The following is a 144,179-nucleotide window of genomic DNA, read 5'->3' on the forward strand; positions in this document are numbered from 1 at the left end:
ATTACGTTTGGTCGTTGAGTCTGTTTGGCGAAGGCCAAGGTGGAGTGTAACTTAACCTCCCTGCTCCATCTTTCACAGCTGGGAGCCAGGGTCAAAGGTCATGGTGTGTGAGACTGCTTTCTTTGTGTTTCATCATGGATATAATGAGTGAAAAGACCCAGCACTTAAATTCCCTTATAGAAGAAAGCTTTACCAGGACACAAATCCCCCTGAAGGCCCTTTAGAACTCAACTCTTTCATTCTCTGCAGTTTCTCTTTGTCTCTCTAGTCTTCATTAATTTGATCCTTCACATCTGCACAAAACCATCATGGGAAATATGAACTGTGTGAGAGGACAGTTCAGCACACGACACAACATTTTTTTCTTGTTACAATAATTATTTATTAAATTTAAAATATCTTTAGCACAGGTTAAAAATTAGACACTTCCATCTACCATGAGCGCCTTGGGATTGAACATGGTTCTATGGTTGAAAATAAACACTCTTAGAAACCAAAAAGATTTCTCACTACTTCCTCCGTCACTATGTTCATAAAATGCCACATTAGAGTTGCTAGGGCAGAGGCAAATTTGGCATATAGATAATAATTTTCACTTGACTTAATATTAGAAATGAAAAAAAAATTAAAATTTCCAAATGTCTTTCCCTAGCAAATCGTGATTTGGAGAATTTGGAATGAGTCAAAATTGCTTGTACCAGCTTCGTAGTTTGTTTAATGGTTTTTGCATTATTTATCAGAAACAAATGTGTGCCATTTTAAAATAACAGCACACTTAAAGCTGGTGATTCGTCTTTTTGGTGAGATAACTCAAATGGCAGCCCATTTTCTACTTGCTTTTAAGCAACGGTTTTGCCATGGCATTTTATTGTCCGTGTTAGACACTAAGGATATGTAATTAATTATTAAGTGTATGCATGTGAACGTGCAGTGGCGATGAAAAACTACAAAGAGTATGGTCAGACCGCCATCCTTCCCCTCTTATTCCCCAACCCGACGATTCCACAAACCAGTGATTTATGGTCCTTTTTGCCTCGGCCCTACCTTAGGAAACATAAAAAAGATAACAAGTAACATGAGCAGAGCACTGTAGTAAATGGCAGGCCAATCCATTAGTTATCAGTAAGAAAACATTAACAGCAAAGACATATATTTTCCAGTTTTGAAGTTGTTTACAAACCATATCCGTGTTCACAATTTAATATGTTTTTTTTCCATGTTTGATTTTTTTCGTCATTACATGCCATATGAGAAGTCTGGATTACAAAAGTACCTGAACAAATTGCTTGTATATTAGCATGCATAGCTGTTTGGTATTTACATCCTATTTACAGACTCGAACTAAGAAGAGAAGGATCTACAATACATTTTTTTTTCTTTCATGTATTTCATTTACATTTCTAGGATGGAGAACAAAAAGCAGCCTCATACCGATTTCCAGAGTACACAGGACATGCACGTGAAATAGAATGTCTGCTTGACTGAACAAAGTGTGTTGTTTTATTCCCTATCACTGAAAAAAAGGAATAGCTCAATTCGGTAACGGGCTACGTCTCTGACCAGCACTGCATTGCATAACACAGATCTATTTTTTCTTCCCTTTGTCTGTATTGCGCACCAGTCTCTGAGCACAGGGGGCTTGGAAAGGTTAATTTACGATGTTAACCGTGCCGTGAAGGGAAAAGCAAATAGGAAAGAGCATGCACAGCACCAGAGAAGGACATTAAGCTGCGGCTACATCTTTCTCTTTCTCGCTCCCTCTATCTGTCCGGTGACAACAGTAGGGCCCCCTGATGTGTACAAAGACACACGGCTATGACCATCCATCATTGCAGACATACTGAAAGGATCTTTCACCAGTGATCAGGCTGTAAGCGGGCGCACACTACTGACACCTCTGTATTTTTTAATTTTTTAACCTCGTGTCATTGCTACAGGAAAATGCCAGTGTAACACAAGAAAATAAAAACCTTCTGACAACTTGGTTTACAGGCTCAGTGTTAAAAAAAGGAAGACAGTGAGGAAAAAATCTACAGGATACAGTTGAGCTAACAGAATAAATAACTCCAAAACACAATGCTACATCATACCTATATGCACATTTACATCTCTTATGTCAGTTTTTGTAGAAAGAATGGAAGACGTGGATATATTTAGACTGCAGACTGTATTTGTAATCCAGCTCCTGGGGAGTTGCAGTCATTAAAGATATTGCTCATTTAGCGAGAATAACATCACATCCTTAATTCTCCCCACTACCAGGTCCTTTGTCCACCTCTAGCTCACTTACACTCAACCTCTAATACAGGCAATCAGCAGCACTATACCCTCACTGGGGGTCCATAAACACTTGATTTCACAGAACTACCTTTGATAAAGGAGGGAGGTGACTGCAGGAGCATGTTAATGTGCTTTCCCATAAAGCTTATCTCTGACTGGGGTCACGGAGGCCAAGTGGCAAGAGGCTGATCGCCATAGCAATAAGACCCTAGAAGCCGTTACTGCAGCTTACGACCCCTCTGACAATAACGGAGCCAACCCAAGGCCTACCTTTGGATAATCAAACCCCTCATCCAGGCCCATGTGGGAAATAATGTGGACATTTACTACAGTACAATTGAAATGAGGGGCTAGCACAAATTAACCTCTGGTAACAGAGAAGGAGGTTCATTGTGATAGGAATCATAAATTTTTAATTGTCCACCAGCAGCAGTATTTTAAAAGCATGTAAATATGAAATCATGAGCTGACCCACACTGTTGGGACACTGTTTTAAACAAAGTTTAAACAAAGTCATTGTAGAAAAGAAATTAAAAATGCTCCTCTACCACCGTTTTTTTTTTTTTTTTTTTTTTTTTTTTTGTGCAGTGTGTTGAGCTGCATGATTATTTCTCTTCTGTTTTTGTCAGGTATATGTGATGATACTGTATAATTTAGTGGACAAAAGACAGGAGCTTTGAAGAACACTTTGATAGCATATGGTTATCCCCTGCTGGCTCACACTCTCTGCTCCGTAGGGGGCCCAGAAGGGATGTATGCCTAACTTTCTGGACTCTGCAAACTTTTCACTTCTCTGAAACTGAAGGATTACACCCTGTTCACAGCAGGGGGAACAGCATGCATCCTAGCATCTCCCCTTGAGCCACTTTAATCTCCATTTTACACCCTAAAGACAAACCCTAATGTCCCCCCAAAGCATAACCAGGCTCAGATGGCAGAGTGAGGGTAAATCAAATCGATGCTATTGCCTCTCTCACTTCCCTGTGTGCCTGACCCTCAACGAGTGCACGCAGCCTTTGCATGATCACAGTGAACGTGGTACGGCTACCAGAGAGTCCATTCTTTGTTTTTCCATATACATTAGCTTCATCAATTGTGTTTCAAAGCAGGCAAATTGGAATCTAGTTAAGCTGTTTTTCCTGCCGTTAATTTTCTCTCTTTTCTGGCTCAGGTGCAGGAGACTAAATCAAGCTGTCAGAAACCAGACTGCACAGCTAAACGGTGCAGGCTGAAATGCCACCTGTCCACAGCTTCTGGCGATTTATTATTTCCCTATTTATTTATTTCTATAGTGGCAACTTGGATATTTGTAAAAGTCCCTACTGCTTATGACAAAGTCATTCTGTTTGACACATTCACGTACAACCTTTACGCGAAGGTTTGGGCAATTTCAGCACAGCTAATGGTTGTTAAAAGGATTTGTTTTCCTCCATTACCTAATCAGAAGCTAAAGATTTGGTTTACAGCATTTATCAATGGTATTACACTGAGGCCAGCCCAGAGCATACTCTTCAGCTGAGGCATTTTGGTTAATCCGATTCTCTCCGACCCCCTACAAATCTTCTTGGGAGCCCATCTCATCTCAGTGAGGGGCTTGATGGCTAACTGCCTGCCCAGAGAACGAGCTTATGCACGGGCCAGAATGAGGTGGGAGTAAGGGCTTTAAAGGCTGTATTATTCATCCCTGTCATTAGCTATGTGACATAAGGAGGTCTGCTCTGTCTTTGCTGCTGTCTGGCTATTAGAACAACCCTCATCCACTCTATCTGCATCCAGATCCATGCTGCTTTACGCGCTAATTTTCAAGCATTTCACAAGTTCTTCTCAAGTCAAAAATACCCAAACAAGTCAGTAAATCTGTGAGTAATGTCAGGGTTTTTACACAATAGTTGAGCTCATACATGTGAGTCATTTTTGAAGAGTCTTGGGTCGACTGCGAGGGCAGGATTAAAGCAGGGCAGTTGACACGGGCTGCCTCAATGTAATCCTTTGACCCCACTCCCACTACCCCGACCATGTCTGGGTTGAGGTCACTGTTAATCATGTGTGGGTATACATGCGTGTGCATGTGTGTGTGTGTGTGTGGGAGGGAGAGAGAGAGGAAAAGAGCATGGATTTGTGCGCTTCTGCATGTTTCTACACTACAGAGTTGGTAAGTGGGAGGAGCCGCTAGTGTTTCCCTCATCATGTATTCCTATTTCAAAATTTTCTTTGAACAATATCCTAGGACTGGGCAATAAAACAATAACAATAATTAATTAGCCTATGTCAATATACTTTGCCTCAATAGAAATATAACTTTATATATATATATATAATATATATATATATATATATATATATATATATATATATATATATATATATAATATATATATATTTCATTGGCAACAGTGGTTTTGAGTAATCCCATGTTACTTCGCGATGTCATCAAAGTCTGTCCTTATTTTTTTGATCGAAAAATAGCAGAAATTACAGACAAAAAAAAAAGTCAGAAATTACAGAAAGCACAGACCACAGTTAATGGCACCACATTTGCTGAATTCATCTAGAATTGAACCACAATCCAAAGGTGAATTAATTGAATTTGCTGATTCTAATTTCTGTATTAGCACCACTGTAAACTTAAGCCCTCTTAGTAGTGCATGTAACAGATTTTTAAGCTCGGCGATTGGCTGTCTCTTGCTGAAAGGCACATTTGGCATTGTCGTTAATAACGTCTCCCTTAAACTTTGTATGTACACATGCTTCTACCTTTTTCATAAAAGGAGCAGATATGTTTTAGAGCAGTTGTTTGTCTTTTGTAGGTCATGTAACATTTTCAGCGGGGAACAGCTCCTTCCACTTCACAACTCCATTATGTAATGTGGTGTGAAACTACTAGTAACCATCCTAAAATGTCACATATGTCACTTTAGTAGCATTTGAACTTTTAAAAGTTACATTCTCACTAGTCAAAATGAAATTGAAGTCGTATTTAGGCAATGCATCTCTGCAGTCGTCTTGACTCATCTTGTGTGTTGGCATACAAAAGGCTTAAACCACATCCTCAGCCAAATGTCAGTGTCACCATGAGATGGGCCACCTAAATCGTCTGTCTTCTAGGTTGTTTTTCGCCCTGATGTTCTGTCTCTGTGTTTACGCTGTCGCTTGTCTCCCATGTGTATCTGCCTCAGTGGCCCACAGACGTATGCAGTACACACACAAGCTAGCCGGTGATGACACTAATGGAGTGTTTAGTCAGGAGGACATAGACTTATTAACCATTTGAGAGAATGGGCTAGATGGTAATCAAATAAAGTGGAGATAAGTTAATAAGCTGTATGTGCAGTGGAGTAAGCTACGCAGGATTTGTCTTGACGGACATGGCACTTGTACGCTGCTACTCATTGAGACACATGAGTACTTTCAACATGGCTAAGTGGAGATAATAGGGCATGGGCGTGTAGATTCATCTCTATCAACTACGTAGCTCTTTTATTTATAATGTTATCATAGAAATATAAACATGTTTATGAGTATCTCGGACTTGATGCAAAAAATGCTGTCTTTTGTCTCATCTTTGCTCTTTCGCTCACTCAGACCCTCTTTTGCTTAATCCAAAAGCAAGATTGTGGCAGCGCCACGATCACTGACTGCTTCACTGAAACAGATGATGTCTATCCAGAACAAGAGGGAAATGGGAGAAGGATGGAGGGAATGACGATAGAAAAGGACAGGGATGAGGTAGTAGAGAAGAGAAATGGTAAAGAAAGGTAGGAACCTAGAAGGAGGAGGGTGAATGGGGGAAGGAGCAAAAAGAGAATGAGGAGGGCTGATTAAGTGAGGCCCATACGAGGGAGGTAGAGAGAGAAAGGCAGCGGACAGGGCCCAATAGGGGGTAAATCTGAGTCAGTAGCGCTCTATATCTTTCGTATCCCTGCCCCCCTCCTCTCCCACATATCCATCATGTTAATATACCTACAGCGTGGCCCTCTGGGTAATATATCTTTGACCTGTGATTACGCTAACAGCTTATTGTTTGCACACTGAACAATCCCATTATGTTGGCGATCTGTTTACATACAGCCTTGCTGTTTAGATTAGCATGCTGTGTGTGCGTGGGGGTGAGAGAAAAAAAGAGCAAGGATGTGCCTCTATGCCTTTGTGTGCACTTTCACACATTCTGTCTATGAACATCTCTGCATGTTTACGCACATGCGCCGACCCCGGTCAGGGTCATTGCCAGATAAATGCGCACATGCTGTCTGACTATCTGGGCAGAACAACACAGTACTTGCATTGAAAAGCAGAGAAAAACAAATCAACCTGTCACACATTGCCTGCAGCTGCGCAGAAATGGAGCTTTGTTTGACTTCTAAGAAAGTGAAAAGCCTTGAGGCTCAGAGAAGATCAGCACTTCCTCAATGTCTTGTTTCCTACCACATACAACATCTCACATTTGAGTGACACCTTCATCCTGTATTTTAAATCTTCTTTAACTAATCACTGCTAAGTCATAAGTCCTAATTTCAAGTTTGTTTATATGTTGACTATAAATACCCTCATGTGATTTAGTTTGCTCTGACAGTATTTGAATTGAGAAGATCTCTTCATATAAATTGTCTGTTCAAGGAGACATATAAATTAAGTAACCCACAGCACCTGTATTCTGCTATAATTATTATTTTCCTTGATATGGGATGTATTCACTAGATTTGCCAGACTAGAAACACCTGTTAAACATAGTTTTAATCTAATTTGTCTTTACTTAACATGATGTTTCACGCATGAAGTTGTTAGTGTCTGTGAAAGAGTGCAGCTGTTGTGGGCCGGCATTTAGGAACCATTGGGATAGAAGGGTAACAAGTATGTAACCACAAGGCTTGAACATCTGGTTGAGCCGAGCGCCGTGCTCATTAACACAAAGTTAACCTCAGACAGGACGTGAGGTCACGGCAGCCCAGAGAGCCGCATGATGGCGTAACAGTTTAAGGTCAAGGGATCAGTGTACTCTCCAAGGTGGCTGTCGGTCAGAAAAGAATATTCTTTATTTGGACAGATCAGGAGGATACTTGAACATAAGCTCAGTACAACCTGAAATTTTGGTCAAAATAGTCTCTCTCCTCCCCTGTCCTTTCTCCTGAGCCTCACATCCTTTCTCTGCTCTGCTCTCAGACTTCTCTGGCAGTACGTAGACTCATTGAGATGTGCAAATCCCTTTGACATAGGATGAATAGACAGTTGCTGGCAGGATGCCTCATGCCACTTTGTGTGCTGCCACTTAATTGGAGCGCCCCAGTTTGCCTTCCCTCCTCTCTTCTCCTACCCACGCTCGCTGTGGCCAGGTTCTGTCTGACATCAAAGGCGAGGTTATGCGTCCCCTCAAAGAGTTTTAAAACCTATCAGCGCTGCTGTTTGGCTCAAGAGGTCCTTTCACAATAGCAACGGGGGGCGGTAAAACAATTTCGATCATGATACAATACATTTTTATCAAATCAAAGGAAGGAAACGGAAAGCTGACAAAGAGCTTGCGTTGGCCAAGGAGATTCAACCCAGTGACTACCTGCACAACCTCTTCTATGAATAATGGTCACGTTCCATCTACAAGTCAACATGCAAAGTACAGCATCTGAGACTATACATAGTTGATATACTGTACATATATACAGCAACATATTTGAGTGAGGTTGTGTATGATTGTGCATCTGTATGCATGCGAATGTGTGGGTGTGTTTGTGTCAAAGTGAACCAGTGTTTGTTTTGTTTTCCCATTGCCATGTGCGTCCATCTGTGGAGTGGACACTTCCCTCTGGGAACATGCAGTGGAGAAGTGGACTGTGGGGGACAATAGAGGGGTCGCTGATAAGTTTCCTAGATGCACAGCACACACTGAGAGGTAGAGGATGCACAATGGTGGAGATGAGGTGTTCAGCAACCTTGTGTTTTCCTTGCTGTCCATGCAAAGGTTTTCTGTTTTCACCAGTGACGGGGTAACCTTTGAGGTTGTCTCTTCATCGGCTCGGCTTATTATCTGTCAGTCCATTTGGTTTTCTTCATAGTCCGTAGAAGACGGAGGTCAGAGTCCTCACGTCTACATGGCAATGAATGAGGTGTTCTTTTCCCTCATGTGTCGGCTCAGGAAGGGAGCACCATTTCAAACAATGCAAAGAAAAGTGGCCCTCTCAGGCTGACAGCAGCTTTGCTGCAGCAGTTACAACCCACACACAGAGAGAGGGCAGTTATTGCAATGGGAAAAAATAAGTAGGTAGGTTTACAAAATAAAATATGAAATGCTAAAAATTAGATTTAGTAGTGCCAGGACGACTCCTGGCTTTGGTGAATTGCCTGCTTTCTGCTTCAGTTTGACCGTTTGTTTCCTGCTGGAACTGATTCATGATACCAAAGAAATTGCTGCCTTATTATCCTTGTAAGGTTGTCAAATAATAACATTACTATACCTAATGCCTTTATGCATCTATTTAAATACATAGGAAAAGTGTCCAGATACCCGAGACTATGTCTTTAACTATCATAAAACAAGTATTTTAAACTTTTAAAAAGGTTGTCCACGTATTGAGATTTGAGATCTACTAGGGGGAGTGGTAAATATACACTATAGTCTGTTCCATGCTGTTGTCTTCATTCATCTCTATGTACATGTACTAGTGTGGATATTGGAGAGGAAGACTAGGCCGTTATGAGTTAAGAGATTAAGAAGAATAGCAAGTACAATTTTTTACAGTCCAAATATCTCCATAGAGTAGTGAAATGATATCGGAAATGATAATTACATGGTCTCTGAGGAGGTAAGAAGAATACTGACTTTATATGGAAAATATTGACCCATGAGTACTCTATCCACAGTCATGGAGGTTTATGAATTTGGTGAGAGCAACTTTGTATGTTTCCTATATTAGGAATAAGAATAGGATTTTAATATGATCTATTTACAGAGGCATGCATCAATGATCTTCCCACCAAAGAGAAAATAGTCCTTCCAGTGTTGGACATAGTCAACCATCTCATGAGTATGAGTCTGTCTGTTGTTTTTTTTTCTTTTTCATGTTTCATAGAAAAAAGCTGGAGGTAAAATATTAGGAAGGGAATCAGGAGGAGTAAGAGGCTTTCAAGAATTTCACTGTAGGGATTTTGAGGGATTTCAGCAGGTCTCGTCTTTTGTTCTTCAGTGAAGTCATTTTTGAATGTTGTGCTTCGTAGGTGTCTTCGTGCGATTGGTCAGCCGCTCTGATGTCATTGCTGCTCGGATGTTGGGTTATCTGTTAACAGAAAGAGAAGACGGGGGAAGAGAGGACAGGAGGGGTAGGACAAGACAAGAAAATGAGAAAAAAAAAGTCATTAAAGTGTGACTCAGTCCACAGTTCTCTCACGCACATAGTGTAGTCCTTCCACGCATACACATAAAGTTCACCAGGAGACAGTGAGAGAAGTCCACATTGTGAGCTATACAGGCTCTAACATTGGGCCCCCCAGACCAGGGTTTATGGTGACACACAGTGAGTCACAGTCACTGTATTTGGGGGGTGGGGTTGGCTCGTCTGTCACTGGTGCCAGTATAAAAACAAAGGCCGAGTGACCACCCTGTGAGTGTACATGGCAAGCCCACTTGGCTGAGATTCAGAGTGACAGTGGCGTCAGCATGGAGGGGGGGTGACTCTTTAATCAGCTTCAATTAAGGCCAAGGAGAGATGAGAAAATTCATCATGGATTAGTCTGCACCGTGTCTACTTCTTTCTACATTATTCTATCTGTTTGTGCCTTAAGAAAAAAAAAATACTGGGCTTTATTTTTGTGTCTTGAAATGCATCAAGTTTGGTGAGACCCCTCAGCAGCTTGCGCGCTGTGTGAGTATGATTCATGTAGCCAGAAGGAACGCTTTGTGGGTGGGCCATTAGACACTGAGACTCTAGTGGAATTCAACTACTATCTACTGGAGATCCAGTTACATGACCCTACTGTAAAGGTGCCTAGCCTGCACCCATTATGGATCAGCGTAAACAAAGCAAATATTGACAGACCATTGCATACCGTTACAGCTCTACTAAGGCCTGTAAAATCTGAAGTTATTATCTTAGTCGTGTATGCTCAATTTGCTCAAAGATAGTGTTATTTATTATCTTTAAGGCATCTGATTTTTATATTCCCTCACATAATATTAGTATTCCCAGAAGAGCTAGAGACAACTCGTGCGGCTTATGTTGATAAAACATTATAATTACAATCAAGACTATAATTTCATTCCTACCAGCATTACTATTATTTGTGGTATCATCACATACACACAAATGCATACACACTCTCAGTGGCGCCTGTCCATGTGACATTGTCTCTGTTTCCACTAACAGAACAAATCACTGCAAGCTATATATGTCTGTGTTTTGTCCACCTTTTGCACAGCAGTGAGCCATGTTCTATGAGCTAATATCCTCACAACTGAGATCACAGCCGTTGCCCCGGGGCATGCTACATCCACTCTCAGAGAACAGCAGCAGTCAAGACTCCAGCCCTTCAAGACTGAATGTGGTCCCAGGGTGTGTGATAACTGACTATGTGATGGGAATGCAGGGGCCATTTGGACCTCCAAAGCCAGGTGTTAGCACTTCAGCTCACTGCCTCATCAATAATTGACAGAGGCAAACCAATCAGAACAATTTGCTCCCCACAGCGAAGTGCTAGAGCCGCCTAACACCGGTGAATCATTAATGAGGCAATTAGCTGAAATGGTTAGACGGTTAGCGCTCACTGGCAGCGCTCCTGTGACGCTACTGCGATGTGTGTCCTTATACAGGAGCTGCACATGATGGCATGATGTACCGGCCAACACAAGCTGAGAGGGAGAAAGAGTGGAATCACACAACAGCTCTTGGAGACGAGCCTCTTTAAGGTTGGAGTGTAACTTGTGTCGGTGATGCCAGCTCTCCATCTGTTGACCACGGATCAGAGGGCCAATAATGGGAACAAACCCAATTGGCCATTACCATGGGAGATTGACCTTTATTGGTTGTTGTTACCATTGCACAGACCAACAGAAGCCGTCTCCCGGGTGATTCAAGTGTGGGAGAGCCTTTATGGACATGGATAAAATCGACCTCAGTGACATCACTCAAACATGGGGGAAGGAACAACAACAATAACAGCAAAGATGGAGTTTGCCTTTGAAGAGCAGAGATCCTGGATTGTTGTTTGAGAGGAAAATCAAAGCCCCCAGGGAGCTGCTCACAAAGCCTCATCGATTGGCCATATTGGAACCATTTCATAGTTTATCGATGCTCCTCTGCCTGCTCTCTCAGCCCTGGGTCCAGTACATGCTCAATTAAACCGGCAACCTTGATGTCAGGAACAAACTATACAAACACTGCACGCTGCATGGATTATTCCCAAACACACACTCCTATCTAAAGTAAATATTTCACACACTGCCCATTTTGTTTTAGGCCAGATGAGATTAAAATGATTTTGTTTACTGTTCTTCATTTACAGCTTTTCCCCGCAAAAAACGAGTGTTTCCATTTACTTTTTCAGCCTCCCAATCATCCTAATGCATTCTCAGTTTCAATATATCTTTGTGATGGAAGAATCTGGAATGAGCCCGAGAAGGCAGGAGCAATAGAAAGAGAGGAAGCGAGGCTGAAAGAGAGGAGGGGGGGGAATGCATACTAAACTCTTGGGGTTCATTGCCGAGGTATAACCTTATTGCTGACAACTCTGTGCAATGGCGGTCCAAGAGTCTGTAGGTTTTCATTCTAAACAATGACTGCAGAATTAGAGTTTACAAATGTTGTATAGTTGATATTATAAAAAAATCTGAATACTTGTGCAGATAGGTTAAATTTAAGAAATGTTTGCTTAGTTATTTTTTATTTTCCAAGCTATCAGAAGCTGTTTCACCTCAGTGCAAACTGAAAATCTGAGCAATTTTAGAGTGCAAGCTGGCTTTTTTTTTAACATGATTTGAATTCATGTGAATATAGTGCCCCAGTAATGATTTCTAAAAACCCAGAAATGGGCTAGCATTTTAGCACTCCTGGTTCCCTCTACTTGAAGTCAATGGTTTTCTTGAATATGTTTTTGGTTAGATACCTGAAATAAGGTCTGGGGTTAATACCAGCTTAAAAGACTTTCATTTTTTCATCTACACCATAAAATATGTCAGCTAATTCCCCACCCACTAACTTTGAAGCTTTTTTGAGTCTTTTTTGAGAAGGTTGCTAACAAGTGGCTAAATGAGACTACCGAGCGTCATCATGTCAAACACAGCTTGATAGTCTCGTTATTATAGGGATGTTCGGTCATGTGACTGTGGTGTAGTTTGTTTATACCCTAATGTTAGTTTTTGGAGATTGCATTTAGGCTTAAAAAAATCATAAAAGTGGTGTTTATTTGTGAAGATTTCCTTGCTGAACAAAATATCCACGTATGTTAAACATTTATTGGCCATGGATCTTATTTTCTGCAGTAATCCAAATCTCAATGGAGAAACCCCATTGGCTTTTTGACGAAAAAAAAACGGGGAACGCTAATATCTACACTGGCCTTCAGAAAAATGTCATCCCTGTGGCACTTTATTGAAGTATGTGATTGAGGCAAAGGGTGATGGTGATAACTTCATGCAAAGTGAAGGACACAACCAGTGCCCCTCATGTAGTCTATTAGTGGATCTAAAACCTGAAAACTTTCTGGCCTCCATGGCATGACGGCCTGCAACCAAGATATGCACAAGATCTCTTGAGTCCCTAGAGTGCATGGTTACCTATCCGGGCTCTAGAGGGTTCACTTTGTAACACTCGTACAGATTATATGGAAATCCCCAATGTGTGCAGAGCAGAAAATGAACATTCTCCAGTCACCTATTGTAGCTAATAACCGGATTCAACAGTAAGTGTATGATCCTTCATTAATACACTGCTGTCAAATTACTTATGATGACATATTTTAATGCCAGTGGGAGATAAAGCAATTTTCAGAAAGAAGAAAATAGCTCTAGTGATCTGCTCCATTATTTGCCCCCATTTTAACACTCTTGGGCTTGATATCCTGCAAAGTCTGACAAAGTCCCTCCGGTGTATTGGTGAGTTCCGCTTCACAAAGCAATCAGTTTGGATAATAATGAAGTATGGCGATAGCGAGCACTTCACAAGAGCTTCAGAACATAGATAATGGTTGTTATCTTAATGTGTTTGATAATCATAAATGTAGACGTGTTCCATCCCAAAAAGCATTGTGCCAGGGTTTCACCTCGACCGGAGATCACAGCTTATCAAAGGCAGTCAAAACATTTTCATGTAACTTGTTGGCCCCACCCTTCTGGAGGACACTTGCTACAGGGAACTACCGAGTGAGAGAGTTATAGATCCATAATAACTGTAGCAGATCATTGCCTGGTCAAAAATAATTGAAAGTATTAAACATAATTTGAATAAAAACCAACCTGCAGTCACTCCAACCTTCTGTCAGGATTTGTCCATTCTGTTTTATTTAATGACCTAATCATCACAAGTCGTACTTGAACAATATTAATTGCAGTTTTTTTCAACTGGACAAATAACTGTGATGTTGTACCAACATCAGCAATCACTTCCAGGCAGACAACCGGCAATTTATTTGAACTGAGAAGATGAAATTGGTAAACTTGTTTATTTCTGTTGTCACATGAAGCTGCAACTGTAACTGTACCTGTCTGGTGTTTCTAATGGGCTTATATTACATACTGCATTGTTTTGCTAGCATCTTTAATAATCCAGTCAATCAGCATTGAAGTTTAACAATGCACTGCTGTAAAGCGGGGCACAGAAAAACATACTTAGACCACCCAAAAGACCCATCTTAAAAAGTCAATATCATCCTAAGTGTACACTATATTTTGCAATACTTTCACCGCTTTACCTCACACACTAACTGATGGAAGCAGCAGTAGACCAGTAACTCCTGTGTTCTGCAAAGCAAAACTGCTGTTTTTATCACTGGAGTCTGGTGGCTTTGAAATAATCACTTCACTTTCCTGTCAGAAAGGGCTGTCTGACAGCAAGTTAAAGTGGTGGAAAAAATCTTAAAAATAGCGTAGACTTTGGAGCACCCAGGAGCTCAGCTGGTAGAGCCTCAGCCCTTTGCTGCATGTCATTCCCTCTCTCCACCTTTCAGGCTTGAGCTGTCGTATCCATTAAAGGCTAAAAGCACCAAAAATAATCTTTAGATTAAATAGATAGATAAATAAAAAATAGCATGCATTTTAACTGATATAGATTTTTGTGTGGGTCATTTTTTTAGGTAAAGCACCATTTCATTTCATGATTAGACCTATGTGACACGGGGCTTTTCTAACCAAACATTATCGTAAACAACGACTGTGATTAAGTCTATACCTCTAATTTAACACCCAAACCAAGTGTAGCAATAATTTTTCAGTTTCTAATTGGCTAAATGGATGGAGATAAACCAGTCATTCTGAAAAACTTATAACACTTGTCAAAAAATTGAAAATTTGATTTTGCCTCTTTTAGGCAACAATGAAGTGGATATAAAAGATTATAAAAGATTGATGGAATGGATCCCCCTTTTTTTTAAGAAAGCCTGTTACTGTTGATGCAAAGGAAAGATTTCAAGTAATTGATTAGAAGCCGGGTCGACCTGTGTTGCTGATATTGACACTTGTGCAGATATTGTAGACAGCTAGTCTCTGTTTAATGATCCCTATTCACTTTTATGGCCCTCTCAGGAAGCCATCCTCAATAAATATTTGCAAACAGGAAATTTGCAGTATGACTTGAGAGAGTCATAACCCTGGCACCTATGTGTTTTGAGATTAACGTGTAATTAAAATAGTAAATCAATATTTATTAAGCAGTACTACAAAGCAAATGAGAAATCTAATCAGGTCATATAATGAGTGACTGGATGGAGGAGGGCCCTTTAAAGTAGCATCCTGCAAGTCAAGGATATATATGTACAGTTAGATATCTATAAAAGGACTTTGTAAAAACTCAATCAGACATACTGTATATCACTTGGCACACACACAACACACATTTCACACTCGTAGGTATACAAACCTCACCTCACCCTGAAGACCCCCTTCCTTTCCAAACCACACTTTTTAAATGTGGAGTTTACACTTTTGCATTTACTCACCACAGCTTTCCCACACTTATGGTTTTAAGACGTTCATGCATACAGTAGCTAAGACTGCGAAGAGAAAACACCTGCAAACACCCCCCTACCTCTCTCACATTACCGAGCACAAAGAGAGTGGGACAGGCCCCACTGTCCAGACTTTCCAGCCATCTACTGGAGTACGGAAAAGAGATGTTAAAAGCTTAATGGACCCCTCCTGTTATTGTTTAAAAATTGCTCGACATATAAATGGCTGAAGAAAACATTGGTTGGCCTCAATTATGCATTGAAAATAAAGTTATGAGCTAGTGGCTGAATTATTGATGCTGGCACCGGGAACAAGAGCATGTTGGCAATGTGTCACTGCTTTTTTGCTGATGCTTCATCTTGTATTGATAATTTTTCATCTAAAAAGCCCATGAAGTCTTGATCTGTGAAAGATGGAAAAACACACCATGAGTATTGGAAATCTAATGCAATATTACTGGAAGAGGAAAACAGATAACACAACATCGAGTTCCAAAATGGAAAAATAAAAATGTGTAGCTTTGAGACGGGACTGAGACAACATGCTGATCCTGAAATGTTATGTATTCTTCATTTACAGAATTGAGACAATACATCTTCTAACCACCTTATTCTTTGTTTTATAGAGGTGTTGCATTAACGCCAATATTTCTCAACAGTATGTCCATATACTGTGTGTGTTAGCATGAAATAGAGCATAAAAGCACTAAGGCTCGGGACTGTCCCAAGTAGCTGACGCACTTCCTGACATGCAAATGCTTGTGGTTCATCTGCCGATAGCCTCTCTCCATCCTACTTGTCTTGGACGCGCATACACATAATGCACACGTGCACGCATGCATCCAGCATGTGCAGAGCAAGAAAAAAAATGCAAATACTTACTGGAATATTGACAGTTCAGCAGAATTTAAAGCACAATTTAGAAATACTTGTGAGTTACTGATCCCTGGTTGTTTAATCGTGTTTAGTGCATTTTTGCATACAGAAATGACCTCTTTAAAACAGAAAGAAAGAAAGAGGTCATAAAGAAAGAGGTGATAAGGTAAAGATATGTGCCCTGATGGCAAAAACACATGCCATTTTTGTCCACAGGGATGTAGTTTTTTTCCATTTTGTCCATTTTTAAAAAACCTTCAGTCTTTTAGCAAACATCTCATGCAGTAGTTGTCCTCGTTTCTCCACAGTTTTTGTTTTTGCGTTCAAGTGTGACTCTGGAGAGAGTTGTTGTGTACGTCTGACAGACGCTCTGTTGGTCGTCATTCTTTAACGTCTCCGTCCCTCTTTTCACCTCAAAGTGAAGCACATCATTGCAGAAACTTAAATCAGACACACGCATACTCTATGACGGCATGACCCAAAATGATCACCAGTAAGTGGAGATAATTATTACTTATCATGATGGACTTAAGCGCTCCACCTTATAAGTCTGCTGTGGAAATTCCCTATTAATATTAGCAGTGAGTCAAGGAGTACTTATCTCTGTGGATATTTTGAGAGGTATACTGGAGAGCAGTTCACCGGGGTAAATTTACTGTTAAAGAGACCATAGTGGAGACGCCGATTACCCAATCAGATCCTGTTTTTATAGACTAAGCCACAATGAGAGCGGCACCGCACTCATTTAGTGTTTCACAATCTGCAGCCGTTTAGCAGTCTCTGCACAGCCAAACACACTGTGAAGTGAATGTCTTTCAGCGATTGTTTAAGAGTTAGAATGAGACGAATGTTTGTCTATCTTTGTCCTTTTTGGATGTGTTTTAATTTTTTATATGAGTGCAAACTGAGCTCATTCTCTTCTGATATATTTTTTTAATGTAGTACCATAAAAGCTTGTTTAATTAAATTTCACACACATACATACTTCAAACAAGTTATAAAAAGAAAAAAAAAATCTTTTCCCCCTTCATTTTAGTTCTTTTAAACAAGTATTCAGCGTGATTATGGAGATGAATATGATGTTAAAACACTTCAGCTGAATCTAAAGGACACAAAATTAAATTTCTTTTGTAAATTATATTGCATCTTTTGTTCAGAGATCATTCTGAATGCTGCCAAAATGAAGATTAAGTTTTCATTGTTTTCTTGTTACATTTCTGTATCAGATACAAAAATACAGCTCTTTGCTATCTTTCATTAAAAATAAAAATAGTTTTGAATTAGTTTATTAATCATTTATATACAGTAAAAATTTTACATGTAATAGGCTTTTTTTAAAAACACATTTGGATTTGTATGTATACATTGTAATGGCACAGAAGTTTCCCTCCTAAAAATGCTGAATATTTTGTATTGTAAAGTAGTCTATGAGTTTCAAAGAAAAGAGACGGATACTGCTGTCTATAGACCTCGGCAGCTGACATTTCAGCAGGCATTAAAAAAAGCTCAATGAATCATCTGCCACCGTTTGAAGACAGAGAGGTTGAGTGAGGTTGACAAAGATGGGGATATCAAACAAAAAATACAGAAGTGAAACTGAGCAGGAAAACGAGTGCCTGTGATATTTCTCACGAAGCATTATGACTGGCCTCAGCCTGCGGCCGAGTTTAGGCCACTCACAATCATGAATCTAGAATATCTCCTGCATGATTCACTGAGCAGCACTCACTGTCAACGCGCTGCTACGGGGAAGAAGACGTTGTAGTGGATGTTTGAGTCAAACAACCACAGGTCACATCTACACCTCAGTTTTTACATGCCCATACCTCTCCAACCCACTCATGTGTGCCTCTGGATGTGCGGTGAAAAAAAATCAGCATGTGGATATATTTTCTGCTCTGTGTCAGTTTCGTGCCACCCATGACTCAACTCCTGTCATACTTTGGTCTTTCATCTCCATAACGGTGACTGCTGAGATGCTCTTACTTTTATTTCCGATAAATGACTGATTTTATGTTTAACTGGCAGTCAGAGGCCACTGTTAACCTTTCCACACCTCCGCAGCAGCGTGCTTTTCACCTCATTTGTGAGGTGTCAGATGTGTGCAAGTACAGCGCCGCCCACTCTCTTCCCTTCCAGGGTCCCATAATGTTAGCCTATGGTGGAGCCGCTGAGCAGATCAATATCCATCAGACTGCTAAAATAAATACATTTATCACACCCTGATACTTGCATGTTACATCATGTTACATCTGATCGGAGGCAGAGATACTCAGGCTCACCCACCAGCTAAAGAAGCTTCCATCAGATTCTTTGTAAATAAGGTCACACGACACGGTGATTGTCATTTTCAATGCTGTTGAGCAAGAAGATGACAGACTTAAGGCTCTCTCTCTAGCTCGAGAAGAACAATACTTCTGACTGTGCGCTTCATCTCTTGTAAGCTCCCCGGGTTTTAAAATCTCATCTGAGGAAAATGTTCCTTCTGTCCTCCCTCTGCTGCAGATAAAGAACAGGCGTTTGAGTAATTATGGTGCATTATCACCAAGGAACGTTTCATTGCTACATTTTAAGCTGTGTAGTGAGCGGTGACAAACGAACGACCATTTTAATTTCTATCAGGAGGAAAAACACATGGCTGGAGCCAATGAAGTCAGCTCTCTCATTCTGCCACTGACTGAGACCATCTGGACCAAATAAAGTTTTTCCCTTTGAATCAACAGCTGTTGGAAATTACACGGCAACACTCCTTCTTTATATATCTTTTTTTTTTTGTTGTTGTTGTTGCTCTCCTTTTAAAACCAACCATGTTTGTTTTATGGTTTTAGTTTAGTGCCAGATTTGATCAGTGCTCACAGAACAAAACAAAAATAAAATGTTACTTTCTACACCTGTGTTTCCCTTCTTTTTTTTTCTCTCGTTGCATGTCTTTCACTCTGCATCTTCCTCCTCCTAACCCTGCCCTCTCTGCGGTGGTGATCGAAGGGTTGACCATGTCAGTCAATCTGTCAGCGGCTGACAGTTTTACAACACATGCACTACACTGATGGCTACCATCACTCACGTAACGATTGCCCTCCACACGCTGAAATCAAAAGACAAGACAGAGTGAGAGGGTTGAAGAAACGGAAGTGAAGGCAGTTGAGTAAAAGTAATGGCTGTGTGTCTGACAGAGACTTACAGCGAGAGGAAAACAGAGCCAAATTTATCTCAGTTTCATTTGTGAAACTGTATATTTCTTTTTTAAAGATTTTCATATGGTTTTGAACTCAGACGTAGATTTTTCCCTCTGTGCTGCAGAGGAATCACCGTGGTTTTCTTTTTCCGCTGGCCAGAGAAGAATTTGTTCCACTCTGCTGGCAGATATGATTTTAACACTTCATTTTGTGCAAGGCTAAGGCTTTGTCAATGATTTTTTTTAAAAACTCTAAACCAGCTCATATGTGTCCGAAGCTGTATTATCTATGTTTTCAAAAATCACTCAAACTTAAATGGTGTCAATAATAAAGCTCAGAAATTTTATACGACAGCAAAGGCATGCAAAAACATGACCTGAGAAGCTGGACACTTGCAGCTCTTTCAGCTGCTCGTGCCACTGAGATGGCACATGTTATCATCCACATATACACATCGTAATAGTTCATTTCAATGGCATTTTTTCCACCTGCTAGTTGACAGCAGACTGACGGGAAACCGTCGGACCTGACGGCACATGTCCTAGACGGCTGGGTCAGCAGGAAGCCACAAGTATGCACATTCAAGCCTGGAGTTTTACTTACATTGTAGCCAATTTAAGGATATAAATGACCTGATGGTTTTAGGAAAATGCAGAATTGCCAAAACTTTTTTTATAGATAGTTATTTCATAGATACACCTTTTTCTCTTGCCAAAATCCGACAACTTGCCAGCTTCTGTATGTAGTAAAACGGGAAGATGTCTGATATGTAGTTCATGGTAGTTTTTTTTTTTTTTTTTTTTTTTGCACGAGCATATCTGATAGTCTGTGAGAGGAAAAAGAGGAAAATGAGACTATTTAAGAGCCAACAAACATACAGTGGAGGAATGTAACTAAGTACATTTATTCAAGTATTGCACTAAAGTTAGAATTCTAGATATGTGTATTTTATACTTGCAATACAGGAAAATTTCAAAACAAACAGAAAAAACTTGTGACAGAGTATTTTTACAGTGCGGTATCAGTACTTTTACTTGAGTAAAGGAACTACTTACTTCGTCCACCACTGCAGACATACAGCTCTTTGACTAAAACATATTTAGGTTACATAGACCATTTTGATCCGTGAGTGTTTTAATTGAATCAGTTACATTTTGAATCACGGCTACTTATCGAGTAAATGGGTTTAGATCTGCTTTCAACATTAGTTTGACTCTTGACAGTGCTGTAGATTAATTAAAAGAAGCCATGCTACAAATTGAAATTACAGCACAGGCGGCAGTCTCTCCACAGACCCAGGGGAGGAAAGTCCTAAGCGTTCCTCAGAAAGCAGGAGGCAAAAGCTGCCCAGAGGAGAGAGGCAAACGAGCCAATCTGTTAGTCTGTTTACGGGGGAACGGCGGCAGAAGCATCCTGCCACCCCGCACCATCATATGGGAGCCAGGCTCCCACAAACACATGCTTAATGACTCGATTTATTCACCCCGTCACTATATCTTCATCTCTGCCTCTCTCTCTCTAATGGTCTTGCCCATATGCACTTCCAGTTTTCCGTCTCCGTTGGCAAGTTATGGGCGCAACGTTAATAACTTGCATAGTTTCTGTAGGGTGTGGAGGAGGGCGCTTGTGGGTGGTGACATATAAGACAGAACTGTGGCCTTTGGAAATGGTGTCCCGCTGTAAACTTAGGGCAGGGGGTAGTTCCTGGTCACGCGGTCACGGTGGGGTTGTGTTTTGAGCGGCGGCTGTGTGATGCGTATCAGTGACATCTGGGCCAATGTTGCCAGAGCATCGATCAGACTGTAGCTCTGGAAGGTCTCTCAAAAGCTTTATTCTTAAATCTATGCTGACAGGTGATGACATGATGGAGACGGGGCTGCTGAATTGATTGTGTCCTCTCTCTCCTTTCACTCTCCCGCTCGTGCTCCCACTTCCCTCGGCCTCTCTCCTCTCCCTCGCCTCTTTGTCCCATCACTCTCTTCCCTTCCATCTCTCTCTCCCCCTCCTTCTCCTTCTCTACTCATCGCCTGGATGTGTCGAGCACAAGATGTCAGATTATTTCCCAGCAGACACTGCGCTGTGTGACAGAGGACTGGAGCTGTATATCACTGGATGACACTTCCTCTGCCTCCCCCCTCTCTCCGTAGACAACATCAAATATTGCCGGGCCTTTTTGATCACTTAAAAGGCTTGTATTAGGAGAGGAGCCGGTGCTTAAACAAAAGCAAACAAAGTGTTTCATCTGTCATGTTTGTCAGTGGGCCATATGTGCGGCGTAACAGCTTTTCTATCGGCGAGGTGGCAAACCAAACGATATCACACGTTATGGGACTCCAAAAACAATCCAGACTGTGAGTTGCCAAAAGAGGCAACGTGGCAGATCTTCGGTGAATTATATTTTATGTATAACTGCCTTTTCTGAGTGTTCAAACATACACATTTTCTAAAAAAATAAATTAACTTGTAATGGTTAAACATAAAATCCCTTCGTCTTTTAGATTTTTTATGCTCACTGGGCCTCAGTCCATTCCCTGTAATTGTAATTGAATGCACTGAGGACTTTGGCACGGCTGGGGTCGGCCTAGTATCCAGGCCAACCGCTCAGCATATTGTTTCTATGGCACCTGTCCCCCCAGATTAATAACTCCAAGGTCTGCGCTGGCAAAGCATGCAGGGATACCAGAAATTACAATACTAATTCAAGACTAGGGATTTATACAGCAGCCTCTCCCGGGATTTATGACGAAGTGAGCAAGAGAGCAAAGAGAGAGAGAGAGGGAGACTAATAATCCTAGCAAAAGTGATTAGCTCAATGGGAGAAATTGTGTGTTTGTAGTCCTGCGATTATTATTGTGTTTCTCATCACATAATGAGTTTGAACAATGCAGTTAATGGTATTATTGGCGGGCCACCAGAAACGGGGTGTATATAAGCTTGATAGCACTTTTTCATCAATAAATCACTCCAGTGCACATGGCAATATTTAAATCTATGTTATTAAAATTGTTGGAACAACACTATCAGATTTATGTTGTGTTATTTTATTATGGATTGATTATCATCATCACAGGCATATCTGATTTGCGTGGAGGCAGCTGGAGCGTGGTTGGTTTAATCCATTTTGATTGCTCTGCAGAGGAATGCCACTGCTTTGCTTGAATGGACAGCCGTGTACCTCTGATGACTGGCTTAGAGAGAAAATAAACCACTGTGGTTTTTCCCTCTTTCTTTTGTTCCTTGATATTTGTTAGTATTTGTTTCTGCAAGTATCTTGTAAATATCTCTAGCCTCTTTCCTGCTATCGTCTCAAAGGAAAATGAATTACGATGAAAAAACACGATGCATCTTCTATTATTATCTCCTCTTTTACTATACTGCAGGTCATTTATCTTGGTAAGACTTGAGACATGGGGAGTCTTTATAATCATTATCAGTTTGATGAAAGCATTATGAATCATTTAAAAAAAATCCAAAAGCCAATTGTATTCAGTGGAAGAAGACAAATGAAAAAGAGTTGCATAAAAGGCACACTGAAGTAATTTCAGTTGCATTAAAACAGAGACAGTGGGAAGAAAATGTGTTAGACACAACAACAAAATAGAGAGAGCAGGACTGTGACTGCCACAGAGACACACACTCGGCTCTCTGTTTACAATGTAGCCTGATGTGAAACTAATTATGATCAGTTTGTTTATTTTGTTTTGTGATGAATGTATAAATTAAGGCAGTCCGGACAAAGAGGGGAGAGATCAGTCTCAGCACGGAGAGGCATTCGAGTACGACCGCTCACCGACACAGCAGCAGACTTACCGGCTCTCAGAACTGTGACAGCCCTGAAATTACAATTGAGTTTCACTCTTTCCTGCTTTCACACCTACCTCCTTCTCCCTTTCCTTGTTCTCCCTCCCTCTCCAACACTCTCTTTCTCATTCCCCCTCTCTCTCTGACGGCTCAATAACAGGTGCCATGCTAAGAGAGCTGTTACAGCCGTCCCTGAGTGGTTGTGTCAGCAGCAATGTTAGGGTTGAGCTTTCCAACCTGCTCACCATGCAGGAAAAAGGAAAGAGAGAAGGAGGGGAAAAAAATCTCGCTGGTCCCCAAATGATGCCCGCTGGGAGCCATCGTGCGCTAAATTTCGCCGGGTGGTTCTCCCCTGTTTTCTGTCTTGTGGCCCCCGGACTGCGATTTACAGACAGAGCCATATTGGGCCTTTCTGCATGGTGGGGCCCAAGCAGCTGTGTTCAGCAGAAAAAAATGACAAAAACAAAATAAAGAAATAAATAAACAAATCAACAAACACATAGGAGAGGCTTTTTTCTTCACAAATGCTCGGATAAGGACTTTTTGTGTGCCATCTGCAGAAAATGAAGCGTATAGTCGGACCTTGATTGCAGTTACACAGGTTCGGCCTGACTATTTAAAAAAAAAAAAAAAAAAGTCCTTACTGTTGTGGAAGGTCCACGAAATTGTATGAAATCCTCCCATCCGCATCAAAACAAATTCATAAAAGTTTTTGTGTGTTCCGTCTTTGACTTGAAGAGCTAATTTACGGCGTGCCGCTCAGCTGATAACTGATATCGCCTGCCTTTAACACAAACACAGCGATCGGCCGTCATGATTGCTCATCTTTAACTCGTCTTTAAGCACACTCCTTAAGATTTGAGAGGTTCTTGGCTAAATCTATGCAAATGAAGCTGCTTTGTGAAAAGACGCATCACTGTGCATGAAGCCTGGAGCGGGCAATAATCACAGACGGATTGTGTGCAAACAAGAGATGCTAAGCACCTCAAACCTCTGAGAGCGACAGAAACACACAGAGAAAAACACACCACAGGGTGAGAGAGATAAGTCAAACAGTCAGGTGATTGCTCTTTTTTTTTCATTTTTTTTGCTGATGAGCAACAAAACAACATCGTCTTCTATCTTTGGAAACTTTTTTGATTCTTGCGTTTACTCTTGAAGAAATCTGCATCATTTTAAGAACAAAATTCTCAGCTATTAACACGCCTGACATCAAAAGAAGTCGAGGACCAAGATCAGGCTTTTGATATTACATGTCAGATGCACTCTGGCGTATTGAGTCGGCATCTCAGCATAATTCATAAACCTTTTTCTCCCCCCTCTCTTTTTGAGAGGAGGAGGGGTAGAGATATGTTAGCATATAGGTAATCTAAATTTAGCTTCCATACCATCATGGGGCGGTTCATTTTACGCACACAAAAAAATGATAAATTTCAAAGGTGACCTGATGGGTTTCATTACAGCTGATTGATCGGCTTATGTGAGGGTGTCACGAAATGGACAGAGCAGACATAGTACACCTTCAGGATCCTACATAGGACATATAGGCCATCTAAATACAGCACCTATATACAGTGAGCTGGTGATGTGTGGCACATCTGAAATGATATGTCTGCAGGTTTCTGAAATACTTGATACTGAACACAGACATTTTATAATTAGAATTAAATTAAAATGCAGGTTTTTTTTCTGCCTAAAGTGTTAAGATAGTTAGATAAGGTAAGGTCACTTAACACAGCTGCATCATACAACACAGACACACACAAAAAGTCATACATGCAAAAATTTGCCTTGACGTGCCTGAATTATTTCATTCAGTACATAATAAAACTAATAAAAAACAATAGTTCCAATTAATAAAACTAGATAAAAATCAGGGTATTTAAAATTAATAGAATTTTAACACAAGAAAACTTAACTGTCAGTCACAAGGCAGTAGAGGTTTTTCTCTGAGATGTCTCACGAGCAAAAACACACTGTACACGGAGAGTAAAAACATTCATACAAAACTATTAAAACAACATACACTGACCGGCTTAATTACTTTTCTTTTGTCTATTGCAAACAGATAACACTTCTGCATGATTTTAACAAAACCATAAAGTACCAGTTTTAGAATTAATTATTTCAGGATGTAATTAACATGTCTACTTTAAAAAAAAGTGACATACACTTAGAGAAATTGATATGTTGATAACAGGCTGCAAAACTGATTGAATATTAATTGCAATCAGGATTTTGTCCTTCTGCAGTTAAGTGAATATGACTGACAGTGATATAAACATTTAAATATATGCTCTGCTCTTGTACACTATGATCATTTGGTTACGGTCTGTGGTGGCATATTTGTTTGTAATTAGCATATGTTTTGGGGAGGATTTTTATTATATTTTCTTCTTAAAAAACGCACAGAATTCAGCTGAAGAAGAACCTTATTTGTAGTCTTATGTTGATACAAAGATTTGTGAATTAGCAGCATGGGAGTGAAAACAGTACTCTTTTTTTTAAATTGCCCTGAAAATATTTTGTCTTTATCATGATAAACAATCATGATCTCAACATTGATCAAAATAATTGTTTAATTACTAATAATTGTATTAATTATTTTAGCCATAACTGTGCAGCCCTGTATATATTGGGTAATTACACAATTATAAGAGCAGATGTAACATTTCAGGCAAATCCAGCTGATAAAATAGATGACCTCAGAGAAAGAAAAAAAAACATTTCTACTTTTACAGTAGGAGTGACAGTGAAAGTTTCAGAGTGGCTATTTTTATGGTCGTTTCTGCGTTCTTTGCGAGTGTTTGGGAACAAAGCAGGGATCTGCGAATCCCTCCTATGGACTAGTAAATAACCCCTGCAATTCATCATAAGAACGAGAAGGAAATGTCAAGGGCACAGGAGTCCCTTTTTTGTGGAGGGTCACACACAAAACATAAACAGCAACACGCATGCAAAAACATATTCATACACACACACACCATATTTTCATGCTGTACTGTGACCACACTGCGCTACACAGAAGTTGAGGCATTGACAAATCACTGAGACCTGAAAGTGGGGCCGAGGTGGGACTAATTGAAATGAACTTTAGAAACGGGGGGACACCTAATTAAACATGAACTTTCTATCCTGTGTTTGTGTTGACATCATGGGGCCTAAATTTAAGCGCATCTTTGTTTGGCCAAACCTGGCGATGCAGCTAAAAGAATACTGCGTGTGAACATGGAGAAGGAATAAGGTCATTGCTTTTCCTCAGTGAAAACATATTTTTCCTTGTCTCAAGTCACTCGCGACACTTTTCTGGAGAGTGTGAGGGGCCCATTCATTATCTGCCGCTTCTCCTCAGAGAGACCGTAAGCGCATATGGTATCTTGTGTGTTTTCGTGTTTATCTGCGCTGGTTAGAGACAGCTATCGTGAGCGGTGCGCTTATTGGCATACACACAGCATGTCCTTATGCACCTGTGTATGTGTGAGTGAGCGCGGGTGGGGAGGATAGGTGGGTGTGTGCATATGTGCATTTGTTTGTTGCTGTTTATTGCCTGTTCTATTTTCTGTATTACTTAGTCGGGGACACGGCCCAGTGCAGGAGCTGTGAAGTTTCCCAGTAACAGGCTAATTCCTCAGTGGCTGTTTAGAGTGTCTCCAGCAGTGCTAAGTGTTCTCCTCTCTGTGCCTGATCAGAAAACAGGACCACTTTAGTCAGTTTGTTTAAGGTCCCTCGAGAAGGCTCTCATATCCTCCCTCTACTCACCCCTTCCTTTTTCCCTGCTCTGTCTCTCTCGCGTTCACACACACACACACACACACACACACACACACACACACACACACACACACACACACACACACACACACACACACACACAAACACTCGCAGTGCCACCTTCACACTCCCTATCCCACATGGCATATTAAACAGATGAACTTGACATGTGTAGGTGACTCAATTGATCTTTTTTTTTTAGCTTGCGCATATTTAGTGTTATCTTTATTTTTCTAAATGCCTTTTATATAATGTTAAGCTTTTATTTAACATAAATACAGTGATGGTTACTTCCCTTTAATAGGAAGCATATAAGGAGTTATACAGATGATGCTGCAACAACAGACAGAGATTCAGATGTGTAATGTGCATCCTCAAAAAGCATATACATTAGTTGCAAAGATCTGAGTAAGCACTATATAAAAATGTAAGGAAGAGGTAAGATTTTGAACAGACTGCAGCTAAAATTTATGCTGCGAATAAATGTTTATTTGGGGTATATTAAATAATATAACATAAAACTATGCATATTTTTTTACTTAGTAAATTATACCCAACAGGTGTTCCTTTTCCATAAATTAACAATCAACCAGCAACTATGGGCAAATTCTGTTCTCGTTTTGTCTGTTTTCCTATATTTGCAGCAAATTGAAACCTGATCGCTGCTAAATTAAAGAACATTAAGCCGGAGAAAATCAGATGTAAGCTCCTGGCTGGTGCGATAGCAGCGTTTTATCCCACATGTGGATCTGACTTATAAAAACACAAGGATCATTAACGGAAAATAGTTCACATCAGGGCATAATGAACCCCATCAAAGTGGTAAAGGTGCTGTTAAGAAATGAATTTCATGTGTTTATACTTCATGTCTCCACCTTACAATTTAATTAGATTCCACCTCTGAGACATTGTGTGAGATGTGTGCGTGTATATGCGCATATGATAACTTCACCTCATTTCACCTGCCTCTATATAGTGAGGTAATATATACTGTATAGTGCCCTCATTACAGCTTCCCCAACACAGCTCCCTAGTGCACACTCACACTCTTGCATATATGCACACAAAGGTATTCACTCATACAATAATTGCGAGTGATTTCACTACTAGAATCATTTTTTAAAATCATTTATTTAAGATAAGTCCAGTTCATACTGAATCAAAAAACCTTTTAGGGATCGGAAACTAAAACTGCGTGTTGTTTTAATGTCGGCATTTGAGTGTAAATTCTGCTCTCTATCTTCGTAGAATTGAGAACAGGCTATATTTGCAAGGGAAATTCTTTGCATGCAGAATCTATCCCACAACACCAAGACATATTCTCTCTGTTTTCTATGGCCTGGCCTGTTCTGCTATCCTTGTGTAAAGGTGAAGTTTCCTCACAAGAGCTGACAAGTGTGAAATTACGATAGGAAGTGCTTCATACCCTGCCATTTACCTTCATTCATTACCACGCCGTACACACCCGCACTCACCTACACACTCCCCACAGTCCACAGCTGACTGGCTGATATGGCAGTCATTTCTTTAACTGGGAGTCGAGGAAAATAACACATACACAGTGCAAGACAGTTTTGCCTTCGGTATCTCTCAAACTTTGGTGGAGTCCTCAAAGGCATCAGCTTGCCTTTGGAGTGGTATTGAATATGGAGGTACAAAGGTATTAGAAAGGAGGTTGGAAGTAGAGATAGACCTACATGGATTATAGCTCATCTATACCACTAGTCTCCAGCCCAGGAACTAGATCCATATGACGTTCAAAGGAGCGCTGGACCACAGAGATTTTCTGCCAAGAAGTGAAGCAGGTCATAGGGCACAATGTCATCCTCTGAGGGAACTCTCCCGCACTCTTTCTCTTTTGAATCAAATTATTGCATTGCAATAGGCACAAAATAAGTTACACAAAGACACCTAATGTGTGTTATAATTACAAAATACGCAGAGCTGGGCAATATATTTATATTATATTGATATTGTGACGTGAAACTAAATATATTCTTAGATTTTGTATGTTGTAACAGTAAAGTGTTGTTTCATGGTTTAAAGGTTGCATTACAGTAAAGTGATGTATTTTTCCAAACTGATTACTGTTTTAGCTTTTTCATTATCTGACTGCACCTTTTCATTCATTGTATCCACTTTACTGGTGATAATTTATCAAAAATGTCATTGTGTAAAATGTTATGTGAAAGCAGCAGTGGTCCACTCTGCAATATTGCTGCAATATCGATATTAAGGTAATTGCTTAAAAAAATATTGCAATATTTGATTTTCTTCACTATGTGACTGAGCAGAATTAAAAATAATCCACACAGTTTACGCAGTGCAAATAGTGCTGATCCCAGTGTCATGAATTGTGTCATTTTGTGCTCCAAATAGGAAAGCAAGTTTCTCTGAATCAGAGAATAAATACAGAATTGTCGTGCTATGTCGTCCTCCTCTCTAGTTAGTGTGTAGCATCTGAAGGTTATCCAGCTGACTCTGTGGCCAAAGGAACTGAGGAGTCGCTGGGCGGTCATAAGTCTTTGTCTTTGAAGACTGCACGCTGTGTTCGTATCGCTGTTGCAGCGTAATTGATACAGGCTCACGCTGTTGAGCTTAACGGAGCCCCATCATGGCCTTACACTCAGATCTCTCACAGCTGTAGGGCTCAGAGTACTGAGCTCTCACAAAATCACACAAGCGTGTGCAGGCACACACACACACACACACAGACACACACACACACACACACATACATAACACCCAGCTGGCTTCTGGCGAGATCACAGCTAAAGAGATCCAGAGCGGAGCTGGTTAGACTAACACTAATGGAGATGAGCTGCCTGGTTAGCTCAATGGAAAATTGAGCAGTTGATGCTTATTTCATCACAGCAGTAGTCCGTTCCCTCGGGAATACACAGTCAACTTACACTGATTTTAAATCTTTCTGAAACAAAGAAAAAAAAATATTGTGGTGTTTTTGAGGGAGCTCGTTGGCTAACTACAGAGAAAGCTTTATAATCTGAAGTGTTATAGTGTATGAAACCACATGTGATGGATGGTTTTCTTCTAAGTAGCATGCGCAAAGGATACATTTGTAAGGGCGTGCTGTGCTCAATCGGAGCTCCTGCACTGACAAGGAGCTCTCCTCACTTGGCTCCTTAGAAGCAAGTGCATTAAATCATGTCACCAGTCGGTCCGGTGAAATCTGGGCCACACCTGAGCGCATATGTCCTGCCCAGCAGCACTGTAGCGTAGTAAAAACTACCGAGGATCACTAGCAAGCAGGAGGGGGTCCTCTGCTTTTATCCCTGCGCCTGACATTCTGTGACATTTAAGAAGTCGTTAAAGGTGTGAGCGTGTGGAGTGGGAGAGCGTAGCTCCTCAGGCAGAGAAAGACCCTCAGCGCTGTCACCAAATAAAACCTTGTTGGATGAAATTATTATGCTGTCAGAAAAATCTTAGCATTACATTACACTCTCCTGGAAAGATGTATTTACTGTGTTGACAAATCTTATACGGTGGCGTATGCTCGAGACGCCTGTGGCAGTGCAGAATTATAATTCAGCCCTGTGGTCCATGCAGATACTGTATATAAGTAGTAGTAGATAGGAGGATGATCTGCAATTATCAGATGCAGTGCAGTCCATCTCAGGCCTGGACTGTTCTGGTTTCATTGTGGTCACTCTTGGCTGTGACACAAACACAGGGTCCGCAGAAGATAAGAGTCTCCTCTTTTATGAGTCTCTTCCTCTCCACCAACAAACAGCTATTAAAGTGCGGCCAGATCTGGCTCCTGCTGGTGCTGCTGACAGCTAATGTCCTGCTATTTGTCCATCTCTGGCATCCGTCTCCATAAAGGCCTTGCTGTAAAAAGCCCTGCTGACCTACATCGTTAGGGGCCGACCCTGTCTTTACAGCAGTAAATGTTTGTTTAGGGGCAGTCCCCTGTTCTGAAGTAGCGATTAGCCTTTGGTAGAGAGAGGAGCCCTCAGGTTCAAAGCCCTTCCTCCACTGACAGCCTGTCAGCTCCAATACCAACAGAAAACACAGACTGAGAAATGCAGAAGCAGAGACAGGACAGTGATTACAAAGCCTCAGCTCTCTGCTCTGGGCCCTGTTCTGCTTCTCTAGAGGAAAAAAAACACACTACCCTTCTCAACCCAATGAACTGACAACTGGATGTGTACAGGCGCTGTAGTGGGGAAGTGGAAATAACTCCTTTACCAGAAAAGGTGGGTTTACACGCATTACCCAAGCAGTACACCAGAATACACAGACCCTTTAGCTGGCCTTGTGTGTGCGATGCGTGTGCTTTTAAATATTCATAATAATCTCTGCTAAAAAGTAATAACAGTCCACCAGTGTGGCATATTTTCTCCACCAACATTACCATTTTTGGTGTCTCTGTGGAAATCCATTACCAACTCAAAATCAAAACAAACTATCATGCTGATTAAGTGTTGTGGATGGTAATTATGTAAGCATTAAACCCACTACTGCCAATTTAGGGAAAATAAACTGGGTAGTAGGCAACTAAAAGCAAATTTAAGATATAAATTTGTACAATTCACCTAGTCATTCCCAAATCATCAAAGACCAGCACTTTGTTATTAGCACACAGAGTCAGATACTGATTCATAAAGACACCCTTAAGTGACGGCATGAGATGCATCAGGTGGTGCAATTATTTTGTACTCTGAGCAGCTGCTGTGATATAAAAAAAAAGGAAGAAAGTCCACACAGGGTAGCTGGGAGGGGAGGTAGATGCATCAAACAAACTCCAGACTTTCACCCCTGAGACTGCTTTATGTGTTACATATTATACCAAAAGTCAATCTAGTTATTTTAATGACGTGAATGCGTGCTAGTTATGTATGCCATGTGACTTTATGTTGTATTATTAACAGATGCACCTATTTTAAGCCAAACCATTATGTTTTTTTCTAACCTAACCAAGGGCCTTTTGTTGCCCTGACAAAAGGAGGTAACCAAAAAATAGGTTTTTAGCAAAGTGTATTATGAAATTAGACTGCATGCATTTAACAAGGTGAAACTCAACATATCCTGTGAAATCAGAATCAGAATCAGTTTTTTTAAAAAAAAAAAAAGAAAAAAGCAATGCATGCAATGAGTGTAAATTGACACGTCCCTGGACGTCCAAAACTGATGCTTGAAGGGTACCAAGAGCGTCATAGTTTAATGTGTAAGGCCACTGACTAAGTGTCGGTATTTGATGAGGTGGGAGTGAGAATGTGTTGATCCAGAAAATGTCGAATCAACAAAACAAAACAAATTTTGTTGAATTTTTTGTTTGTTTTGATCTAGCGATTTAAATTTTCACCGTACTGCACACTGTAACGCCACTGCAAAAGTGAATACTGTGTTAAAAGAATAAAACAATAAAAGATCAAGGCTTATTCATGTTGAGGCATGTCTATACCCAATAATAACCCACCACCCTAACTACAACCTTCTTACTTTCCATTGCATTATTTGATATCATACCAAACAGTTTTGCATTTTTTCTTCCTCACGGATCATCATCATCATCTCATGGTGAGAGATATTCTTTTTTTTTCTCACCTTTTGAGCACCCATGCAGATTTTAAAACATGGTGTGCTCATTTCAAGACATTTCTGGAGCCTAGGCTCGTAAATCAGTCATCAGTCTTCCCTTTTTTACAACTTGTGTCCAGAGACTTCACAGTCCTGTCCCATAATGCACAAAAGCTTCATGCCTGGGTCATGTAAATTTGTCCATAATAGTAAGAGTGAAAGTCAGCGGTGTCACAGTTAGACCCCTGACCATCAATCTGAGACACGCGCTCTCCACACCGTGAGGTCCTGACATTCCCACAATACACGCAGGGGTAATGGAGTCCCAAAGATGCCTGAGGGGACATAAGTCACGGAGAAAAGAGATGGTGACAGGGTGACAAAAGCTCGCTACAGCCGGGTGCCTCCAGCCTCAGGTACAGGCCTAAAGAGGTAGCTCCAGTCCCAAATCCTTTGTGCTAACCAGCTCAGGTCTGCCCTCAGCCACATCCCTCATCACATGGAGAGGACAGTAGGGCTTTATGATGGATGTTACAGAGGTGACAGCTGGAGGTTTGGGGTTTTAAATAGGGAGCACATCTGTAATATCCTGTGTGGCCTCTCAACTGCTACAGTATACATTAAAACGCTCTCTCTCTGTTTCTCCCCTGACTCCAGTATGACAGCCACAGGCGTACATGCTGCTCTGTGTGCAGGTACATATCAATCTTAGCTGCTCTTATAAGACAGAAAGCTGAGGATGTTCTTCATCTGCACATCCTCCACTACTCTTAAACTGAACGAGTGCAGATCTGATAACATTTCTTCTATCATAAGCAGCTGCACACTTTTGTATACTGTGAAACCACAACATGTGACACTGTGGCAACACCAGGAGCCCTTATGCTCATGCAGTAGACTGTATGCATTCACATTATGTACTATATTTAGGCGTGCGTCAACAAACTAATGCAGTATGTCTTTTAAAATAAATACATTTAGTCCCTACAATAAAGAACATTAAAAAAATAGAATATGGCTATATTCAGAGCTCCTTCTGCTTTATAGCCGCTTTTGATGAATAATTCAAAGTGCACTTTAAATTATTTACATAAAGGTTATAGTGTAATGTTATGCAAAAAAACTAGCTCCCCTGTTAGTGCAGCACCGTCTTGAAGTTATGGTGTGATTTTTTTTCTAACCTTCCATGATAACATATGTTGTACTACATGCTCTAGCTGTTGTTATGATATGGTTTTCATTACTGTAACTATCAGCACCTGGGAACACTGTGGGTTCTAAAAGAGCGAGATGCACAATTAATTTTCAGGAGCATAAATTCTGCTTGTTCATTTTTTTAATTTTCTGGGAACTCACCCCGGTCAGTCTGACCTGAACCTGTCTGGGCTAAAGCCAAAACTAAACACACAGACATCTGTTCCCCGTAATCCTCTTACAACTACCCACCCACACACACATAGTCCTCAATGGTGAGTCTGTGGTGTCTGTGACATTGTGACATGGCAATTAACTTTAACTTATGTCCATTGATTATCCAAAAGCAGCTTAGCCTAGCAAGGGTCAAGGAACAGTCTTAAACTCTAAGCATTGAACAAGCCAAGAGGAGACGGGTCAGGGTTCACACCCATCTGACCATGAGTGTGAGTCTGTGTTGTGTTTACAGTAGATAAATGACTCCACACTCAGCTGCATTGACACTATGTGTTTGTTTCTCACTCAAATGTTGACATTCATTTCGGAATTACTGTCCTGAATTAATGTTTCAGGTGATCAGTTTGCCAAAGTTAAATATTAGAATTAGGACTGAGCCACATACGCAGGAAATCAGTATTCATCACAGGTGGTAAAAGTACAAGTATCATGCGATTATGTGTCAACATCTCTACTCATGATGAAGGAAAATCCTTATATGAGTAGCTGTGTCATATCTTTTACTCTTGTGATTAAAAATGATACAAAGCTTAATCCTGAGATTGTTCTATAAAAAAACAAATGTAAATATAAATAATCAACCTATATCAATTTCAGGCTAAAAATACCAGCTTCTGGTTAGACCCCACCCATGTCTGGGTTAACTCCCACACACTTCTGATATAATCCACACCCGATCTGAGTACGGATATGGGGTGTGTTTCTGAATCATACACTTTTTTTTCTTTTTTACTTTTAGTTGTTATGGCAGCTGCCCTTACAAAGTATGCACTGTTGCATGCAGCATGCACGCAGCCGGGACATACTGATACAGATCATTTAGTTGGTTGAACACATACAAACACAGATATATATATAATTGTGTACTCGCTCATCCCGAAATAGAATATATGAGTATCATTTTCAGTATTTGTATGATTTCTAAACAATATTTTAAGATTTAAGATAAACACCATTTGTTTAAAACTGCACAAATATGATAATATGCAAACTTTTCAAAAATAAAAAAGCATTGATTATACACCTTAGATGGACAGATTAAAAAAAGAGTCATGGTTCCCTAAATGATCATACAACTTTGAGTAAAAATAACCAAAACCCACATAATCTCTCTCTCTCTCTCTTTTATTTTTATTTTTTACTCTCTGTCCACTACGCCCATGAAAGTGAACCAGAGACATGGACCTTTTTCTCTTATTGTCTTTCTGTATATTAAAGAAAATATTTAAAGTATTGTTTAAAACTTTAAGACAGCTAGTAATAGAAAACACAAACATTAAGTATATCTTTGGTCTGATGGGCAAAAATGTCTTATCATCCAATTTTAATTTTGTTGATGTAATTGATGCAAGTTTTGTTACTGCAACATATTTTAGGTTTCCAGGAGCTTGGTTGTAGTTGCCATACTGATCTATTGGTTTGCACTTTTTTGAGGATTTTCTTTTTTTGGTGCTTTTATGCCCTCTCAGCCTGTACATTTCCATGAAAGCTGCTAACAAACACAGAGCCTTCAGTATTCACAAATATCATGGCTTCTGCACTCTTGGGCTCATATGTTTGTCTGTTTCAACCTCTTGCTGGCTTTCTATTAAAGGCTCAAATTTGAAGACTGTTATAACTGTTTTTTTTATTTTTGTGTATAATAAATAGTCTTACTGGGCCGTTGGACACTATGCCAGAAAGTTTGATAGCGTTGTGCCGTTCCTGATGTTTTGTAGCAAGTCAAGACATTTATTCTACATTTTGCTCAGAGAGTAAGTTACTGTTTACAGGATTCTATAAAGCACATGCACAGTTTTTTCCATTGAAGGAGAAAAGAGAAGGGAGATGTTTGAGAGCAACAGGAAAGCTCGAGTGAGGGCCCTGAGATAACAAAAAGGAAACTGCAGTGTCCCTGCCACGGTACACGACCCTGCTGTCATCACTCACAGGAACATCCTCCATCATCCAAGTTTGCATCTCGTTGTTCTTAATTTATTACATGTTCCACATGTTAAGTGTGCGAACCCCCAGGGTGCAATTTTAGCAGCGGCGAACTATCAACAAATCTTTGTTTCTCTCTTGGCAGAGCGCTTAGTAGAAGCGATAAAAGCTTTTTGAGAGAAACAGACTGGAACAATGGTGGGGACTATACTCTAAACGGCTTCCTGTTGCGCTGCAGCGCAAGATTGAGCACTGCTTCAGAGGAGCAGAGAGAGAGAGAGAGAAAGGCGTTTCATATCATGGCTACAGAGAGCAAAGCGAGGGATACACAGAGTGAATGAAAGTAAGAGAGACACTTAAAACAAACAGTTTATTGACTCTGCCAGGGAGAGCTTGTGTGTGAAGTGAGAGCAGTGCAAAGATGCATGCATGTTTACAGAGGCATGTCTTTAGTCTTCTACACAAGCCTCTCCCAGCCCTCTCAGCCACTTAGCACCCTGCCCGAGGGAGCTCAAGTGGCTGTTGTTGCAACGTCTCAGGGGTAAAAATACTAAAGAGCCAGACGCTTTAAAAATAAAGAACAGAACTGTGTTTTAGATATATCGGTAGCTTTAAATTGTAAAGGACAATAGTTTTTTGTGGTTTTTTTTGCAGTAGTGATACATTTATGAAAGAGTGCAGAATCATTTCACATATTCATACCATAGGTTGCTGAGACTCTGTTCTCAGATGAAAAGATCAGAAGCAGAATCTCTTTGAAGATATGCAAACACAGCTTCCACGGACCAAGTAACTTTATGCTCTTCGTATCGTTTTTAGTCAGGCTTTAGAGTTTTGAAAAATAAGTTAGGATTTACGCTGAACCACAGAAATTACACACTATATGACCTATCTCATAAAAATTATGTTCATATTCAAATTTTTTTTTTTTACTTTGTATTGTATAGATTAAATGCTGGCTGCGTTTTGTATTTATCAAAATGTTCACTCTTTTGTTTGGGTCTGTCTTTCATCTCCCTTCAAATTGCACATATAAAGATCCTGTGGAGACGCAGAAAGTAAAGTCTAAACTTGCAAAAGTTGGTGTACCCCCCAGATTAAAAAAAAAATGCCAGTAACCCAAGCAGAACTTATGTTTTCTCCAAGTGCATTTCCTAACTGAAAGTTAATAAATCTGTTTTCTAGGAAACATGGTGAGATTTGTCATATATAGCATGAAAATATGCCACTAAGCTCTGACTGTTTTAGCAATCCATACCCATGTAGCTGCACCACCCCAACCTATTTTAGGTAGCAACAGTGAATGGCTGAAAGAGTGATTTATTCTAACCCCCATCTCTCATCCCAAACTGGCAGAGTGCCCCCGTGTAGGCACCTATAGCCTTGAACTAGAATCCTTGACAGGGCCTCACCCAGCTCAAACACGGGGTGCTCCTTATTAGCACAGTGCCCAAGATAGGACCGTGAAGGCTGGAAGATAGGTGAGAACTCCCTCAGGGGAAATAGGAAGGATAGATGACACTTTGGCTTTGACTCAGACCTATTTGGATTTAGTAGCACTTTGTCACTGTCTTGACTTGCAGACATAAAAATGGAGCTGCCATGAAGGCTCTGCCCCACACATCTGGTTAAGGAGAAACAGCATGCATACACCAAATCAAAAAAAAAAAAACGAAGAAGAAAAGAAAATATCAATGTAACTTTAATCACATCCAGACCTATAAATGTAACTCGGAGCTGTAGTAATGATAATCAGAAACAGAGTGGTCCCGTCAGGAGCCAGTCCACTCTCTGTTTTTCATTAAAATGCTGGCCACTACTTCTCACATCTCTGTGTGCATTTAAATAGTTAATGGACTGCCTGTCCGCTTGGCTACTGTAAGCTGGGGGGTGGGGGGTGGAGCTCTTTCAAAAGTTTCTCTTTCACATCAGAAAGAGTGACTTTACAATTTTGCAATATTCATGATGTGTTTAGGAACTCTGTACACTTTCCGGGCTTTGAAGTTAAAGCAGTACCAGATTTCATCCATCTCTCTTAGACCCTCGGCCTTTTTGACTGGGCAAAAACTGGGCACCAACAGAAAAACATACAGAGCAGCACATATATGTGTTGTCGTTATGTCTTGTTGGGCCTTTATGTGCATTATATCAGTTTCATGAACTGTGAGTCATGAGAAACCTGCTTGTTGACGAGACATTTTCAAAATGCTGATGAATCTCATTTTTCCTCATCTAACCCAGCTGAAAACACATCCAATCATACGTTCACTTCTGTTTAGAGGAAATACTGTTTGGTGAAGTGTGCAGTCGCTGTTCTGTGGAGTGTGTGAGGAAGGAGATCAGTAAATGAGAGAGGGGTAACTCTATACAAGCCCGGGATAGCAGGTAGGAAGTGTGATTTTTCACACTGAACCCATACAGAGACTTTAGTGCGGGCAGCGGGACCTCTCTGAAGGAAACTATAAAATATTAAGCGGAAGCGGATACCTCACTTGGCTTAATGCAGACACAAGTCAGGCCACACACAGGCTCATAAGATAAATCCTCATTTTCACTTACACTAAAAAAATGTTTCTTTATCCCCCTCACTCCTCCTCTCTTTCTCTCTCTCGCACAGTCTGTGCAGTAGGAAAAGGATCATGGAGCTTTGAGCTACATGGACTTCAAGTGTGTCTGTCTGCTGTTGGCTGTCTTCCCACAGGCAGGGGGTCAAGGTCCTCAGCCACACCACCTCACAAACACATGCTCCATCTCTAGTTATTTCTCTTCATCTTATTCTCCATCTTAGAGCGCCCAAATTAAGCTTAGTTCTGTATACTTAGTACAGTATAACTTATTTATATGTCTTTTTTTAACCTTTCAGTAGCCAGAAATCTAATGATAACCTTCTATGCTTCAATAAATGCTAGGAGAACAGATCAAATTTCTAAAAAGCTATAGCTTATTAGCTGAAAAATTAAAGGTCCAGTGTGTATGACTTCGGGAGATATATTAGCAGAAATTGAATATAATATATCTATTTTTTTCTTTCGTGTATAATCACCTAAAAATAAGAATTGTGTTTTTGTTACCTTAGAACAAGCTGTTAATATCTACACAGGGAGTGGGTCCTTTTCTACAGAGATTGCCATGTTGTACCTCCATGTTTCTACAGTGGCCCAGAACAGACAAACCAAACATTCACTCTAGATAGGGACATTTGAGTTTTTGTGTCACTTTAATCATTGTTTTTACCACTGTAAATAAATGGGTCTGTTTGTTTTTTAGAGAAGAAACTTCTGCAGATAATTTGGCATTCTGGTATAAACCTCCTGAACGTCAGAATCAGAAGTTATCAAACAAAAACAACTCATTTTCATTCCAAAGTCATCAAATACTGCCGCTTTGACAGTGCTTTCAGAGTACAATCCTGACACCAAATGCCACCTTTTGCACACGGCCCCAGGGTGGCATCAGTTTAGAAGGTGACCTGACAGAACTGTTCGCGGTGTTATTACACGTCACCAGACGGCCAGCATGTGTGTTTGTTGATGACACAGTGTTGGTTACCATGTTATTTTGTTGCCTAAACATAACCGTTTGCAGCTTCATCCCACCACATGCATGTGTTGATATCACGCCAGCTGCATCCCAGAACGTAGGATAACTAGTGTGTTACGTGGAACACACTGTTCGTGATAGTGCTTAAAGCCGAAACGATAAATAATCAAATAAATCAATCAACAGAGAATTCATCTGCAACAATTTATTAAATAAGCCAGTTGTCAAAATAAGACAGTCAAGAAATAAATTTGGGCCTTAGGAAACTGCGATTGGCATTTTTCATGGTTTTCTGACATTTTCAAGAAATATTAAATAAGATAATCAGAAGATTCATTGATAAGAAAAATAATCCATAATTGCAGCCCTGAGAACATACACAAAACCCATGGAGGTTTATTTATTTGCAAATAAAAAATGTAAATTGAGATGAGAGAAGACAGAGTTTATGTTTTAAATACACACACACGCACACACACAGAAACAGGGAAAGAGAGAGAGCTATGCAGAATACATCAATCAAATTGGTGCCGCTAAGCTCTGGCTGCTTTTAACCCTACAGCTATCTACCCCTCCGTCTCCATCCATCTCCCCTCCTTCTCTGTCTTGCAGGACTGCTCAAAGTTACTGATACACAGTATGCCAAGCCAGATGGTCAGCCACACGGTCGAAGCATGTACCACTCGGTTTCAACACCCCTCTAACAAACCCTCCTCCCTGCTCCAGATGGCATGCCGTGCCTGGTTCTAGTGCCACAGGGGGACTGCGAATGTATCAGTGTGACTCAAGTCCCTTGGGGCATGGTCTGCGTGTGTATGTGTGTTTGGGTATGCAGGTCTGTGCATGTGAACGCATGTGCTTGTCCCTTAAGTGCTCTTGTTTGGTTGTGTGTTTTAGAGAGTCCCAACAATCAAATGTCCGTGTCTTGTGGGCTGCTGATTTCTCCCCTTTAGGCCAAATTTGGCTGCTGTGGTTCAATATGGAGTTCCTTCACTAATAATCCTCCCCACTGAGCCTCACTGTTTAAGTAAGTGATCTCAAAGGAGAAAATACAGTCTGTGAAAACATCACTGTTGGGGGTATCGTACAGTACAGAATATACAGAAGATTTTCCTTTACTCTCTCACAGTATCCTTTCTTGCAAAGAAATAAGCAGGCTGGAGACTTTTGCAAATAGCATTGATGACTGAGGAGGTTTGTTTTTCACTGTTTTGGCTGTAGAGCCGCTGTTGGAACTTCAAAGAATCAGCTTCTGTAAACACGGCTACAGGAAACTGCATCTCAAGAAGCATAACTGAACTTGTTATCACATCTAATCACAATAGTATGCTTTAAAGAACCCCTCTGTCTCCAGCTTCAGCTGTAGTATATCTATACTCTACCTGCACGGGGCTGAATAATCAGACAATGGGCCCTCGGGCACCGGTATTAAAAGCCATATAAGCTGATTGACTATCAGGTAACTATCAACATCAAGTCGTATCTTATACAAGCGTACCGTACAGCTTCATGCTGACACCACTTTACTTTTGGTTGTGGTGTCTCTCTTGCTCCTTGTTATGTGTTGAAGCTTTTATGCAGCTGTTGCTTTGGCTAAAATCTAAGGTCAATATTTGTGGCTACATGATTTCGACTCTATTATAAAATGTGTAATACACGTACATTACTTAACTGAGTGGAAAATACTCATTTCCATTTAAATACTTTGAAATCTGAAATGTTTTTCTGTTTGAAGACTTTTGGCTAATGCTTTTGGGAAGATGTGCAATTTTACTAAAAAAAATAAAATATGTTGAGCCCTAAAGGGCCCTGAATTATTATCCAATATTTAAGGCCCTGTTACACAAATGGACCATGTGTCAAATCTAGTGATGAGGCCCCTACTTTTTTTTTTTTATAATTATGTGGAAAATATGTTGAAAAACAATCACAGGTGATAATATGGTTGGGTTTATGCTACAGGTTGAATCTGGGGCCCTGGTTAAAATAATAGATTTTTGTGTTTTGTCACCATAGTGTGTAATTCGGCTCTGTGTGCTACATATTATGCAGAAGCATTACATGAAAAGGAATCACACCAAAGCAGCTGCAAGCTAGTGTTTGTGTAAACTGTTAAAATATCAGGGACGGCTCTCTCCTGCTGTGTGTATCCTCTTGCTTCTTCCTGCGAATGTCAACTGGTCTTTGAAAAGCTGTGAAACCAGAGGAGGGACTTTGCTCCTGATCAGGGGAATATTTCTGCTGATCACCCTTCTAAATTAAAAAGCAGTTATGAATAATCCTCACTGGAGACTCCACTTAAATTAATGCCTCAATTAGATTGGGAACATTAAAGGTAGTAATGATTCCACTCCTCTGTATTGTAATTTAAGGCCTGCTTGCTCTTCCTCGGGAAAGCAGCTCTTTGCAGTGAATGTATTAGAGTAGATTAATGAGGGGAGGATATGGAGGTGGCTCGCAGTGAGAGCCAGGCCACTCTGCATCCTCTTTTCTCACACACCCTTAATGGCATGGAAAGACAAGGTTTATCAATCGTGCGCTCTTTGTCAATCAGAGATTGGAAGATACTTTTGCCAAAAGTTTGACTCTTAAATGTAACTTTAAATAAACGGCCTCAAAAATTCCACCCGAGCCAAAGAATGGTGTATGATAAAAAATCTTTCAGCCACCGTGTGGGCAAGGGCACAACTCAGTCAGGACCATCACCTCTCTGTGCTGCTGTGAGCCACTCCATGGCTCCACCTGAGCGCTGGGGTGGGGTTGTAACGATCGCTGCGTGTAAGTGATCCATCCCTAATCGATCCAGACTGTCAGCATGGACTAGACATTCACCTCTGCCTGTTATCTCTATCTGTAAGGAAGCCTGCCTCAGTCATGCCGGTGACCACAGCCTAACCTAGCTGGTCAGCTCCAATCACAACCTGCTGTAGTGGAGATGAGTCACTCGTGACTTCCAGCCAGGTTTCTTGTGGCTTTCGGATCTTGGTCTGAAGTCGGGTTTAACTCGGGTGAAATTAACAGCAGAGGGATGTCGGCTGGCTTATATTGTATTAATAGGTTAAATCTATGGTGACCTTATTTTTGGTGAAGCAGCGTGATAATTGGAAGTCCTGCACAACATTGGGGATTACCATGTTTATCCTTGCATAATCCCCATAAACATTAAGACACAACAAGCTACATGCTGATTAGCTTCAGGCAGGAGCAATCAATCAGCGAGAGATAAATAGCCCCCTGGCTTTCTATCCTCATGACAGAAGGGTAAGTAAACAGCTAATATCTTGCTGCTCAGGACTTTCTTCTGGCGTCACCAACTCAACATGCACCATGTGAAATAAACGAATACCTCATTATTAACGTCTCCCAACAGAGCCAAATCATAACAATAAATCTTTAAAATATTGCATTTTTCAGTAATATTTTGGATGAAGTCTGTAACTTTTAAGTGGATTTTTGCGAGTAATTCAAATAAATAGTCAATTCTTTCCATAACTCCTAGTTGACAATCAAAAGTGTAAACATTTATCACATGCCCCAGGCCTGTGGGTAGGATGGGCCATTTTGCCATGCTGCATATTTGCCTATTCAGACAGGGAATGGGCAGAACCCCTCAAGCAGAACATATTCAGGGGGTGCGTTTTGAGGACTTCATGTTTGCAAATGACTTGCAGGTACACACATAAAACCCCCCTACCTGCTCTCGATAAAGAGACTTGTTGAAACCCAGACAAGCGCGGCTGCTCAGCGACTCTGACCAGATGCAGGATGGAGGAGACAGGTTGTGTGGTGAGATGGAAGAAGGAAGGAGGGGGGTGGGGGGCGGGCATACGCTCTTTCCTTGTCCGTGCGACGCAATGATAAGGAGACACTAGAGCTTGTTTACATGCAGCAATGGGAAAACAAATTGAAAATTCCTGCCGGGACGCAGATGCATATCAAAACAGGATTATTTTAGAAATAATCGCCCATGCCACAAACTGTCACCAGCTAATCTCCACTTTGTTAGAATTCAAATTACTTTCCCATGTTTACATTGCCATTACTGCAAGGGCAGGGACTAGGGACTCTATGGGGGCCTATTTGCACAAGAGTAGCAATAAAAAACAGATAAAATAAACTTTCCATAAATATTCCAAACCAGAGAGAATGCTCAGGTCCTGTCGGTGCAATAGGAATATTGAATAGGAGAAGCTTTTGGAATAATGGAGACTGAAAGACCAAGCTATGAAGCAGAGGCAGCAGACAGATTGAAATTGTGATGGTCTGTCAGACTGCAGATGAGATAGACAGACAAAGGAAAGAGCCAATCAGAGGAGGTTAAAAAATTGCTGGAATAGCCTGCGGTGACCTCCACCTGGCCAGGCCTTGTCAGGCTCTGCAGGGTTGAGCCAAGCAAATCTGGACTTGGCTAAGAAGAATAGAAGTGCATTAAGTTTGAACTCTGTCGGAGGCAGAGGCGTCTCTTGTCTCTGGATCAGGTTGCTGGTGTTTATCACTTCTAGCTGTGCTGGCACTGAGGGCAGACACACTATCCCTTATCCAGGGCTGTCAGTCAGCGAGCCGAGCCGTCTCACACACAGCAGCCCGGAGCATCAGCCTGCTTCAGCACTGGAGGGAACCATGGAAAAACACACAAAGCTTATTGCCCCATATCCAACCGATCAATGGGGCTTGTCCTTAAGTGAGAACGGAAGTGCAAACCTGTGCGAAACAATTCCCATGTATCAGAAACCCTGCCAAGTCATTACGATGTTAATTCTGAATACGCAGGTTGAACAAAAAAAAAAAAATACAAATTTACACTTCTCAAACTTAATTGAATTTTAAAAAGCCTGCTAAGACTCAAACGGTGTGAGAGCATGAATGTTATAAATCTGATTTAAAGAGACAAGCTTCTGTGCATGCAGAGACAAGTCGTCCCTCCTTAAGCAGCATTAGAGATACAATCAGTCTGTATGCTTCTCTGAAACTCCTTTCTCGCGGTCAGACTCTCTGCGCTAGTCTATTTGTTGCTTTGCCGTGCTGTCATAGAGGTTGGCCTTATGGTTCCCAGAAGGATAGGGGATGTGTCTTGTGGTGAAAACCACACTGTGTGACAGACACAGAGGAGACATGAGGAAGGCAGTTCTCATCCATGTTCCCTGCAGCAGTGGTCACATCAAAGACTATTAACTTGTTTTTCTTTTGTTCTCGGAAGGCTCCGGCATTCTTATTCTAAAATTCTCAACAAATTTATTTGCAAATCACGCATTGCACTTGGAAAAGGAAAAAAGTGTCGTTTTTGAGGCCGAAATGTTGCGACGGGTGACCAAACACATATTGATGGAGTTAACCCCGAGCGTTCAGTTCACAATGTGGACACTTTCCTGTGAAGCAAAGCATGCAGTCTGCGAGGAGACACTGTGGTGGTGACTCGAATCCACGGCTCTGCTGTGACTTTGCTCTTATGTTCCCAGCCCTTGCCTGAGGCGGCAAACGGCTTTGCTCACTAAGGGAGAGAGGAGAGGGGGTGCGGTGTGGGATGGGAGGGGAGAGCAGACAGAGGTAGGTTACATTAGGTTTGACAGGGTAATGCTTTGAAAAGGGGCCTGTTAGATGATTTATTCTCAAACACCTCTCCATAATGGGCCGCTGCGTGTTTCTATTAAGGCTGATGGAGACGGTGCTACGCTCACTTTCTGAGACACTCAGTGGTCTGCTGTGCTGTCTGTCCCTCCTTCATATCTTCAGTGTCTTCATCTTGTTTTCATATCTCAGCTACTCTCCCTCATGCACTCCCACAGAGATGCACACATGCAAGTTCTCACCACTCCTCCTCCTCCTCCTCTTTACTTTCTTTTTCTCCAACACTGCTCACTCATCAAAGATTCCCAACAGATATTTTGTGAGTTCGTTCAACTTTGGATCTGCAATAACAGAGCAGACACGTAACATCATAACTCAGGAGACAGGGCTTTATCTGGCGCTCACGTCTTCTGTCCTCAGACTCAGCGTGAGACTTAGCGCCTACTAGCCATGTGTGACTGCTGCTGTAACTAAGCCAAAAGAGGCCTGTCTTTTTAAATTTTTAACTTGTCGTCTCACCCTTCAGCTGCCGGGCTGCAGCGTTCTGTGTGGGAGGGTAGCGGTTTAGAGTACTGGCGGAGGATGGAGGAGACAATCAAATAGAAAACATGTCTGAAAGGGTGAATGAAAGAAGATGGTTGTACCAAAGCGATCGAAACCTGAAGCTGTTTGTTTAATCTAAATGGGAAGAGTACGACAATACAATGCATAAAACCCATACTGCACAACATCAATTATATATAGCCCTGAGAAACCAACATCCATTTGTCTTCTGATACATTTTATTGTTCTGGTTTTACTTTTACTTTAACGTGCATATGCTTCCTCCACTGAAAGTATTTGTGTGACAGTATGTTCCTGCTCAGTGCTTTTCTCACTTTTCACTCTTTTTTACCTGTTTTCAAAACCAGCTCTGAGGCCGTGAGTTCAGAGCATGACTTCCTGTGACTGGGGCGATCTAGGCTGATAGTAGTGGTTTCAGTTAAGTAGGGTCAAAGTTGACATAAGAACATTAGAGCAGCCAGTAAGAGGCACTGGCTGGACAAACCAAACAGGAAGCAGCGTAGCGCTCTGTGAGGCTGACAGAGATATGAGTCTAGAGAGAACTACGATGGGGTTATGGTAAGATATGGATGCCTGCTCTAAGCTATTGCAGGAAGGAACAGAAATAGATACCATTCTTTCCGCAATGCTGGGAAGGTGCAGCTCATATCGGACAATTATGTTACCGAAGAAAACAGACACAACTGTAAGACAAGAAATAAGACATTTGAGGGTACACTCTACACTCACGGTGAGTTGGTAATCCTAATAGTCCCTTAAATAAAAACTGGATATAAATATATTTTTGTTAAAGGTAATCACAGATTCCCTTTGCTCTGCTACCTGTGATAGATCAAGTCCACCAGCAGAGACTGCAGTCAATATTGTCCGTCTGCTGTAACCTGAGGATTGAAATAAATAGAGTGGAGCAAATCCTGTTTTTGTAGTAAATCTGGTGTTTTTTTTTTTTATTTGGCATTTGGGTTTTATTTTGCAGCCTCTTGGTTAGTCTTCACTGTACCGATTGTTGGGCTCAAGGCAGTAATTATAATATATATTTGGTTGAACACATTTCCGCCAATATGCAAATATTCCAAAAAATGCCCCCCCACACCAATATACTGATAAAAATAAATAGCAATTGAAAAAAATCCACAGAAGACAACTACGCACTGCTGTGCAAAATCATTATAAACAAACATAGTCATCAAAAGTATGATGTACAAATTGCCATTATCATTTCGGCCGGCTGTAGCTTTACGGTGTACTGCAGTTCTGCATGTGGTTTGTCCAACCTGTGCTTTCATACCACAGCAGATCACGGCTCACGGGTATATTCAACTTACGTTAATATCTAAATTATGTTATATTTGTGTGATAGTCCACAGGAAGTCTGAATAAAGTGTCAGTCATTTATGTTTCACTGCTTCTGTAATTTATACAGACAATATTGGCTTTTCCATTTATTGCATATTTGTATAATATACCGTATAGCTGCATTTGGGGTTGTCGTGATATACAGGTTTCAACGTATACTGTGGTATGAAAATTGACGGTTATCATACCATGTACATTTGCTTATCTACAGTATAAAAAATGCAACTAGAGAGAGAATCTCTCTTTTAATTCAGTTATTGTTTCAAAAGAGAGACTTTTTACACATACTTACCTTTTAAAAAAAAGCTTCTATATTATAAAAAGTCTCTCTTTTGTAACAATAACTGAATTAAAAGAGAGATTCTCTCTCTAGTTGCATTTTTTATACTGTAGTTACCTTTTAAAAAAAAGCTTCTATAATAATAATAATAATAATAATAATTGTTTAATAATTGTGAAATATTTTCATACCATGGTTGAAGAAAATCCTGTACCATTGCAACCTTGGCTGTACTTGCTTATGATAATTAATATAATATAATAGGAAATGAGTTTTCACATTTTGACATTTTTTGGGGGGAGGATGGGGGACCCTCATTCATACATGCAGCAGGAGAAGTAGATTGTTCCAGAACAGCCTGCAGTGTTTAGCCCTCAAATACTCCATTCTATTCCTCATGTATCAACATTTGTTTATGGGCCTGAAAACAGCACCTCCAAGGCAATTCAATACGCCCATTTCACAAATAATATTTTTTGAGATGTCGAACAGTGTAACTATAAATAAAACACCTTCTGAGATGCACACGACAACAAAGGCAGCACACCTACATAACTGGATGCATTAGTGTTTTGTCTCTAACAGCGGAAAGCCTGGGTCACTATGTACTATTGCAATAAATCCAGTTAATTCATTGTCAAGACAGTTTGCTGAAAACCAACATTCATTATGTAAGCTCGCTCAGCGGAACATGTCAGCGGGCATTTTAGATGTTCGGAGTCTGTTAGTGTTTTCGTTTGCACAGCAGCAGCAGTAGCTGCAGTCTCGCATTCCGGTGTCTTTTCAGGTGGTGAGAAATGATACGATATCTGTGGCAACAGAAACTTCACTTCATGCCTCTCTCTCTCTCCCTTTTCTTGGCCCCACACGGATGTAGGTTTGTGCCTGCAGGTGTGCACATGCACACAGTCCAGCACTCACACACATCTGCGAACCTCAGTGTGACCACCTTTACCACAGGTTTTCTTTGGAGACCCTCGGCCTCAGGAGCTGTTGGAGGCAGGCAGTGGAGCTGTGGTTGCTCTTGTTAAGAGTAATCTAGAGATGAGCATTTCAAACCACACATCATTGCTCCATTGTAATATAATAAGTTAACATTATCACTACAAAAGCTGTTTAAGGGGACACTTCTACAATAAAATGCTATTGTGTTTTCAGAAGGATAGATTTTAATCTGCAGAAAATCCTGCTGTTAACTAAACTAAACCTGGAAAGATTTGCCATAAATACAGACTGAATACTACTGAACAATGGCAATAGCTTGATTTTCTTTTAAATTCACTTAAAGATTAAGCAGCATTACTTTTTTTTAGTTTTTCTTCAGCCATGTTTAGCATAGAGCGTGACAGAGTCAGAGAGGAGAAAGGAGGAGAATGCGTGTCTTGGTTGGCTCACACATTACTAGAAAACTAGGCTGGAGTGGTCACAACCCCCATACTGTGTTCCTGAGGGAGGCAGGGTGTGATGATGATGAAACAACTGATGATTCACACTTTACTGTCAGAGGTTGTAAAGGGAACGCTCGCTCACACGCCTTAAAAAACAGCGTGCGATTGCACCATCGTGGCTGGCATTGACTCACATCTCCTCCACTGTGTCACTCAGTCGGTTGCATTTAGTCATGACAACAGAGATACACAGCATTGGTGTTTTTATATCAGCTATGCTGTAGGATGGTCGTTAAACGAAATGTCTTTCAGCATCCGTTCTACGGAAGCCCTGGCAAGCCAGTGAAAAATAAGAGCTCGGTTGAAGCATTTTCTATGTCTGATCTAAATTGTTTCCTCTGCTGTGTTTATGACTTAACAGCAAGTTAAATGGTTTGCAAGGGAAATTCTGTTAAGTTACTTTTTTTGCAACAGATAAAACTGTTTTGGCAGGTTAAAAGAAAAAAATGCTTTTTAGTGTGCTGCTGTGTTTTTACTTTTATCTAGAATATGGAGTAGTGATGCACTTCAAATGAGTATTTCACAACAAATACTTTCCGATCAAAAATTAGAAAATAAATGAATAATAAAATTAACCCCAGCTGGAGCCAACAATTTCCAACATGGCACCTGGGTTACAAACATTCTCAATTTAAAGCTAAACAGCACACTAAAATGTTTCTGAAAACATTTGAGACAAGAAAGGTTAAGTGCGGTAAGGCTATTAGAAATGCTACAAGGCAATGAAGTAGGCAGGGTAATATTTTTAAAAAAATTTTTATCTCATTAATTGCTGTGTGTGAATATAGTGACAGTTTCTGCAGACATGTTTTATGTTTTTTGTTTTTTTTCTTTGTTTTTTTTTGGTGTTTTGTTTTGCTTTTTGAAAAATTACCAACTGCTGCTTGATGTCATAAATACAGGGGAGGAAGCCATTTCAAGCCAATATAAAAGGAAAAAAAATCTCATTTTTGCCTCTCTGGGATTCCAACCTTTCTTTTTAAAAATAGTTTTGTGCAATTAAATTGTTACTTTGTATATCTGCTGTATGTATAGGTGTCTGTTTGTGGCTGGGTCTCTGTGCACCTGTGAGTGTGGGTATGTGTGTACCTCAGTGCCGAGGAGTTGCAGATGGTGAAGTCTCTGTTCTCCATCAGTGGGATCTCAGTAGAAGCAGATGCCCATGCAGGCCTGCGTGTGTGTTCCCATTGTGTCGAAACCTGTCTGTGCTCCTCGCCTTGTCTCTGTCTCCTCCTCAACCTGGTCCCATTAACTCCTCACCATGAGGAGGTTGGGACAATGAGGATTACTCTATAAAACACTGTTAAACTTCCTGCCAAGTGGGCCACCTCCAGTCACAATGAAAGCTCGGAAAACAAGGGCAAACACACACAGTAAAAAAATCATTGGCCATGTTAAAACAGTCCTCGGCCTAATGGTATTTGTTAGCGATTAAATGGGCAGGGTTTACCACTGGCCCATGCAATGAGTCTTAATAAGCTGCATAGAAAATTACAGACTTATTTAAAAACACATTTGGTACTTACACTAACTGAAATGGTCCTGACAATAAAACTACCCATCTGGTACATCAGACAGGGTAAATATTTCCAAATTATCAGGCCTTACTAATTGACTATAGTAAGTTTAAGCAAAAGATCTGATATTTTTGTGGCCTCTGCTTCACTCTAAGAGCAGTGTCCTGAGGGCCTGAGGATAGCGTGTGTCTTTTAGGCTCAGTAGTATCTGTCTAAACACTGATACAGCTCTTCCAGAGCTTCCTCCTGTCATCCAAAGACCTGGCTGCTAAAACAAACACTGACCCGTCCATCTGTCAGCGAAATGCCATAGGTATGTGAAAAGAAGGAAATCATCTTTTCTCCCAGGGTGTCCATGCGTGCATTTGTGCCTGCATGTGAACTCTTGTCGCCTGTGTGACTTTGCACGGGTTCAATTGTCACTGTTTAAGAGAAAAGTTTGTGGCAGTGCGGCTGTAATTTCATGGATGCAATGACAGCAGCTTTAGTTGGTTATAGAGGTAAACCATGTTACTCTTGCTACTGTGAATGGGAGGCCACTTCTCAGATAAGAATGAACTCTGACCAAACAGGCATCCTGTCCCTGTCCCCCATGCTTTTCTAACCCTAACACGGGGAGCAGCTGAGGGCCTGGAAGCCCATGTCTTTATGGTTCCCCCTGGGCTCATAAAGCTGCCAGGCCCAGGATGCAGCAAGCTCTCACTCCACCAACCATGTCACTGCCAGCTCCCACCACATCAGCGGAGTCTGCTCATGTCAAGTGAGGAGCAGGATGTTTGATGGTTGTCTCTTGCATGCCGCTGGGTGTTAAGATAACAAAAGCAGGTAGTTCCTCACCCCCCTCACTCTGCAGCACCCCTCTAGAAAGCCATTTACTATTAGTCATCTCTGCGACAGAGAGGGAGGAGTGGAGTGGAGAGGATGTGGAAGCAGAGTAAACAGCATCATAAAAAAAGTATTAAAAGTAGGCAGACAACAAAAGGATAATGTCCTTCTTAAATGTCTTTCAGTTTCGTATACGTCAGTCCTCCAGTACAAACCTTCTACCTGCAATGACTCCTATTTCTTTTAAGTCAGACACAAATCTAAAAGCCTAGACACACCAAACCAACATCAAAGTACTAGTGGCTATGAAGGCTAAAAGTTGTGTCGCCTCATGTCACCTGTGTCTCGGCCAAAAAGTTGCCCTTCAACACTGCAAAGACTGCAGCTGATGGCCAACTAGCATGTGCAATCTGTGTACCTGAGTAAAAGGAAATAACTCTTCCTACCAGCAGGTGGTGGTGATCGTGACGGGAAAACCGGAAGACCTACTACAGATCTGCGAACGCAGCGCTGGCAGAACAGTTTGAGATCTTTTTTCTTTCCTCAGCAGCAGTTTGTAGAGTGTAGATGTAAATGCCATACATATTCTTATAACCCTCCTAATGATGGTCCAGGTCCAAAAATAGAAAATCAATACGCAGCAGCAGATGTTTTAATTGTGGCAGGCTGCCACAAATAAATGAATGTGTGGGAAACCCTGCACCGTTGATATGATACATACTTGAAACAAAGCAGCGTTTGCCTACCATTTTTACACCACTCTCGCTTACCACTGCGTCTTCAGTTGCTTTACTCCAGATGGCCATGTCATCGTTAAAATATTTGTATATTGGAATGATCAGATGAGATGATGATGAAAAATGAGAAGAGCCTTCTTGACTTTATACATTTGCTTGCTTTGTATCTCCTTTCCTGCACTGATTTACTTTAACTGAACAGCTAAGCAGAGTAATATCTCTCACCAATGGGCTCCGCCACCAATTCCACCTGCTCAGTCGCCAACAAGGACTGACTATCGCCAATGGTTCAGGGTACACCACAAAAAGTACGTCCACAGACACTTACCAACAGCCCAACACTGGCTGACGGCCGACCGTCATCCTGGCGTGTCAGGGCCTTCAGGCCTGTCTTGGTGACCTGACGCTTGATTATTTAAGTTTTAAATTTCTCAAGGGGGAAACAGAAGACGTTTCGGCTACCTTGGGGAACTATCTCGGCTAGAAAGGAGCGTGTTGGTCATGCGAAGCACTCAAAAGCCCTCACAAACTCCTACTTAGATGAACTGCTGAATGCTTGAAGGCCAAGAGAGTGGAGCCAAGAGCCCAGAACAGACTCCTGTAGACCAGGTTAAGTTACAGCACAACTTGGGTCGGACCTATAGGCTTTCATCACATACACGCACACAAATACATGCAGTGATGAATCGCATGCAAGCCTCGCGACCGCAAACCAAATACCTGGGTTTGTTTTTAATGAGTGTACCAGGCTCAAGCTTAAGCTGGAATGCTGTTGACTGACCAACTGAGTGGATGATCCTATTGATAGAGACCGGGGTTGGGTTGCTCTCTAATTAGCAAGCAGGCGGAAATGATCTTACACGGGTACTGTGTGTACCGACTCTTTTCAGGTTATCTAATATATGCGTTGAACATTTTGTGTCCACTGCACTTGTAGAAACATTTTAAGACTAATACCAGTTATGCCATTTTTTTTTAAGTTGAGTAAAATTAACCAACAAACCTCTGTGTGTTTATCTGCGTCGCTCACCGAGAGAAAGAAAGAGACCACATAACACACACAAGCTAGAGCGTCACGTGAGAGTCAGTGATTTGTATATATGTATTATCTATAGTGGGAATCATATTAGTGTGAGTATAATTAAACAAGGCACAGATTGACCACATGAGGAATGTGTGTACAGTAAAAACACAGCAGTGTAGGATACTTTAACAGCCTGTTTGATAAGCTTGCACAATCATAACTGCATGGTATGCACCATTTCATCTTCCTAAGTAACATGCAACCATGCACCACTGTCAAAGAAAGGTTTTAAGAGCGATTCTGTATCAATGTAAAAAAAAATATTTAAAAAAAAAGAAAACATGAAGGAAGTCAAGCTGTTGAAAGGAAAGCAGCTGAAGGGAGGGAAAGAGTTCAATTCAGGAAAAGCCCGCATTCTGAGCCTGTGCTTGGCAGCCTGTGTGATCAATATAAATAGCACCAAATGGGCTGTTATAAAATTGTCGAGAGTTGTAAATGATCCCCAAAGACAAAACTGGAACATAAAAGAGCCCAAACCTGTATGCACACAGCACAGACTTGCAGCCAAACATACATTTCAAGTGCGTGTATCCAGTATGTACCTCCTCCCACCACCCACTGCTTTCACACTCAAACACACAGGCATCTGATTTCTGATTGGCTGAGCAATCAAAAATACGATTACCATGTGGGCAAAAAAAGACAGTCAACTCAACAAAATATGCTTTTCTTAAGCAAATTACTTTTTTTTCCAAGCAAAAAAAAATACTTGGCAAGCACACATTCAAGTGAACATGTTATTTTTAAGAATGCATGCACGCACGCACACACTACTGCTTAAAGCTGACCCAAGGCAATACTTTTCCTTCAATAATGCAAACAAACATCTTTATTGCTTTGTTTGGTGGATGGCATGATTTATGAGAAAAACTTCCGATCAGCAGTATTTCAGTTGCCGTATACCAGGGGACAGTGAAAGGGCTGACTGTAGGGGAGAGGAGGAGGAGACGCTGCAGCCTGGTACCTGAGACAGATGTCCTGCACATACTGCCCCTTGTGGCCACAAGTAGCAATTGTAAAAACTCATTAAACAATAATATATCACCATTGTTTATTTTATAAACAATGGTAAAGTATTTTTTCCCTTTTTTTCACTACCTCTCTGTTTAAACCTATTCATTTATCCCAGGTAAGTCGAGAGAAGGAGATCCAATGATTATAGGGACTTATTGTATTATAACTCAGCCAAAGATTAAAGGGAGAAACGGGGGTGGAAGGATGAGGGAAGGCTAAAGTGCTGTGCTTGCATTTTATACACACAAAGACTTTTTAATGCATATGCATCCCCCAATTCTTCTTCACAAATGGGTGCACCTTGAGCGAATATATTCCAAGATATCTTTCCAACTAACTTTTGAGGTAAAACAAAAAAGGGAAGAAAAAAAAGCCAGAGTTGGATTCCAGCTGACAACAGAGGAGCGTGTGCGTAACCATTGGATGCACTCACTTCGCCAGAGTGCTCCCGGTGACGGTCGCTAACAGTAGCCGTGATTCAACGGATATCACACAGACTGGCTAATGAGCATTAGCATTATAGCTAAGAGACGCACAGGTAAAAACACAGAGGAAGGAACCTCCTGAGGATATGTCTAACTTTTTAAATCCCCCTTTTTTCCTCTCCTTTATTTTCCCCCTACGGACCATTAGCCAGTAGATCCCTCCCACCTCCCCACTCCGCCTCCCTCCCTTTTTTCTTTCTTTCAGCACAGTGCAATTAGCGCTCTCATTGAATATTGAAGGTATGAAGAAGAATGGGGCTTTTTAGCCGTTTCTCTTCCGCTAAGACCATAGCTCCGCTGAGGGATGGCTGAAGGCTTCGACTAAATCAGGATGCTGAGCTACAGCAACAGCACTTAGAGCCAAACAATCACTGATCATTTATTTAGTCAGCCTTATTTATTCATCCCCGTTTGCTGTTGCTCAGAGCTGTGATTATTTCACTTAGGATTATTCTCATTTGATTCTCTCTTCTTGAAGCAGACAACTGGTCTGAGCTCCTCAAATTAATGAGAAAGCATAAGCTTCATTTTGCCAGCTCAGATGATTTTATCACATCTGATGGTTCCAGGTGGAGGAATCACAAACATTGAAAGAAATTATATTGCAATCATAACCTTTTTAAAAAATTGTATTTGCACCGAATCACTGTGATCTAATTTTCTAAACTATGTTGCTCTTGTGTTACAGCGCACTTGCAGGATGTATCATATCTCTGCTCTGTGTGATTCAGAACAGAGAATAGCCCTACTGTACTGGGTTGTGTTGCATGGAAGTTTGCCTGAGGGCTGTACGGCAGGTTACTGGCAGAGAGGCCGGTGCAGATCTGCTAGTAGACTTTCTCAGGACCCAACACAACAGTCTGCCAACTCAAAACACAAGCATAGTCTATAAACCCTCCATGCCCTATGGCCACATAATCAGACATGATCCTGATTAACACAAGCCTGCTCCAGCCATGTATAAACATCCACACACATGCAAACACACTGCACGAACACACACACAAAGGAAAACACGTACGTGATTTCTCCTCGCACATTCACATGCCCAAACACCAGACATCGATTCTCACAAATGCTAGATTACAACGTCTCGCTCTCTCACAGTCTAATACCCATACCCAGCTCACATTGCACTCTATAAATACACTTACAGTCTTAGCAGGACTCAGTATTAGGTCTGGTATGCTGCTGAACTCCACCACTTGTTGGTTGTAAGGCAGATCTCTCAGGGAATGGCTCAGTGGGGTGAGGATGGAAACAACAAAATCTCTCTTGGATCTGGAAGTGTTTGGACTTGTCACTGTGAAATGATCTGCTGGGCCTTTGGATTTTATTTGATCTTATTTTATTTTTTGTGGCATCAATGAGTATTATCCCGATTTGGTTTGAAATATGTGTCATTTAAGCAAACAGGTCTTTAAGAAACTGAAGTGATAGCAAGGTGCTAAGATCATGCTCTGATGTTGTGCAGCAGTACTGGAACACATACAAACACACAAACATACACATACACATACACACACACACACACTGATAAAGGAAGGAAAGTATTGCTGTCTTGTGTCTCCTACCACTTCCTTTCATATAGCCGTGCTCTGTGGTAAGAGTCATAATGCATAACACAAATGCACCGCACATAGACACAGATGCAAATACAGGAATCAAATACACACAGTCATTTCCAGGAAGTCACGTCTCACTGCTGTGCAACTGGCCACAGGCAGCAGACACTTATCACTCTCATTTCTTGAGATTTGATGTGTCTCTTGTACTGAGCAGCACTTGCTGCAGACAGCTTCATTCCACCACATTCGAATAACCACAGCAGCAGTAGCAGCGAAGATATAAATCGCAAAGGGAGGGAAAAACGTTGAAAGGAGACAGGTTGCAGCCAGAGAAGAGACCTGCTATAGGCAAGGGCCAGACCAGAGTAGGAGACAGGCTCCAGCCTTCCCTTACAGCTCCATCAATGTTTAATGCAGTGGGGCAGAGAAGGGGCCGAGCCTGGGCTGCCACCCTCATAGAGGAGGTCAGCGCCGGAGTCATCAGGCTGGAGGGAGACGAAAGCAATGTTAGAGGAGTGTGACAGGAGACAAGGGTCTGCCACACAAGGAAACTATTGGTACATTCAGTCTCAGAGGTCACACTCTTTTGTGAAACTTTGTTACAGCAGGTCAACCCTGTCTTCTAAAAATCATGTTCATAACTGATCTGCATTCAGAAAAATCTGTTTGTAGGTGATTTAAAGCCACAGGGAATATTTTTTTTCTGGAGCATATCGACAAAATATTCACTTTCGGTGTATTTACTTCACATCTTCTCTACAATATTGACTCCTGGCAACTAACACAAATTGTGTTTTTATGGTTATGTTGAAACAAATCAAACCTCAAAAAGTTGGGTTCAATTTTTTCAAGTCAATCATACTCACATGCTTATATGTGCAGTACAGCATTACTGATCACTGTGGTTGTTCCTTCAGTCTAAAAAATGCAAATAAGTAAAATATTCTGAATTCAGCTGAAGATAATATGAAGATTCAGCAGTCTGAGTGAAACAAATCACTTATCTTATGTGGTTTTTTGTACAAAAGGACTTCTCTGTGCCACACCCAATCTGTTTGCTTGCTGTGCCACTGAAGAGGAGCAGTAACAGCAAAGTGGTGACCACTGTTGATGTACATGTAGGCATGTGGGTGTGTCTGAAAATACCCTATAAAGCTAGAAAGATATCATGGTCTTGGTTAGATATTGTAAAAGCCTTTACTGATTTGAAGCATGACACGAGACGTGCTGACTTTTTTTTTTTTTTAAAGCAACTAAAACAAACTTTCATTTTGTGTTGATATTGGCGGCAACTGTGGACAAAAATACTATGAGTCATCAAGCCCTTGAACTGGTTAGCGAGTGCATTTACTTTGGATGTGAGTTAGAGATGCAACTTATTTGTGACGCTATTTTTCTTTTTGGGAACGCAGATGTTTGCAGGAAGTGATAAAATTATGTATCTATATATAGCTACCTAAAATTGTCCCCTTTAATATGACGATTTTAAAACGAAGTCAACTTTGTATTCATATATTTTGATGTAAACACACACAATTTATTAATAAAATATACATATGACATACCTGTCTAGGATGAGGAGGGCCAGTTCAGAATGAGTTTTGAATCCTCTGAAGTTCTGCAACTCTTTTTATCTGTTGAATATACAACAAGTTGACTTTTTATCGTCCATGCTCTAGCATTGTCCCTTGTAGCTTTTTTTTTTATTTGTTCTTTGGTCAGTTGTTTTCTATTTCTCTTTCCTGATCCTGCTGCCCCAGTATCAGCTATAACCAATACATATAACTTGAAAAATAAATATATCTAAAGAAAAAATCTCCTCCTGCTTTCCATCAGCTGTCCAAACTGGTAATCAGTGCCAAACTTTGCCTGGTAAAATGTAAACATGCATGCTCTCCTGATCTGCATGCCATAAATCGTTTTATCTGATTTCAAGGGAAATTGGACTTGGGGAAGGCATTAGGATTTATTATATATAAATATCTTTTTGCTGATAGTCTCATTTCCTTATATAGGTCATATAAAGGCATCAGTATTAAATGGTTTTTATAATAAGTAACTGCTTTAATACCACGAAAAAAACACTCATTCTTTACACCTGAGACGCAGGACACAAGTCCTTGTCTTGTCACATCTGGCTCCAAAATACCAAGATGGCAAAAATACTGAAGTTGAGGCTTCAAAATGGGAGTCTACAAACCAGTGTTTGACATCGCTGTAGCCACGTTCGTTATTTCATACAATCAATGCACATGTGTCAAAGCTCGCCCAGCCTGACCTTCATGGCTTCACTTCCTTGATTGAAAAAATGGTTTCAGTGAATGTAATCCATAGCACAGACACTAAATAATGGGGCAAATCAAATGCTGATAACTCAAAACTCACTCAAAATCATATGTGACGGCAGGAGTGTGTATGAAATTGTTCCCCATCAGCCGAAACTGCCACGAAATACAGCACAGAGTTACAGTATTTACCCTTCGGCATGAACATGAGAACGTAGAGGATAACACTTTATGAGTGTGAGTTAACGCGAGGCTCACCCCAAGTTTGTGGCCGTTTGTGAGAGGACATCCTGCAATGATAAACACACAGCAGCAGGCTGGGGCCGACCAGACACATACTCTGTGATCAGAGCCAGACCAGGCCTGCTTTCTTCAGGTACACTCGGACTCAGTGGGATACGCTTCATAGTCATCTCCTCTCGCAGTATGAAAACACACACACACACACACACACACACACACAGAGGAAGCATCCTTGTACACATTTCAGAGCACAGACACCTACAAGCTGTGATTACCCAGACTAAAGTCTACCTTCCCTGTCATTGGGACCATCAGCCGAAAGGTGGGTCGGTGTGTGTTTCGGGGGGGAGGGGCGACGTAAACACAGTTACATAGTGACCTTCATCTGCTCTGCCTATGGAGTTGGCTGTGGCTGTGGGTTGAGACAGATACAAAGGACAGAAGAAGACAATGACAGACAAGATTGCAGGCATGAACAGCAAGGAATAGGTGAAACACACAGGGGCAGATTTCTTCAGAGGAGACGCATACTTGAGACAGTTCATTTTTGCTAATTCTCCCGCTTCTTAGATACACAAATTTTAATTTTTACAACACTTATAAATTATTTTTTTTTCTGAGCAGTTTGGATTTATTTGTCAAACTGGCAGTGGCAGCGGCACGCCCAAATCCTCTGTCAACACACAAACATCCTGCAATGTACATATTAGCTCAGGCATGTGTCCTGAAGGGATGTCAAACCTGCGGCATCTGTGGTTGGCAAGCAGGCAGGGAGGGATGGAGAGAGGGAAAAGGAGAAAGAACGTGGGAAGAGGGAGGGAAAGTGCTGACTCTGACACCGTCTCTGTGTGCCGCTAACACAGGAACCAATTAGCTAGGAGCCAGCTTCCGTTGCCTGCGCTGTTATAGGACCTCCTCTTTGAGTCCCCAGGGCTGACTGCAGCTTCAGGGGCTACGGTGGCACATATACTGTATACAATAGACAAGCTATAGGAGAGACACAGATACTCGGCAGACATGCTAAAGACAGGGATGTGGTGTGGCCTTCCAGACAGGAAGGGACACGCAGGAGAGCAGACAGATGCAGCAGGTCAAAGAGGTAACAGGCAGTGTGGAAAGAAGCAGAGCTGCAGTTATGACAAAACAAAGCAAGCTGTAGTTAAATTAAACGCGTTGCTTTGCTTTGATTGACTCATGTCGCCCCTGTTTTTGTGTCAAATCCTAACACACATCTCAAAACACCTCATAACGTCACATACCACACAGTCTGCATCTCATTTCCTTTCACGTAACAAACATATTTCACATTTTCCATGCACTCTAAAATTATCTTAAAAATAAACCATGAGCTGTTCTTGTCACCTCATCTTATCTTCATATAGAAACCAATGCAAATGCGTAATTACATACACACTCACACAAACGTCCTTTGGTATAACACACGTGCTGACAAATATCAACTCCACATGCTCACACGTCTAAATACAGACTCGCACATATACACACGCCTCCCTAACCTACACACACCACCTCACTGTCCTGCCAAAGAGGGCACCGGGTGACGCAGTCTTTTTATGACAATTATTGATTCTCTGGAGCGCAGTAAAAACTATCCCCAGACAGACAACAAAAATAACTGTAACCATATAACAGCTTCCTGCCAAGGGAACAGATCCCACAGAGTGGCCACGTGACTGGACTATTCCTGGAGCATACTGTAGACCCCTAGCAGGGCCCGGGGCACTGACCAGGCATACACTCACATACAGGACGCGGAGAGGGAGAGGAGAGGAGAAGGTTATAGAAAAGTGTATGTTTAGACTTTGTCAGTTCTTCTGGCTGAAAAATGAGCATTTCATGTATTTCTGTTCACTGAGAGGCTTTCAATTTGATTGTTTTTGTGCAGCTCCTCTCCCTCACCATATGGTGCTGCTCACTTTTAATTATGATAATATCAAAGTCTTTGTCTTGCATAGTCCATTTATGTAATAACATTTTCTCAATGCAGTACTCACAATGTACACCCCCCTTCATATCCACACACTCTGCACAGTTCCTCCAGCGGAGACGTAACTTATCAAATCAATCTTTTTTTCCAAATTTCTAAATAGTATTACACAAACAAAACAAGGAAGGAGAGAAATATAAGTCTTATTTCAAGTGTAAAAATGTGCTGTTGTATTCAAGGCTCTGTGGTTGAATTTGTACCGCAAGATAAGACAATATTTCTCCCCCAGAAAAATTTGGTTGTCGGTAGGGAGGAATGACTGTCGTAAAGCTGTCTTTGATTCTGCCACACTGTCATTAATAGAGCCATGGACAACACAGCTGCTGGACAGACGGCGATGACCTGAAATGAGTGAGGCGATGACAAACAGAGGTAGATGGTTAGAGAAAGTGGGATCCCAACAGTTGGACTAAATACTGAAAACTATAAACTATGCACAACTTTTTGTCTTTGACGTATTCACAGAACTCTCAAATGTGCTCGAGCATCCCTTCATCATAGCACTTTCATAGATGGGATGGCTTCATGTAGTCGTTCAAAACTGCTTTACAGCAGAGAAAATGCAGTTGATGGTAGAGCTGTGGCTGCACATGTGAATCCAAGACAAAGCGGTCCTGCCAGTGTTTATGCTTTTATATTTTCTTCTTTTCTTTTAGAGACAGGCAATATGGAGAAAACCAAATATTGTATATTTTTGACCAAATACCTCGATATCGACATTGTGACGATATTATAGCATTGACTATTGGTCCTTTTGCGAAATATTTACACAGTAAGATTTTTTAAATAATCATCAGTAATGTGGTCACAATGGCTGAGTGGGTAAAGGCAGATAACAGAACAGTCTGATAAGTTCAGAAAATTACATTACGCTTTACTGTACTGCAGCCTTGAAAAGCAAGGAAAGACAACAGGTACAATATTAAAAAATCAAAAAGATATCAAGTCTTGTATCCTGATATCTATATATTGTCCTGCCCTACTTGAATTGTTAAAGCTTGCTCAGGTTGATGGAGAACCAAGGCATTTCCTGCACACTCAGCCTGTTTTAGCTAGACAATTATTCTACTAAAAAATCAGCAGCACACCATTTTATAATGTGTTTATTTTCCTCAAAAGGAAAGACATTTGGATATATTATTTTAATGCATTCTTAATTTATATATATATATATAAATATATATATGTGTGTGTGTATATGTGTGTGTGTGTGTCTGTATGTGTGTGTATATGTATGTATGTATGTATATATATATATATATATATACACACACACACACTTAGTAGCTTAATTAATAGCTTATTAGTTGAGCTGCTTCACAATCTTTCCATATATCCCCTGTAAACTGCAGACATGCCCCGTGCGGTTGCACTATTGGATGTATAAGAAAAGTAGCGATCAAGAGAAAGACAGAAAAAAGTCGTGTCGGACAGATCTAAGAGAAAAATGTGCAAGTGTGCTGCCTTTTAAGACTTGAATGAACGTTAAAACATGGCTAAAAGAGAACAGGAGAAATAAGAAGAGGAAAAATGCAAACTGCTTTAAAAAAACAGAGAGAAAAAGGAGACGTTGAAGCAGAGGGGGTTGGTTATGATCTGGTCTCAGATACGGAGCAGTAATCTGGCTGTCAGACAAACAGCGTTCAGTCTTGTCAAACTCTAACACTCCACAGTCCACATTAGGTTCTGGCTGGCAGCCAGCTCAATGACAGAAAGCTCTCATCAATGCCGTTCCTCATCTATCCTCAGAGCACCATTGTCTGCTGTGGTTGGACCACTTCAGCTCTGATCTCATTTCAGACTAGCATATAATGTAGTCATTGAAGTACTGAAATCATTTTTTCTATTTTCACACGGAGAATTTATCATGAAAGATGCCATTAAAACAGCGGCACATACACTAACACACAGAGAAAGCAAAGAAAAGTGACATAAACTGATCTTTTTTTTCTCTCCTAATAACTTATCGTCTGTCCGTGTTATCACCTCGTTAGCGGTTGTGGCGCTGCCTCCACTAAATGAGACGTACACTGAGCCGTGCTTTGCAGCCCTCCAGCCCCTCTAGGGGAGCTTTCGACTGGGGAAGGTCTGTTTGATCTCGACACTTATCTGCTTCATTTCTGTTCTCTTATGTGGTACTCACCAGCCATCACCTTGATTTGTGTCAGGCTCAAGTCAAGTGCATTAACCACGTAGCACACAGATGTGCACATTTAGCTGTGCAAACACACAAACACAAATGTACACACCATCAAAAAGAAATGGTCCCCTGTGCAAACCTCAGGCGGAGTGAAATGAATGTGCTCGCTCGCAGGGTGTTTGATACCATTTCAGAAACTGTTTGTTTAGACTCTATTCATGTACTTCTGAAGAAAATAGCTACATGCTGCCAGCACTGTGCTACGTATTTCAACAGGTCCAAAGCCTAGCAGTTTTTTTCTGCTGCCAGTGTGACTCATTTGCTAAGTATTCACTTTGAGACAAATCTGTCAATTGCTCCCTTTTTTGGATCCAAATGTCAGTCCCATAGTTATTCAAAATTAGAGCAAAGTTCTATACTAAAACGTAAAAAAAAAAAAAAGAAGTGATTTACAAGTGTTATGACTACTTTTAAAGAGTTCATAATGATCAGTTTTATACAAACACAGGACAGATGCTGAACATGAAAAAGAAACGGTGAAAGAAGACAGACGTTTTTTTTGTGTCATATTGTAAAATGTTTATCCTTTCATGTTTGAGCCTTCAGAACCTGGATTGAGATCAGTTTTTTGTTATGCTGCATTGAGACACCTTTCACATGTATTCAGATTGGTTTGATTTCTTTTGAAAAAAAAAAAAAAAAAAGGGAGCAACTTGGCAAGAAATGTCCTGTAAATTGCAAGAAATAAATAATAAATATTCGTAAAAAGGTGATTATTATGTAATTATATATTTAAATTTGTTACAAAAAACAACATATTTTTTAAATTTTATTTGTCATACTTTCTTAGGCTCAATTTCTTGTCTTATTAATTAATTAATTAATTAATATATTATTGCTTATTTTATTTTATTATTTCTATTTATTATATTATTTATTTTATTTTGTCATTTTCTTACAGTTTTATACTAATTTCTTGCTAATTTTAAGCCATATTTTGTAAAGTTGCTCATTGCCTTCAAGAAATTAATCCACTTTGCCTACGTCTGAAAGGGTTAAGTTATCTTTGCGCCTCAAAAATTGCATTTACAGCATTATACATTTACAATACTTGCAGACCATGCTTATTTTTATTCAGCATAAGAAGGATGCTGCATTAACACACTGTCTGAAGAAAAGGACTGGGACCATAGACTATAAAATAATGGACAATATAGCTACCCTGATGTCACCCACTGGTTTGTGGACTTTTATATTGGAGTTTTGAGTCTGGCATTTTGACCGTTGCCATCTTGTTATTTTGGAGCTAGAAGAGATCAAATCTGAACGACAGGATTGAGGAGAGAGGGGTTAATCTGACAAATAGACTGTAGTAAAGCTTTACAGACAGCCAAAGTGACCTGCCCTTAAATAACTAATTTTGAGCCTTAATAAAATGTAAATGGATGAGTTATAAAAAAAAACATTCACCTCAGATGTCTTAAATTAGCGACAGAGACCAAAACTGTGTTTTTTATGTTGTTGTTGTTGTTTTTACCAGGCTGTAAACATGCTAATTTTGGCTGTAAAGTTGGACATTTTAATATGGGGCTCAATGGAAATTAACTCACTTCTGGAGTCAGCCTCAAGTGACCATTCACAGAACTGCAGCTTCACCGTTGAGCGCTGAAGGTTGCAGCTTGATTCGTCTTTGTTCGCTCGTGGTTGCACTGCCTGCCTTGTAAATAACCTCAATTTGTTTTTGTTGTTTCCATGCTGCTTTTTTGTTTGTGGTGGTTTGTTAACTAATCAGTTCAAATACACATAAGCAGTGACACTTTTTGAATTAGTTGGTTCACTGGTATTTTTAGGATTTGATTTAGATTTCCGGTAATTGCCAGTAATATGGGCTTTGCTGCCATTTTACCAGCTGTCTGTTGACAGTTTTGTCTATGAATTGGGATTATAAAGAGGTAACTGACATCATCAGTGTTTCAGATTTGGCTGCTCATAATGATGTTCTGAAGTATATTATATGACTGTGGCATTAGTACTAGAATTAGAAAAAGATTATCCTATTAATAAATCTAAATTTAGATAACGTCCCGTTTCATGAAAAAGAAAGAAAGACAGACGGAAACAAACAAATGTTGTACTGTAAAGTTCATCTCCTCTTGTGTTTAAACTTGCTGTATATTCTGCCTGCTGAGGCAATGCAGGCAAAGTAATCAAACAAGAAATAAAAGCATTAAAAACAATGTGTTTCAACACTGGTCCCTGAACCCATCAGACAGTGAAGAAACACTCAGATAAATAAAATTAAACAGCAGATACCCATGGCGCAATACAAAAGAGGGTCAGTGAAATTGAAAACACACTATTTCCCTGCTCTATATCCTATTCCTGTACGCTAGCCCTGTGCAACTATATGTGAAATAGATTCCTCTGCCATCCAGAGTCCTTCACGCTGCTTGGTAGCGACATCCCTAAATATAAGGAAGGTAAGTATGCATGTAGATTAGGTCGAGCACGGGAGACGCACCCCTAGAAGGAGTTGGCCTGTTTTAGCGGAGAAAAAGTATTTTCTGTTGGAGGAAGAGAAGTGCTGCAGGGTAAGGCTTTTCTGCAGTGTCTGCAATAAGAGTGTTCGTTTCTGGAGGTGTCTCCTTTCTGTGGGGTTTGTTGTGAAAAAAACTGGGAGGCAAGTAGAGGAGTTAGGAGGTTTTGGGGGATGCTGGGGGCTTCTAGTAGCAGGTTATCTGTTTAATAAAGCCCTGCAAAGCTGTGTGTGATAGGGGAGGAAAAACACACATGCGGGATTTTTTTCTCTCTAAAGGTATCTGTGCAGACACACTCTCATGCATGTGCATAAAAAGCAATGAATTTCAGAAGTTAAAATGCAAGCAAACACAACCACTGTGCCTCTTTTTTTTCTAAAGCATTATGACTTATTGTTTCCATCTTTAAGAGATGCTGTTTGTCTGTTTTGTGTAAAACATGTTTTATAGAGTTGAACAATAATAAAGGGCTGCGTTTTTGTGAGAGCAGATTTCTTTTTGTGGTTATGCTTCTGGATTTTTGAGGCTTTTTTTTTTACTCTAACAGCTAAATTAGGGCAATAAGCATGAGTTTACCATCAGAAATGAAGCGCAGTCATACACAACTAAATGCTCATTTCACAGGACGAGGCGAGAGGAAAAACAAATCACAAGAGCTTCTGCTGCTTTTTTTTATTTCTCTTTGTGAGGCCATGAAATATATGTGTTCATCTCTGTTCACATATTGTCCCCTCACTTATCTTTATGTCCGCAAGAAACCCAGAAAGTGGAAGACAGAAAGATAGCGAGAGGGAGAAAACACAGAGAAAGAGACGCTGACAGACACAGAGAACGAGTGTGAGAGTACTGTAGATAAAGAGTGGAGATTTCAGATATAGCCGTTAGCAGTTCAGCCATGATGGTGGCTGAACACAGCTGTCAGACCCAGATGGTGAGGTGCTAATAACATTCAGAGTTTTGCAGCGCACCGTTTATTTTCTAATAATAAAACTGTTAGCGCTTGCTAATAGCATAGACGCTGCCTGCCAAGCACACGTTCCGGCTGACACTCACACCACTCCGCTGCCATTTACGTGCCATACTGCTGAGCCTGATGGGTCTATAGTAGGACCTTACACAGACAGACAGACACACAGACACACAGACAGACAGACAGACACACACACACACACACACACAAACACACACACACACACACACACACACACACACACACACACACACACACACACACACACACACACACACAGTGACCAATGAGTTGCTATGTGTAACCAAGCAGAGCATAATGACTTCAGGTAATGATGTGAGTGTTATAAACATATATATATATATATATATATATATGTATATATGAAGATAAACACATGCACACTCGTTCTTATGAAAACATCTAAGAAAACTTGTTCAGAATGGGATGTGTTAAAGTGTTTTCAGTGACAAATGTAACTCTGCATTATGAAGGTGGCTCTGGGAATCGCATTGAAATTTAAAGAATATTTTTTTTGCATAGTACCACAAAAGCGATACACGCTACATTAATCAAAATTTTTTTAAAAATCCAGATTTGACAGAATGTCTTAACAACTCTGGTGGCTTTTTATTAGGGGAGCAAAGGCAGCCTCCAACAGTTTTTCATATTTGCTGAAATTGTCACAGTATTCACACAGCACTAAATGAGACAGATAATCTGTAGGAAAAAAATCACCTCCGCCTACTCTATTGTGTTTTTGTGCTTCTAATGGCCTAACTGCATGTGAACAAAAATAACCAATCAGAGCCGAGGAGTCTCTAACGCAGCTGTCAATCATGTCGATCACTGCTCATGAACTGCATTCAAACTATCAAACAAGGCAGCGCTGATCAAATATGAATCACAAACTGTGACTGCGCTGTCTATTTCCTTCCTTAAATGTTTTCAGAAACATATTTTAGTGTACTGTGTTGCTGTAAAATACAATGTTTGTGACCTGGCCGTCATATTGGATACAGTTAAATGGGAGTACGAAGCACTGTGCACCAGCCGGACCAACATTGTCATTTTACTGCTTAACACTACACTAAAATATGTTTCTGAAAACAGCTGAGGTAAGAAATAGAACATTCAGAGTCTTGATTCATACTTGATCAGTGCTGCCTGCTTTGAAAGTTTGACCTCAGTTTATGAGTAGTGATTGACACGATTGACAGACACTCCTCGGCTCTGATTGGTTGTTTTTTGTGTTCCACAGTTGATTCTAGCAAAGAGGCAATAGGAAGAGGAGGAGGGACTTTTTTTTAAACAAACTAATTGTCTCGTGCTTATCTTGGTATATAGTGACAGTTTCAGCAAATATGACACAAAACATGACCAACTGTACCTGGTATTGTAAGACAGTAAGTTTGTGAACAGGCGTAATTTACTATGGAAAGGGACCATTTCCAGTTCACTTACAAACCTATCACAGCTGCTGCTGAGGAACCCTTGAGCAAATCAGTCAAATCCACTGCAACAGATTCTATGTCAGTCACCAACTCTGACTATATGTAATATCATAACCATACGAGGACTGTGTCAAACATGCATTAGTATTTGCTTTTACATTTAGTCGTTGAATAATTCCCAAGAGACCAGTAATCTTAGTAAGTGTGACAATTATGGAACAAGTATTGAATCAAAGAAAAATCAAATTCATGAATGGGCTGTGTCTGGACAGTAGGTCTGGGCAGAACACCCACAATCCCAGGGACAAAAACAAAAGGTGCTATTCTGCGAAAGTGCTGATTCATCAGAGTGTGTCCTACAATAGAAAGCCACTGTGGCGTGACACAGTATGTCACTGACCCTAAAAGACTGCTGTTTCCTTTTATAGACTTTCCTTTTTTAGGTGAGATCACTAGTGTGCACCCGTACGTATTTCAAAATAATTTTATCTGCCCGCTTTTTTTTAATAATTTCTTTTTCTCAGTTTAAAAAAAAAATATGTGTGTTCTGTCATTTTCACTTCTATTCAATTGCTGACAGTGGTGACAGGAAGTATGGGGAGAGAAAGACCTGTGACATCATGCAATACATCTTACATAAACTATCGGCTAGTTTATTCTAACTCAGAGTATCTGAGATTAAGTGTGATTTTAAATGTATTGTTTTATTGTATTTATTGTATGCACTATTGTACTTCTGCTGGCTGCGCAAGAATTTGCCCCTTGGGGGACGATAAAAATTTCTTGAACCTGAACTTGAGAAGTTCATTGAAATTAAAGGGGCCGTGTGTGTGTGCACGCATGCGCACATTTGTGTATGTGCGCACACGTAAAAAAAAACCAAAACAAAAACGAACAAGTTACGTTTGTCAGTATTATACAAGGTTGTTTCACTTCACAACTTATTTATTAAATATTTCAACAGGAGCCAATTTCCTGTTAAGTGTCATTACAGTGTTTCTGCACACACGTACGCCTCCAAAGTGCCACAATTAATTGGACTTCATTTCCAGGAGATAATTTCCGACTGTTAGGCAGGCTGTAAAAGCACATCACCATGCACATAATTACATAGGAAGGCAGGAGCAGCCTGCAGAATTTATCTTCCACCCCAAATATGAGAGGCTGGTGAGTGGGACTCTGCTCCAGCCTTTGAAGAGGCGTTTATGTCTGTATGCAAACGGTCTCTAAATGAGCTTGCACTGTCACGTCACTGAGATGCAGCTTCATTTGGGTATAAACTCACTGAGCCACTCAAAATATTTAGCGAATGAATAAATGACAAAGATGCTGAATTAAATTACATTACTCAAATGAAATAAATGAAACACATCAAATGAAATAAATATAGAACAGTACATAAAACAATAAACCATAATAGCAACAAACAAAAAAAAAAAACACACATGAATTAACTCCAAATTAACTCTGTAGACTGCGCCAGGTCTCCAGCTGTCTCATGTAGCTGAAAGCAGAAACCTGTGTCTTGGGTAATTGAGCTCCCCTCTGCCAGAGTTATCATTTTGCTTATTATGCAGGGATATGTAACATAGCAAAGCAGCCTGATTCTCTTGAGTTGGCTCAGAAGTGAAATCACCCGTGCGCTGCAAGGTTTGAAATGTACAATACTAAAGACAAGATGAGGGACATGGGACATGGGGCTGCCAAGTGACACAGCAGGGGGGGCTTTTGTTAAAGGTCTTTCCAGTCAGAGTTTGTGGAAAACTGGAAGAGAACAAGGAGAGATGAGAGAAGGAGGGTTGACTTAAAAAGGAAATTAAATGATTCGTGGAAGTCTATGAGGTGGATGAAGCACTGGTAGGCTGTTAACATGGAAAAATCTGGTCTTTCTGTGTGTATGCCTGCATGTCTGAGTGTGTGTGTGTGTGTCTGTGTGTGTCTGTGTGTGCACGTGTATGTATATGTGTGTGTGACAGAAGGTTCCGGGGCTGCTGTGTGCAGTACCGGCTGGCAGGGTGGCTGTCAGAATGGCCCTGTTTCCTGTGTCAGCTCTAAAATAGGTCCAAACACAGCAGAGATGCACGACACACTCTGGCTATTTACAGCACTCACACAGTGTGTGTGCAGGATGCTGCCAAGTGTATGGAACCAGAGGCACTCTGCGTTGTGCTGTTTCTGCTCACAGACTGAAAAAAAGATGTATTCACTTTGAAAAACATACAATTTGACAGGCAAAGAAAGAAGAGTAGTCTTAAAATGAAAGGCACAAATATCCCCTTGTGGAATGTTTTTCACATCACAAAAAAAAAAAATGTGTGAGTGTGAGTCAGTGTGTGCATGCCCTTGACCCCTCCATATGTAGGTGTTGTGAGAGTCTCGTTTACGATAAGGGCACTGCGCCCTGCTTATGTCACTGCACCCACCTCCTGTTCTCTGGAACGTCGCCCTCTGTGTGTCCGTGACAACCAGCAAACCTCCCAAATGACGCAGACATACTGCCACCTTGCCGTCTCACCCTGGGCATGCCCAGTAAAGCCTTCTGTGTGCGTACAGAGGTAAACTGTAGTCTTAAACTACAGTATATAGGAGCAGGTTATTTCATAAATTTGTGGTCACATTTTCCATCATTTGGTCACACCTCTCCATGATAATTTTGTTCATTTGTGTCCTTGTTTGATTTCTTTCACAGTCACACAAGCTAAGGTGTCTGGAGACAGGTGGAAAAACAGAAACAGACCAGCATTGTTGCCAGATGTACGATAATAATCATATTTGTACGATAATTTTGCACAATGTATGATCAAAAATTCCAAAATTTGCATAATGTACGATTATTTGACCATTGTGACGCTTATATTAAGCACTTAATTTAGCTTACATGTGTCATTTTAACTAATTTCCTGGTTCCTAAATCTGTGTTTATGCATCACTTCTCACATGATTTTCTTACAGCCAATCGTGTTTGGTGTAGGCCATGATGACATGAATGGGTGAAGTGCGTCGAGCACGCGCCGCTGTCGTTTGTTTTCGTAAACACTCAGCCACTGGCCACATAGACTGAAAAATAGCTTCTCTCTAAGAAGTGTGTATGGATAGATTGTAAATGTGTCAAAAAGTTGTGTCAAGCAAAGGTGTCACATGGTGTTGGAAAAAAGCATGATCTGCATAGAGCATGATAACACCTGATGGGAGGGCATCGAAAACAATAGCAAATTGTTTAGGGCTCACTGGGATTTTGTAATGACGGATAAATTCTTGATAGTTAAACAGTTTCCCCTGCTTATTGAAAAGTTGACTTTCTAATGAGATACCATTACTGAGCCATTCATAAAAAAATAATGACTTCTTGTTGTAACACATATACCTGTTATTCCATATAAAATATCTATGTGGGGAAAAATTGTGCTTGTAGATGAGAAACCAGGACAAAAGTACTTGCTTGTAAAAACTGGAGAGAGAGACAGGAATTTGATCAATATAACAATTACAGAGTAAAATAAATTTCACCCAATTTAGAAAACACTTAATGAGGAATGCAATTCCAAACGGAAGTAGCGTTTTTATAAATAAATAGCGTCTAAAACAGTTAATCCTGAAGGTGTTGTTTAAGTACTAAATTCAGTAAAATTGAGGCCACTACGTAATTCCCAATTCCACTTCTGGCCACGATGTAAATTTTGCATCAAGGCATGGCGCACTGGGACAGCCCATCTGATTAGGGGGTTACGCAAAAAATGTAAATAGTCTACTTATGTAAGGCAGGCGCAGTGGTACCGGCCGTTCTCCCCCCACAGCTTAAAGTAGATCGGTCCATCGTGTAATGTCAGAGGTCAAGCAGGAAGTAAATAAAGTCTAGGCAGATAGAATGGCGTAACTGCAATAAAAACATAAATGAGATGGAAAACGGAGCCCAAACACGACTAGGGGGAGCAAAGAAGGTTCGAGATAAAAGAAGAAAACACTCGAGGCTGATTCTACAGTGTGTTTCAAAAGTTCAGAAAAATAACGTTAGCGTCGAAAATCTTCGTTAGCGGCGGTAATGACGGCAACCTGCACCGGAGGAGGACAGAGAGGACGGATAAGCAGAGGAGTCCAGCCATGGATGTATTAAGAAACTCTGAGAAACTATGACAAGGACTAAGTGTGGACAGAATGGACAGGACAAAGCTGATACCAGCGGAGTTACGTTAACGGACGGGGACAAAAGGAGGACAACGAGCAACATGACAACCTCTCAACAGGTGAGTGCTAAGCAAGCTCATGTTAGTTAGCATTATTGCTATTACCAGTGCTATGCACTGAGGTGACTTGAACGTATCCCCTTTTACGTGTATCTGCGCTTTAAATTCTGTTTTAAACATGTTGTATGTGGCCAATCACACCCAGACGCGTCGCCAGCATAACCATTGTTCCCCTATGGTACATCTGCTGAGTTGAACCTTTTATGGCGTTTTTTTTTTTTTTTTTTTTTTTTGGCATGCATAAAAGATAAAATATTTTCAACTTTTTCACTCAAGGCGCTCCCATCTGCTTTTCCAGATACCCTTCCAATGTGTTTTTTGGAGCGGTTGCGCTTGGCGCGATGCGTCTGGGTGTGATTGGCCCCCATGACCTGTTATTTCCGAATAGCAAACCGTTGCTATGAACTACAGGTCGTCGCTATGGATTCAGTTCTGATCTTAGAAGTTCACCGCGAGCTATAAATCATTCTTAAAAATCATTCTTAAATCAATGTTAACCTCGGGGAGATGCAGGGCCTCTCTGCCATTACTCTTTGGTTATTGTGCCATGAGCTTTGAGTGTTCCTGTACTGTAAATCCTGTTGAGATGCAGGTGAATATCGTCTGTGCTGTGTTGGTGTTAATTTAATGTACCTGGGTCCTGTGTTGTAAACCCTGTGTTGATGAGATACAGGTGACATACAGGTCATTTTTGTCCGCTTATTGTGCTGTTGGCTTGCAGTTGGTGTTAATTTTGTGTACTTGGGTCCTGTGTTGTACAAGACTGACTCAAGTCAGGTTTGTCATAGGCTCATGTGAAATAGTTAGGACACATACTTGACATAGTGTTGTTGCAGATCTGTTTTGAGGATATCCGCCCCCCCAGTTACCAAGCACCCGATCAAGTGCCGTTCATATTGGGCATTATTTTTTTGCAAGATTCCTCATGTATTATGACACTCTGACCAATGAAATTTTAGCAGTTAGTTTATTTTTGTGCATATCTACGTGGGTGTTTGTATGTGTGCTGCTATATTTACTTTAGCAATTAACCCCCCACAGAAAAAGACAACGTAACATCAAGTTTCAGTCCCTGTTAAGTTTTGCTTCGCTGCTTGCCCACACTTTCTCTAGTGTGTGTTCGCTCTCCTGGTCCTCGGTTTCTATAAGTGTTTTTTAATTTTATTTTTTTTTAAATCAAAATTTCCATCCCTGGTTTTAATGAAGTCAAATGCTTAGCAGCTATTTTAAGGGTAAGGTGTGAAATAGAGAACGAAAGAAGACACCTAAAAACCAAAACACGCTAGGTTATATGGTAAAAAACATACACACAGACGCACGCAAACTGCAAGTTAATTTCCGAAAATACACTGGGAATGCACACACAGTTGAGTCATCACAGGCGCTTCAGAATATCTGTATTGCCCATCAGCTGACCTGTGTGTGCATTTTTATGTCAGTGTGTGTGGGAGTGCATGCATCTGTAGATGTTTGTGCAGAAGCAAGTGAAAGGAACTCGGTGGCGGCCGTATGGTAGCAGCTGTCAGCGTACACTGTGTCGGTTTTCAATCATGACTGTGCATGTGTCACCTCTTGTGCATTCTGGTTTAGGAAGAGGAGGAGGAGGAGAAAACTTATCTGGAAACTGATAGGACAGCTCAGGCTTTCCTCAAATCATACCAAAATTATTTTAATTGCAAGTGAGAGCGACAGAGCTTTGAATTGCATCTCCCTGTTTCTCTTTGCCTGCATCAATCCCTCTGTCTCTCATGATCCCGCCCCATATGGCTCCCCTCCTCTTCCCTTCTGACTCGCTTCACCTCACTGTCTATCAAGTTTTCCCCAAAAATATCTTTTTATACACATGCAACTGTCAGCCTCCATCTGTGGCTGCTGGTAACTGCGTGTGAGTGCTTATTTCTGTCAGTCTTTCATGTGTGTGTAGTGGTGTGTGTGTGTTTGGAGCGTGTTAATATACAGAGGTCACAGGGTCGATGTTTAACACCCAGGCACTATATGACCAAGCTCTGAACCAGAAAAGTGAACCAAGAAATCCTGTCGTACTTGATTTGTGTGTGTATGTGTTAGTGCGTGTATGTGTCTTGTGTGCACTTGTGCTCCATGAACCGGAGAGCTCGGGTCAGATGCCTCCAGTGTTGGGCTTAAAGCTGCTTTGAATGGGCCAGGCTGTGCTCATCTTCTGTCTAATCTTCCTGCTCTGGTGAGTGTAGGGAGGAGGAGAAAAAAATCCATAGTCTTTTCATCCTCCTGTGACCACTGTGCCTGTGAGACAGCAGCCGTGGGAATGGAGATGGATACAGGCAGCCCTGCCTCTGACCTCCCTCTACTCCAACACAAGGGTGGAGATAAACAGGGCCACAAGGATCGCTAACATCTTTCTTTCTCAGGCACACTCACAGACGCGAGCACACACATAGGGACACATACACACAACAGCGCAGACATCTCATTAAAGCAATGGTAGGTGAATGTTGCAACAGCAGTGTGCCACTGGGAGAGAGGTCTATTAGGGATACTATCAAGAGACGGGGGAAGGAAATGAGAGTTTCCTGTGTGCATCTAATTCTGGTATGGCATATGTGTTTGATGAATGTCTAATTTTGACCCAGAGATCCGGCCGAGGAGCCGGCGTTATTGGCTGAATCATTATGATAATGTGGTGACTGGAGACTTAATAAAATAAATATCTATTTCCCAGAGTGTGAGTGTGTGTCAGAGAAAAAGAGACTTGTTCACATTCTGTGTGCATGTCCAGAAGTGAGAAAGACAGCAGACGGCCTGAGAGAGGCGACGGCAGGCAGTTTATCCTAAATTACTCTCCCCTCCTCTCTGTTTCCCGGGGATTTTGGAGTGATACTCCCCTCTTGCTCCCTCGCTCCCTCAGCTGTCACAACCCGTCACCACAACTATTCCACTTCAGCCGCAGGGATGGAGGGAAAGCTTTGTCCCTCTCCATCACCCTCCTTTCACATCCCTCTCTCTAATGGTAGTTGTGGCATACTGGGTTGTATATTGAGAATGCTTTTTTTCTAACATGACCTGGTGGTTTAAGGACACGACATGAAATGATGCTTTAGTTTTTTCCTAATTTGTCAAAGTGGAAAGTAAACACAGAGCCATTCCTTTGGTCGTGGCTAGTATCCATAGAGATGCATGCGTCTTATTATGGTTTGTCAGGGGTCATTAGTGTAATCCAAGCAGACAGACGTTTATATTGAGAGAAGTGCGCCATAGTATTCTCTTTCTGTTTGTCTTTTTTTTTTTTTTTAGTATCTATATGCAGCCGCTTCCGATAATGTCATCCTACACTGCTCTCTGCTCCTCGCAACCAGAGACTATCAGCTGTGAACTCATCGCTCTCCTTTAATGGCCAGGTCGCAGAGAAGGGGAAAAAAACCCTAAGAGCATTGTAAAGCAGTGAAGATGTTGTTTATGTTCAATAGAGACGCTATGAGAGAGACAAGACAGTTTTTTTTTAGTTCTGAGAGTAAGCAAACCAGTACTGTAGGTCTCTTGATTTCTGTTTTTGCCTTTGCCACAACATTCCTTCGCAGGGGTCACACACCCTTCCAAGGCAACAAAAAAACAACTTTGAGATGATCAGCTGAGTTCACAGTTTGGTCTGACCGGCCCACACTTCAGAGAACAACCTCACGACACGTGGCCATTAACCGAACATGTCTCCTAAGTACAGTAGTGACATGCAGAAAGTGTGCCGCTCCTAAGTCCCACTCACTACATTGTGTCTCCAGAAAGCCCTCCCTCTGCCAGGTCTCTGAGGCCATGTACTCTCCAAGGGTGACACTAACCAAACTCTGTAATTATAAGACGCAAAGAGCATTCCTCAGCCTGGTTAGCCAGAACTATGAGACAGAGGGACAAATATTTACCCCCTCTGCCCGTTCCCCTCTGTTCCTCCTCCTTTAACGCGCCCCCACCCCAATAATTTAACAGTAAGAGCAACTCAGCCTTGTAAACACAATAGTTATGTCTGCGCTCACAGAGCCATGAAGCAGACATACAGGCTCCACTACCCCTGCAGCTACCACTAACACAGGCTCCTCTCCTCTCCCTCCTCACATCATCCTCTACATTTCTGTAACCGCACCAAAAAGCTAAAGTTTGGGAGTCTTGACATTCAGCTTTCAGAATATTTTATTCATTTATAGATCAAATGAGGAGTGACAGAAACTCAATGGGAGATTCACAGCAGTGTACATTTTGTGTTAGATTTAAATTTTTCTTTGTCACTGGACACTGTGACAGTGAAAAGTAAAAAAAAAAACTCTTATAACTTTGTATTTTTCCTCCCTATCAATATTAATTCTTACATGCTGTATATTCAGTCTGTCGAGGCTGCAGCAGACCCTCTGGGAATCCATTGCCTGCCAATGTTGTCAAACCAAAACACTTGGCACAAATAATACTTGGGATAAAGTGCAGTGCAGTACAAAATAAAATTAAACACACTACCTCTGCACACATCTCTCTATAAATGTATGCTTTCTTGTCTGCATAAACTAAAGATTTTTGAATGTACAGATACATATATACATGCTAATCACTCGCATTTAACTTCCGATAGCATAATGTTTTTACAGCAACCCTGTCTCCTAGAAAATGCATTTACTAAACTGCTATTATTATTATGTTGTATGGCAACATCATTTCACAATGGATTATGCTCAGAAGTCAGAGACAATGTGCTTTTCATTTCAACTAAACAAGCGGGCATACAGAGTGCAGATCCTTGACACCCAAATGTTTTTGTATGCGTCCAGAATTTTGTCTCAGGTTAGGTTAAGCAACAAAAGCACTTCAGGGAAGGTAAGGAAAAGTTAAGACATAAGACACTTTGTCTGTGTAGCTGTACAACAACAGTATGTTTGGTTACTCTGAGGCTGACAGCTGTATACAAATGAAATACAAACATTAAATGAAAGCTCAATAGAGAAGATAAATAAAAAGAGGTAAAACCACAGATAATGACAAGATGAAACAGTGACAAATAACTGCAAGCATGAATAATGACTATCTGAAGTTTGTCTCAAATATTAATCAATAAATGAGATACACAAAAGCAAAGACTCTTGTCTTAGGTTTAGGCATCAAATGCACTTTGATCGAGGTTAGGGAATGGTCATGATTTTGTTCAAATATTAGAAGAATATTCTAGAAAGCATAATGCTGTAGTCACAAGTGGATTCTGAATTGCTAGATTGCCTTTTTTTTTCTGGAAATGGAAATATGTTGCCAGTGAACATGTTGCTGATATGTTCAGTATCAACTTTTTTGCAACTTGCCAGATTCGTTATGCCATTATTTCCTTATTATGTTAAAGGAAGACGTAATTTGCACAGCGTTTCCTAAAAAACATTTTGCTTTTTCAAATGACTTTTATGTAAAAGTAATTTCTCTGAGACAGGGCTGTTAACAGAAACATACTTGCTGTACACTGATTCAGCAGGCCAGTCCTAGGAAGCGGAAATCAATAAATAAGTGGGGGTCAGACACGCGAGCAAATTAAGGAAGTGTTGACCTTAATAAAATCTGTATGGCCATTAATGTGATACCAAATATTGTTTTAATTGTGTGAGCCAAGCTCAGGAAACATAAGCCCTGTCGCTGCAGAACGCCGACCACACAACAGAGGACGTGCATGTGTCTCAGACATGTATTAATAGGATACTCCACCAGACTGTTTGTCTTAACACTTTGTAAACAGCGCAATGATATCTCGAGCTTTAATTCCTGTGTCTGCGCATGCATTATGGTGATCCTGTTTTGATTAGGCATCCTAACTCATTTTAATTAATTACATAAAACGGAAAACAACAATTTTTGGTGTGAGCGTTCCCCTCTGACGGCAAGAAAGTGGGAGCATCGTCTCAGAGGCTATTTGTGTTTGATGTTAACGGGCAAGCACAATGCATTAAGCCTGGAATGTAAGTAATGTGCACTTAGATATAGAGCTCCAGCCACAGTGTGTGGACAGCAGCGTTTAATGTGCAGCAATAACTCTGTTAGGCTGCTGCTTCTCATTGCCTCTCTTTAACCCTGCGTCTTCTCCATATCTCTTCCTATTGTCACTTCTCTGTATGCATTTCTTAAATGGTGCACCGGTGTGAAAGATGAGAGAGGACACTGCAGGTCTCTTCGGAGCTATTTACTTTGTAGCATTCTGTCTCCCTCTGGCCCTGTTTGTCTGAGTGAAGCAAGATACTGAAAATACTCCAGAAACATTTGATATGATGCACTGGTACCGCATGACTTTTATCCTCACCGTAAAAAAAAAAAAAAAAAAAAAATGTTGTGATACAAGAGTGGAGCTGAACTCTATCAGTACAAATGCAGGCCTGGGCCTCCACAGAGGACCCGCATCCTGGGTGAATGACTGTGAAAGCTGCTGTATGGCAGGATGAAGTGTGTTCATTTCCTTATTTATTGACTCACTTGCTTTTCTCTGAGTGTTTGAAATTAATAACAGCCAGCAGAAATCAGACAGAGGGATGAAAATCAGCACTTTCCCTGCAGTGAAGCCATTCATCAAGCTAACGAGGGGGAGAATAGGAGTGGAGGAGGAGAGGAGGGGAAAAGTGACGTTTGGAGAGGGAGCAGGGAGCAGGGAGGGAAGCAGGTGCAGTGAGGCAGGAGGGGGGAGGAGGGAGGGAAAGTGACGTTGGGCACAGAGGCGATAAGAAGGAAGCTAAGTTTGTTTGGGGGGAGGAGGAGAGTCATTTGGAGGATAGCGGGGCAGACAGAAGAGGAGGAGCTGCGTGTCACTCTGAAAAGAAGGGTAGAGATAGAAAGAAAGACAAGTTTGACATTGGAGTATAAATAGAGAGGGAGGAGAGAAACAGAGAACACAGACAGTTTCTTGAATGACTGAGGGATTGGCACAGAGATCAAGGCAGCACAGAAAGTAACCATGATGTGCTGATACGTCCATGCCTTAGCAAATTGCTAATGTGTGGATCCTACAGCTTTCGAGACTTTTATATGTCCACAGTGACTGTAGGACTCTGCAAGCTGCGTTCACTCTCCTCAAACAATCAGCAGACGACCAGCTCTAACAGCAATATTGCCACACAGATGCACTACAGAGCTCTCATTCGCCCTCTCCAACAGTAGTATTTTACTCCCCTTCCCTTTCACTGATGGGTGATGATGGGCCTGCCCTCTCCTCAAAGCCTTCGCCCTTGCGATGGCTCGGTCCCACACTGCTCCGCCTCCCCGACAGTCCACCAGAGACCCAACAGTATCTCACACCCAGAGCAGGGCTGACTAAGCACTTACTGCTGAGCCTCTCTTCTCAGAGCGAGAGAGGAGCGCCATGCTGAGAACTCTGCCACAGGAAAATAATTAGCAAAGTGGAGCTCTGCCCAAACACACTGGGCTAAATCTAGTACCACTTCACATACAAACGCAGCCATAAATCTTTCCCTGTCTTTCTCTCTTTTTCTTCCTTGCTTTCTTTCTTTGCGAGGAAAGTATCATTCCCACAATCAGGAGTTCCTTGTTTTAGTCTTATATGTATGCTTACAAATCGAATATAATCATGTGATACCTCATATGAATGTGGCTACCAGTAAGTCCAGTCTTCCCAGTGTAAGCTACAAGCTGCTTTGTGATCTTTCTTCAAGTCGGTTCAAACTGAGAAACTTGTGCTCGGTGCCAGGTGGTGACGCAAACTGTGCCCATCTCACTGTACATGGATATCTGTATTTTTAACTTTAAAGTTAGACCACAGTGTGTTTGGTCACCAAGGATAAATATAGTCAGCTCCTCCTGAGCAGTCTCCAGTTTCTCACTCCTTTCCGAGAGGCAGGTGGAGCAGAGAGGAGTCGGAGGGGGGTGGAGGAGGAGGAAGAACACCCAGTCTTGAATAAATCATCCCTCGACTTTTGACCCATATGGAGCAGGAGGTTGTTTTTGTACTTCTGCGCTGCCCCCCCTTCCCTCCATGGCCTCTTCACCCCTCCTCTTTCTCATTCATTTTCTCCTCCACATGACAGGTCAATCTGGATCGATTTCATCTGCCCTCGATGACTGAGACCAACATCCTGGCACCCAGAAATAGAGCTCTCTGTGATAGAAGAGCCTCCGACCAAGCGTCATCATTTGCACGCAGCTCGGAGAAGGGCTGAGCAAGAGAGGATGGGCGAATGGGACATTCAAAACATTCACAAGATGAAATTTACTGCATTGATGAGCTATGCTAATTTAAGGAAGCAAAGGACATTGGAAATGGATCATCCGAAGTTTCACCTAAATCAACCTGCCATATACTTGCCACATGGTTGGTGGCCTTGCCTACCTGTTACAGTATGCTTATGTGATCACACACACACACACACACACACACACACACACACACAGACACACAAACACACCGGCCTGCTTCCCCAATCTATATTTGCACTCAGCTCTCTTTCTCATCGCCTCTTTCACACACTTACTGTGCATATACACACACCTGGTGTTTTATCTTTGTCAGCATATTCTGGGTCCTTCAGCTCCCTGCTGGGCTCTGAACTCCAGTGTCTCTTTGCATGGCGAACCCCTGAGGTGTGCCTGCCTTCATAACACACACACACACACACACACACACACACACACACACACACACACACACACACACACACACACACACACACATACCAGTTGCCACTGAGACACACTGGCACTCTTATACCAGCGTTAACCTCTCTTTATCTCCTTGCCATCCCAACATCTCACAAAGTAAACACATTTATGCCTGGGAAATGTGTTTTCTCTTGCATTGGTGGAGTTAGAGGCGCAGTGACACAGTGTCCTGGTGGTGTCTAGGCAGTCCAGGCCAGAGTCAGGACACTCTTTCCCCAGGCAAGGACACGGAGACCTGGCTCTCCGTCTCCATCACTCAGCCTGTCCTCCTGGAGCTACGTGGCCAGACTGCTCATCGCCCCCCCCCCCCTTCTCATATGCATGGATTTGCATAAAACAAAGACATGGCTCTGCCTGCAACGTCTGCCTTGGTTGAAACCGCTAAGAACAGGATCGACCAGACCACACCACACGCAGCCCCTTCTAAGCTTGGCTGGCAGGTTGTCAGAGCACAACATCAGTATAGTACTGCAGCGTGGCAAGGGAACGGAGATTTACGAGGCTGACTAAGATAGACACCCTCATGGTTTTCCACTTTCATTCGTTTAACATCCGTTCCCTTGGCATTGTTTATATTCGACACCTCTAAGCAGTGAGCAGAGGGCACCTAATTCACAGTGATGACGTGGGAGGAGAATCAGAGCACTTAAAACACTTCATCTAAAGATGATTTGTCCTTGTCTTCCCTGATGGCTTTTGTCCTGCTTCCCCTCCTGAAGTTAAGTGGAGCTGGAGAAAGGCCAGCTACTGATCCCACGCCCCACTTAGACACAATCAAGTAAATAACACTAGATGCAAGTACATGTATGCGCACACACACATACACGCGCGCACACATACACACACTCACACACACGTACATACATACATACATGCATACATTGTACTTTAGCAAGGTGCGAAGTCATGGAGCTCATCCTTATGTGTCATGACCAAGCACATCACAGCATTTGCTGTGGAACAATCAGTGAAGCCATTACAGGAACAATTGGCTTTGCAATATACATTTGCCCAGTTTCCTCTCTGTCTCTGTGAATTGATTTCAGGAGTAGAAGCTTATTCTTCACTCTGCCTCTCTCCTGCTGTCCGACACTCTCGGCTTTTTCTCTTTTTCCACGCAAAATCTGAACATGTGATTTACATCTGAATGAGTGGCTGTAATGTGGCAGTTGTACTGTTGATCCAGGGAAAGCATCATATCTGTGCGGTGTGTGTGTGTGTCTTTGTGGATTTAAATTAGGTGGGAAAATGCGTACAGCACTCTGCAAACTTATGGCACTGGGGCGACAGGGGGAGATGTGATGAAGAGAGATATTGGCAACATAAAGAAGGTGTGTGCTCTTTAGCATATGAATAGGAATTGACAAACTATGGTACATTATGCATCCATTATGGAAGCCTTACAGACACGTGCTGTACGGTATAAAACACTCATAATTATATGTGGTGACTGTGTCCTCTCTCTATTTAATACAAGAGTCTAATATTAATGAATAATTAATATGGATTTCATTGTGTAGGCGTACAATAGGAAACAACATGACCAGTAATCATTTTGTAAGTTCTAATTATGTTTGATATTATTTGTACAGCTGTGATCATTTTTTAAAGCTTGTTTTACAAGTCTGACTTCACTCACTGTATGAAAAATTACAGATGAAAGAAAAACAAAAAAAGCTGAGAGAGATCAAATAAAAAAGTGTTTTACCTCAGAGAGCCGAGGGCACGGAGGATTGGGGCTTTAAATCACAGATGGAGGAATTTTCTCGATGACCTAAAGGAGCAGACAAGATTGGACAAAACGTATAAGACTGGATAAATGAATATCAAGGCAAATCATGCTGTCTTCTCCTTTTCTGTTCCTTCTACTGCGTGTGTCACTCTCTGCCACCCCGTCAGACACACACGCACACAAAACAATCACAGAGAAACAAGTAGATCCGTTCCGAGCGAGATTCACTCTCACCTCGTCTGTCTGGTGAAACACAGTACATGTATCATAGTAAGCGTTTGATGCGGAGGGAAATGTAAAAATTTGCATGCAAATAGATTCTACAGGCAGAACCTATGCATCAAAACACTGTAACCACAAGAGACAAAACTAAAATATCTAAGCATACAGTGTGCCGTCACACAGAAGAGGCAAAAGAGTTCAGTGCCAAAGCCTTTTACTCCTGCTCATTTCATTATATTACATAATTAATTGTTCCAAAAGGCAGGGCATTTATCATACAGACAAATTAACAGTGGAAGATGTTTTCCCCCATATTGTAACGCAAAATTTCATAAGCACCCTCCTTAAAACACACAGTGAGCATGTGGCTCCACGCAGGTCCAGAAACAGTTATTCATATTCCCTATAAATGTTGTTAAACAAGTGAAAACATTAGCTTAGCTCTTAGCTCTGTGCACGGATGCCAAGCAGGGTCCCTTTAAAACACTCTGGAAAATGACAGTTGTGGAAATACTTTGCCCATACGCTGCAGCGAAGGAAATTTTAAATCATTGGATTTTCAAATAAATGCCACATAACTCAGTTGTATGGAGTATATAGAAGCTGCAGGAAAACAGCAGCAATGCCGCATGATGATATTAGAACCACAGCAGAAAAAAAAGGCACGGCATCTACATCACAAAGTTAAAAGTTTCATTAGAGAGTCAGATTCTTAAAAACTATGTTAACGGTGAGGAAAAGGCAAGAACTTATGTTGGAAATAAGACAGTAAGGGCCCTGTAATAAAAATTACTATAGCTCTGAATTAAGAATGTATTCCATGCAAAAACAAATTGCTGAATGTTGATAATCTCTGTAAATGACCAAACACTTACTGGATGTGTTTCTCATGTACATTTCTCTGCTGCTTCATTTTAATAATAATACAATTTAACTTAAAATGCCAATAGAACACAAGTTTATTGACTGTGATTTTGGACATATATCTGGAGTGTTTTATTTGTTTTTTCAAAATTAAAAAAAAAGGTATGCTAATTTAAAAGTATTGCTTTTCATTTTTTATTTTAACTCTGTGCAATGGGAAAGCTGAGAGATGGTGTTGCATTTATTTAAGTCACAGGCTCTTGGTTTGGGTCCATTTACAGACATATAAAATTACCCCAGCAAGTCCCGACCACCTCATTACCAACATAACCTGCAGCCAGTCTTTCAAGGACAACTCTCTAATGACACGGCACGCATCCACTTAATGTCTATTTGAAGCACGTTGAGACTTTCTGCCACAAAGAAAGAAATGTATAGAAAGAGCAAAGTGTTCTCTGATAAAATAAGCTGCTTAATTGATCCCTGATGTCTGTTTAATTCAGAAGGAAAGAGTGTGTCTTTACCTCTCATTTACACTGTAAAATGAGGTGAGGTTGGATTTTTTTGTCTCAGTATCTGCTGTGAGTCTGGTCACATTTGCAGATGTTTCTGCCACCTGGTTGTGCTCAGACACCTGACTACTGTTACTGTTAACTACCTGCACATTCAGTATGGGCTCAATCTGCATTGCTCTTTTACACAGACAAACTCAGAAATCAAAGTTTTCTGTCACAGTGAAAAAATTCCAACTTTATGAAATACATACACTAACATTCAGTTACATGATGATAAAAAAGAAAGTGTGTAGGGCCTGATGTAGGGGACACATCCTCCTTAATATTACATGTGCATTTGTACCCCCCGATTAAAACATACAACTAGCAGAGGACTTTTGTTTATACAACAATTCTCCAGAATCCAGGAGATTAAGTGTTTGATGCTCACAATTTCCTGAGGAGGAACCCCCTAATGACCCATTTCATATGTGTCCCCTCAGTCTTAAAATGAATTTAACAATAGCACCAGTGTGTCTATACTTGGAAAGGCGTCCACCCTAGCAACTATTAGAGGAATAAAAATAGACTAAAAGAAATAAAGAATGTGGTGAAACATCATGCAAAATGTAACTTCTCATCACAAGTGCACACTGACCCGGCTGTTAGAAAGATAAACTAAGCAGCATCTGAACTTAATTTTTTTCAGATATTTAATACGACATCATGAAACTACTTTTTAATTTGCCAACTTTTTTGAAGTAGAAAAACAGCAAGTAAAAAAAAAAAACAGATCTGATTATTACATTTTTCGGATTTTAGACTCACTATGACCGAGAGGATTAAAAAAGCATAATCTTCCAAAAACACAGTTGGAATTGATGGCATTTTCACACACAGTTATCTGCTCTTTTTAACCTTAATTAAAGTATAAACTCAAGACCGAAAAGGAGAATCCAAGTTAAGCACACCCAGCCTGACTCAGTGGATATTAATAGGAGGAACAATGACTTCAGCTTAAGTGCCGCTGGTTGTTTTGTTGTGTCTTTCCAACACCCACAATGCAATCCTCGAATGATGTGGGTGTGAGAATAAAATGAGCTGCTGTCCGTAATCATCATGGCTGCCACAAAGGCTACCGGATGATGCTCATTACACTGCTATGATTAGTTAAACCACTACATAGGCTGCCTAACTTCTATTTGCTATTTCCACTCGACAGTGTTTCAATGGCTTTTTCTGTTCAGATGCTTGAGATGAAAAAAGAAAAATGTTTGGCAGCATGACACTGAACCTGCCAGGCTGCAGCCAAGTGCTTCACCGGCCCCGTTCTACATATTTTATGGTAACACGTGCTGCATACATGAAAGTACATAAACACCTTTTGTGTATTTATCGTATGTGAGTCATCAACTGGAAGCTATGTTATTTTAACACATTGCCGAATAATATAGTTTATACTTGTGCTACAAGTAGTTTTTGTGCTGATTTGTATTTGTTCCAATCCTCAGAAATGCTTTTGTGTAATAAAGAAAGTACGCTGTGAAAGTGTAACTCTCTATGAAACTGGTGAAATACAGGAAATGGGTGAAAAAAAAAAAAAAATTGGCAGTGAGTAGTCTTGAATTTACTGTGTACTATACCATGTCGGATGTGCATGTACATCTTATTCAGTGGGTTCTGGGCAGAGGAAATGAGCTTGAGCTCCCTAGGGCAGGGATTACTCTAATGACTTTGAGAGCAGCCTTGTGCGCTGTAACTTTTGACCTCTGCTCATCCTCTTCTCCAAAAGACGACAAGACACACACATTCACAGACACCTACTCACGTTTGCACGTTCATGTTATCCTCACAGGCACTAATCGACCTCGCATACGGGCCGGCGTGAGTTAAGAGATGCAGAATCACACAGAAACAGCCACGCAACAAATCCTCTCGAGCCCTTCCTCTGGCATCATCTAAAGCCTGGAAGAATTCAGACCCCCAAACAGCTCTTATTTTTGGGTCTGTCAACTGGCGTAGTGCTACTTGAGTGAACATCGTGCTGCATCTCATGCTGTCAGCCCGCATAGCGCCAACGTTCCATATGAGTGCATCATTGGAAAATCGATAGATTTATCACTTACATAACCATTGCGCACTGGTGCCACAGATATAACGGGAAAACATCTTTTGCAAATCAGATCTATCTTCACACAAATGTCATTTTGCTCAGAGACGGAAGTATTCAAATCATAAAAATGCCAGAGAAACACAAGGAGCATCATGCTGTGAAACAAAAGTCTGGGGCAAATCTATGCAGGGCTATTTATTGTTTGTGTGTGTGTTTGTGTCTGTGCTGGTGCGTGCAGGCTGTTGAGTGTGTTTTCAATGCTAGTGCATGGACATTAGAGGTCTAACTGGTCTATCCCAATAAGGAAACTATCAAAATAAACAAGCTAAAAAGTCTAACAGGGCAGCCTTAAACAGAAACCAAATTGTCATTTTTCACATGCCACTCTGAACACATCAAAAAGCCACCACTGAAATGAACAGCCTTTAGAGAAGCGAAGCCTAACTCCTAAATAAAGAAGAAAAAAAAAATCTCTTTGAAATGGCAAGCACAGAGACATGTTCTTTAAAGGGGGGAATACAAACAATTATCCTCCCTGAAGTCACTCAGTTCATTTTTGTGGTTAATCTGAAATATCAAAATATAGCAGCGCTACTGCTTAGATCAAATAGATGTAATTAGATAAATTGAGGAAGAAGGAGAACGGCTTGGCTGTAAATTGCATGGTGTGTGCATGCTAAGACCCAACACTGGCACAGCTGCACGGAGCTGCACTCACGATTTATCATCTCTACATCGCAGGAGCTAGTGGCCCACACCACTATTAATCATCAGCAAAATCATTTAATTCAGCCCAAGCCCGACTATTGTCTCAGTCTCTCCCCTCACTCTGGGCAAATCAGCCACCACAGCAGTAGCACGCACCTCAGAGGAAATCACACAAAACAGAGTGGGATACAAGTGTTGGGTTTAACTGGCTCTTTTTTTCTCTTTCTTTTGGACGGGCTGTGCAGCACATCATCCTTGGCAGATGGTGCAGAAGATGGCTTTTTGGGGTAAATTTAACAAGTATGAAATTTAAAACTGCAAAGACTACTGTTCGTAGTTTAGACCAACAGTTGATCACTCAGCACTTTGTTAATGCACTGACAGTGTGGTTGTTTTTATATGAAAGGTGCCCTTTGTGTGATTCCTTTGCTCACAGCCGTGCACTTTCAAACTGTGGCTAAGTTGTGAAAAGCTGACAGATCCAGACTGAAGCTGTCCTCAGAAACCTTAGTGTTTCTTCAAAAAGAGGATTCTGGCACATGGGTCTTCCTGTTTCAACAAACAAATTGTTCTGGAACAGTGAAACAAGATGCCCACAAGGCTATTCCTCATCCCAGAACTTACAAAGAACTTTTCCTCTTGTGTTTCAGAAAAGTGGCCTATTCAGTCCATGCACTGGGACAGTGTAAAAGTTATGTTGACAGAGGACAAAATGAGATGTCTAAATACCCACTGAAATGCACGATTGGGTGCAGCAGCACTGAGCCTCTTTCTGCCCACCGCAGCGGCTGACTTACATTGGCACCTTCTCCAGCGCCCCCTCACATGCCTGACATGGCTGTGCCCTCTCTGCAACCCCCCCCCCCTTCTCTCCGAGAGCATGTCTGCATCAGGCCCACTGACAAACAGGATAAAGCGGGGTGAAACTGGGAAAGCCAAACGATGACAGGCTAATGACAGTGAGCACACAGTGTCCGAAAAACACAGACAGCGGGCACACCACACACACACACACACGCAAACAAACAAGCACGCACACACACACACACACACACACACAGAGAGAGATCAGGAAGCAGGCAATGTAAAAAAGGATTAATGGAGGGTGCAAATATAGAACATGCAGAGCCACAAGAAATTCACATAGACATGTCATCCTTATATACTGTCCTTCTAGAAAAAATACACACACCAAGTCACACCTATTTAGGTTAACAGACGCACACACACACACACACACACACACACACACACACACACATACACACACACCCAAACAGTGGAAGAGAGAGAGAGAAAGAAAGACAGAGGGAGAGAGACTCACACACACACATATACTAATCACAGGTCATATTCTGCAATTAAATTGACAATGTAATTATACTATACAAAAATAATGGGCTGTTTCCATAATCACAGATGAAGATTAAGACCTAATTCATGGACCAAAATATTTTAAATTTATCCTACATAATAATTTGATTGTAAAGGTAATTTAAAATGGAGGGTTAAAACCAAAAATGACAATAACCAAGATTCTGTCTAAGTTTTTGGCATCATTATATTGTGAGAATTATTTTTTTTTTCATTAGAAGATTTGGGGATTCCAAAGAAGAAGAAAAATAGATCCTGTATTAGACAATAGCATGTCAGAACAAACGTCAAATGTGGGCCAGCACGTTTCTTAATCGCTGTCTGTGGTTGCATCAACTTCTCTGTAACCCCGGACTTGTTAAATGCAGCACTCGGGTCAAATGCAGAAAGTGTCTCGACCTGAATTGCTCTCAATCTGTCTTCTGCGCTTTATTGGTTTGGGGTAAATTTATTAATATCTGCTGTTTTAAAAAAAAAAAAAGACGTTTCTGATTCGTTCAGGGTGGTCCGTTTTTAAATTGGCGTTAGAGAAAACGTATTGAAAATGGCGAAATCTAAACAGTGTTAATATGTAGTGCAATAAATCTCCACCGCGTTTCTGAATCTGTTTCTGTAACAAAAGCAAAAAAAAAAAAAAAAAAAATCTCAGGACAAGTCAAAAGAAAAGTGAGAAACTTATTGAAGACAATTACATACATTTATTGCATATCATTTAATTGTATGAAATGAAAAAAACGAGCACATATGAACATCACATATGGTTAGTGAGTGAAATAATTTTGCACAGCAAAATATATATATTTACTATGTATAAGATGAAAGATTAATTAACATATTTTCAAGATTTATTGGCGAATGGTTCTCCCTCATTTTGTACATGCAGGGTGTCAATCCCTGACCATCTAAACAATGTCCAGACATTATTGGTTATAATTAATATTATTGCTTTGCAAATATTGAGTTCGTTTAAGACAAAACAACAGTCTCTCCTGAACTGATAATAAAGTATCAAAATGTTACGATTAAGTCGTAACAGGATGTCAAAGTTCTCTTCTTGAGATGTGGAGAATATTAACTTTTTTCTTTTTTTCCTTTAACTTCCACATGATGACAGGCGAGAATTTTTAGTGCACTCCGGTCCAAAATGCGTAAGTTCGTTGAGGACACACGTTTCCAAAAAAAAAAAAAGCATGGCAATTAACTTTGACTTCTCAAACAATACTTTTTGAAATACAATAGTGAAATGTGTGTCGGATACCAATAGAGCTCTCACACTTCTGTTTGAAGCACATGCTGCAAAAGCGCTGTTTATGCACTGCACAATACTGCTCATTGTATCAACTGGAGCCGAGCCAATGTCTAAACCATTGTTAAAATGTGTGCAGCAATCTCCGTATTAATTATCCTAGTAATCTATAGGCTTCAACCTGTAGCACGTTATCTTTTGCAACTTATAAAACTTTGTACTTAAATTACGCTTTCAAAATTATCCAGAGGTTGTCAGATGCAGAGATGAATATCTTTAAATAACAATATAGGCCTTAAGCAAGAGACTAAACTTCCAGGAAAGGGATCGGTGGTTTCCTTAAGAGTGAAGTCTTTTTTTCTTTTTCCCCCTCGCACCATGCAGGATCCCCGCCGATCAACTTCCACCAGGAATGCATAGCGCATTCACTGCAGTCTAATGACAGCCGATGGTGGTGCACTTCAACACAGCTGAAATGGACTTGTATAGATTACAAGGGGGGTGGGTGGGAAGTCCTGTCACTTTTTTGTTGCTGTCCCAAAAAAGTGAGGAGGCCATAAATGAAGTATGAATGCCATGCTGGAGTCATCCGACAAGAAGGACATCTTCAAGCACAGAAAGAAAAAAAACCATACATGTCCAGCATGCAGGGAAGTTCAATAAGACATCTCTTTAAAAACAATGAATAGTTTGTAATGAATATAGTCTTTTGTTGCTCAACACAAAAACAAGCATGAGATGAGGTGGCGTCAAAACGGCAGGCTCGCAATCCTCCAAGTTTGGTAGACAAAAAATAAAAAACAAAAAATAAAAAAGACCATAACCATTTTTGTCGATGGATGCAGTTTTGACAGAAATCTGTACACTGGATTCAAAGTAAAATGATGAAAAAGGGCAAGTTGATGAACTTCAAAGTATACTCAGTGCGTGCATGCACACTTCGTATAGTCTACTGCAGCACTGAAAGTTGGATCAACTTTCAAAAATCATATTTTACTCAAAACACTGCAAATCTAATGAACAACGATGAAAAAAAATCTCGACAAACAGGCTATGCATAATATACTGAGTAGTATGATAGCAAAAAGTAGATGATAGTTTTCTGAATATGCCTTTCCAAAATTAAAAAAAAACGCGGATGACAAAGCTCTCCAAATCTAAAAAAAACAGTCGCAGACGTTTTCAAAAAAAAATGTATAAAATAAAAAATAAAAAGTTGACAAATTAGTTCTTGGTCTAGTAGGCATTTGCGCCAAATGAAAAAAAAAAGTTTCATATTGAAAACTTTTGTATGCGGGGTGAGTAACCCATCTTTTTTTTCACGATAATGTCGAGACTCACATGAAAAACTCCGGGGATGAAGGGTTGTTGTCACTGCTGGATCCATTTTCTCTGAAGCCGTTGCTGATGAGCTTCTCATACTTTTCTTTGTACGCGTCCCTCTCCCGGACCAGCCTGGAGATCTCCTGCTTTAGGTGATCGACCTGCTGGATGAGTTGCGTCTTCTCTCCCTCCAGGACGTGCCGCTGCTGGACCCGCTTGAACCGGCAGGACTGAGCGTAGCCTCTGTTCTTTAGGGTCCTCCTCTTCTGTTTCAATCTGATCACTTCTTCCTTGCTGACCCCCCGTAGCTGCCGGTTGAGCTCCCGCACTGACATGGTGACCAGCTGCTCGTCCGAAAACCGGTCGTCCAAGCGCATGTGTGGGTGAATTGTCCCAGAAGCGCCGTTGGACTGGACTCCGGGTGCCTGGTGGTGGCTGCTGCTGTGGTGGTGATGGTGGTGGTGGTGGTGTTGCCCTCCGTTCTGAGCGGCTGCCGCAGCGATAACTGCCGACACCACCGCCGCGGCGGAGCCCATCTCTTCCCCGGCCATGGTGCCTCCTGCTCCGGCTGCGCCTGCAAACTGCTGTCCCCTGGCGTAGCCATCGAAGGACTGGAGCTGGTGACTGCTGTTGATCAGCGCCTCGACTGCGTCTTCGGGGCTGAAGCCCAGCGCCTCTGGATTCAACTGCTGTTGATAACCGGACATCCAGTAGAAATCCTCTATGTGTGTCTTCTGCTCGCTCCCCGAGCCCGGACTGGGCGCCGAGAAGCTTGGGGAAGGGGGCACCGAGCTGCACGGCGTGCTCATCGGGGTGGAAGACAAGGATCCCCCGGCGATAAGGCGACTGCACTGGCTGATGTTGCGATCGGGCTCCACCGGCTCCTTTTTCACTTCAAACTTCATCAGATCGAAGTCATTAACATATTCCATGGCCAGGGGACTGGTGGGCAGGTCGGAGTTGCTCATTGCCAGCTCTGATGCCATCCTCTTGCTGCTGACAGTCCTCCAAGTGGGGTGAAGAGCAGCTGTCAAACTGGGTTGGTTGGGAAGAACGTGAGCCAGTTTGATTTTTAAAGCGTTTGTCTTGAAACTGAAAAATGAGCTTTTCAGCGTCCTTTTTGCAGCCGCGGACTTGCAGGCGTGTGAGAGGAGTTTTTCTTTGCAGAGTCTATTGCACAGACACAGCAGTGCCGCGCGCACGAGTAGCGGAGTCCTCTTTCAGCATGTGAAATTCGGCGGTTTTGTATTTCAAACATTTAACACTTTACGGTTTCTTCGCTAATACATTGCGCAAGCGGAGAGGAAGGAGAGCCGAAAGTAGGGGAGTGAATGCAGCCTCGCACGTTACAAGGCGCTGACTGGTGGGGCGATTTTTTAGAGGGATCACACAGCAGATGAGTTTAAGCATTGTAGCTGCCCTGACGTCAGGCTGGAAAAAGGAAATTGACTCGGACGAAGAGCCAATAGGGTCGCACACTCCGAGAGCTAATTAACATATTAGTACCCTACAGAAACAAAACTTTTCGCAACTGTCAAAGGCCATCAGCTGACTGTCAGCTGGGACACGGACTCTTAACTCTTTGATTACTGCTGCCGTAATTTTAATCTCGCCTCTAATATAGAGCAACAATTTATTCTAGTTTAATTTATTGTGATTTGAATGCAATGAAGTGACGGTTGCATGCCGAAAAGTCATTAACGTGGGAGTCCTGATGCAGAGCAATTAGATAAAAGATAGAAAAGTAACAAAATAGATAGATAGATAGATAGATAGATAGATAGATCGACAGACATATAGATAGACAGATTAATTATTGAAAGTATTAAACCATACAATGTATCGCGAATGTACACTTTTTATTAAATAGAGAGTATTAAATTTAATTGTTTGCCTGTGCAGGCTACTGAATTTTATACCATATGACATTTATATCTGTTTTTAATACAGCATCATTCATTCTGTCCCAGAAAAAAACCCAAAACACTTGAACATATTAAGTACAATATTTATTGTTTAAAAATATATAAAAGCACAAATAACATTATAAAAAGTGCCTTATATGGACGATGTTTAAATGTTAACTCCTGAAACAAAAATATGAAAGGTGGATTGAAGAGATTTGTCATGCCTCTGCGCACCATTATAAAACTCAACACTGCCACCTTTTGGACATGCTAGGGCATGGGATTCCCCCTTCAATCACTGTAATGGCCCACACACATTCAAACAAAGAATGTTTTGAAGTGATGAAAAACACAAATTTGGTGTATCTAAGTTACCAATACTCCCAGTGCATTTTAGAGGCGTTATGTAAGGAAGTCAAACCAGGGTGGAGGAAGTCATGTCAGTGGAAGTGAGTGCCAGTGAACCCAGTGTTCCATCCAAACTGATATTATGTCTTACAGCCATAAAAATCACTTTATCTAAGCTCTGGCCTAGGCGTTGCTGTAGAGTCATATAAAGCACTCTCGTACATTGCACGTTATCTCAGTTCAGAGGTCTCTTACTTTTAATTGACTCATGTACAAAAGTAACATGAGACAGACTGGGCTTTCTAACATAACTTATCAATGTGGGTCCTTTATAAGCACAGGATCATAATGGGCTTCACCACATGGATCAAACAGTTCCTAAAGGGTCTTTTATTTTAGCTTGAAGATACAGAGCACTTTATGATGCTTTTTAATGTATTTTTATTTCATACCTTTACAGAAGAGACAGCTGAGTTCACTGCTGGTGTGAAGTAATACTGAAGTACAGTTTCAGTAGACTGGCCAGTGAGTGTGACTGATGTTTCTGATAAAGAACCACCTCATGCTAATTTAGTTTAGTTTGATTCATATGCATTAGCTGAGATTCATCAATGAGGATGACATTACTTTTGGATTCATACCTTTAACTAGTGTTGGAGTACTTGAAATTGGTCTTGGTCTCAAGACCAATTTTTGAAGGTCTTAGTTTCATTTTGGACTCAGTGCATTTTTACTTGGTTTTATCTTGGTCTTGAACAAAGACTTGGGATTCATTTTAAATCAACAACTGCAGAAATATCACTCGATATGCTGTGCTTATAAAAAAAGGCAACCAAAAAACAAAAACAAAGGTAAATTCCCATGCATATTTTTTTTTTTTTATCTTAAATGCTTTTTGATTATTTTATGAAGACATTTTTAATGGCACACTTATACATTCAGTAGGGCAATAAAAGGAGTGAATGAAGCGGGGTCATTTGTTTTCCGTGGGTGTTTTATGGTAATGCAGATCTTGCAGATTAATTTGAGGAGTGCCTACGGTTTGCATGTTCCAAATTTTATCTTTAGTGTGTAATGTGGTGTGGGACTTGGTCTTAGTCTTGACTTTCTCAGCTCCTCAAAGTCTCGGTCTGGATACACTCTATTCTTAGTCATGACTTTGTCTTGTTGTGGTCTTGACTACAACGTCTGCCCTCATTTTTGAGTGTTCCTATTGTTTATGCTTTAACGGCAAATTGCAGTTAATCGTGACACATGACTGTTTACTCATTCAATAATAATGCAATTTGTTTGGGAAAAGAGTGATGTAAGCTATACTAAAGTTCAGTCTCGTTGGCCAGGCAGAGTGATGTTTTTTTTTTTTTTTTTGTGGAATCTTTTGACATGGTGCTGACAAATAACCATTTCTTTCCTGTGACAAAAGCCTATAATCATAGTCTGCCTTTCTCTCTCTCCAAGTGTATGATCTCATCGTTGCGACGATGTGTATTTTTAGATTCCTGGGTGCACACTATTTAATGATAGGCCAAATCAGTCACGTCCCTGACTGCCAAAAGCTGTGGAAGATGATCCTGCCAATCAGCCAGACATTTTCATAACCATAAGGAGTTAGACAGTTTTGCGTGGTCGTCCAAAACTGTAGCTGAGATAGTATCTTTAAGTTTCCTCTGTCTTACATTTAGTGGAAACGTGCTCTTTTTCTGTCTGTGTCTCGGTTTTGTGTGGCAAATGATAATGTCATAACTGCTTTAGTACATGCACAAACATACTGACAGATGCTGTGTCTGAACAATTACATTTAGATCAAAACTTAAAAATACAGAATAAAATACTTTTTTTCTGCTACTTGTGTAAAGACAGGTTAGACTGAAGTCAACCAAACACACGAGTCTCATTGCCGGTCGCTGAATGTTCCAGTAAAGGGGTAAATGTATGTATCTGCTCACAAGTTAATCCAACACTGTGCATGGGGCTCAAACACAACTCAAATAGAACCCCATTGTTTCTATTTCCATTCTGTTGCCTTGTCATCTGTTTGGGCTTACCTGTTCATAGGAAGGCACAGCAGTGGCCCGTTCCCTGGGGTACGGCCACAGCCGAGCGAGACTAATACACAAACGAAGGGAGAGCTCATTAGTCATGACAGAAGAAAGTGGCGGACCTAATTTAGCTGCTTTTGTGCCTTTGAAGTTATTGATGATGCAGAGCTGAGAGAGATCTACACGGAGAGGAATCTGGCCGCCGTGAAAAAACTTATCAAACCAGGGGGGAGGAAGTGACGAGGCTGAAGAGTAACGCAGGGTGTTTGAGATGTGAAGCACTGTGATATCATTAAAAGGGTCAATCCCATTTTTTCAGACTTTTTAGTCATTTAAAAAGCTGGAGGGAAAAAAGGTGTTTGGAGCAAATATGATGTTTTCATCTTTTGTGCTGATCAGGTTTGGTCACCTCACCTTTGTCAAGTTCAGAATTACTAAGTCAGAGTTAACCGAAGCTTTTTACAATGTGATACATATACACCTCCAGTGTATTTTAAATCCCTTTGATTGATGACAAATCTTCTGGTGTTGACTGAATATTTATATTTGATAAACACAAAATCTTAACATCCATAAGAATTTCCTCGGAAGATCTTATTGTTTTCAAAGCCTCTTTAAAATAGTTTTTTTTTTTTTTTTTTTTTTTTTTAAAGTACTCTCGATATTACATAATGCATTATTTACACACTTACATTTTTTTGCAGTGATGTGGCTTTGTTACTACAAGATGACCTCTGGTTTGGTTTTGGAGCTTTGTTGGGTCAGTCAGTCGTGTTTGTCGTTTTATTCAAACCCCTCTCTAACCAGCCTCTTGTCAGTTTAAATAGTGTACTGTTAGGACTGTAAGTTCTTCCTTTAAAGCGATCAGGGCCGAGTTGTAACGTCCACCTTTACGCACTGACAAACTGTGAAACACACTGCTGATGGGTATGTTAGGGCTCCGGGCTATCCCACTGTGAAATTGGCAAGGGTTTGAGGGCTCTCTGACATTTTTCTTCCTCTTTATGCACACTTTTCATAAGTCCGCAGACTTTGCTCAGGGGAAAAACCCACAATGCATAGTGTTGAGACACGTTCTGCTGTGGTTGAAAGCACTTACTGTAAACCGCTTTGGACAAAAGTGTCAGCCAAATAAATGTCATGTAACGTAAAATGGTAAAAACAGAAGAATTGGACATCATAAAAAATATAAAAAGAAGCATGTTATTTACTTTTAACATTATTTGCATGGGTGTATTACCAAGTGGGCCCATGGGGCCCAGGCCCTGGACCCAAAGGCTCAGTGGGCCTTTAAGCCAGAGCCTCATGAAGTTGCTGTTATTAACTTTGCATTGCTTGTCAAATGGTCTAGTCCTTTAGGTCAATAACAGAGTCTCTCCAAAAAAGTCCTAGTACAGAAAATGTGAAGGAATAGCCTTAACATTCACTTTAAAGATGTCACAAGAAAGAAACCATCATTATAGAATTTAAGTCCCCAGAGTTTATCTTTAAGACTTTACAAAGGCTTAGTACTGTTCTCCAGGAGGGTGCTTGTACACCTACAGGCTCAGGGGCCTTTGTGTCATAATCCCCAAATAGCACACATTTTATTCACCAGCCCTATTTCCATACGCTTATTTGTCTTATGATAGCAGAATGGCGACTTCCAAATTCTTGGTTTGATTCAACAGAAGTGCTGGCAGCAACCAACAAACATGCCAGTTTGTTACAGTGAACTACATCCGTCCGAAATATCAGTCTCACCCTTAACTGTCCTCAGAAATGCCTTTTTCCAGGTAATGTGATTTCACAAAGTGTTGTCCCACTCCCCATATAGAGTTTGGGGTCCTCACATGGTCCTGCACTTTCGACAATGTTACAGGGCAGGGTTCAGTGCTTAGGCCATAAGGGGAGGACAAAGAAACTGGACTCATACTTTGGTCTACAATACTCAGACAATGATGAGGATCTTTTTTAAGCAACAGACCAGGCAAAGAGTTTTAAAAGAAGTCAAAACCACTGAAAAGAAACCTTGTTAGTAGTAAACATGAGGGTACTCTTCCAAAAAATGTCCTCTCTGTCATGGGTGAAAGACACTAACACACACACGTTCATTGCACTGACTATTTGTCTATAGTGACACTTAAATTCTTTTAAGTTGTAGAGATATTCTGAATCTTATTTAAGACAGCCATCAATAGTTTGCAGTAATCTTCTTATAAATGTAAACAATTTCAATCCTTTAACCCAAACTCAGCAACAACATGAGGAGTGTCATTTAGATTACAATATTTGTGGCGGTATCTGTCTGAACTCATGGAGACGACTGAGTGGAAAGAGCAGAGGTCAGTGAGTTGTTTGCTGTATGTCTGTTAGACTGTGTGTGTGTGTGTGTGTGTGTGTGGGGGGGGGGGGGATTGCTCAGTTCCAGTCAGGGCTCGATAAGGCCATCTAATCAGCCTCTTTGCATTCCAACACTTGTGAGCCGCCCCTAACCTGAGCCTATTACTGTATTCATGTCTGCATTGGTGAATACCTGAAAGCTGATAGCACCTGCAAACACACGGGCAATGTAGGTAAAAGAATGGAGTCACGTAGCTTTTAATGTGACAAAAACACTTTGTCTGAGCTCCGCTTTTAACTTCAAGATGAAGAAGACAGAAACACTACCCGTGCTTTACATCTCTGCTAACGCGCAGAGCTGGGATTGCTCTGGGGCAATGCAATTTCATCAACAGTTTAGTGAGAACAACAAAGCTGGAATATCAATTTTCACCCCACCAACAGAATGTGGGCACAGCCATGTCATAATTACCTTAATCCATTAGTCAGAAGGAGGGTGAGGCTGTGAAGGGTGCGACAGAGGACAGAGCAGACAAAACAAGGTCAGGAAGAGAGCAGATCTGTAGTCGGAGGTGGATTCTGGATGGCCTCTCTGACACTGGTGGAAAGTATTTGGTAGCCTACAGCTAGCGGGCTTTGTGTGACTGGAGAACTTGAGCGTACGACCCCGAGCTAGGATCAGCTTTGTGGCTTGAGGGCGAGGGACCAGCAGTAAACCAGTGAATGTGTTACAGTGCTGTGAACAGCAGAGTCACACTTGTTTTCTAGACTGTCTCAGTGTCACATGACCAGGGGGTGACACAGAGTTTTGAAGTTAAATGTCTCGCATTTATTTCACTTCCACATTCTAGCTGAAGCTTTGTCAAGTGAAATAACATGGCTGCTAATTAATACTGTGTGGCCTGTAGATGTAGAATACTCTGTGGAGTAATCGAAGGAGACTGGTCAATATTGCACAAGAGCTGGCAGAGTGGCTTGCATATTAGCTATAATTACATTCATATGAACATAATGTATTGGTTTGCTGTCATGTGTTAGGTTAATGTGTATAGCAATTTAATGCTATATTAACTGTTGGATAGCTTTCCAGGGTTATCTGCTTTTGGATGCCCTCAATGGTTTCATGCAACTTAGACTTTCATCTCTAACTGTGTGTGTGTGTGTGTGTGTGTGTGTGTGCGCGCGCACACACGCGTGTGTGTGTGTGTGTGGTGCTTGGGCGTGCCTGTAAACCTGAGTATGTGTGTGTGGGTTTGCGTGTTTGTGCCTGCATTTGTATGTGTATGTCTGTGTTTGAGTTTTGATATGACTTAATATTAAAACAAATAAAGCACAATGACACAGTTTTCTACCAGACTAAACAAAGTTTTACTCTGCACGATGACACATTTAGTATCAATTCTGAGATCTGTGTTTTGTAAGAGCAATGAAAAAGATTATTTTTAACTGCATCATTGATTTTGTACTGTTTAAAATTTAGCAGAATCAGGGGCGTTGCACCAAATTCTGACACGTCTCTCTTGTACACCTTCCTTTTTTTTACTTTTTTTTTTTTAACCTCGATTTCTTTTTGTGGGGAATGACCATGTTTTTTCTTGCTTCAGCAGCACAAGCCTTGGCAGGGGTGGGCACTAATTACTTTGTTATAAAAAATTGCAAAAAATTTTGGGCCCTTGGTTATTAATGTCACTTTTCCCCCTCCTACAACACCCCTGACAGTACAAAATGAGTGAAAATACTACAATAATGTACAATAATGCAGATCAACATAAATACTACAAAATATGGCCTCAAACTTTATCATAAAGTCAACAACATTTGACTTTACAGAGTTGTATGTAAATGCATTTATAATATTATGTCCTCCTCCTTAAAGACATCTATACAGGGCCAATAGGAATTGCAGCAATACATGCAGAAGTTGTGGCCTCCTACTCAAATTTTGGCAAGACTGTGGCCTCCACCCCCCAGCTGCTCTTGTGCCCTTGAGCTACTTTAGCCTGGAACTGACACCGACAATAAAGTATAATTTTCACAATTACAGAGAGTTAGCAAGCTAATTACAGCAGAGATCCAACAGAAATATCAGAGAGCGAGACTTTTTAGCCTCCCGAGCTAAAATGGCTTGTAAAACTCTTTGCCCTGTGGTCTATTGTTGAGCAAATGAAAATGTGTAGGAGAGGGAAATGTGTGGTGAGTTTGTGTGTGTATGGTGAATGGTAGTGGTGGAGGACACACTAATCACACGCTCACATGTATAGTAAGTAAACAGACAATTGCACAAAGCAAATGTTTTGTTTCTGTTGTTGTTTAACTCACAGATATTATCTTATCTATGTTTTCCAACTCATTCCTCATCTCATGCAGGGTCATTACGCTGAACTTAATGAAACCTTCTTTTCATTGTGTTCAACTCAGTGTTTGTCAAATCTGCCAATACAGGCCATTGATGCAGAGAAGATATATCGAAGCAGTGGCTGTCTGCTTAAAACACAGTTTGATAAAAGCTGCAGGATTTCGAGAAGGAATACTCAACACAATCTGTCAGCGCAAACGTAGATATTATCATAATTACTTGAAAAGTAAGTAATTAGTTTGTCAGACAGATGACCGCTCCGTATGTATAGATGATAAGGATGCTGTTGTTGTTGATGCTCTCGTCTTCTGTTATCTCCAATCACAGTACATCACCATCACCATCATACTAACAAGTAAACAGGAACCCACACGCGAACACAATGACACAAACCAACTCCCAAATGGATGCATGGCTACACAAATGCACATAGGGGGACACACATGCGCATGCTCGTAGCCTAATGAGAGATTTTCTGACCTTTCTTCATGTACCCCTGGAGAATATTGATGAATCCCCTTTTAAAAATAACTCTCGCCTTGTAGGGTCATTAAATGATTTACAGTTATTTCACCAACACATAATTATTACATTTATTATGCTGGACTGTACAGGGTTGGGCCGTTGTGGGAGGAGGCGGACCTTTTAACACACAATAGAGGCGATTAAAAGTTTATTTTTCGTAAATACCCCTTACTTATGTTCCACTCAGAAGTCAACATCACACAAAAAGAGTTTACAGCTTTTAGAGTGGGGCATTAGCCACTATAAAACTAGACATGTAGCATTTACAGTGCAGTGCCTGATTAGAGAAAGAAAGCCTAAGAGAGGGAGAGAACACAAAGTTTTAGTGTGAGCTCGGGCTGATCATATTTAACTTTCCCATGATATCCTGCAACTTTAAAATCGTGGTCCTGAATTGCAGCCATTTCTAATTGTAGGATTTGCAATGACATTTAAGTCTTTTATCGTCATACAATCTAAACCTTTATGAGGAAAACCTTTAACATGATGAAACGTGAGTGGATGAATTTGAGATCATTCCTATTACCCGTGTCAAATCAGACATAATCTAACATAGTGGGCTAAGTAATCACGGGTAATGTCACATTTGGTCTCATGGCAAAAAGACTAATCGTCATATTCAAATTGCAGCGTTATGGCATTATCTTAATCAGAGCTATTTCTGACCTGCAGATGAGCATCACTGTACCAATATCATTACCAATATTATCAAGGCCTTTGTGTGTTTGAATCCTGCAGTCTGTGCCTGTTCCTAATAATGACATCTTCTCAATTGTTACGCTGCTAAGCTGGTTAAAATGTCATCTGACTGTGATTGTGAGCGTGGCCCTTCAAACACTCCCAGTGGGTGAGGCGCTTAATGTTCATTCGAGCCCTGCGTCAAGCACTCGGCATTAAAAACCCGACCGAAGCCCAAATGAAGATGATTTAAATGAACTCATTTGAGGAACATTTAATTACCATTGGAGCGTAATTGAATGTTTCTCTGAAGTGCTGAGTGATTCCTAATGAAATGAGAAAGACCGGGGAGATACTGACGAGGCTGAGCACAGATGCTGATAGTCAGGCCCACTCCCAGCCTATACAGAATGGATAAAAGAGATCAGAGAAGCATCTAGTGGAGAAATAAATCCATCACTGCTAAATTATCCTCAAAGTGCAAAAACAAAACAGAGACAATGCTTAGTGACATGCCTTAGTTCATTTCTTAGTTGTATTTTAATGATTCAATCCAAATATTGATGCTAAGTACCAATTGTAATTCGCACTGCAGTAGTGTAGGGGTGGGCGATATATCGAACATCCTTGCTGTATTGTGGCTTGTTCCACGTGGGATGTATAAAATGAATATATTGAGAACATACTGTATAAAGTCACAAGCAAGAGACTCGCCTGGCGTTTCGGTTCACTTGCTCTCTCCCTCTCCCAGACACACACATAAAAAGAAAGACTCACAAACACGATGCATGAAACTCCTCCACCCGTCCATACCACTATAGCCTGAGCGATGATTTAGGAGCAGACAAGGCTTGTGTTTTTGTAAATGCAGTGCCCCAGGCTGCAACTATTTAGTCACATTGTGGGGCCATGGACCACCAGTGCAACTTGAAATACTATTGATATATGAAGTGGGGCGAGCTCTTGGTTTGTTTCCCTCTCACACTGATGAAATATTCACATTTTAAGGCACCACGGTAACAGCCTAACTTTCTGCTTACTGCTAACATCTAGCTGTTGACTGGAAGCTTCAAGTTCACAGCAAAAACATGAAGTTGGATGCTTCAAAATAAAAGCACCAGTGTTTCCACTTTGATTTATTTCATTATAACAGTAACTTTAAGACAATATTTAACTATCATAACCGTACTTTATTTAACGTTAATATAACATTACTTTATTTAATTTCATTCAACATTACTTTATTTAACTTTATGATAACAGTACTTTGTTTACCTATTATAACAATATTTTATTCAAATTGATTGTAGCAGTACTTTATTCAGATTTGTTACAACAGTAGTTTATTTAACGTTATTATAACAGTAATTTATTTAACTTCATCACAACAGCACTTTACTTGACTTTATGATAACAGTACTTTGTTCAACTTTATTACAACAGTATTCCATTCAAATGTATTATAACAGTGCTTTATTGACCTTTAATGTAACAGTAATTTATATAACTTAATCATATGACAGCAGCTACTTTATTTTAACTGTAGTTCATTGAATATTTTTGTATTTTAGTTCTCTACAGAAGCAGAAAATATCAAGATGTAGATAGTATATTGCAATATAGGCAAAAAACATCACAATATTATTTTTAAGCCTTATCACCCTACAGTAGTGTAAAGAAGTCCAAATATCTGTTAAGCTGAAACAAAGATGTTAGTGTAGAGATGGATGAGTTGGGTGGAGTCAGATGTAACAGGGGAATGGGTAAGTAAGGGGTGAGACAATATTTACAGGGCAGGTGTGCTGCCTGTCCAGTAAAAGCCCCTTCCTCTGGACACATGTTGTTAAGCGGAGGCTACTATTGGCCCTACCATTATAGCCTGCATATTTCATTGCTTTTGGAAAGTCCCACATGACAACATCCTCACACCTGCACCATCCATTACAGGGGAATCTCCTTCTCCTTCTGCTCTCTTAGTGTGTATTTGTGCATGTGTTTGAGAGGAAGAGAGAGACAGTGAGTGCCTCCACATGTGTATGCAAGTAAATATATGTCAGTCTTTACGAGTAGCAGTAGCTGCAGCTGCTTCCCCCGTGGCCCTCTCAGTGTCTGGAAGCCTAAGGGCCTCGAGACAGAAGATGCCAAACAAATCTACCTTTTAGTATCTTGTAGGCTTGAAGCAAACCGTCAAAACAGAGATACAGATAGAATATTTAAATTTTAAAAAAAGAACTGCTCTGTTGCTTCCTCACTTTCTGTCTTATCTTCTGTCTCTTTTGAGCTTTTCTGAGAAAGCAGAGCTACTCGTCATTTGTCCGAGTCTATTTTGTGTTTGTAACAGGGCTTCAACATAAAGCAAGCGGAAGCTGGTTGGTTAAATGCTGGTAAGGCTATTATAAGGTTAAATCTAGAGTATACAAGCCTGCAGCCTGTATGGTGAGAGCATTTCCCCTCAGAACAATGAGTCTCCAAGCTCGTCTGACAGAGACAGAGACACAGAGAGAGAGATAGGGGGAGAGAGTGACTGAGTGAGAGAGAGAGAGAAAAGGGAGAGATCATCATTCCATAGTGCAACGTATCTTCATACAGCAGTTTGTATGATGTTATAGGAATTAGCACCCCACAAATGTGGTAACATGCTAAACTTAAAGTTACTGTGGTTAGGTTTAGGAAACGAAGCAGGGTGATGGCGTACCTTAAAATGACTCAAAGTTCACACAGATCTGAACACCAGTCCTCTGGGGAATGTCTCAGAGGAAAGTTCAGTCTTTTGAAACCCATCCACCGCCCTGACCATCAATCTTATGGTACCGCCCCCTTATTTATTCTTTCCTCCCATCCACATATTGGTGATGTAATCTCAGCCCCTCCCCCAAATACACAGATTATACATATATGACTGCCCATGATTATGTTGGATATGCATGAATTTTGTTGAATTACTTTTTGTTCTAAGCCTGCTTATTGTGTGCATTTGGCAACTAATGTGATTGGGTTCATATTTCTTCAATTGCTAATGTAAAACATGATGATGATTCTGAGTCAGTGTAATATCAGAACATATTGATACTGCTTACTTTCATGGTACGCATGCAAACTTTTCCTAGCGTCTTTTAAGCAAGCACAGGCTCTGCAGTGCCTGGCCTGTACTACACGTATCATACATTAATGCCAAGAGGATGCCACTGAATTGAAAAGCATCTACCCACTAATCTACATTTCCTTGTTTTCCAGCCTCAAGAAAGATCTGACAAACAAATAGTTAGATACACTTGAAAATTTATCACAAATTTTACCAAAATTTAATGAAAAGATCTGAGCTTGAACGCCAACATTTCCATGCAAATGCAAGCATTGCTGGGAACTTGTGTTTAAATGTTTTGTAAATCCAGTTAACAACCTTTTTTTTTTTGTTTTTTTTTGTTTTTTGATCACAGAGGCAACTACCAGGACACTCGGAGAGTTTAGACCTCCGACAGAGTCAAATGCCCTCTCTCACTATTAATTAATACTGCTTAATACTGTATATTGCAAGTTTTTTTATTTGTTTAACAAAAATGAAAAAAAAATAAATTGCGTTGCATGATTCAGATCCACTACTTGGCTGATGTTTCACAAAAATCAGGCCTTTAGTTTTTTTCTGAAATCCTGCTGACAACCAAATGAACAGACAAACGGCACCAAAAACATGACCTCCTTGCTGGATGCAATTACGAAAACACAGTTGGGCTGTGTTTTCAACAATTAGGGGTTAGGATATTAAAAAAAGGCTAATTTATTGTGATTGGAAATCCCTGTTTGGTATAATTTAAAGACTTAAATGCTGTTGCTTTGTTTGTTTTTTTTTGTGTCTACACAAACAGGAGTGTGGGGTGTCAGTTCAACTACATGAAACTTGTTTATCACATGGAAATATTGTTTTCATCAAAAGTTAATATGAAGAGCTTGCTAGGCTGAAGCTCCTCATTTGTCTACAGCATCCTGTAGCATCCTGCACATTCCCAGACAAATTGGTGCCTATGGGTGGAACTAAACCCCAGACACATAATGCAACAAACAAAAGAACAATGCCCTTTTTAATTGATTAATTGGTTTTCTTTTACTCTTATTTTGTTATTTTGCAACCTGCACTATGCACTTGGAAGGTTCTGTAATTGTATGGTCTCAAAAATAATGATAAAGCTCCATCTATTCAGCACTGCTCTCTGTCCTGTCACGCACTGAAAGTTATTCTAAATACAGTAAATTTAGGATTAATCTAAAGCAACCACTTAAAACTTACAAACAAAGAAACTAGTGTTTTTGTTTTGGAATATGATTGTTTCTGCTGGTGACAATATGTTGTATATCACAGGCTTTTCACCAACTGTTGTTTGGTGTCTTCAAAGACAAAAAAATTCTATACAGTTGTGCAAAAAAAAGCAAAAGCAATTTTAGCCACAAAAAGTGTTTGTTTTTCTGTGTGCACAAGGGTGAAGAAGTACTCAGCACTTGTTTTTATCTAAAGCAAGGGGGATGTGTGTACTATTTTCCCAACCAGTTGGACTCTTGCCAACCATTGAGTCACAGTGCCCTACCTACTCCATGCAGAATAAGGGATGAGACAAGGTAAATTTTGAGTCAGACACTGTCATCACTTTTCACACAGTAACACAGTTGTAATGTTTCTGTATACAAAGCTTTGATTCACTTTTGTAAATATAAGTAGCAAACAGTAGTTTGATGAGCGAATGACCAAATCAAGGACATTTCACTCCGAGGTCAAGCACTGTTTAACTCTCAGAAGAGGTTAAAAGGCAACATTATTCCTATATTATGTGTAGTTAAAGGCAGCTGTAGCTGCAATAAAAAAATCTCAGAGGCTACATTACGTGTGAAAGGTTTTCCTTCAGTTCAAGGTATGACAGATATTCAACTTCTTGTCAGCACACATGCATCCATACCGTGATCCTTGCCACTCACACTCACATATATACAAATGTGCAAACGCTCAAGTATACTATGCATGTACCCTACGTGAATTAGCTTAATTCTCAAGATAGACATCACATGTTTGTTGTACATTCAGACCAGTTAAAAAAGTCAAATGACTCTCTGTGCTGGATGCACTTCCCATGGAGACAGAGGAACTATATTTACTAATAAAAGCTCATAATCTTAATTGTGGTCCGTGACTCCAGAGTTCTGGCGTTGGAGTGCACACGGACAATGACACCCAGTAGTCCGAGCACATCCTCTAACCAAGCTGACATTCCAAACAGCAATTACAGCACCGGGCCCACCAATCCAGACCAAAACACCTACTCACAAAGACAATGGGCATCACTGTTTGCACACAAGGGCAACCCTCTTTGGACTTTCTTCATTCCTCTGTCCCCTCTCCCCCACTGCTCTTGGTCCAATCTTGTTATTAATTTTAACTCGTTCATTAGTAGAATTCTCAGTCATCGCATGTTCTCACATTAATGTAATGGTCATGACAGCAGGTCAGGTCCTCCAAGTTTTTTGTCGGGGAAAACTCCATTGCAATTGATGGAAATTTCAAATTTCTTTATGCTTTCAAAGTTATTCAGTGGTGATTTACCTTCAGCGCCATCACATGGCATGGTTGCTTTTGTTTACTTTGGTTTTGTAAGTCCCTATATAGATAACAAAAGGCACATCGGTCATAATATTATTTGTCCAGAGGTCCTTTGGAGTTGTTTGAAGTGGTGTACAAGAGACATGGTTATTTTAACTGTAGTTTTGTCCAAACAAAACACATTTGCCAGCTCGTATGCACTTGGACTTGCTCTGGCTTTCCCGACAATCCCCAGACATATTCCGTTAATTTTCTCAGTTGCTTTAAGACGCATAAAACTGAAAAAAGTGCTGTCCAAATGCTTGTATTTCATACTCACAGCCATTATTCACACCACATAATTATGTGTTAATGGCCTGTGCCACAATTTGTGAGCAAAATCTGGTTTGTAATTCAGTGTGAGATGAAATATCCCAGATGTAATGGAAATAGCATAAGTCCTGAAGTCTATAGAAAAGTTTTATACCTTTTCTCTGAAAACTGTGCATGTTGACTAGACACAGTGCTGCTGCAAGCATTTCTAATAACCACTAATTACACAGGGTATAGAAATGTTTCCAAATTATTCTAAATATATAGGATGGGACTAGATATAGATATACAGATATGGATAACATGTGAAGCCCTCAAGAGTATGTAACAGAGTTCAGGCTATTAACAAGGCCACGTGTAGGCTGCCCTCATCAATACCGATCAATGAGTAAAATGATTTGGCAAGTGTTCGGCGACAAACAAAATGAAAAATGCAATAAAGCAAACATTCACCAAGTTGTGTTGCATCACAAATTGATGAAAGAGGTGATGTTTGCCACACGCGTGTTTGTTGGAGGCTGCTTTTTAAACCATCTGCAGCAAAGCTAGCTCACTGCTGGGCTGTGCACGAACCAAGTCTTGTGCAACGCTCCCTCAAAAGAACATTTGTTCACCATCTGTGACTGCTGCTCCCACTCCATGCAGAGTCGAGGCAAAGAGGCAGCGCTGCTTACGTTCTTACAGCGCAGATGGAGACATAGCCGCTGGATTTTTTTTTCTTTTCAACCTTCTTCCTCCCTTAAAAAAAAAAAAAAACATAAAATGAAAACAATAAATCAGCTCTATCTATGACAGTGAATCACCAGCCCTCTCTGGGATCATGAAATCATAATCACTGCATAAATTAAAGCCCTTTTTTATCGCCAGGACCCCTGGCCAGTGGAGTGTGTTTTGATGACAGCTATGTGTTTCCTGTTGCGCCCCATTCAGGCTGCAGCTGGCTGTTAAACATATTAGTCCAGGCTGGAAATATCGCAAGGGTGCCAGGTAGACTCACATGTCCACACACAGACTTGCAGACAAACCTCAGCAACAGAATGGCAGGAGAATGGATCCATTAGAGACTGCTGCATTTTATTTAATAAGAGTGTTTGTGATTAAATGTTCAGCAGAGTACAATATTGATTTCACATGCTTACCTGCAGGCAACATTGTGCACAAAAGGACTCAGTAGGTTTTTTACTGTCTTGATATTATATTCCAAAGTATTCCCGACAAAAAACTCCTTCTAAACTCCCCGCAACAAATTTTAACTATGCTGAAAAAGGGCACAGTCAATGAGAGTTAGATGTCAGAGAGTGAAAGCTGACATTTTATCACTGTTGGAGAGTCAGAGCTGAGGCCAGAGGATGGGACTGTGACTCAGACTTGTATGACGTTGCAGCAACATCAACACAGAGAGCTCATGCAGCCATGCCTCCTCTCTGTTAGCTTTTTCTCTTTCAGCACACACACATTCACACATGTCCAATCTACACTGTGTCATTGTCCAGCGCTGTGGGATTTCTCAGCTCGTTCCTTTCTCTCCTATTTTGTTTGGTTAAGCGGGGGCCAGTGGTTTGTCTTTGTCTATGTAGGTGGAGTTTTGGGAATCTGACTGGTTTAAACTGCCCAGTGACAGTTTGCTGTGGTCCAATTGGAGGCTGTGCTGGGACTGAACACATAACCTGTTAGACAGAATACTATAGTTTGATTGTGAACTGAATTATGATCATCTGTCAGCCCCAAACTACTGGAATACAAAGAGGAGAATATATGCATTCTGTGTTTTGTCCTGTGGTTTCTACAAGAATTTGAGGTTTTTTTTTTTATTACAATACCTACATTCAATGAAAGTCAAGCCTGCTGAGAACTGAATTAGCAAAGCAAACAACCAAAGTTCAGTCATACATCAATGTATTGATTCTTTGATAGTGTGGGTTTAAGTCACACTGGGGGGGGGGGGGGGTCTTCTTCATTTAGATTGTAAACTTGTCTGTGTGAATGTGAAAAACTTTGCATACCCCATGTTAATCTTCCTATAGATAAGTTGACAAGTCTGAGTTTCTTCAGCCAAAGAAATCTTCCCCTTTTCATTATTCATAATTTCTTTTTTCATTTCCATTATTCCTTTCATGACAATTAACTTATTAACTTAGAACCTTATAAATATTTTAATTTCCTTTTTATTGTGTGTCCTACCTATGGACCTCTCTATGAGCTGAGTCTTATATAAATAAATATATAATATATATATATATCTATATATATAAATAATAAAGTTCTGAATTGAACTGAACTAAACTGAACTGAATTGAATGGCATTGAATTGAACTGAACTGAATAACTAAACCTGATCCAAGATGCACTTTATCAAAACAACCCCAAACAACAGTTAACACCAACACAAGCAGCAGCCTGATTACCAATAAATCGGCAGCTGCAGTCACAGTAGAAATAGATGCACATTAACCTGCCCATCACAGATCAACACTCTTTGTCTCACCTCAAAAACATCTTTATTTATTTGATGATTATGGCACAATCAGAACTTAAAATAAGACTTGCTGGCATACAAAACCAAGACTGGTGGCAAAATATCAAGACCTTACCCAAACCAGTTGGACTAAACATAACTTGGACCCAGTAGTCCGATCAGTTTTGGATGCTCAGTGATGGCGTGTGAAGTTATGCTTGTTACACGCAGTGTCTTTTAAAAATAAACTTTTTTATCACAGATAATGTGCAGGTCCTGCTTGGTAAATGAAAACAGTCCTCGGTCAAAATAAACTTCCAAAGCAGGTTAACTGCGTTTTAGATTTACTTAAAATATGCCTTGGTCACTGGCGATGAGTGCCACTGAGTTTGGAGCGAGACTGGGTTGTACTACTTCTGATATTTAAAAGTTGTGCTGACAAGATGGATTATATTGTGTCCATGCAATGATCAAGCTCCCATAAGATATGTGCAGTTGATCCTGATATAAAACACCAAGGCTATCATAACCTGGTGTAATGACCTTTAAACCATCCACACTGAAATGCTATGAACTCATGAGCACATTGACGCACTGAGTACCGACTGACATGTACATGTGGAGCCATGTGGAGTTTTGCTCAAGGGCAGGGTTACAGTCAAAGGCAGCAAAGTCTGAAATTTGGGCCAGAGAAGCATGGAAAGGAAACCCTAAGCTGGTGTAATGAGAGGTCAAAGGTCATTCTGGGTCAAGTACCCTGCCTGGGGACTGCATGTTAAACACACTCCTCGGGGAAAAAGAGGGACAGCACAATGTCTGACAAGATCAACACAACGCTGGCCTAATTAGAACAAACACAGACGCAGTATCAGACATCGTATCTCCAAAGAGCAAATGGAACAAAGAAATCTCCTCGTGTGTTGTTATTGTTGTGAAATAAACTTATTTCCTTGAATTACTCCTTCCTTTCCAGTTAGTGCTGTAGTCTTCACCACCAACAAGGATTTACCGTCTGGAGTGTAATTTGGAGAGGCTCCTTGAGGAAACAGCCTCCTCAGGGGGAAAGACAATTAGTCCTTCAACAAACAGCATGGATCAGTCGCTTTAATTAAACACCCTCCCCCGTCATTGCCTCATCCCTCTTCTCTCCCATTCCCTCCCCTCCCTTTCATCTCTACTTTTTCTCCTATTTTTATGCGAAGGAGTCTGGATTTTAATCCTAGGCCAGATGACACCCTAATAATTTGTTGTGTGGCTTGGTGAGCTCCTAACCAGTGGATTAGATGGATATTGGTCGGTGGGGTAGTTTGTGGAGTTAGCGCTAACAGGATTTACCATCTACTGAGTATATCAAAGGCAGAGGACTGCACTAAGCACTGTGCACTTCACCAAATTAAAAAGTGACCCACAGGTGGGCTCTCTGCACTGTTTGTGCCGATCGGCCATGACGCTAATTGCTTTCTAACTCTGTTACGAGTGCCATCAAATTACACTCGTCAATTAGAGTGGAGAGGGGTGTATGGAAGGTCTGAGAGCTTATCCCACTGATCACTGCTGCGTGCTTTACTTCTGTCATTATTGCACACTGGGCATTGAGTCAGATACAGACAAAATGAAACAGATCTCTGTGTCTATCTGGATTAAGGTTTCCTATTTCTAAATTCTGTAATATCCCTTTAAAGAGGCATTGTAATGTTATTCACAAGCTCCGTCATCTTTTTATTACAATGTAGGCCAATTAGGAACATCCCTGCTGAGCAATCTTTCGGCTTTTTCAGATAGATACTAAATAGAGGTCATGGTCTACATTATTCATACTATATTCCAGATGAGATGGAGGTTAAAGAGGTTAAGCTGCAAACAGGCAGCAAAGAAAATGCCTCGAAAGTAGGTGAAGTACAGTAGCAGCAGCAGAAAAACAAAACTGAAACACCACAGGAAACTACTCAACTCATCCTTTCTGTGGGAATGTGCTCAAGTGTATGTGTATCTGGGTGTTTTGTGAGTGCGTGTGTGTGTTTGTGTGCATTTCTTCAGTGTGATGTGGTAAAGCAGTGAGAGGAAGGCAGGATGTGATGCCGCATGTTCGCATATAACATCCTGTGATGTCGGGGAACCCCACTGTTGTCAGTGTGTTAAGACACTACAATATTTCCTGTGCTGGTGTAACTGTGTATCATTTTGTGGGCAGCAGTCCTCCAAAAAAAATTTAGATGGCTGTGTTGTGTGGCATTAACTCTTCTGAAGTGCCCATGAGCAAGACAGTGAACTTAGGGCTACTGCCGTGGAGCTCGCTCCTCAACGCAGTGGAGTTGCAAAGAGGAAAAATCAAAAGATGAATTTCTATATACTTCAACATCAAAAACATCTAATATTTCCAAATAGCTTTAGTTATGTTTGTGTGGTTTGGCATGTCTGCTGCATCTTCTTAAGTTGTGCTGATCTGACAGAAAGACTTTTTTTGTTTTTTTTGTAGCTCTGTGAACCCACAACCTCAGTTTAGTGAATGACATGAGCTGGTTGGGGGTGTGACATCTGTACATGATGCTTTACTGGCAGTGCAGGGCGTACCTTTCCTGGAACAGAAACAAAATAATGGGGGAAGAGAACAAAGAGAGAACTGACTCCCTCAGACAACCAGATCAGACAACACACCTGTAGCAGGAGGTGAGCGAGTTGAGCGGCACGGTCAGAGTAGTAATTCCACCTGTGCTCTGCCCCCTGTGGGCACAAATCTACTCCAACAGCCTTCGGCAGGGAACGAGTTCAAGATACAAATACATAGATATATCATAGGGGTGAGAGATTTTACAGGTGGCAACAATAATGCAGTTAAATCAAGTTCCTTCATATTGATATTCTCAAATGAACTGTGTTGTGGGCAAGGAAACTACCCCCTCTCAGTTTTCTCAGTTTCACTCCAGCAAAGCGTATGCACAGCAGCTGTTTCTCTCTGTCGCTTTCAAGTGCTGAGATTTTCATTTACTTGACTGCTTGAGGGCACCGCACCTCTGGTGTGGCATACCGCATGTCTGGCACGGAGGGTCTTAAATAAACAAAAGGCCACTGTTAAACACCGCGCAACACAAGTGAATGAGGGAGAGAGCAAGGGGAGTCGGAAGAATTTTTTTTTTTTTTTTATAAAAGGTATCAATTTAAAGGTCTGGTGTGTAGAATTAAGTCACCTATTGAGCAGTGAGGTTGCTATACTGAAAATTCGCCCATGTGCAAAGGGTGTAGGAGGACTACAGTGACGGAAATGAAAACTCAAATGTCCCTATGTAGAGCCAGCGTTTGGTTTGTCTTTTCCGAGGTACTGTAGAAACTCTGTGAAAGAGGACCTGCTCCCTATGTAGATATAAACTGCTCATCTTAATCTGATGAAAACACAATGATTCTTATCTTCATGTGATAAAAACTGATGAAAATATACAGTAGTTAGGAATATTATATATCACTTCTGCCAAAAGATCACCATAAATCCAACTTAACTCAGAATTGCATATTCTAATCAATAGTGGATAATAAACTGGCATCGCAGGGAGATGGCAAAGGTCCTGGGGGTGATGTTGGGCTGTAGCAAAGAATTGAAATTACTTTTTGTTCAGTAGTATAAGAGATTACAATTTGAAATTCTTGAATAATATTACAGTTACTAATCCCAATATTTTAGAGACTGGATCTGATGACAGTGGGATCCACTGAATAGCAGAGAGAATGTTAGCTCGTTGCAGCAGCTGGAGCTGTAGGCGGTTAGCCTCTACCAAAAGAGGAGGAATACACTTCAGTGACATTTTTCAAATATTTTGCCAAACTCTTTGGATGTATTCTAAACTAACTTTTTATCCTGAAAGAAAAAATACTGAAGTCAGTCGTTCTGTAACAGCAGCTTTATAAGACTTAACGAAAGAGCAAGTAGCATTTTAAAATACACACAATGGACACACATTAATGTGAAGGAGAAGATTCAAAACAAACAGGTATTTAACTTGGTCCCTTTAATTCCTTTTCTAATAAAGACAACACGACAGCATCTTAGTTTCTTATTTCTTGGCATTAAGAGTGGCTTCTCGAGTCTCTAGTTTCACATGACTTGACAGTTTGCAGAATGAAAGTTTTCTTTGAAAGAAATTGATGACTCATGCTGTAATCTCAAACTATTAGAAAAATATAAGCAAGAAAGAGGATTTGTAGTTCTGTTTTTGCACATACAGTATTGCAAGATGTGTATATATGTGTTAAGCATGTGTGACAATGCTACCACACAGATGTTTCGCAGTCTGCACCTCCACGTGCAGCAGCATGTCCTGGTCTGGGATTGCTGCCAAGACAGGAAGTTTCCGTGTTAACCCATTGTGTTCTCAAAGCACTAAGGGGAGGGTGCATACAATAACTCTCCAATGAGGACAGGTCAAGAGAATTATATTTCCAGTGGTAATCGGAAGGGTTAATCTTACAGTAACCACTGCATCCACTGAGCTGATGTTTTTTGATTTCAGCAGCTGGAAAGACCCCGACCCAGCTTTAGTGTTCAGGAAAACAATGAGGACTGTGCGCACATTACACATAGAAATATAGTAGTAGTAGAAGTAGTAGTTAGAGTCTGGGGATGTTTAAAATCTGTAATTTTGAAGTAGTATTACAAATGTAGCATGAACATTGAATATATCATGCACTTTCTTAAACTCTGCAAAGAACAACTTGGTGGTGTTCTACCTTTGTTGAGGCAACAAATGCTCTAAAATCCGTCATTGCCAGCATGGATGGTTGAATAATATGAAAAAATAAAAATGAAAAAAAAAAAGCCATAAAACGTTTAATTGGTTGCCTTATTTGGATATGTATAACAGTAAAGGTTTAGTAGTTGGAGGCCAAATTACAAATGAATAAATAGACAATTGAAGGAGCAGGCAGATCACACTGTTCTAATGCACTGTTTGTATACTGATGAAAAGTAATGCACCAAAATTTGTATACAGCTCATGTAATTGCAATTATGTGACCAATTTGCTGACAGGAGTAAATAAGAAAGTAGTATAAAGACCGAGGTCTGTGTAAGGAGGCATGCTGGGGTGATAGATGTGTCAAACTACACAGGACATTCCCACAGGAAACCAATGTTCAAAACCGTCACACGTCCCCATAACCCAAACCACTAACCTTAACACCCTAATCCCAACCAACCTTGTGAGATTTTGAATTATTTTAAGTTATGTCGTCAGCATGTCTCTTTTCATAAACCTACTTAAAGTTACTTTATTTGCCTAAAACTAACCTACTTGACTTTATGTTAAGTACATAACATCATTCATGGGGCAATTTATTATCATCATAAAAACCACTGTATGTATATTTTTGTAAGACACATACAAACCGTTGTGTGAGGTTATGTTGGAACGGATGAACAGATGAATGTGTGTTTGCCTCTCTCAGTGTGTATGCATCTATGAGGTGACCGTAGGATCTCACCGGTTGACGTTCGGACATCTATAAGAGTCTTGGCTTGGTCGGCTGTGGAGGAAGACCAAAGACCATTTTCAGTCTCTGGAGTCTCAATTTCTGCCCATTCCTACTAACCATTTCCCCTTCCATTTTTTGAAAACAGTGGAAGCTGGGGCTAATTAGCACTACATAATTATTAAACAAGTCTGAAAACAAAAACAAAGAAGTCCAAGACATATAAAAGGTCAATGCTGTATGGCTCTTTATGCAGCTGTAATTCTTTTGGCAGGTGGACAAGTGATTTCATTTGCGCCTTCATTGCAAGAAAAACATGGCCAGGGAAATGAAAACATTATACAGAGGCAGTGGATGTGAATTGGACGTTAGACAAGACAAAGTTCTGATTTACAAGGATATGCATTAAATTTGCAACCAGCCGTGCTACACACCACTGGGACACATTCATCTCACACCTACACCTGCTGCCAGGCAGAAACAGGAAGACAGAAAAAACAGAGGACAAAAATACTGCACAGCAAAAGTAGTTGTGAAAGGATATTTGATTTTCAAACAGTCCGTTAACTTGGCAGAATGTTTTTTGCCATTTTAAATCGAGCTCAAAGGTGTCTTTTCGTTTCATACAGTCCAAAACATGGAACAGTAAGAGTCATAAACACTATTCTTCCAACTACGCACACAAAAAGATGAATTAATTTATGTACAGTTCGATTAGTTAGTTATTTAACTTCAAACAATACAACTACCAAAAAGGGTTCACTCAGATAAGAAATATAGTAAAAAAGTTGAATAAACACTTTGTGCGTGTTAAAGAAAACCCACTCTGTGTTGCACCATGTTCTGCCTGCCCAGAGAGAAGTGTGTCTAATTGAAGAAGACATGATGTTTGTCTTCACGATTTGGGCCGGGGCCAAATGCTGAACATCAGGGGGCAGGGCCCCTCCAGGCCATGGAGGCTCTAAGATTACCTCCCTCTGCTAGCTTACATCTTCACTAGCTTTGCAGCCCTCCCCTCCCCCTGCTCTTTTCTCTCTCTCTCTCAACATGAGGCCAATTTGTTGTGGCAGGCGTGCGTCTCAAGGTCCAGATCTTGTTACACAAATTTAGGTTTTGCTGGAGGATTTTGGACCTGGTCCAGACCAGATAGACAAGGCAGCGTGTATCTCCAAGGAGTGTGAGGCAGAGAAGACATGATATGGGCTGTTATGTTTGATGAGATTTAATAGGGTCGCTTTGTGTGGTGTACAACAGCATAATCTGTAGGCTATAATGTTACAAATCACTTACTAAGTGCCATCTGAAGAACATTATTCCACTGTGTCCTGCTTCATGGATCAAATAACCAAAAAAGCTCTGAAAATTATGCACAAGATTACACATATCATACAAAGCATGAATATTATCAGTCTAAATTAATAGTTACTCATGTTGTCATTTCAGCTGCTGTTCATTTCAGCTCCTGTCATGATAGTCCCATGGTGCTTCTTTGCCACATCGTCAGGCTCATCCCACCAAAACCACAGAACTGGGATTAGCTAAAAGAATACTCATCCTTTCCTGGATGAAATCCTGCTGCAATCTCTGACACGGAAAAACAGTGGCCATGGGTTTTGTGCTCAAGAGGAAGAGAGGCTTCTGTGGTTTACACAGCGCTGCTTTTATCTCCCCTTTTGTTGTTTTAGGGATTGGTTAGTTGATGAGGGTAAGCTGGGGGTGAAGTGTTGAACAGGGATGTCCGGCGGTGATAACAATCTCCAGGCAGTATATTGCGATGTTTGATGACGGTATTGAGGCCATTACGGATGAGATAACATGGTTCAGCTGTGAGCACATCCTTCATGTAGGCTACACTGTGTTCTGATCTGCATTTTCCATCAGAAGTAAAGATTTAAAAAACCAAATAACATTATGAATGCTAATAAAAAAAAGTCACTGCATTAAGGTAAATTTCTAAATTGGGGTCATCTACAAAAATTGAAGAAAAAATATCTCAGATACAGCAGCTGCCATCTTGATGGTGACATGGTGTCAAGTTCCCGACCCGGCCGGCCAATCAAGCAGCGCCATTGATTGCGAACACACTGATTGGTATATGCATCTGTCAGTCATGATGTCAACGCGTCAAATAACTAAAGCTAGGTTTATCAGAGAAACAACATTCAAACCTACACATCGAGGTCATAAAAACTATTTTAAATGATAGAAACCATCTTTAGGAAAAATCAAATTTGAGTTTTTAGTTTGGCCTTTGTCTCTTCTGTTAACAAGAAGGGGTCAGGGTTTAGGACCTGTGCTGCAGCCAGCCACTAGTGGGGCGATGGAGATGTTTTGACTTTACTTTTGGGGAGTTGTTATACCATCCATCCTTATATACAGTCTATCATTGTTTTCCATTAATAACCAAGACTATTGTGGGCCGCCATAGTTGAATTTGTCCTGCCATTGTCTCAATGGAGTTGGGATGTTAATTAGGATCAGTAAGTATTAAGTATTAACAGTATTAAGTATCGCTGCCCACTGTTACTCATAAAGACACTAAAGGGTGCCTTTGGTGTCAATATCACTAGCTGAGGGGCATGACCAAGCATTTGACAGTGTTTTTTCTTGAATTGTCACACAATCTTTGCCAAATTACTCACCAGAGTAGATACTTTTGAAGGAAAAGTAAACAGTAACAATAAAGCGAATATTGAAACAATGCAGTTTATCTCTTTTCCTGCTAGATTAGTGCCAATCTGTATAGATAAACCACCTTACATATTACATATTACATATTACGTTTTCCCTTTTTTTTTTTTTTTTTTTACCAGTGGGTGGGCTAATATTAAGAGTGGTCCCTGACCTGAACACTGTGCATCCCTTATTTATCTATATCTTACACCACTGGCCACAGTGTCAAAGGGAAGTCCAGGAGCTAATACAGTCTCCATTCCTCTCCTACAGAAGAGTGGGCAGCAGGGCTGAGAACAGAGGGCAGTGAGAGGCCTTTGGAAAGTAAACAGACACAGAATTGAAGAAACAAGGAAGAAGGAGGCATCTGAAACATGTGGGCATTATGGGAATGTCGGATTGGATGGACAAAGGCTAACTGTGATGGCTGCAAAGTATGGAATTGTCCCTCAAGTTTGGAAAAGATTACACGATTATGACCCAAGTTATTTTCCCACAGACCTAAGGTAAAGCATTGTGAGCCCGTTTCACTGACAGGCCTTTCAGTGTACGGGCAGAGAGTGGGAAGACATGTTGATAAACTGGGCGTCCATTGTGAGTGGACTTGCTGTGTGAATAGTGATCAGTTCACAGCCATAGAAACATTTTTTCTTTCACTTCTTTGGCTTCTTCAAGCCATATCGGATTCTTTCATGTAAATGCAGCCTGTGGCCTGACATAAACCATTCATGCAGCATCATGTAAGCTGTATTCAACACAGCTGAAGACTGTGCCGGGATGCAGAGTGAAAGAAGCATGAAAGTCTGCTGAAAATGTGACATATTACTGTCATTAACAGCATTATCATGCTGGACTATAGTTATAATGCTGTTACACTGGCTGACAAGCAGAGGATTTAAAGAGAGCTGTATTTCTCTGCCAGACTCTTAAACATCTCATTTTCCATTAACATGAGACCTAGAGCAGCGTGTGTCACAGAAGGACATAAATCTCCTGTTTCCCTTCCCCCTCAGCGGCCCCGCACAGTGTGGAGGCAGAGAATACAATCCAGCCGGAGCAGCTCTCTCACTAACCCTTCAGTGTGCTGCTGAACAACAAAGTAACCAAAACTTCAGGAGCTTTTTTAATTCACACAATCTTTGCTATATATATGTGTGTTTTCTCTGTTGCAAAATACTTTGCATTCAGTCACGGCTTCAATCACGCTATCAAAATTATGTCCAGTCCCCAAATCTCAGTCTGTACATCAAGAGAAGGCCCAGATATACCCCAGTGCTCCATCCCCGGTCCCAGCAAAGCAGTCATTAGCCGCTCATCCCCTTGCGAAAGGGCTTCACAAAACCAGTGATGGATGACTCCTCTCAGGCGTCTCTCCTGTGGCAGAAAGGAGCATGCTGCTCCACCAAAGACCCTGCTGCCTGCTGTCTAATCTGCTCCAGAGATGACTTGCAATCAGCCAGGAAAGAGCCCATTTAAAGCACTATCCTGGGCTCTTAAAGGGGTATCGCAGAATGGCAAATGGTCGTCCAGGGCCTTTTTAATGGGTGTCTAGTTCTGTGCTCTCATGGGGACACCGAGCACTCTGAAGAGTTGGATAAGGAGGTTCCTGGGGGTCTATTCAAGTTCTGGTCAAAGACTTCCACGTTTCTAATTTTAAACAGATCTGAAGAGATCCTCTGGGGATGAAATGAAAATTGTGGAGTGATAAAGGGGGAGACTGAGATCATAGTGATACCCCCCCCCCCCACCCCCCCCCCCCCCAAGTCCATCTTTCTGTTTGACTTGTATACACAGGCCCAGTTCACTTCGGTTTGTTCTTTGCATTTTGGTGGTTTTCATGTTCCCATACCAGATATACTGCTCTGTTCTCATGATAATACAGCTACTAAACAGCTTTTTTAAAACCATAGACCTTATAGAATAATGGAAGTAGCTACGATGTAGTTTGACACTTCTGCCTCTGTGATGTTGTTTTTTTGGAGGCAGAAGTGACCATGTGTGGATGAGATGCTGGAGCTGTGGAGGAGTGAGGGATAGATCTGACTTATAGACTGTAGCGATGCCTCACAGGCAGTCTGTCACTCAAAAGGTCCCTTCTTCAAATAGTGGTAATTTTAATACCTAATAAAATGGAAACGGATGAGTTATATAAAAATTACCCCCCGTACAGTTGTCGTGAAAGTTGAATTCAGCTATAAAGATCAAAAACACTTTTTGTACCAGGCTATAAACATGTTCATCGCTGTTGTAAAGTTGAACATTTTAACATGGGGACTGACCCATGGAACCAACCTCAAGTGGCTCTTCACAGAACTGCAGTTTTTGGCAGTTTCGGCTTCATCTCTCAGCTCAGGAGATGACTTCTTGTTTTTAGCAGTTAAAACTTTCAAAATCACATTATTGTTTTTTCCAAAAACAGATCTACGTATTTTCTTTGTTTCATTTCTTTACAACATAGATTGTGAATCTATTGCGGTTCTGAAGCGAACCGTAGTGCTAAAGTTTGGGATGTCCAGTATTTCACACCAGTGAAGTGAAAGCATCACACAGTAACATGGATACAGAGCAGCCTGCTTTGTTATGGTGCATTTATGTGATAGTAAAGTGCACGGGAAGTTTTTTTTTTTTCGTTTTTTAAATTTTATTTTTAATTTCTTAAGTGTTCCTATACAAAATGAAAATTATGAAATAACTTGAAGGCTTGTCTTGTTAGTCATGAACTTCTTGCTTGGGGGCAGGGCCAGTATGGTGCCTCAGTGACTTTATTTTCTTTCAAAGCAACCAATAAAAATGACTGATGTAAAAAATGTTGTGATCTGCTGCCTCAACGATTAAGATAACTGCCGTGGCTAAGATAAGGTGAACAGATCACAGTCACAATCCATTCTCCTCTGAATGCAATATGTCTCCCATGTCACACAGTTTGTTGACCCAAATATCAGCCCCTTAAAAGACAGTATTACTACATCAAGCTACTTCTGCGTTTGGTACTGAGAGAGTTTCTCTAGTGTGAGAGATCTCTTAAATCAATTTTTAAGATGTAATGGTGATGTTGGCTGACATGTTAGCAAAAAATCCAGCAGTAGCAGAATTTTTTTTCTTGCAAACTTTCAAAGTTCAGTGTTCACTCTTGGGCACCTCTGGGCAATGTGTTTTTTTGGGCCTCCAATAAGGACTTAAGAGAATAAAATAAAAGCGTCCTAAACCTTACATCGAATATTGTGCCTTGTAGTCATCAAAAGGTTTGACAACAGGTAACAACTGGAACTAGAACTGCGACTTGTATATTTGCTCAGTATTATATTTTGAAAAATGCCCCCATTTAAATGATTTATTTTCTTTCCATTTGACATCCATCCAGTGTGAGTTCATACATGCATGTAAATTCGTGAAACATTTTTAAGTCAATTTTATCATTCCTGACCCATTCGTTTGCACTCATTTTGCAGCTACTTGTCTTTTATGTCTGCTAAACCACATTAGCTAAAGCAGCTCATGCTAACAAAAGAAGCAGAAATTCTTCACGCTTTCCAAAAGCTGCATTTTTTCATTTTAAGTTAATTTAGTCCAGTCAAGTTATTTTTTCCATGCTTCTTGTCCATCTTTATGCATCCCCCTGCCTTACTGACACACTGACCTATGATGCTTACAAACACACACACAAACACACACACACACACACACACACACACACACACATTATTTGGTCATTAAGCGTATTCTCATTAGTGGTGAATGGGTCTTGATTAGGGGCAAGTTCACACAATCCATCTGATGGCTATCCACAGGGACTGGGGGAGGATAGAAGGAGGCAGGAGAGCACCAGCCAGTCAATTAGATAGCCTTTAGAGTTGGATGGTTCTGCTGAGGGGGTCACATTTGGACACTTCTGCCTCCCATTGCAGATTTCTTCCCTCCCACAGGCACACATATCCTTCACTCTCAGAGCATAAGCACCTACTGTTGGACAATCCTCTGTGGCACATTCTGTACTGTGGCAGAAAACACACAGTATACAAGGTCAAACAAGTCAAGAGTCATTAGGTGGCTGTGACGCTTGTATGTTCCTGTAATTTTGACTTGCACAGGTACTACTGGAATATGCTGCAATATTACAAAAAGCACTGGGCTGCAAATGTTCGTTGGTTTTAGACTTGCCCTCATGTGCACCGACCACAATAAACCACTGACTTTGGTCTCTTAAAAAAAGTGGGAAAACAGGCATTGACGTGTTTTTCTTGGCAACAGCAAGTCAAGTGAGAAAGCAGAAAGCAGTTGCCTTAAACAAGAAGTAGACAACCTGCGACTCCGGAGTGGCATGCAGCTCTTTAGAACGTCTTCACTGGCTCTCTGTGGCTTTAACAAATATGCCATGGAAATTAATATTGGTTAATTTTTTTAATTTTTAATTTTCATTTGTCATTGTTGTAGGCCTAAATGGAGTCTTACATTCTCCAGTGGTAAAAATGTGTAGCTCATACAGTGAATAAAAGAATGTTTTAATATTTCATCAACTAAAACGTGCGTTGTACATCTACAGTCTGGCACTACCGCTGAATTTGCCTCACCTCAAAATCAATAGCTTGTCTTGAGTGTCTCTATAAGCAAACTGAGGATTACCAGTCCAGATAAGGAAAAGTCTTAGTGGAAGACAGAGAATGTAATAGTGTCTGGACAGATTTGTTTGCTTTTACCGCCAACACTACAAAGTTTAAGAAGTAAATAATCATAAATAGCCTACTGCAAAGTAGGCACCTTGTTGTAAAATATATTGAAGAATCTTCAGTTAGACCTATGTAATCTTTATAGGCTAATTTAGACTTAGACTTTAGACTAGCTTCATTATTAAGCTCAAATATGTTTTGTTTGTGACCTTTTATTGTACACAAAATGGCTCGTTTGACAGTAAAGGTTGACAACCTAAACAAACCTTTGCTCTCTTGCAGTGATAATTATGTGGTTTATTTTTATAACCTAAATGCAAATTATTTGATTTAGTGGGCTAAAATAACAATATCTGTAGATGAACCACAGAGTCACAAAAACTTTCCTTAAGGGAGTTAGTTTGAACTTAATGCCCATCTTGGGTATTTTTCCTATATGACTTCAGACTAAGAAAAAAAAGGGAAAACATTTTATATAAGGTATAAAATAAACACAGTAAAGTCTACCGTAAATGGAAGCTGGTGTCCAAACTTATATGAGGTGTTGGTTGAATGGAAACAAGACAGCGATGTAGCAATGTATTTGAAAGCGGAGCGAAAGGTTTGGAAAATGTGAAGCCAACTCCAGCTTATCCTGAGGTGACACCAGACTCAAACGGCATTCTCATATGTCTGGACTGGACGTGAGGCTTGGGGCCCAGCCAGTACCCATCACCAGACACTGCTGCTGGGCATGGAGCGAAAGGCTCCACTTTGGTCTCACAGACAGCTATGAGGAGGCTAGTTTTGGTGTCTGCCAACTTTGCCTGTCTAGTGAAATAAAAGGCATGGAAAAAAAAGAGGTTAATAGGGGCACACGTAGATTTACGGAAAGTGGATAACAACAATAGACGAACCACAAAAAAAAAAAGGGCAGGAACTTGTAACCAAAAAAACTGTGGTGTAAAAGATCCAGATCCAGGCACTCCGGATGGTTTGCAAAGCATAAAAGGCCTTTAATTCATAGGGCTATAAACCTTAAAAATACACCAAGGCGTATCGGCTTGTGCCTTCTTCAGGGTGCAGTGACACACTGAGACAAAGAGAGTGATTATAACTGCAGTCACCACAGGTGTGCATTAGTGAAAGCATACAACAGCTTTTTTGGCCTCTGTGTTAATGCTGTTGTTGGTTTGTTGTTGGTATGCAACTCACCCTCCAGGTATGCCAACAGCTGATCAGTATCGTACCATAATTACATAAAGAAAAGGCAATACCTGAGTTGGAAGAAGCCAAACATAAGACATGACAAGCATTGGGCAATCAACATGAAATGAAGAAAGACAGAGTGGGCGAGCAAATTGAAAAATAGATGTAGACATAGCGGAGAAAAGGCGGCAGAGAACGACAGGGCGCTGGCTAGGCCATGTCCCACTGAGAATTCTCCAAACCGCTGCGTCTCCAGAGGAAAATGTTTTCACCATCCTCTAAGTGCCCATTAACTGTCTATTCCCATTCCAGCCCCGCTCTGCACCGTGCTCCGGCACAGTGGGAGCTGCGGCCGGAGCCGCCCACGGTATTCCAGGGAGGCCAGGCCGAGCCGAGAGCTTAGGGAAGCAGAGTAGGGAAAGCTGTGCTGGCCTCCTGGTGCGTGAAGACATGTAGGTCAGTCCTTATGCACACAATGCACAGAGAGAAAGTGGGAGATCTCATAAACAGATGGTGAACCCCGACTAATATTCTCCGCTGCTCTTATGGTTTTAAATTAGGATGGTAATGCATTCATCATCTGCTTGTTGTACATTTCTATTCTTTCTTCTGAAAAGATAAAGTATACAAAAGTAGTTTGTGTCATTGTGGGTGGCGTGGCAAGGTGCCAAAACTATTTACAAGTATTAGTAGCTTATTTACTTTCTGCCATTTCCGTCATAGATTTGAACATGTGAGGGTAAGAGAGATTGCACCCCAATTAGGGTCTGATAACTAATCGATAGCTGCATATTCTGCGAGCAGGAAGTAAACGATTAGGCCCCTGGGAAAAGCAGTTCAAATTACACTGCTGTCAATGCTGAGGAGGGCGAGAGAAAGACAGAAGAAGACGGCACAAGAAAAGCCTAGCAATACCACCAAAGGATTATAGAGTACAGAAATTTGCTTTCCTTTAAAGAGAAATACATTAAGGCCTCCTCATCCAATTTTTAAATGGTACAACTCAGAACTTCATGATTTCCAACCCTTCTCCATCACAAGTAGTGGAGAAAATGAGTAACACCTTGTCACTGCAGTAGTTTGCTGTCGGGTTGATCTGTACCTCCCAGGCTGAATTATGTGGTGCGCAGAGTGAATAACTGGTAGAAGTAGGCTGTTGCTACAACAGCCAGCGCAGCCAGAAGCAGACCACGGACATGGACACCGCAAGTGGAAACAGGAAGAGCCACTGCAACCCCTCTAACCCCATGCCTTTATTTATGTATTTATTGTGCCACGCTAAAGCCACAAATATGAAGGAAAATATGCAAACGGATGCCAGTATAGGTCTATTTTTAAGTGCTTTCCTTTACCATTAGTGTTGTGCTCTCTTACATTTATTCATATCTTTAGATTTTCAGTGCTCAGAGCCATTTATTTGACACTTCATTTGGCATATTCTCTTGGGGCTTGATTAATTGTAGCCGATTGCACCAAAAACAATTGTCTAGATTACAATTAAATATTTTTCTCTGAATTTCTATTCAAATGAGAACAATTCTTTGTGCTAACAGAAGGAAAACCCCTCAGATATTCACATCTGTAATCCTTTCCTTTAAAGTATCACAAGTAGTAATCCCTTGATATTATCTCTCTCTTGTCTTTTTTTTCTTCCACTGTCCGAATGTCATTTCCAAGCCAATCAATAGTTTAAGGAATCATTCAAAGCCATTCGTTATCTAAGCGCAGAGCTCTTTGTGGGCCGTCCTCCATGTGTATAGATTAGTCCTGTCTTCTTCGGCTCTCAATCAAACGTGTGAGACAGGGCCAGTCCAGTGTCAAACTGAGTGGATCAAAGGGGAACATTTCAAAGAACAATGTTGGAAAAAGTGTGAATTAGCATTTAAAAAGACATTAATTTTTGCAATAATCACAGATGCTGTTATTAATCATTTGACCATCAGTTTATCATGTAAACTGCTGGAGGGCCGATTATGATGATGTAATTAGATTATAGGGTATCATTACCATATGTTATCAGTTCAAAAAAAAAAACAGTAGACAGCTGTAATTAAGATATTGATACAATATATTTTAATATATTTAGGCCACTTTAATTGTAAGGAGAAAGTAAGAGGAATTCGAAGTTTTACTTTTCGTGGAAGAACTAAGATTAAAAAAATCGATTGATTACAGTCTTTATCCTTTGATGCAACCTAATCCAAGTCTTAATGTGGGGATGTTGGGAGTAGAGCAGCTGCATATCGAGAAGTTTTGGGCTCTAGGTGCTGCTCTTTAGTGATGCGTTGCATTAATCTCTTTTGCTGTCAGAGTTAATGAAATAGGGAGATGGATGTGTGTGAGATTTTGGACGCACTTGTGTGTGTATCCATGCCTTTACGCCTGTGTGTGTGCTTGCCCTTAAACCTCTAGCTCAGTCTCATGGTGGGTTTGTGTGAGGCCTATGGAGGAACTCAGTGAAAAGGAGCATTGTGCTGTGGGAGTGTTCTCCTGGTGGGTAAAGCTTGTAAGCCGCTCTCCTCCACAAGGGGCCTGCAGCTGAGGCTCTGAGCTGTGGTCTGGATGGCACCAGAGACTGCCCCCTCTGAGACAAGACCAGTAATAGCCATACTCGTTGCCTAGAGAGAAGATGGGGGACATAGAAAATATGTAGGACAAATATGATGTAAAAGAGAAGGATGTGAAAAGATGAACAATTAAGATGGAGAGAGACAAAAAGACAGTCATGTGTAGAAAGGTGTTAATGTTAGTGATAGTTGTGTTTACTTATTTACTCAAAATCTGTTTTTACCAGTCATTTTAAATTTTAGCTGTTGCTGGCTGATAGACAGTATCAGTAGTTACTGTCCTCCATCCTCCACCTCACTGATCTCTCTTTTTTCAATTTTAAGGACTTGGTAGCGTTAATAATCAATAGCAAATGTTCAATGCTTCAGCAGTAGAGGTGCTGCTGAACTTGACTTCTCTACTTTGTACGTTTCAAAATGAGTGGAAATATAATTTCTTTGTAATGCTGCCCAGAGAGTAATGATTTACTCGGCCCGTCTCTTCCCCGCTCTCACTCTGTTTATCATGAGACTGCTGAGGGAGTGTGAGCTCTGCGACAGGACAGTTTGTAAAAGTCCGCCTGCACACACAATGACAGGGCTAACTGTTATCAACACATGGTTAACATCGACTATAATTTAACGACCAGGTGTTGGATGTTAGCTGCTGCCGTGTTAGCTCATGCTATATATACCTTTCACAATAAAAGCCCTAGATGGATACACTGCATCACAGCTTGCCAGAGGGAACTCATTTACACACAGAGGCTTTGGTGATGAGCTGTTGATGAGCAATATATTTATATAAGCTTATATATATTTTCACTTTTATTTCAGATTCTGCGCTGGTCTTTTCTCTAAGTTTGCATATTATCTAAATTATATTTACTGAAATAAATGTATACGTGAGGAAAAAAGACTATTTATTATTTTGGCTGGTAAGAAAATGGCTGGTGATTAATTGTTGACACTAACTGTCTGATTGTAATGCCTCCACCAAAACAATCTAAGCAGAAACAATCTATATTTATATATATATATATATATATATATATATATATATATATATATATATATATATATATATATAGATATATATATATCTGGTTAGAGCAAAGGTCAGGTCATAGAGGGTCATGATCTTTCCAGGGTGTTTGTCTTCACTCGTAGTTTCTACTCACAATTTCACAGAGTCAGAGAAAGGACATCTGTATGTAAGCTACTATATTGTGGATGCCTTTTATATGTAGCTGAACATCTATATCTGGACTCACTCTTATCTAGTAATACATCATCTTGTCACACCAGCAATCTAAATTTGATCCTTACTCTAATCGCAAGTCCCCAGCAGATAGCAGCACGACTGCCAGGGGTGAGTTGAGGGGGGTAATGCATTGATGTGGCTTTCTGCTAAAGTCAGATGTAGCACACATGAATGACCGTGTATTTGTTTCTACCTGTGTGAAAGTTTATTTCTCTGCGTCCCACTCTTTGCCACGCCTGTGGCTTGTATGATGATAAATTCAGTGCAGGTGTCATCCTGGTTAGGGTAGGTGAGGATTGATGGCCTGCAGAGGCTGGCGATCCATCACCATCGCATCGGGATTTCAGGAATCTGTTCCTGATCACACCCCACAGCAGGGGCCGTGTGGTAACGACCCCTCTCAGTGCGACACCACAGGAAATCGATACCAGGCACTCAAGGTCAATGTACTGTTGGAAAACTACTTAAGCCCTGACGGATGGAGGGCCCGCCTGCAGATGAGACAAGCCATTGACAGTTCCTACTCTTCCCATACTCAAAAAATACACATATGTGTGGACATAAACACATACGTGTGTCCCTGAAGATTAGAGGTTTCTTTGTCTCTCCCTTGCTGTCTCTGTTTTCACTTTTTGATGGCTGCAAAAAAAACAACAAACTGCTATAAGGCATAATGCAACCTTTTTCAAATGACATTTCTTACATTTTCTAGACTTTTAAGAAATAACAGAATGCAGCGTGGAAAATCCAGACATGTTGAATGTGTTTGTCAATAACAGAAATTTGACGGACCTCTTCAGTTGGAGTAAGGACCAAGATAGTGCATTAGGATGACATATCATGAGTTTGACAGCTGAAGGATATAAAGCCCATTTTTCTGTATCCAGCTTAGTTTTTCCACCTCATAAAATATACAATATTCAAAAAGCAGATAAAGAGTTATACAATGTCAAAACAATCAAACAATCTACCATTTCCTCTCCATCTCTCATCAAACAGTGTGATTCTCTGCTTGCCTGTGTGTGTTACAGCTATCTGTTATAGATACTATGAATTACATTTTGGGTGAATTGCTGGGTTTGTCTCAGTTTTGGCAGCTACCACAGAGCCACAAACCCCGAAGTGGTGTACAGTAGCTGTCCTTTATTTTTCCAACCTCCTCTTTAGGTTGCCCTCGTTTGCGTCACGTTTGCATTAGATTTCCAAGCCACTGGCGTAACACAACTCCATCACTGGGCTATTCTGTAGCAGACGGGCCAATTCAAAACCCATGCGCTCTTCGGTACATAGTATATCCTATCAATTGGAATTCTAAGTTTTTGGTTTTTTTCAAATTGTGAAATTAGTATGTGTTTAATATTCATCTATCACAAACAAAGCAACATCAAGCTGCCTGGTTTGATTCTTAAAAGCTGTCGTAGTCCCTCCCTACACTAAAACATACCAAGACCCACCAAATTTTATGTGGAGTAAACTGCATCAGAAAGCACCTGCCCTGCATGATACAGTTTTGTTCAAGCTCCTGTACTTGATTTGTTTGCAGAAACATTTATGTCCCACCCTGTGTTTCGTTCAGTTTATTCAAGACTATTTTTTAACATTTTTAACACTTTGAAAAATGTACAAAGTTGAAACCACAACTGCCCGAAAGACCACTGAAATTGATACAAACCGAAACCTTTCTCTTATTTTGTTTCCTGAACTTGATGAGACAGCACTAGAGTGAGAATTTAAATGTGAAAGTTAAATAATGTGAAGCATGTTTTGTCTTAAATACTTTAAGCTCTTCATTTACTCAATGTCAGACATTCCAAAAGACCACAAGGTACTTTTACTGAGGTTACATGTAAGTTGTAAGTGAAGATACCAGAGATCTACATCCTGTGTAGCAGTGATGACAGGTTTTCATTAGAAGACCTCAAGAAAAAGTCCGGGTTCATTGAGTAGCTGAGAACTGGTTTTTGTTCCTCACACAGGAAAGCCACAGAGAGGCATTTCGAGTAAGAGATAAAGGGCTTTACATTGCAGTACTTAGCAACTTTCACGATAACGTTAAAGTTGTGAAGAATGTAAGATGGATATGGTCACTGAAACATCACAGAAGTACCTCTGCATCTGTTTCTGACTTTGTTTCTCAGTTTGCAAACCAGGATTAATTCTCATTGTACTAATAAATCTGTGATAATGGAAACTTTATGATGATGAAATATGGAAGTGGCTAAAAGCAATCATGTAGCATGCAGAACACTAATTTATACATGATCTCATGCCTTTCTGACAGGAAGTCTGTCAATATGCTTTTTCTGTTCGGGAAGTGCTGCATCAGCATGATGAAGCAGATTTTCCAGCAATTAATTAATTGCGAATGCAGTTGTCTTCATCTTCTTGATTAGTGTTAGTATGCATGTTTTCTCATTTATAAATCTGTCTGGAATACAATCACAGATGATGTAGACTATAAAAGATTCATTCAGTTCCTTTGGCAGACCAATTTGGTCAATTACTGATCTATTTAACACAAAACCAAAAATCTCTCAGAGGATTTTTCAAATTTCATGCAATTTTAATATACTTTTTGTGCTTTACCTTAAAGGTGTACTGTGCAAGAATTGTTGGTAACTGTTTGTGAACACAACATTCAAATTTGCCCCCTTCTCCCTGCACTGCTTGTATATACACCACAAGCTACTATTGTAGAAATGCTACACTTGTTTTGAGGAAAAAGTCAATTCTTTAGCAAGCTAACTACGAGCACCTACCTGTCCAACAGAAAACACGCCAATTCTGAGTTCTTCCTCTCTTTCAAGGCTTGCCAGCAAAAATGAATGTGAAAGTAAAATCCAACTCCAGATTCACTCTTGTTTTGGAATGAGCTTTATCTGCTTGGTGTTTTGCTTCCATATATTTGCATTTTTCAGCACTGTATCTGTGATTTTTGTAGCTTCTTCTTGGATATGTGGGCTCATAGGCTGTATAAAATAATGGATGTAGCTTCTGTGACGTCCTGTGAACTCCTATTTTGAAGCCTTGAGTTTGGCAATTTGGCCTTTGCCCTTTTGGGTTTTTTTTTGGAACCAAAAGTAAAGATATATTTAAGAGCTCATGCAAACAGGGTGGATCTTACTGTGGTGATACTTTGCAGACTGCCTGTCACTCAAACGTCCCTACCTTGCATAGCTTTAAGGCTTAATAAAATGTAAACTGGTGAGTTATATAAACATTCATCCCCATATAGTTGTCATGAATGTTGCCATTGGTTATAGAAATTAATCTTTTTTTTTTGCTGTAAAGTTGGGCATTTTAATATGGGGGTCTATGGGGATTGACTTGCTCTTGGAGGCACCCTCAAGTGGGTATTAGAGAAACTGCAGTCTTGACACTTTTGCATTGGAATCATTTTCTGCAGTGGTGGGCTGTCAGGACCATCAGGGCCTTCTCTGCTGGCCCTGTCAAAATCCAAATCATAATTGTTTTTCATAATTAACTACAAATGTGTCTGTATGCAATTACCTTTTCAGAGTGCTACTTATCCGCAAAACAAATGTGTTTTTTTTTTCTTGTGGGTTTGTGCTAGGATTTCCTATGTCACTTAAATGCATCACAGCTCCTCAGACCAACTTTGAGTGACAGTATTATCAACTAATCAGATTTTGATATGTAGTGATAGACCGCCCCAGGGTCCTGACTTCCTCATAATACATCCATCCATACATCCATCCTACAATGTATCGCTCAAGCCCCCAGGAAGTGCGCCATGCATTGATGCAAAATTTACGTAGTGGCCGAAAGTAGAATTACATCGTTTGAGTCGGTCACGTGATGCACACTGGCCCGGAAAGACTTTTCCCCATTTGCTCACATGGGGAAAGAGACATCTGTAAATCAGTAAAGAATTTTTTGTGAGCATCAAAACCCCCGCAAAAAGTATTCTATCCCTGTCTGGGTGTAAACCACCGGTTTGATAACATTTGGAAAGTCTAAAAGAGCCGCAAAATTAATTTTTTTAGACCGCCATTCAAACTAGCCGAAGCGCTGATCCGGAAGTTGGTCACTCCACCGGAGCGAGTTAACCCATGAGTTAACCGCTCTGCCCATGGCTCGGCCGCACGCATGCTCTATGGCAGGGGTAGGCAACCTGAGGCTCTAGAGCCACATGCGGCTCTTTAGCCCCTCTCAAGTGGCTCCTGTGTCTCTGACTAAAAATTATATGGAAATGAATTACGATTATTTTTTAAAAGTTTTCATTCAATTTTTCAGTTGCAAAAATATGTAGCCTGTACACAGAATATGAAAATGTATTTCATTAACTAAAAAAAGCATCATATTTCTGTGGCCTTGGTGCCTTTTCTGCTAAATTTTGCCAAATTTCAAAAATGGTGGGTAGTCCTGGATCAAAAAAGCCTGACTAGCTATGGATTCCAAATCCAAGATAGGAGAAGTCTCAGAGGAAAATGGAGAAGTTATTTGTGCATAGAGATAATAATAACAGTGCATGGATAGATCTTTTAATTTTTACCACCAACACTGTAAAGTTAATGTAACAAAAAATAATAAATAGTGGTCAAACATATTGATGAATGCTCATGTAGACCCATTAATATTGATAGGCTAGTTTGACTATATGTGTTGTGTTACCTGCGGCTCCAGACAGATTTTTTTTTTTGTTTTGGGCCAGAAATGGTTCTTTTGATAGTAAAGGTTGCCGACCCCTGCTCTGTGGGCAAGTAGACCCGGATATTTTATACGTTTCATGTTCTAAACCCGGAAAAAGGGCTTTCTCTGCTTCATGTGCCACTGAGCAGCTCTCACAGGAATGAACGACGAACAGCCCCAACGGCTGTATCAAGATTTATAATAGATCCATGGTATCGCTGTGCTACTTTGGTGTTGTCATCAGCTTTGAGCTTGACTTGGCGGGTTTTGACGTCAGCTGACCAGCTACGTACACATTGATGGAGAAACACAATGGCCGCTGCATTTACAGCTGCTACCGACCTTGTTGCCGATGTACTTCTAGTTCCCTTTTCAAGAATATCGTTTGTAGACAAGAAAGAAATAATTACAAGAGGAAGACCTACACCTAAACTGGATGGACTTAGTGAGGCGAGCAAAAGTTGCACACGATCTGGCTGCTTTAGTGCTTGAAGTGTTGGATAGCTACCGTTGCAAAACAAAGTTAGTAGCTCAGTGCTATGATGGAGCTAATGGAGTGCAGGCTCGTGAGAAAGAATCGCCCCCCTCTTTTTGTCTCTTTTTGTGCATTGTTATGCACACACATTAAATCTAGTGATGTCTTAGGGATACTGCAAGGTTTTATACTTGCCTACTGCAAGGCTTTTGCAAATCTGGGAGGATTGTCTGCGTTTTTTACACGTTCACCCAAACGACCCAAGTTACTGGGTGAATCTTGCCAGAGAGGGCTGCCAGAGTCTCTCAGGTGCGGTGGAAGTGTAACTCTGGGTTGGCGTGTACGTCCATGATAAAAGAGTTGACCTGATCAGTACATCCGTGACCACGCTGAGGTTTTTGACCGTGAAACGGTACACTGTGCATCAGGACACTTAACGCAGTAGAGACACTTTGAGTTCAGTTTTTTCTTTTCTTTGGCATTTTGACTTTGCTGATGTGCTCTTTGGGATTCTGCAAAATAAGAGCTTAGATGTTCAGTTCAGTCTGGCCAGAGTTTCAGACTTTTGCCAGAGCGTTGAAGGTGAGCAGGGAAAACTTGGTGGCATCTTTGACAAGACAGTGGAGGCCGTGGGACAGCTAATCGCAGCCAGAGGAAGACCAGACCCTCGCATACACTACAGAGAGCTGCACACAGTTGTGATCGACAGTATCCTTGCACAAATCAGGAATCGTTTTCAAGATCACAAGAGGCTGCTGTTTGTTTCATTGCGTGATTCACAACTGCTCCCACAATTCAAGCAGACATTTCCTGAGTCAGAGCTCAGGAGCCTGAATGAGAGCTACGGAGCCTAGTTTGACCTTACCAGACTCAGAGCTGAACTCAGTGATGTATAACATGACAAACTTTCAGGGGAAGAGCCCAGGTGATCTACTAACATTTCTGAGGAGCACAGGGCTTGCAGGCAGTATGTCACAACTTTATGCCCTCACATGCTTGATTGTAACAATCAAAGTGTCCACAGCCTCAGTTGAGCGATCTTTGTCGGCTCTCAAACGCATTCAAACATATGAAAGGATTACAACTGGACAAACTGTGTGCTTCTCTCTCCATAGAGAAGGAGCTGCTCATTCATCTAAAGCAGGAAGCACAACTGCACGAGGAGGTCATTGAACGTTTCATCAGAAAGGATCGAAGGATGGATTTTATTTACAAGTGATGGGTGAGTGCCACTTTTTTACTTAGATAAAGTTATTGTATTGTGGTTTATACAGCATTGTGCATTGTTAAGGTTGTATGTGATAAGTATTGTTGGGTGTTGCTTGCACATTTAATGTTTCTTATTGAACTGAAGGTCATGCAGTGATAATATTATGCTAATATTTATTGAATGGAACCGTTTTTTTTTCTGCCATGTCATGTTGGCATGCGATGTGGTTGCTTGGAGACATGTAGGATGATCTGATGGTGGTGCTGCAGTCACTGCTTGTGGTGTTGCTGTTGTTTAAGATCAGTTTTGCTGTTGATGCAGTGGTACAAATAGCGTGATAATGTGTGCAGTCACTGCCGTGAAGGAGTGTGTGCGTAGGCGATACACGCAACGCTACCGTTTTTCTGCCTCTTCTGGCATGGTGCTGTGACTGCTTGGTTTCTACCTTTTCAGAAAGTCCCAACCTTGCGTGCTTGCAGAAAGTCCCAACCTTGCCTGCTTGCACAACACAGCAAAATATGAAGAAAATAACAAAATACAGGCGAAGGGCAGAATCTCTGCAAATAATTACACCGCCGCATACTTCTAGTGGATCATGTTGATTGAGAGGCAGAACTTCTGTATGAGTCTATATGCTGTTTTTATAATAGTATTATATTTTATGATAGTATCTTAAAACTTTTCACAGTATATAAAAGTGCATTCCCTAAACTCATTATATTTGTGTGGTAAATTAAGTCTGCAGGCTACACACGAGCACATCACAAAATGGTGCAAAGGTGATCACTCATAATCATTAAGAAAGCAGTAAATAGCAGTTTCTTGGACTACAAGATATGCTTAGTATACTGTGTATACAGTATAAGTATAGTGGCAATCCTTCATCATGGATTTATGTTATACCTCCTGTTATTTTCACATTACACTGCATGCATGAGGATGTAAAGGGACAGTCACACACACACACACACACACACACACACACACACACACACACACACACACACACAAACACACACAGGAAATGAATCTTGACAGTTTTGTTGTGAACTTCCCACACCCACACACCACATTGTGAGTATTGCCTTCATCTACATAATGGATTATGTGGGTCACCATAGAGGTGGTCTATTTTTCTTACTCCAGCTCATCTGTGTGCCTTTTTCTTTTTATACCTACAAATAATTAGTGTATCTAGACAGCACAACACATTTGTGTTAGCTGCATTCTTCCCTCTAACCTATATAAAATCTGAAATCACCCACACCTAGTGCAGCCAGCTCCGTATTTAACAAACAATCAGGATGTACCATTTTCCAAAACCATATTTCTCTTTCTTTGCCATGGCTGCACTAAGGGGGCTAATACATTTAGGATGTTTATCTTTCTGCCTGTTGGAAGCATGATTTGCGTGCAGTTTGTTGGAGCAAAACCACGAAGGAACCAAGCCAACAGTAGCGTCGCCAGGCAGGAAGGAGAGTGAAGAACTCAAGCAGCAACAGGCCTGCAGAGCGAAGAGCAGCTGCTCTGCAGGGAGCTCAGGTCAGAGGAAAATGTAAATAAACGCCCATCGGTGAACTAACGGGAACAGGCCAGGAACCAGAGTAACAGCACTGGGTATCAGATTACATGGACAAGGGTGAGCTGACCGCAAAAAGAAAGAACAGACATAATGTGGCTTCCCCTCTACGTAAAACTAAATGAACTTCAACTGCTCCAGAGCCATTTGAAATTGAGGTTTGAGGAGAGCCCCAGACAGGATAAGTGGGAAAAAAAAGGCATTGCATCACCCGAAAATGACATCACTTTTTTATATTGCTTTTCTGTTTTTTCTTTATTAATACAGATTAATGAACCCTCAGTTGAACACTTATAAATGCATATAGTATCGTAATAACTCCCTTGAATTATTAATTCTAGCTGTCTAAAGAAACATCCCTGTTGGGCTAATAATACTTTGACATGTATGTTGGAAAATGTCGGGCATTTTTATGTCATTTGGTAAATCTGTCACTGCCACAACTAAAGGCTATCACACAGTTCTCAGTGTACATTGTGTTAAAGAGATCAGAGGCTCAGGTTGCCATGTTTTACGACCCCTGGAGGGCACAGACAAACCCTACATTAGCCCTAAACTGAGCCTACTAGTCAGCCGCCTGTTTGAACATGAAAAATTAGCCAGGCCCTCAGACACTGGTCATTATGTGGTCGCCACTCGGCTTTTCCACCATAGCTGGGCCAAATGGGACGTGGTGCCGGGCCAAAGAGCCAACCTTTCAAGGCTGGCTATTCATGGTCGAGTCTCCCTCAGGAATGGTAACGGCTCACAGGGAAGCGTGCAATTAATGGAAGGAAGCGGGGAGGTGAGGGACGTTTAGGGAGATTGAACGCAGGAAGAAACCGGAGAAAGATAGGAAATGGACAGAGAAAGATTAGTGATGCAAAGACAAAAAGAACTACAGGGGATGTGGAACAGAAGGAGGAGAGATGGAGCAAGATACTGTCTTAAAGCCAGCTCAGTGTCTGGTGTGGAGGCCAGCTCAGTGTCTCACTCAGGGATCCACTGGCATGAGACAAGGAGAAGCCATAAAAATGCTAACCAGCATTACCCTTTAGCAGTTACAGGAAAATACATTTAATGAATAAGTAGATCATTTAATTTCAATACTACTTAATTTTTTCCATCCATACCAGCCCTTAAAAGAATAAAAGTCCTAATCCGTACATCTTCATTTATGGTGTGATGATGAAATAAATGCTTTTATGTAAATTGCGGGCTGGCAAGGAAAAAGGCCTCCGCAGCAAAAAGGACATGAAGGTTTGTAGCAAATTGAAAGAGATGTGCTTTTCCAATCTCAACATTTTCTCACTGCACTTATTCATGCCAAGGTTGTAAACCATCTTCAGATTAATTCATGATGTTCCTTAAATAGTGTTGAATGCCTGTCTTAAATGCATGCTACACATATACACTATATGGCTGTATACAAATGTCCACTCTGGACTTGCACATCAGGCTCTTGCAGACTCCAGATGTACGTTCTGTGACGTGTTCACTGTCCTCACGTAAAGACTGCCAGGGCGGAGACTGTAAGCCTGTAAAACACAGGCCTCAAGTCTGTTTCATTCAGTGCCGTGGAAACGTTTGAGCACAATCATGTAAACAGTGATCTCTGCTTTTGTATTCCTCATCTTAGCTGATAAATAGACTCTAAGATTGTCCCAGTACATAACAAGATATAATTTCCATGTTACTCACAGGCTTATTTTGTTAGGGACCAAAGTTATATTTATACATGTCTATACAACATTTAGGCTACACACATTCAGGAGTGGAACATGGTACCTTGTTTTTAGAGAAAATATGCACAGTAGTCAGTGGGCAGAGATATATGTATGTGTTTACTCCACTACATTTCCCTTAAGCATTTTAGTTACAACAAAATAGAGAAGGAAGAGAGGTAAGGGGTGTTGTAGATGTGACTTCAATGCATGCTACACATATACACTATATGGCTGTATACAAATGTCCACTCTAAAATAGACTTTCGCGTAATGTAGGCCCCATTTTTAAGGTGGTGTATGTTATGAAAAAAGCCCCTTGTGGACTAAATGCATTCTGGATTTGGATGACCCTCTGTAGTGGCAAACATTCCAGTAATGCAACATTGCGGGTCTGTTACTAGGAAGCCTATGAGTGTGGTACCGATGTGGTTGTGTGTGTGTGCGTGTGTGTACGTGCATGTGTGTGTGTGCTTGACAAATAAGTTGATACTTGGGCCCCTAGAAACCCAAACACGTGCACATGGACACATACAAGCCCACTAACATAACACAAATATCATTTTAACCTACTTTAAAATATTTTTCCATCACTTTGATAGAATTAGTACTTACACTGAGGTTATCTAGGGGGAGCTGACCTGCTTTTAAAACAAGAAATAAAGAAACGCACAGTTCTCTCTACAGCTATTTAGAATTGGATGTCAGTGTAGCTGCAGAGGCTTGTATGAGGCCATTGTTTCCGAGCTGCAATAACAGACAGCCTTGTCATCGTTGTTTTGTGTAAAGCTCATCTTTCACCTCAACCTCACATGGCCTCTGATGATAATGCTTAGGCTACCCAGAGCCTCAAGGGTTTCAGTGGGTGTTTTAGAGGAAGGAGACACTGAGAGACAAGAGAGACAGAGGAAGGAAAGAATATTAAGTGAGTAAGAGAACATATAATGGGAAAAACAATGAGGAGAGTTGGATGGGGAGCCATGGAGACCAAGGGGCGTTGTTTGTGGCCTACTCTTGTTACTGTAACCGCAATGCTAAAATTCCTCATCATTGTGGCTTCCCTGTCATGACAGTGGTCAGAGGACATGGATATGATGCCAGAAGAGACCTCCTACTCCACAGAGTTAATGCCAACGTTGGCCCACGCACTGTGAACAACAATACAACACACAGGCATCCATAAACATGTACATAGAGACAACCACACACAGGCACAAACAGACAGATATCAACAGTATATACAGAATACCCAATAGTGTCACTTCTGCATGAATACTATTAATATGTATAAATTATAAGAAGGCTGAAGATATGTTTTAGGAGACTGTGTCAGGCCACAGTGTAGATTGTTTCTGATTCACTGTTCTAAGGTAAACCTATACACATATAGCATGTAATCAGAAAGGCTACAATCACATCACCAATGCATTGATGGGAATAAAGGAGGAAGAAGTAAAAGGAGTGAAAGTTGATGTAAAGAGGCTGTTGGGGTGATGGAAGGGTCAAACAAACACAGGACTTTACCCCAGGTAAAGGTTCCAGGTTCCAGCAGTAATGTAATTCCTGGAAACGTTTCTAAATTAGAAAAACTGTTTCCCAATCCTGAAATGGTTTGAAATTAACATAATGCTTTGGCAAAGTTTCAAATATACTTTGTTTTGGCAATTTGAAAAATAAAATCCCCCAAAATGCATTCAAACATGTCAGAATTATAATCCAAACGTGAAGTTGTATTGAAATCTACAGTATCAACCAAAGATACTGTAGATTCTTCTGTCCCCCAAAAAGGGGTGCAGCCTTGAGGTTTTGTGGAGTACCTGTACGTCTAGAGTATTGGCTAATGCAGGTCGGTGGCGGCAGGAATTTATAACGAGTGAGTAAAGTTAGCAAGCACTAGTAGTTTGCTTATCCACAAATGCCTTGAAAGTGGGTTTTCTATAATGCATGGCTTTATTGTTATATGGGCCTACCCATTTTAAACTACTTAACAAGTCATAGAAATGGGGTAAAATACTATGGAAAAGACAATATAATTAATCACATGGTGACCAAAGGAAGAAAAACAGCTTGTGCAAAAAAAAAAATGGAGGAAACAGGGGGCGCCTGGTGGCTCAGTGGACAGAGCTGTGCCCCATGTACAGAGGCTGTGTCCTCGCCGCAGCAGCCGCAGGTTCAAAACCAGCCTCGCCCCTTTGCTGCATGTCTCACCCTCTCTCTCCCCCTCTCTTGCTCACACTGTCCTGTCAATTAAAGGCAATAAAAAGCCCCCCAAAATAATCTAAAAAGATTAATTTAAAAAAAAGGAGGAAAAAGATCTGCGCAGCAAAGTAAGCATAAGCAAAACTAAAAGTAAAGTTGATTTTGACACTATGGATACCCAGTCAGTTTCCATAGGGGATAAGACAATTAGCTCAGTTTTCTGGGTTAGAGCCGTGCAGCAAACAGTGCTCACCCATACTGTAATTTTTGTGGTTTAAACCATGAAACCTGCACAATACCACAGCACAGAAGCTCCTTCCTTAAAGCTGTCCGACCCCACAGCGTCACACACAGGGGCGGATTTTATATCATTAAATAAAGCTTTTTAAAGCCATCTTTTACAACCCCACGTGACCTCACTTCATGAAGGATCTCCTTTGTTTTTGTGTCTAATCGCAGCCTCTTAAAGTTTTAATGGCAGCCAGTAAAATATCGATAACTAATATCAGCTGGAGGCCGGACTGGGTTTTTGGCAGGTAGCTGGAGACCCCCCTCTGAGCTGCGTCCGCCCCAGCTGGCATGTCTCCAGGGAAGTTGGGGGCTCACAGATGTGTACAAGTACAGAAATATTCTGCCTCACAGAGAAAAGACAGTGAGTGATGGCATTGTGTAACACGTGTAAAAAGTACCTTGTGCATGTTAGAGTTTGTTGTTTGTTTGAGAACGGTCTAATGTCACAGGTTTTTTGACTGACAGGTGAGATAAACAGAAGTAAAGTCCATAGATCAGCAGTCTGCTACTTGCCCTGCAGGGTCACTTACCTGACAAAGACACCGCGCTGATTCTGATGGCCCTGAGGCAGTACCTACCTCCATACGGTGTACACTACACTAACATGACAGGCAAACACAGCATATTCGCTGGCATTTAGCCCAAAGGCACACAAACACAGGTCACTCCTCAGTTAGAATTACCCTCATTAAGTGTCAAAACTGCAATGAGCTGCAGAATGCAAACCATGAGTGAATTAATAAAAGCATTAGCATGGCTGCAAATAAAAACTGTCTAGTCAATGTTTGTGAGTCCATTTCTGCACAGTAAAACAGAAAAACTGACGCACAAGTTAACAATCAAAAGCAGTTCACCAACAAGAGGATGGGAAAAGGGGCTGGTTGTGACATCAAAATGTCTTAAACCATTTCAAAATCAAGAGCCCTTGTATGGTGAAAAGAAAAGATAAAAAGACTATGTTTACTCTCTTTGTAGATTCCAGGGAGATCTCTCATTTATCTCTCTCCTTAAACACAGTGGTTCACCCTGCTGCTAAAAGCCCACCTCAGCAGTTTCTCTCCCTCTCCTTACCCTTTAATATTGATGATTCTCACAGGATAAAATAAGTTAAGTGGAGATATGGTAATCCCTCCTCTGCTTGCTGAACTCGTTTGTTTACTCTGGGGTGACTCCGGTGATGTAGCTACGCCTTTCTAGTCGCATATAATTTCACGTTTAGCAAATGCTCCCCTCTTTAATGTGCCCACTATCAAGGTCATGAATAGCTAAATTTTTTCAGACTCTGGAATTAATTATTCACAGATAAAAACGAGGGTTCTTGCTGAAACATGTTGGCGGCACTTACCTCGTTGTCCAGAATATATTCGACCACTTTCAAATGCCTTGTGTTTTATTTTGCGTTTTGGATTCTATTTTCTTTTCTTTTTTGACATGTTTTTGTGGGGAGTGATTAAAATGTAAAGTCCAGCATGCAGGGGTCATGGTGGAGTAAACCAAGGTGATGGAATTTATCACTTTCAGAAGGTTTCGGTTATGGCTGTGTAAATGTGAAGATCTGGAAAACGCTTACATGGCACGGAAGTTTGAAATCCAATATTCTTCTCCAGCCTGCTGTTCAAAGAACTGCACATTTTGTGCTCAGTCACTGTCAGACTAAAGAACAAACTAATTCAACATGTTCGTGTGAGAGAAGTCTTCACCTGAGCATGAAATAAGTAAAGACCAGATTTATTTCTTGGTAATAAGAGCAATTATTGTGCATGGAATAGCTGGATTCCTACTCAAGGTTATAGCAGTGATAGGCCAGGACACCCCTGTGGATCCACTCTGCCCAAACATTGGAAATGGACTGTGAATTCCCCCAGATTACAGCCTAGCTTCATTGTATAGTCTGTTTGACAAGGGATTAAACTCAGTAAATCCGTTACTTCATATGGGACTCCGTGTTTGAGTTATCCTCTGCATTTTAGAGCTCATTCTCACTTTTCTCCTATTTTACAGTTTTGACGGTATAAATATGATTTTTATATATTGCCCTTGGCAGCAAGACATTGTGCCACACTCCAGAGTTGACATAAAATAACTATTTGAAATAACTATTTTTTCATGTGGTTATCAGTAACAATACAAGATGAAACAAATTTTCAGATGCATTTATAATTGCCATATATGCTGTTCATATACCAGAAAAAAAAAAACAGAAAAACAGAGTCACTAAAACACGAGTTGGCTCTGCACAGACAGTTAAAAAATGTTGAGCCATTAGCTATTTACAATGGCATCTCCCAACAACTGGTCACAAGATTATGGTTCTCAGGTCGTAAACAGAACGAGCAGTCAAGTTAATGATATTAAGCCATTTAAGATCAATACTACTCAAAAAATGCTCAGGACATGTTATTAGCATTCAGGAAGACATTCCTCCCGGTGAATACCATTTTTATGAAACATGTAGAGAACAATTCTGAAGATTGTCATACCTGTCTGTGTCAGTATTCATAAAGAAATGGCATGCTGCACAACTCCAATACAGGAGATCACTAACTTCTTGCTTTGTTATCACTTAAATGAATACTTTGCCAATTTTCAACCAGCATTGTATTTAAAAAATGTGGCTAATATGTGTAAATGAACTATGATAAACTTCCCTCAATCTTATCAGCGCCCGGATCTCCCTGCTCATCTCTCACCTTAAATCTGATGCGGTCGGCAGATTTTAGCTGGCATCTAGGCTTGTTGCTTGAACTACAGATTTTACTTCCCCATTTTCATATGCCCGCCTCAGAGTATAGAAGTGAAGTAGTATAGATGTTTATTAAAAGAGCGACTGGTCTCTCTATCTCTCTCTCTAACTGATGAAATGCAAAAACGAAGTAGGGAAAATGTGAAACAAGATTCTGTTACTCCGTTGCCATCTTTGTTACCAGCTGGCTGTCATATTGTTTCCTGTTTCAAATGGACAAGCTTGCATAATGTCACCCACCAGCGGGAGACTTTATTGGTCCGGTGCAGCGCAGTGCCTTCTGGTAGTTATAGGTTTTCTACCTCTTGAGCAAAAGCAAAAGCCACAGCCTTTTGTCCCTGTTTTACCTGTTCATTTAGCACCATTGTATACTAAAAGTATTTGTGTCTTTCTGCATAGACGGCCCAGTATAAAAGACCATCTTTCCATCAGTGAAATACTTCTCCAAGGAAAGACAAAACTCTCTGTCCCAGCAGTTTTGGACAGAATCATTTATGAAGTGAAAAGCACATATTTTAGAGAATGTTAATTGATTGTAAACTTTCAAGATGAATTTCTGCCTCAGGGTTAATATTCTTCATGATCATGTGTGTGCTTAGTTAAAGTTTAACAGGTTTGTTATAAACAGTATGAAGATGTGCTGTATGTGACTGGGAATCTGAAGGGATTCATCCTGTCATATATTAAAATATACTATCAAATTGGTCAATAAACAAATCTAATGAATATCACATAAATCTCTTTCATGATCAAATTTTATGACCCGTCTTGAGGTCAAGAAAAGGGATTTATTTCTGTTGTATCTTTGCCTTCAGTTCCTCTCTGTTATTGGTGCAAAGAACATGAGGTAAATGCTATTGACATATTTTGTATTTACACATGCAGAGACACATAAAGTTTAGGCAGTAAAAGCTCTCGTAGATAAACTCATCCTCACAGCACGGTCTCCGTTAAGACAGACACCCTAGTAAGAACAATCCATTTCAGCTACAGCCGGCGTTTGCAATTAAGCTTCATCTTCACTGCTATGTTGTCAAATTCTCATGCACTGCCTTCTCTTTGAATGAATCACCTGTACAATTTAATTACTCAGTCTCCTTCCCCAAGCCCACCCACCACCATCAGCCTTCCTCTTGCAGGCCACATTACTGGGGCCACCCCCCCCACCCCCCCACCTCCCAGCAGCCCCATCTCTAATGCATGGTTGCTTTAAACAAGACTGATGATCGCCAATAAAAGTGTTAGAGTGTAGCTGTATAAATGCTCTGGGATAAATGGCTGCTTTGAAATCCTAACAGGAAGCAAGGATGAGTCTGTGACAGCCTGAAACCAATGACATTACATGTCTTTCAGGTATATTGGGTTAAGCTCAGGATGCTGAATGAGCCCAGACAGAGGTAGGATCCCCAATCTATGATTTATCAAAATCAGACCTTAATCAGCTTTAGAGTAACTCAAGTTTCTTATACTGGTGTTATGCAGATTGCACATACTTGAGGTGATGCTTCTCAGACTTGGCCTTGGTTGAGGTCATGCCTTTGCTCGTGACGGGGTTATTCATTATTTTTACTTGTTTTCTCTCTATGTTGTTCTGCTTTTTCCATGCACTTTCATTCAGATAATTCAGATTTCTGTCCTAAGTTGAGAGCTTTCTTCTCTCTATCCAACTTATAGTACACAGTGAATTACCTGAAAGTGCACACTCAGCGATTTTGAAATATTTTTTACTTTTATTGTAATACTATTGGTAGTACTTTAACATAATGGACTTTTTCCTTTGTTTTGTTAAATTGTACCTCATTGTTTGAATCTTTAGTACATTAACGTACAGGATTAAGTCTTACTTATACTAATATCTTGAAAACCTTTATACAGGTCCAGTGTGTAGGATTTAGGGGCATCTTTAGCAGAAATTGAAAGTAGTATTCATAACTATGTTTTCATTGGTCTAAATCATGTGAAAATAGCCTTAGAGTGAGCTCTTTCTGTCTTCATATGGAGCATGTCCTAACGAAGCTAAAAAGATTCAAATGCTGCCAAGAAAATTACCCGGATTATTAGCACTGCTTCTGCATCTTTGGGCCCATAGAGCAGGCGCACAAGACACTTCCCCTGAATGAGTCCGCTACTTCCTGTTTAGCACTCATATAAAATGGTTCAGTTGTGCAGCTCTTCTTGACTTTCCAATTGTTATCGGACCGAGTAGATTTCCTTTTTTGTGGGGTTTGTGACTTACGGACATCTCTTTTACCATCTAAATCAAAGGAGAAAAGTCTTTTTGGGCCCAAGTGCATCAGGCAGTGGTGTAATTACACTGTTTGATCACTACAAAAATTAGCATCAAAGCCTGACGCACTTCCTGCAGGTCTGGTCCTCTTCCACAAAGGTTAGCATATTGTTCTGCATTAGCCAAGAACAAAACCAATCAAACACTGGCTTTAGACTGGCTTGTTTGCATTTTTTTGCCTCAGCCACTGTTGTTCTGCTACATGCTT

At 40.8% G+C, this 144,179-nt stretch overlaps 1 protein-coding gene across 2 annotated transcripts; it reads right to left on the bottom strand.

The window, feature by feature from the left end:
- Positions 1 to 9,231: 9,231 nt before the first annotated feature.
- mafa (v-maf avian musculoaponeurotic fibrosarcoma oncogene homolog a (paralog a)) lies at positions 9,232 to 91,941 on the bottom strand. Of its 2 annotated transcripts, none has more exons than XM_042502755.1 (3): positions 90,535 to 91,941; positions 82,149 to 82,214; positions 9,232 to 9,539 (listed from the first exon to the last, which is right to left on the bottom strand). In XM_042502755.1, the coding sequence occupies exons 1-2, from the start codon at positions 91,500 to 91,502 to the stop codon at positions 82,187 to 82,189; spliced, it is 996 nt and encodes a 331-aa protein (XP_042358689.1). In that variant the 5' UTR covers positions 91,503 to 91,941; the 3' UTR covers positions 9,232 to 9,539; positions 82,149 to 82,186. The 2 variants fall into 2 exon arrangements, with proteins under 2 accessions (XP_042358689.1, XP_042358769.1); XM_042502835.1 differs by lacking the exon at positions 9,232 to 9,539 and adding an exon at positions 57,499 to 57,550.
- Between the last annotated feature and the right edge of the window lie 52,238 nt (positions 91,942 to 144,179).

This window comes from Plectropomus leopardus, chromosome 1 (genome assembly GCF_008729295.1).
Source record: "Plectropomus leopardus isolate mb chromosome 1, YSFRI_Pleo_2.0, whole genome shotgun sequence".
In the NCBI taxonomy this organism is placed as follows: domain Eukaryota; kingdom Metazoa; phylum Chordata; class Actinopteri; order Perciformes; family Serranidae; genus Plectropomus; species Plectropomus leopardus.

What these genes read in the sequence shown, in the direction of transcription:
- mafa (XM_042502755.1), bottom strand. Translation starts at nt 91,502, where the DNA reads ATGGCATCAGAGCTGGCAATGAGCAACTCCGACCTGCCCACCAGTCCC. An exon ending in TCATCCCCGGAGTTTTTCAT is followed by an intron (nt 82,215 to 90,534) that starts GTGAGTCTCGAC and finishes CTGCTCCTTTAG; the next exon opens with GTCATCGAGAAAATTCCTCC.